Raw genomic sequence first — 144,179 nt, forward strand, 5'->3', positions numbered from 1 at the left:
CCCAAATATCTCAATTTCAAGGCCTGAGCCATATTTTGGAGCCAAATTCTAGCTCTATGCACGTATTCGCTGTTTGAAATTTCGACTTATTATGCCCAACATATGCAAAGTCCTGAAAGCGGCATTGATTCACATTTCACATAAACTCCCCTGCAGTTTTCGAAATATCCCACATATCCCAATTTCGGGAGCCTGAACAATATTTTGGAGCCAAATTCTAGCTTTCTGCTCGTATGCGCAGTTTGAAATTACGAATTTTTTATTCCCAATATATGCCAAGTACTGAAAGCGGAGATTGGTCACATTTGTCCCCCCCCCCTGCACTTTTCAAAATATCCCAAACATCCCAATTTCGAGGCATGAACCGTATTTTGGAGCCAAATTTTGGCTCTCTGCACATATTCGCAGTTTGAAATGATGAATTTATATACCCAACATATGGCAAGTACTGAAAGCGGCGTTTCGTCACATTTGTCCCAAACCTCCCTGCAGTTTTCAAAATATCCCAAACATCCCAATTTCGAGGCCTGAGCCATATTTTGGAGCCAATTTCTGGCTCTATGCAAGTATTCGCAGATTGAAATTACGACTTTTCATACCCAACATATGCTAAGTCCTAAAGCGGCATTTAGTCACATTTTGCACAAACTCTCCTGCAGTTTTCGAAATATCCCAAATATCCCAATTTCGAGGCCTGAGCCGTATTTTGGCGACAAATTCAGGCTCTTTGCACGTATTCGCAATTTGAAATTACAAATTTTTTATACCCAACATATGCCAAGTCTTGAAAGCGGCAGTGAGTCACATTTTGCACAAACTCACATGCAGTTTTCGAAATATCCCAAATACCCCAATTTCGAGGCCTGAGCCATATTTTGGAGCCAAATTCTGGCTCTATGCACGTATTCGCGGTTTGAAATTACGAAATTTTATACCCAACATACGCCAAGTCCTGAAAGCGGCAGTGAGTCACATTTCGCACAAACTCCCCTGCAGTTTTCGAAATATCCCAAATATCCTAATTTTGAGGACTGAGCTATATTTTGGAGTCAAATTCTGGCTCTCTGCACGTATTCGAAGTTTCAAATTACGACTTTTTATACACAACATATGCCAAGTACTAAAAGTGGCATTCGGTCACATTTGTCCCAAACCTCCCTGCAGTTTTCAAAATATCCCAAACATCCCAATTTCGAGGCATGAACCATATTTTGGAGCCAAATTTTGGCTCTCTGCACGTATTCGCAGTTTGAAATTACGAATTTATATACCCAACATATGCCAAATACTGAAAGCGGCGTTTCGTCAAATTTGTCCCAAACCTCCCTGCAGTTTTCAAAATATCCCAAACATCCCAATTTCGAGGCTTGAGCCATATTTTGGAGCCAAATTCTGACTCTATGCACGTATTCGCGGTATGAAATTACGAATTTATATACCCAACATATGCCAAGTATTGAAAGCGGCGTTTCGTCACATTTATCCCAAACCTCCCTGCAGTTTTCAAAATATCCCAAATATCCCAATTTCGAGGCCTGAGCCATATTTTGGAGCCAAATTCTGGCTCTATGCACGTATTCGCAGATTGAAATTACTACTTTTTATACCCAACATATGCTAAGTCCTGAAAGCGGCAGTGAGTCACATTTTGCACAATCTCCCCTGCAGTTATCGAAATATCCCAAACATCCCAATTTCGAGGCCTGAGCCATATTTTGGAGCCAAATTCTGGCTCTATGCAAGTATTCGCGGTTTGAAATTACGATATTTTATACCAACATACGCCAAGTCTGCAAGCGGCAGTGAGTCACATTTCGCACAAACTCACCTGCAGTTTTCGAAATATCCCGAATATCCCAATTTTGAGGCCTGAGCCATATTTTGGAGCCAAATTTTGGCTCTCTGCACGTATTCGCAGTTTGAAATTACTACTTTTTTATACCCAACATATGCCAAGTACTGAAAGCGACGTTTGGTCACATTTGTCTTAATCCCCCCTGCAGTTTTCAAAATATCTCAAACATCCCAATTTCGAGGCATGAGCCATATTTTGGAGCCAAATTCTTGCTCTTTGCACGTATTCTTAGTTTGAAATTACGACTTTTTTATACCCAACATATGCCAAGTACTAAAAGCGGCGTTTGGTTACATTTGTCCCAAGCCTCCCAGCAGTTTTCAAAATATCCCAAACAGAACAATATCGAGGCCTGAGCCATATTTTGGAGCCTAATTTTGGCTCTCTACACGTATTCGCACTTTGAAATTACAAATTTATATACCAAACATATGCCAAGTACTGAAAGCGGCGTTTCGTCATATTTGTCCCAAACCTCCCTGCAGTTTTCAAAATATCCCAAACATCCCAATTTCGACGTCTGAGTCATATTTTGGAGCCAAATTCTGGCTCTATGCACGTATTCGCAGATTGAAATTACTACTTTTTATACCCAACATATGCTAAGTCCTGAAAGTGGCAGTGAGTCACATTTTGCAAAATCTCCCCTGCAGTTTTCGAAATTTCCCAAACATCCCAATTTCGAGGCCTGAGCCATATTTTGGAGCAAAATTCTGGCTCTCTGCATGTATTCGCAGTTTGAAATTACCACTTTTTTATACCCAACATATGCCAAGTACTGAAAGCGGCATTTGGTCACATTTGTCTCAATCCCCCCTGCAGTTTTCAAAATATCCCAAACATCCCAATTTCGAGGCCTGAGTCATATTTTGGAGCCAAATTCTGGCTCTCTGCACGTATTCGCAGTTTGAAATTACGAATTTTTAATACCCAACATATGCCAAGTACTGAAAGCGGCGTTTGGTTACATTAGTCCCAAACCTCCCTGCAGTTTTCAAAATATCCCAAACATCACAATATCGAGGCCTGAGCCATATCTTGGAGCCAAATTCTGGCTCTCTGCACGCATTCGCAGTTTGATATTCCGATTTTTATACCCAAAATATGCAAAGTACTGAAAGCGGCAGTGAGTCACATTTTGCACAATCTCCCCTGCAGTTTTCGAAATATCCCAAACATCCCAATTTCGAGGCCTCAGTCATATTTTGGAGCCAAACTCTGGCTCTTTGCAGGTATTTGCGGTTTGAAATTACGACTTTTTTATACCCAATATATGCCAAGTACTGAAAGCGGAGATTGGTCACATTTGTCCCAACCCCCCCCCCCTGCAGTTTTTAAAATATCCCAAACAGAACAATATCGAGGCCTGAGCCATATTTTGGTGCCAAACTCTGGCTCTCTGCATGTATTCGCAGTTTGAAATTACGAATTTTTTATACCCAATATATGCCAAGTACTGAAAGCGGCGTTTGGTAACATTTATCCCAAACCTCCCTGCAGTTTTCCAAATATCCCAAACATCCCAATTTCAAGCCCTGAGCCATATTTTGGAGCCAAATTCTGGCTCTATGCACGTATTCGCGGTTTGAAGTTACGATATTTTATACCCAACATATGCCAAGTTCTGAAAGCGGCATTTGGTCACATTTGTCTCAATCCCCCCTGCAGTTTGCGAAATATCCCAAATATCCCAATTTCGAGGCCTGAGCATTATTTTGGAGCCAAATTCTGGCTCTCTGCACGTATTCGCAGTTTGAAATTACCTTATTTTTATACCCAACATATGCCAAGTTCTGAAAGCGGCAGTGAGTCACATTTCGCACAAACTCCCCTGCAGTTTTCGAAATATCCCAAATATCCCAATTTCGGGAGCCTGAACAATATTTTGGAGCCAAATTCTAGCTTTCTGCACGTATTCGCAGTTTGAAATTACGACTTTTTTATGCCCAACATATGCCAAGTACCGAAAGCGGCGTTTGGTCACATTTGTCCCAAACCCCCCATGCAGTTTTCAAAATATCCCAAAAATCCCAATTTTGAGGCCTGTGTCATAATTTGGAGCCAAATTCTGGCTCTCTGCACGTATTCGAAGTTTGAAATTACGTCTTTTTATACCCAACATATGCCAAGTACTGAAAGCGGCATTTGGTCACATTTGTCCCAAACCTCCCTGCAGTTTTCAAAATATCCCAAACATCCCAATTTCGAGGCATGAGCCACATTTTGGAGCCAAATTCTGGCTCTCTGCACGTATTCGCAGTTTGAAATTATGAATTTATATACCCAACATATGTCAAGTACTGAAAGCAGCGTTTCGTCACATTTCTCACAAACCTCCCTACAGTTTTCAAAATATCCCAAATATCTCAATTTCAAGGCCTGAGCCATATTTTGGAGCCAAATTCTAGCTCTATGCACGTATTCGCTGTTTGAAATTTCGACTTATTATGCCCAACATATGCAAAGTCCTGAAAGCGGCATTGATTCACATTTCACATAAACTCCCCTGCAGTTTTCGAAATATCCCACATATCCCAATTTCGGGAGCCTGAACAATATTTTGGAGCCAAATTCTAGCTTTCTGCTCGTATGCGCAGTTTGAAATTACGAATTTTTTATTCCCAATATATGCCAAGTACTGAAAGCGGAGATTGGTCACATTTGTCCCCCCCCCCTGCACTTTTCAAAATATCCCAAACATCCCAATTTCGAGGCCTGAGCCATATTTTAGAGCCAAATTCTGGCTCTATGCACGTATTCGCGGAAGTTTGAAATTACGACATTTTATACCCAATATATGCCAAGTCCTTAAAGCGGCAGTGATTCACATTTCGAACAAACTCCCCTGCAGGTTACGAAATATCCCAAATATCCCAATTTTGAGGCCTGAGCTATATTTTGGAGCCAAATTCTAGCTCTCTGCACGTATTCGAAGTTTGAAATTACGAATTTTTATACCCATCATATGCCAAGTACTGAAAGTGGCATTTGGTCACATTTGTCCCAAACCTCCCTGCAGTTTTCAAAATATCCCAAACATCCCAATTTCGAGGCATGAGCCATATTTTGGAGCCAAATTCTGGCTCTATGCACGTATTTGCAGTTTGAAATTACGAATTTATATACCCAACATATGCCAAGTATTGTAAGCAGCGTTTCGTCACATTTGTCCCAAACCTCCCTGCAGTTTTCAAAATATCCCAAACATCCCAATTTCGAGGCCTGAGCCATATTTTGGAGCCATATTCAGGCTCTATGCACGTATTCGCGGTTTGAAATTACCATATTTTATACCTAACATATGCCAAGTCCTAAAAGCGGCAGTGAGTCACATTTCGCACAAACTCCCCTGCAGTTTTCGAAATATTCCAAGTATCCCAATTTCGAGGCCTGAACAATATTTTGGAGCCAAATTCTAGCTTTCTGCACGTATTCGCAGTTTGAAATTACGACTTTTTTATACCCAACATATGCCAAGTACTGAAAGCGGCGTTTGGTTACATTTGTCCGAAACCTCCCAGCAGTTTTCAAAATATCCCAAACATCACAATATCGAGGCCTGAGCCATATTTTGGAGCCAAATTCTGGCTCTATGCACGTATTCGCAGATTGAAATTACGACTTTTTATACCCAACATATGATAAGTCCTGAAAGCGGCAGTGAGTCACATTTTGCACAAACTGCACTGCAGTTTTCGAAATATCCCAAACATCCCAATTTCTAGGCCTGAGCCATATTTTGGTGCCAAACTCTGGCTCTCTGCATGTATTCGCAGTTTGAAATTACGATTTTTTTATACCCAATATATGCCAAGTACTAAAAGCGGCGTTTGGTAACATTTGTCCCAAACCCCCCTGCAGTTTTCCAAATATCCCAAACATCCCAATTTCGAGACCTGAGCCATATTTTGGAGCCAAATTCTGGCTCTATGCACGTATTCGCGGTTTGAAGTTACGATATTTTATACCCAACATATGCCAAATCCTGAAAGCGGCAGTGAGTTCCATTTCGCACAAACTCCCCAGCAGTTTTCGAAATATCCCAAATATCCTAATTTCGAGGCCTGAGCATTATTTTGGAGCCAAATTCTGGCTCTCTGCACGTATTCGAAGTTTGAAATTACGACTTTTTATACCCAACATATGCCAAGTACTGAAAGTGGCGTTTGGTCAAATTTGTCCCAAACCTACCTGCAGTTTTCAAAATATCCCAAACATCCCAATTTCGAAGCTTGAGCCATATTTTGGAGCCAAATTCTGGCTCTCTGCAAGTATTTGCAGTTTGAAATTACGACTTTTTTATACCCAACATATGCCAAGTACTGAACGAGGCGTTTGGTCACATTTGTCCAAAACCCCCCATGCAGTTTTCAAAATTTCGCAAACATCCCAATTTCGAGGCCTGAGTTATATTTTGGAGCCAAATTCTGGCTTTATGCACGTATTCGCGGTTCGAAATTACGACATTTTATACCCAACATATGTCAAGTCCTGAAAGCGGCAGTGAGTCACATTTCGCACAAACTCCCCTGCAGTTTTCAAAATATCCCAAACATCCCAATTTCGAGGTCTGAGCCATATTTTGGAGCCAAATTCTGGCTCTATGCACGTATTCGCAGTTTAAAATTGCGACTTTTTTATACCCAACATATGACAAGTCCTGAAACGGCGTTTGGTCACATTTGGCCCAATCCCTCTTGCAGTTTTCCAAATATCCCAAACATCCCAATTTTAAGGCTTGATTCACATTTTGGAGCCAAATTCTGGCTCTCTGCACGTATTCGTAGTTTGAAATTACGATTTTTTATACCCAATATATGCGAAGTACTGAAAGCGGTAGTGAGTCACATTTGTCTTAAACCTCCCTGCAGTTTTCAAAATATCCCAAACATCCCAATTTTAAGGCCTGATTCACATTTTGGAGCCAAATTCTGGCTCTCTGCACGTATTCGCCGTTTGAAATTACGATTTTTTTACACCCAACATATGGGAAGTACTGAAAGCGCCGTTTTGTCACATTTGCCCCAAACCTCCCTGCAGTTTTCAAAATATCCCAAACATCCCAATTTCGAGGCCAGAGCCATATTTTGGAGCCAAATTCTGGCTCTATGCACGTATTCGCAGATTGAAATTACGACTTTTTATACCCAACATATGCCAAGTACTGAAAGTGGCAGTGTGTCACATTTTGCTCAAACTCCCCTGCAGTTTTCGAAATATCCCAAATATCCCAATTTCGAGGCCTGAGCCGTATTTTGGAGCCAAATTCTGGCCCTCTGCACGTATTCGCAGTTTGAAATTACAACTTTTTTATACCCAACATATGCCAAGTACTGAACGCGGCGTTTGGTCACATTTGTCCAAAAAAAAACCCTGCAGTTTTCAAAATATCCGTAACATCCCAATTTCGAGGCCTGAGCCTTATTTTGGAGCCAAATTCTGGCTCTATGCACGTATTCGCGGTTTGAAATTACGACATTTTATACCCAACTTATGCCAAGTTCTGAAAGCGGCGTTTGGTCACATTTGTCTCAGTGCCCCCTGCTGTTTTAAAAATAACCCAAACATCCCAATTTCGAGGCCTGAGCCATATTTTGGAGCCAAATTCTGGCTCTCTGCACGTATTCGCAGTTTGAAATTACGACTTTTTTATACCCAACATATGCCAAGTACTGAAAGCGGCGTTTGGTTACATTTGTCCCAAACCTCCCAGCAGTTTTCAAAATATCCCAAACATCACAATATCGAGGCCTGAGTCATATTTTTGAGCCAAATTCTGGCTCTCTGCTCGTATTCGCAGTTTGATATTTTGATTTTTATACCCAACATATGCCAAGTGCTGAAAGCGGCAGTGAGTCACATTTTGCACAATCTCCCGTGCAGTTTTTTAAATATCCCAAACATCCCAATTCCGAGGCCTGAGAAAAAATTTTTTGGAGCCAAATTCTGGCTCTATGCACGTATTCGCAGATTGAAATTACGACTTTTTATACCCAACATATGCTAAGTCCTGAAAGCAGCAGTTAGTCACATTTTGCACAAATTCCCCTGCAGTTTTCGAAATATCCCAAATATCCCAATTTCGAGGCCTAAGCAGTATTTTGAAGCCATATTCTGGCTCTCTGCACGTATTCGCAGTTTGATATTACAACTTTTTTATACCCAACATATGCCAAGTACTGAACGCGGCGTTTGGTCACATTTGTCCAAAAAAAAACCCTGCAGTTTTCAAAATATCCGTAACATCCCAATTTCGAGGCCTGAGCCTTATTTTGGAGCCAAATTCTGGCTCTATGCACGTATTCGCGGTTTGAAATTACGACATTTTATACCCAACATATGCCAAGTCCTGAAAGCGGCAGTGAGTCACATTTCGCACAAACTCCCGTGCAGTTTTCGAAATATCCTAAATATCAAAATTTGGAGGCCTGAGCTATATTTTGGAGCCAAATTCTGGCTCTCTGCACGTATTCAAAGTTTGAAATTTCGACTTTTTATACCCAACATATGCCAAGTACTGAAAGTGGCAGTGAGTCACATTTTGCACAAACTCCCCTGCAGTTTTCAAAATATCCCAAACATCCCAATTTCGAGGCCTGAGCCATATTTTGAAACCAAATATTGGCTCTCTGCACGTATTCGCGGTTTGAAATTACGATATTTTATACCCAACATATGCCAAGTCTTGAAAGAGGCAGTGTGTCACATTTCGCACAAACTCCCCTGCAGTTTTCGAAATATCCCAAATATCCTAATTTCGAGGCCTGAGCCATATTTTGGAACCAAATTCTGGCTCTCTGCACGTATTCGCAGTTTGAAATTACGACTTTTTTATACTCAACATGCCAATTACTGAACACGGCGTTTGGTCACATTTGTTCCCCCCCCCCCCCGCAGTTTTCAAAATATCCCAAACATCCCAATTTCAAGGCCTGAGCCATATTTTGGAACCAAATTATGGCTCTCTGCACGTCTTCGCAGTTTGAAATTACGACTTTTTTATACCCAACATATGCCTAGTACTGAAAGCAGCGTTTGGTTACATTTGTCCCAAACCTCCCAGCAGTTTTGAAATTTATCCCAAAAATACCAATTTCAAGGCCTGAGCCATATTTTGGAACCAAATTCTGGCTCTCTGCACGTATTCGCAGTTTGAAATTACGACTTTTTTATACCCAACATATGCCAAGTACTGAACGCGGCGTTTGATTACATTTGTCCGAAACCTCCCAGCAGTTTTCAAAATATCCCAAACATCACAATATCGAGGCCTGAGCCATATTTTGGAGCCAAATTCTGGCTCTATGCACGTATTCGCAGATTGAAATTACGACTTTTTATACCCAACATATGATAAGTCCTGAAAGCGGCAGTGAGTCACATTTTGCACAAACTGCACTGCAGTTTTCGAAATATCCCAAACATCCCAATTTCTAGGCCTGAGCCATATTTTGGTGCCAAACTCTGGCTCTCTGCATGTATTCGCAGTTTGAAATTACGATTTTTTTATACCCAATATATGCCAAGTACTAAAAGCGGCGTTTGGTAACATTTGTCCCAAACCCCCCTGCAGTTTTCCAAATATCCCAAACATCCCAATTTCGAGACCTGAGCCATATTTTGGAGCCAAATTCTGGCTCTATGCACGTATTCGCGGTTTGAAGTTACGATATTTTATACCCAACATATGCCAAATCCTGAAAGCGGCAGTGAGTTCCATTTCGCACAAACTCCCCAGCAGTTTTCGAAATATCCCAAATATCCCAATTTCGAGGCCTGAGCATTATTTTGGAGCCAAATTCTGGCTCTCTGCACGTATTCGAAGTTTGAAATTACGACTTTTTATACCCAACATATGCCAAGTACTGAAAGTGGCGTTTGGTCAAATTTGTCCCAAACCTACCTGCAGTTTTCAAAATATCCCAAACATCCCAATTTCGAAGCATGAGCCATATTTTGGAGCCAAATTCTGGCTCTCTGCAAGTATTTGCAGTTTGAAATTACGACTTTTTTATACCCAACATATGCCAAGTACTGAACGAGGCGTTTGGTCACATTTGTCCAAAACCCCCCATGCAGTTTTCAAAATTTCGCAAACATCCCAATTTCGAGGCCTGAGTTATATTTTGGAGCCAAATTCTGGCTTTATGCACGTATTCGCGGTTCGAAATTACGACATTTTATACCCAACATATGTCAAGTCCTGAAAGCGGCAGTGAGTCACATTTCGCACAAACTCACCTGCAGTTTTCAAAATATCCCAAACATCCCAATTTCGAGGTCTGAGCCATATTTTGGAGCCAAATTCTGGCTCTATGCACGTATTCGCAGTTTAAAATTGCGACTTTTTTATACCCAACATATGACAAGTCCTGAAAAGGGCAGTTAGTCACATTCTGCACAGACTCCCTCTGCAGTTTTCGAAATATCCCAAATATCCCAATTTCGAGGCCTGAGCCGTATTTTGGAGCAAAATTCTGGCTCTCTGCACGTATTCGCAGTTTAAAATTGCGACTTTTTTATACCCAACATATGCCAAGCCCTGAAACGGCGTTTGGTCACATTTGGCCCAATCCCTCTTGCAGTTTTCCAAATATCCCAAACATCCCAATTTTAAGGCTTGATTCACATTTTGGAGCCAAATTCTGGCTCTCTGCACGTATTCGTAGTTTGAAATTACGATTTTTTATACCCAATATATGCGAAGTACTGAAAGCGGTAGTGAGTCACATTTGTCTTAAACCTCCCTGCAGTTTTCAAAATATCCCAAACATCCCAATTTTAAGGCCTGATTCACATTTTGGAGCCAAATTCTGGCTCTCTGCACGTATTCGCCGTTTGAAATTACGATTTTTTTACACCCAACATATGGGAAGTACTGAAAGCGCCGTTTTGTCACATTTGCCCCAAACCTCCCTGCAGTTTTCAAAATATCCCAAACATCCCAATATCGAGGCCTGAGCCATATTTTGGAGTCAACGTCTGGATCTCTGCACGTATTCACAGTTTGATATTACGACTTTTTATACCCAACATATGCCAAGTACTGAAAGTGGCAGTGTGTCACATTTTGCACAAACTCCCCTACAGTTTTCAAAATATCCCAAACATCCCAATTTCGAGGCCTGAGCCATATTTTGGAACCAAATATTGGCTCTCTGCACGTATTCGCAGTGTGAAATTACGAATTTATATACCCAACATATGCCAAAAACTGAAAGCAGCGTTTCGTCACATTTGTCCCAAACCTCCCTGCAGTTTTCAAAATATCCCAAACATCCCAATTTCGAGGCCAGAGCCATATTTTGGAGCCAAATTCTGGCTCTATGCACGTATTCGCAGATTGAAATTACGACTTTTTATACCCAACATATGCCAAGTACTGAAAGTGGCAGTGTGTCACATTTTGCTCAAACTCCCCTGCAGTTTTCGAAATATCCCAAATATCCCAATTTCGAGGCCTGAGCCGTATTTTGGAGCCAAATTCTGGCTCTCTGCACGTATTCGCAGTTTGAAATTACAACTTTTTTATACCCAACATATGCCAAGTACTGAACGCGGCGTTTGGTCACATTTGTCCAAAAAAAACCCTGCAGTTTTCAAAATATCCGTAACATCCCAATTTCGAGGCCTGAGCCTTATTTTGGAGCCAAATTCTGGCTCTATGCACGTATTCGCGGTTTGAAATTACGACATTTTATACCCAACTTATGCCAAGTTCTGAAAGCGGCGTTTGGTCACATTTGTCTCAGTGCCCCCTGCTGTTTTAAAAATAACCCAAACATCCCAATTTCGAGGCCTGAGCCATATTTTGGAGCCAAATTCTGGCTCTCTGCACGTATTCGCAGTTTGAAATTACGACTTTTTTATACCCAACATATGCCAAGTACTGAAAGCGGCGTTTGGTTACATTTGTCCCAAACCTCCCAGCAGTTTTCAAAATATCCCAAACATCACAATATCGAGGCCTGAGTCATATTTTTGAGCCAAATTCTGGCTCTCTGCACGTATTCGCAGTTTGATATTTTGATTTTTATACCCAACATATGCCAAGTGCTGAAAGCGGCAGAGAGTCACATTTTGCACAATCTCCCGTGCAGTTTTTTAAATATCCCAAACATCCCAATTCCGAGGCCTGAGAAAAAATTTTTTGGAGCCAAATTCTGGCTCTATGCACGTATTCGCAGATTGAAATTACGACTTTTTATACCCAACATATGCTAAGTCCTGAAAGCAGCAGTTAGTCACATTTTGCACAAATTCCCCTGCAGTTTTCGAAATATCCCAAATATCCCAATTTCGAGGCCTAAGCAGTATTTTGAAGCCATATTCTGGCTCTCTGCACGTATTCGCAGTTTGATATTACAACTTTTTTATACCCAACATATGCCAAGTACTGAACGCGGCGTTTGGTCACATTTGTCCAAAAAACCCTGCAGTTTTAAAAATATCCCAAACATCCCAATTTCGAGGCCTGAGCCATATTTTGGAGCCCAATTCTGGCTCTATGCAGGTATTCGCGGTTTGAAATTACGACATTTTATACCCAACATATGCCAAGTCCTGAAAGCGGCAGTGAGTCACATTTCGCACAAACTCCCGTGCAGTTTTCGAAATATCCTAAATATCAAAATTTTGAGGCCTGAGCTATATTTTGGAGCCAAATTCTGGCTCTCTGCACGTATTCAAAGTTTGAAATTTCGACTTTTTATACCCAACATATGCCAAGTACTGAAAGTGGCAGTGAGTCACATTTTGCACAAACTCCCCTGCAGTTTTCATAATATCCCAAACATCCCAATTTCGAGGCCTGAGCCATATTTTGGAACCAAATATTGGCTCTCTGCACGTATTCGCGGTTTGAAATTACGATATTTTATACCTAACATATGCCAAGTCTTGAAAGAGGCAGTGTGTCACATTTCGCACAAACTCCCCTGCAGTTTTCGAAATATCCCAAATATCCTAATTTCGAGGCCTGAGCCATATTTTGGAACCAAATTCTGGCTCTCTGCACGTATTCGCAGTTTGAAATTACGACTTTTTTATACTCAACATGCCAATTACTGAACACGGCGTTTGGTCACATTTGTTCCCCCCCCCCCCGCAGTTTTCAAAATATCCCAAACATCCCAATTTCAAGGCCTGAGCCATATTTTGGAACCAAATTATGGCTCTCTGCACGTCTTCGCAGTTTGAAATTACGACTTTTTTATACCCAACATATGCCTAGTACTGAAAGCAGCGTTTGGTTACATTTGTCCCAAACCTCCCATCAGTTTTCAAATTTATCCCAAAAATACCAATTTCAAGGCCTGAGCCATATTTTGGAACCAAATTCTGGCTCTCTGCACGTATTCGCAGTTTGAAATTACGACTTTTTTATACCCAACATATGCCAAGTACTGAACGCGGCGTTTGGTCACATTTGTCCAAAAAAAAATGCAGTTTTCAAAATATCCCAAACATCCCAATTTCGATGCCTGAGCCATATTTTGGAGCCCAATTCTGGCTCTATGCACGAATTCGCGGTTTGAAATTACGACATTTTATACCCAACATATGCCAATTCCTGTAGCGGCAGTGAGTCACATTTTGCACAAACTCCCCTGCAGTTTTCGAAATATCTAAAATATCAAAATTTTGAGGCCTGAGCAATATTTTGGAGCGAAATTCTGGCTCTCTGCACGTATTCAAAGTTTAAAATTACGACTTTTTATACCCAACATTTGCCAAGTACTGAAAGTGGCATTTGGTCACATTTGTCCCAAACCTCCCTGCAGTTTTCAAAATATCCCAAAAACTCCAATTTCGAGGCATGAGCCATATTTTAGAGCCAAATTCTGGCTCTATGCACGTATTCGCGGTTTGAAATTACGATATTTTATACCCAACATATGCCAAGTCATGAATGCGGTAGTGAGTCACATTTCGCACAAACTCCCCTGCAGTTTTTGAAATATCCCAAATATCACAATTTCGAGGCCTGAACAATATTTTGGAGCCAAATTCTAGCTTTCTGCACGTATTCGCAGTTTGAAATTACGACTTTTTTATGCCCAACATATGCCAAGAACTGAAAGCAGCGTTTGGTCAAATTTGTCCCAAACCCCCCCTGCAGTTTTCAAAATATCTCAAACATCCCAATTTCGAGGCCTGAGCAATATTTTGAAGCCAAATTCTGGCTCTATGCACGTATTCGCAGTTTGAAATTACAACCTTTTTATACCCAACATATGCCAAGTACTGAAAGCGGCGTTTGGTCACATTTGTCTCAATCCCCCCTGCAGTTTTCAATATATCCCAAACATCCCAATTTCGAGGCCTGAGCCATATTTTGGAGCCAAATTCTGGCTCTCTGCACGTATTCGCAGTTTGAAATTACGAATTTATATACCCAACATATGCCAAGTACTGAAAGCGGCGTTTCGTCACATTTGTCCCAAACCTCCCTGCACTTTTCAAAATATCCCAAACATCCCAATTTCGAGGCCTGAGCCATATTTTGGAGCCAAATTCTGGCTCTATGCACGTATTCGCGGTTTGAAATTACGATATTTTATACCCAACATATGCCAAGTCCTGAAAGCGGCAGTGAGTCACATTTCGCACAAACTCCCCTGCAGTTTTCGAAATATCCCAAATATCCTAATTTTGAGGCCTGAGCCATATTTTGGAGCCAAATTCTGCCTCTCTGCACGTATTCGCAGTTTGAAATTACCATTTTTTTATACCAAACATATGCCAAGTACTGAAAGTGGCATTTGGTCACATTTGTCTCAATCCCCCTTGCAGTTTTCAAAATATCCCAAACATCCCAATTTCTAGGCCTGAGCCATATTTTGGAGCCAAATTCTGGCTCTCTGCACGTATTCACAGTTTGAAATTACGACTTTTTATACCCAACATATGCCAAGTACTGAAAGCGGCGATTGGTTACATTTGTCCCAAACCTCCCAGCAGTTTTCAAAATATCCCAAACATCACAATATCGAGGCCTGAGCCATATTTTGGAGCCATATTCTGGCTCTCTGCACGTATTCGCAGTTTGATATTACGATTTTTATACCCAACATATGCCAAGTACTGAAATCGGAGTTTGGTCACATTTGTCCCAAACCCCCCCTGCAGTTTTTAAAATATCCCAAACATCCCAATTTCGAGGCATGAACCATATTTTGGAGGCAAATTCTGGCTCTCTGAACGTATTCGCAGTTTGAAATTACGAATTTATATACCCAACATATGCCAAAAACTGAAAGCGGCGTTTCGTCACATTTGTCCCAAACCTCCCTGCAGTTTTCAAAATATCCCAAATATCCCAATTTCGAGGCCTGAGCCATATTTTGGAGCCAAATTCTGGCTCTGTGCACGTATTCGCAGATTGAAATTACGAATTTTTATACCCAACATATGCCAAGTCTTGAAAGAGGCAGTGTGTCACATTTCGCACAAACTCCCCTGCAGTTTTCTAAATATCCCAAATATCCTAATTTCGAGGCCGGAGCCAAATTTTGGAACCAAATTCTGGCTCTCTGCACGTATTCGCAGTTTGAAATTACGACTTTTTTATACTCAACATGCCAAGTACTGAACACCGCGTTTGGTCACATTTGTCCCAAACCCCCCCTCCCCCCCCCCCCCCGCAGTTTTCAAAATATCCCAAACATCCCAATTTCAAGGCCTGAGCCATATTTTGGAACAAAATTCTGGCTCTCTGCACGTCTTTGCAGTTTGAAATTACGACTTTTTTATACCCAACATATGCCAAGTACAGAAAGCGGCGTTTGGTTACATTTGTCCCAAACCTCCCAGCAGTTTTCAAATTTATCCCAAACATCCCAATTTCAAGGCTGAGCCATATTTTGGAACCAAATTCTGGCTCTCTGCACGTATTCGCAGTTTGAAATTACGACTTTTTTATACCCAACATATGCCAAGTACTGAAAGCGGCGTTTGGTTACATTTGTCCCAAACCTCCCAGCAGTTTTCAAATTTATCCCAAGCATCCCAATTTCAAGGCCTGAGCCATATTTTGGAACCAAATTCTGGCTCTCTGCACGTATTCGCAGTTTGATATTACGATTTTTATACCCAACATATGCCAAGTACTGAAAGCGGCAGTGAGTCACATTTCGCACAAACTCCCCTGCAGTTTTCGAAATATCCCAAATATCCCAATTTCGAGGCCTGAGCAATATTTTAGAGCCAAATTCTGGCTCTCTGCACGTATTCGCAGTTTGAAATTACAACCTTTTTATACCCAACATATGCAAAGTACTGAAAGCGGCGTTTGGTCACATTTGTCTCAATCCCCCCTGCAGTTTTCAATATATCCCAAACATCCCAATTTCGAGGCCTAAGCCATATTTTGGAGCCAAATTCTGGCTCTCTGCACGTATTCGCAGTTTGAAATTACGAATTTATATACCCAACATATGCCAAGTACTGAAAGCGGCGTTTCGTCACATTTGTCCCAAACCTCCCTGCACTTTTCAAAATATCCCAAACATCCCAATTTCGAGGCCTGAGCCATATTTTGGAGCCAAATTCTGGCTCTATGCACGTATTCGCGGTTTGAAATTACGATATTTTATACCCAACATATGCCAAGTCCTGAAAGGGCAGTGAGTCACATTTCGCCCAAACTCCCCTGCAGTTTTCGAAATATCCCAAATATCCTAATTTCGAGGCCTGAACAATATTTTGGAGCCAAATTCTAGCTTTCTGCACGTATTCGCAGTTTGAAATTACGACTTTTCTATACCCAACATATGCCAAGTACTGAAAGCGGCGTTTGGTTACATTTGTCCCAAACCTCCCAGCAGTTGTCAAAATATCCCAAACATCACAATATCGAGGCCTGAGCCATATTTTGGAGCCAAATTCTGGCTCTCTGCACGTATTCGCAGTTTGATATTACGATTTTTATACCCAACATATGCCAAGTACTGAAAGGGCAGTGAGTCACATTTTGCACAAACTCCCCTGCAGTTTTTGAAATATCCCAAACATCCCAATTTCGAGGCCTGAACCATATTTTGGAACCAAACTCTGGCTCTCTGCACGTATTCGCAGTTTGAAATTACCACTTTTTTATACCCAACATATGCAAAGTACTGACAGCGGCGTTTGGTCACATTTGCCTCAATCCCCCCTGCAGTTTTCAAAATATCTCAAACATCCCAATTTCGAGGCATTAGCTACATTTTCGAGCCAAATTTTGGCTCTCTGCATGTATTCGCAGTTTGAAATTACGAATTTATATACCCAACATATGCTAAGTACTGAATGAGGCGCTTTGTCACATTTGTCCCAAACCTCCCTGCAGTTTTCAAAATATCCCAAAAATCCCAATTTCGAGGCATGAGCCATATTTTGGAGCCAAATTCTGGCTCTCTGCACGTATTCACCGTTTGAAATTACGAATTTATATACCCAACATATGTCAAGTACTGAAAGTGGCGTTTCGTCACATTTGTCCCAAACCTCCCTGCAGTTTTCAAAACATCCCAAACATCCCAATTTCGAGGCCTGAGCCATATTTTGGAGCCAAATTCTGGCTTTATGCACGTATTCGCGGTTTGAAATTACGATATTTTATACCCATCATATGCCAAGTCCTGAAAGCGGCAGTGAGTCACATTTGTCCCAAACTCCCCTGCAGTTTTTTTAATATCCCAAATATCCCAATTTCGAGGCCTGAACAATATTTTGGAGCCAAATTCTAGCTTTCTGCACGTATTCGCAGTTTGAAATTACGACTTGTTTATGCCCAACATGTGCCAAGTACTGAAAGCAGCGTTTGGTTGCATTTGTCCCAAACCTCCCAGCAGTTTTCAAAATAACCCAAACATCACAATATCGAGGCCTGAGTCATATTTTGGAGCCAAGTTCTGGCTCTCTGCTCGTATTCGCAGTTTGATATTACGATTTTTATACCCAACATTTGCCAAGTACTGAAAGTGGCATTTGGTCACATTTGTCCCAAACCTCCCTGCAGTTTTCAAAATAACCAAAAAATTCCAATTTCGAGGCATGAGCCATATTTTGGAGCCAAATTCTGGCTCTATGCACGTATTCGCGGCTTGAAGTTACGATATTTTATACCCAACATATGCCAAGTCATGAACGCGGCAGTGAGTCACATTTCACACAAACTCCCCTGCAGTTTTCGAAATATTCCAAATATCCCAATTTCGAGGCCTGAACAATATTTTGGAGCCAAATTCAAGCTTTCTGCACGTATTCGCAGTTTGAAATTACGACTTTTTTATGCCCAACATATGCCAAGTACTGAAAGCGGCGTTTGGTCATATTTGTCCCAAACCCCCAATGCACTTTTCAAAATATCTCAAACATCCCAATTTCGAGGCCTGAGCAATATTTTGGAGCCAAATTCTTGCTCCATGCACGTATTCGCGGTTTGAAATTACGACATTTTATACCCAACATATGCCAAGTCCTGAAAGCGGCGTTTGGTCACATTTGTCTCAATCCCCCTTGCAGTTTTCAAAATATCCCAAACATCCCAATTTCTAGGCCTGAGCCATGTTTTGGAGCCAAATTCTGGCTCTCTGCACGTATTCGCAGTTTGAAATTACGAATTTATATACCCAACTTATGCCCAAAACTGAAAGCGGCGTTTCGTCACATTTGTCTCAATCCCCCTTGCAGTTTTCAAAATATCCCAAACATCCCAATTTCGAGGCCTGAGCCATATTTTGGAACCAAATATTGGCTCTCTGCACGTATTCGCGGTTTGAAATTACGATATTTTATACCCAACATATGCCAAGTCTTGAAAGAGGCAGTGTGTCACATTTCGCACAAACTCCCCTGCAGTTTTCGAAATATCCCAAATATCCTAATTTCGAGGCCTGAGCCATATTTTGGAACCAAATTCTGGCTCTCTGCACGTATTCGCAGTTTGAAATTACGACTTTTTTATACTCAACATGCCAATTACTGAACAAGGCGTTTGGTCACATTTGTCCCAACCCCCCCTTCCCCGCAGTTTTCAAAATATCCCAAACATCCCAATTTCAAGGCCTGAGCCATATTTTGGAACCAAATTCTGGCTCTCTGCACGTCTTCGCAGTTTGAAATTACGACTTTTTTATACCCAACATATGCCAAGTACTGAAAGCAACGTTTGGTTACATTTGTCCCAAACCTCCCAGCAGTTTTCAAATTTATCCCAAAAATACCAATTTCAAGGCCTGAGCCATGTTTTGGAACCAAATTCTGGCTCTCTGCACGTATTCGCAGTTTGAAATTACGACTTTTTTATACCCAACATATGCCAAGTACTGAACGCGGCGTTTGGTCACATTTGTCCAAAAAAAAACTGCAGTTTTCAAAATATCCCAAACATCCCAATTTCGATGCCTGAGCCATATTTTGGAGCCCAATTCTGGCTCTATGCACGAATTCGCGGTTTGAAATTACGACATTTTATACCGAACATATGCCAATTCCTGAAAGCGGCAGTGAGTCACATTTCGCACAAACTCCCCTGCAGTTTTCGAAATATCCCAAATATCACAATTTCGTGGCCTGAACAATATTTTGGAGCCAAATTCTAGCTTTCTGCACATATTCGCAGTTTGAAATTACGACTTTTTTATGCCCAACATATGCCAAGAACTGAAAGCGGCGTTTGGTCAAATTTGTCCCCAACCCCCCCTGCAGTTTTCAAAATATCTCAAACTTCCCAATTTCGAGGCCTGAGCAATATTTGGAGCCAAATTCTGGCTCTATGCACGTATTCGCGGTTTGAAATTACGACATTTTATACCCAACATATGCCAAGTCCTGAAAGCGGCAGTGAGTCACATTTCGCACAAACTCACCTGCAGTTTTCGAAATAACCCAAATATCCTAATTTTGAGGCCTGAGCCATATTTTGGAGCCAAATTCTGGCTCTCTGCACGTATTCGCAGTTTGAAATTACCATTTTTTTATACCCAACATATGCCAAGTACTGAAAGTGGCGTTTGGTCACATTTGTCTCAATCCGCCTTGCAGTTTTCATAATATCCCAAACATCCCAATTTCTAGGCCTGAGCCATATTTTGGAGCCAAATTCTGGCTCTCTGCACGTATTCGCAGTTTGAAATTACGACTTTTTTATACCCAACATATGCCAAGTACTGAAAGCGGCGATTAGTTACATTTGTCCCAAACCTCCCTGCACTTTTCAAAATATCCCAAACATCACAATATCGAGGCCTGAGCCATATTTTGGAGCCACATTCTGGCTCTCTGCACGTATTCGCAGTTTGATATTACGATTTTTATACCCAACATATGCCAAGTACTGAAATCGGAGTTTGGTCACATTTGTCCCAAACCCCCCCTGCAGTTTTTAAAATATCCCAAACATCCCAATTTCGAGGCATGAGCCATATTTTGGAGGCAAATTCTGGCTCTCTGCACGTATTCGCAGTTTGAAATTACGAATTTATATACCCAACATATGCCAAAAACTGAAAGCGGCGTTTCGTCACATTTGTCCCAAACCTCCCTGCAGTTTTCAAAATATCCCAAACATCCCAATTTCGAGGCCTGAGCCATATTTTGGAACAAAATTCTGGCTCTCTGCACGTCTTTGCAGTTTGAAATTACGACTTTTTTATACCCAACATATGCCAAGTCTTGAAAGAGGCAGTGTGTCACATTTTGCACAAACTCCCCTGCAGTTTTCGAAATATCCCAAATATCCTAATTTCGAGGCCGGAGCCAAATTTTGGAACCAAATTCTGGCTCTCTGCACGTATTCGCAGTTTGAAATTACGACTTTTTTATACTCAACATGCCAAGTACTGAACACCGCGTTTGGTCACATTTGTCCCCCCCCCCCCGCGCAGTTTTCAAAATATCCCAAACATCCCAATTTCAAGGCCTGAGCCATATTTTGGAACAAAATTCTGGCTCTCTGCACGTCTTTGCAGTTTGAAATTACGACTTTTTTATACCCAACATATGCCAAGTACTGAAAGCGGCGTTTGGTTACATTTGTCCCAAACCTCCCAGCAGTTTTAAAATTTATCCCAAACATCCCAATTTCAAGGCCTGAGCCATATTTTGGAACCAAATTCTGGCTCTCTGCACGTATTCGCAGTTTGAAATTACGACTTTTTTATACCCAACATATGCCAAGTACTGAAAGCGTCGTTTGGTTACATTTGTCCCAAACCTCCCAGCAGTTTTCAAATTTATCCCAAGCATCAAATTATCGAAGCCTGAGCCATATTTTGGAGCCAAATTCTGGCTCTCTGCACGTATTCGCAGTTTGATATTACGATATTTTATACCCAACATATGCCAAGTCCTGAAAGCGGCAGTGAGTCACATTTCGCACAAACTCCCCTGCAGTTTTCGAAATATCCCAAATATCCTAATTTCGAGGCCTGAACAATATTTTGGAGCCAAATTCTAGCTTTCTGCACGTATTCGCAGTTTGAAATTACGACTTTTTTATACCCAACATATGCCAAGTAATGAAAGCGGCGTTTGGTTACATTTGTCCCAAACCTCCCAGCAGTTTTCAAAATATCCCAAACATCACAATGTCGAGGCCTGAGCCATATTTTGGAGCCAAATTCTGGCTCTCTGCACGTATTCGCAGTTTGATATTACGATTTTTATACCCAACATATGCCAAGTCCTGAAAGCGGCAGTGAGTCACATTTGTCCCAAACTCCCCTGCAGTTTTTTTAATATCCCAAATATCCCAATTTCGAGGCCTGAGCCATATTTTGGAACAAAATTCTGGCTTTCTGCACGTCTTTGCAGTTTGAAATTACGACTTTTTTATACCCAACATATGCCAAGTACTGAAAGTGGCGTTTGGTCAAATTTGTCCCAAACCTACCTGCAATTTACAAAATATCCCAAACATCCCAATTTCGAGGCCTGAACCATATTTTGGAACCAAACTCTGGCTCTCTGCACGTATTCGCAGTTTGAAATTACCACTTTTTTATACCCAACATATGCAAAGTACTGACAGCGGCGTTTGGTCACATTTGCCTCAATCCCCCCTGCAGTTTTCAAAATATCTCAAACATCCCAATTTCGAGGCATTAGCTACATTTTCGAGCCAAATTTTGGCTCTCTGCATGTATTCGCAGTTTGAAATTACGAATTTATATACCCAACATATGCTAAGTACTGAATGAGGCGCTTTGTCACATTTGTCCCAAACCTCCCTGCAGTTTTCAAAATATCCCAAAAATCCCAATTTCGAGGCATGAGCCATATTTTGGAGCCAAATTCTGGCTCTCTGCACGTATTCACCGTTTGAAATTACGAATTTATATACCCAACATATGTCAAGTACTGAAAGTGGCGTTTCGTCACATTTGTCCCAAACCTCCCTGCAGTTTTCAAAACATCCCAAACATCCCAATTTCGAGGCCTGAGCCATATTTTGGAGCCAAATTCTGGCTTTATGCACGTATTCGCGGTTTGAAATTACGATATTTTATACCCATCATATGCCAAGTCCTGAAAGCGGCAGTGAGTCACATTTGTCCCAAACTCCCCTGCAGTTTTTTTAATATCCCAAATATCCCAATTTCGAGGCCTGAACAATATTTTGGAGCCAAATTCTAGCTTTCTGCACGTATTCGCAGTTTGAAATTACGACTTGTTTATGCCCAACATGTGCCAAGTACTGAAAGCAGCGTTTGGTTGCATTTGTCCCAAACCTCCCAGCAGTTTTCAAAATAACCCAAACATCACAATATCGAGGCCTGAGTCATATTTTGGAGCCAAGTTCTGGCTCTCTGCTCGTATTCGCAGTTTGATATTACGATTTTTATACCCAACATTTGCCAAGTACTGAAAGTGGCATTTGGTCACATTTGTCCCAAACCTCCCTGCAGTTTTCAAAATAACCAAAAAATTCCAATTTCGAGGCATGAGCCATATTTTGGAGCCAAATTCTGGCTCTATGCACGTATTCGCGGCTTGAAGTTACGATATTTTATACCCAACATATGCCAAGTCATGAACGCGGCAGTGAGTCACATTTCACACAAACTCCCCTGCAGTTTTCGAAATATTCCAAATATCCCAATTTCGAGGCCTGAACAATATTTTGGAGCCAAATTCAAGCTTTCTGCACGTATTCGCAGTTTGAAATTACGACTTTTTTATGCCCAACATATGCCAAGTACTGAAAGCGGCGTTTGGTCATATTTGTCCCAAACCCCCAATGCACTTTTCAAAATATCTCAAACATCCCAATTTCGAGGCCTGAGCAATATTTTGGAGCCAAATTCTTGCTCCATGCACGTATTCGCGGTTTGAAATTACGACATTTTATACCCAACATATGCCAAGTCCTGAAAGCGGCGTTTGGTCACATTTGTCTCAATCCCCCTTGCAGTTTTCAAAATATCCCAAACATCCCAATTTCTAGGCCTGAGCCATGTTTTGGAGCCAAATTCTGGCTCTCTGCACGTATTCGCAGTTTGAAATTACGAATTTATATACCCAACTTATGCCCAAAACTGAAAGCGGCGTTTCGTCACATTTGTCTCAATCCCCCTTGCAGTTTTCAAAATATCCCAAACATCCCAATTTCGAGGCCTGAGCCATATTTTGGAACCAAATATTGGCTCTCTGCACGTATTCGCGGTTTGAAATTACGATATTTTATACCCAACATATGCCAAGTCTTGAAAGAGGCAGTGTGTCACATTTCGCACAAACTCCCCTGCAGTTTTCGAAATATCCCAAATATCCTAATTTCGAGGCCTGAGCCATATTTTGGAACCAAATTCTGGCTCTCTGCACGTATTCGCAGTTTGAAATTACGACTTTTTTATACTCAACATGCCAATTACTGAACAAGGCGTTTGGTCACATTTGTCCCAACCCCCCCTTCCCCGCAGTTTTCAAAATATCCCAAACATCCCAATTTCAAGGCCTGAGCCATATTTTGGAACCAAATTCTGGCTCTCTGCACGTCTTCGCAGTTTGAAATTACGACTTTTTTATACCCAACATATGCCAAGTACTGAAAGCAACGTTTGGTTACATTTGTCCCAAACCTCCCAGCAGTTTTCAAATTTATCCCAAAAATACCAATTTCAAGGCCTGAGCCATGTTTTGGAACCAAATTCTGGCTCTCTGCACGTATTCGCAGTTTGAAATTACGACTTTTTTATACCCAACATATGCCAAGTACTGAACGCGGCGTTTGGTCACATTTGTCCAAAAAAAAACTGCAGTTTTCAAAATATCCCAAACATCCCAATTTCGATGCCTGAGCCATATTTTGGAGCCCAATTCTGGCTCTATGCACGAATTCGCGGTTTGAAATTACGACATTTTATACCGAACATATGCCAATTCCTGAAAGCGGCAGTGAGTCACATTTCGCACAAACTCCCCTGCAGTTTTCGAAATATCCCAAATATCACAATTTCGTGGCCTGAACAATATTTTGGAGCCAAATTCTAGCTTTCTGCACATATTCGCAGTTTGAAATTACGACTTTTTTATGCCCAACATATGCCAAGAACTGAAAGCGGCGTTTGGTCAAATTTGTCCCCAACCCCCCCTGCAGTTTTCAAAATATCTCAAACTTCCCAATTTCGAGGCCTGAGCAATATTTGGAGCCAAATTCTGGCTCTATGCACGTATTCGCGGTTTGAAATTACGACATTTTATACCCAACATATGCCAAGTCCTGAAAGCGGCAGTGAGTCACATTTCGCACAAACTCACCTGCAGTTTTCGAAATAACCCAAATATCCTAATTTTGAGGCCTGAGCCATATTTTGGAGCCAAATTCTGGCTCTCTGCACGTATTCGCAGTTTGAAATTACCATTTTTTTATACCCAACATATGCCAAGTACTGAAAGTGGCGTTTGGTCACATTTGTCTCAATCCGCCTTGCAGTTTTCATAATATCCCAAACATCCCAATTTCTAGGCCTGAGCCATATTTTGGAGCCAAATTCTGGCTCTCTGCACGTATTCGCAGTTTGAAATTACGACTTTTTTATACCCAACATATGCCAAGTACTGAAAGCGGCGATTAGTTACATTTGTCCCAAACCTCCCTGCACTTTTCAAAATATCCCAAACATCACAATATCGAGGCCTGAGCCATATTTTGGAGCCACATTCTGGCTCTCTGCACGTATTCGCAGTTTGATATTACGATTTTTATACCCAACATATGCCAAGTACTGAAATCGGAGTTTGGTCACATTTGTCCCAAACCCCCCCTGCAGTTTTTAAAATATCCCAAACATCCCAATTTCGAGGCATGAGCCATATTTTGGAGGCAAATTCTGGCTCTCTGCACGTATTCGCAGTTTGAAATTACGAATTTATATACCCAACATATGCCAAAAACTGAAAGCGGCGTTTCGTCACATTTGTCCCAAACCTCCCTGCAGTTTTCAAAATATCCCAAACATCCCAATTTCGAGGCCTGAGCCATATTTTGGAACAAAATTCTGGCTCTCTGCACGTCTTTGCAGTTTGAAATTACGACTTTTTTATACCCAACATATGCCAAGTCTTGAAAGAGGCAGTGTGTCACATTTTGCACAAACTCCCCTGCAGTTTTCGAAATATCCCAAATATCCTAATTTCGAGGCCGGAGCCAAATTTTGGAACCAAATTCTGGCTCTCTGCACGTATTCGCAGTTTGAAATTACGACTTTTTTATACTCAACATGCCAAGTACTGAACACCGCGTTTGGTCACATTTGTCCCCCCCCCCCGCGCAGTTTTCAAAATATCCCAAACATCCCAATTTCAAGGCCTGAGCCATATTTTGGAACAAAATTCTGGCTCTCTGCACGTCTTTGCAGTTTGAAATTACGACTTTTTTATACCCAACATATGCCAAGTACTGAAAGCGGCGTTTGGTTACATTTGTCCCAAACCTCCCAGCAGTTTTAAAATTTATCCCAAACATCCCAATTTCAAGGCCTGAGCCATATTTTGGAACCAAATTCTGGCTCTCTGCACGTATTCGCAGTTTGAAATTACGACTTTTTTATACCCAACATATGCCAAGTACTGAAAGCGTCGTTTGGTTACATTTGTCCCAAACCTCCCAGCAGTTTTCAAATTTATCCCAAGCATCAAATTATCGAAGCCTGAGCCATATTTTGGAGCCAAATTCTGGCTCTCTGCACGTATTCGCAGTTTGATATTACGATATTTTATACCCAACATATGCCAAGTCCTGAAAGCGGCAGTGAGTCACATTTCGCACAAACTCCCCTGCAGTTTTCGAAATATCCCAAATATCCTAATTTCGAGGCCTGAACAATATTTTGGAGCCAAATTCTAGCTTTCTGCACGTATTCGCAGTTTGAAATTACGACTTTTTTATACCCAACATATGCCAAGTAATGAAAGCGGCGTTTGGTTACATTTGTCCCAAACCTCCCAGCAGTTTTCAAAATATCCCAAACATCACAATGTCGAGGCCTGAGCCATATTTTGGAGCCAAATTCTGGCTCTCTGCACGTATTCGCAGTTTGATATTACGATTTTTATACCCAACATATGCCAAGTCCTGAAAGCGGCAGTGAGTCACATTTGTCCCAAACTCCCCTGCAGTTTTTTTAATATCCCAAATATCCCAATTTCGAGGCCTGAGCCATATTTTGGAACAAAATTCTGGCTTTCTGCACGTCTTTGCAGTTTGAAATTACGACTTTTTTATACCCAACATATGCCAAGTACTGAAAGTGGCGTTTGGTCAAATTTGTCCCAAACCTACCTGCAATTTACAAAATATCCCAAACATCCCAATTTCAAGGCCTGAGCCATATTTTGGAACAAAATTCTGGCTTTCTGCACGTCTTTGCAGTTTGAAATTACGACTTTTTTATACCCAACATATGCCAAGTACTGAAAGCGGCGTTTGGTTACATTTGTCCCAAACCTCCCAGCAGTTTTCAAATTTATCCCAAACATCCCAATTTCAAGGCCTGAGCCATATTTTGGAACCAAATTCTCTCTCTCTGCACGTATTCGCAGTTTGAAATTACGACTTTTTTATACCCAACATATGCCAAGTACTGAAAGCGGCATTTGGTTACATTTGTCCCAAACCTCCCAGCAGTTTTCAAATTTATCCCAAGCATCACAATATCGAAGCCTGAGCCATATTTTGGAGCCAAATTCTGGCTCTCTGCACGTATTCGCAGTTTGATATTACGATTTTTATACCCAACATATGCCAAGTACTGAAAGGGCAGTGAGTCACATTTTGCACAAACTCCCCTGCAGTTTCGAAATATCCCAAATATCCCAATTTCGAGGCCTGAACAATATTTTTTAGTCAAATTCTGGCTCTCTGCACATATTCGAAGTTTGAAATTACGACTTTTTATACCAAACACATGCCAAGTACTGAAAGTGGAATTTGGTCACATATGTTCCAAACCTCCCTGCAGTTTTCAAAATATCCCAAACATCCCAATTTCGAGGCATGAGCCATATTTTGGAGCCAAATTCTGGCTCTCTGCACGTATTCACTGTTTGAAATTACGAATTTATATACCCAACATATGTCAAGTACTGAAAGTGGCGTTTCGTCACATTTGTCCCAAACCTCCCTGCAGTTTTCAAAATATCCCAAACATCCCAATTTCGAGGCCTGAGCCATATTTTGGAGCCAAATTCTGGCTTTATGCACGTATTCGCGGTTTGAAATTACGATATTTTATACCCATCATATGCCAAGTCCTGAAAGCGGCAATGAGTCACATTTGTCGCAAACTCCCCTGCAGTTTTTTAAATATCCCAAATATCCCAATTTCGAGGCCTGAACAATATTTTGGAGCCAAATTCTAGCTTTCTGCACGTATTCGCAGTTTGAAATTACGACTTTTTTATGCCCAACATGTGCCAAGTACTGAAAGCGGCGTTTGGTCACATTTGTCCTAAACCCCCCCTGCAGTTTTCAAAATATCCCAAACATCCCAACTTCGAAGCCTGAGCCGTATTTTTGAGCCAAATTCTGGCTCTCTGCACGTATTCGAAGTTTGAAAATACGACTTTTTTATACCCAACATATGCCAAGTACTGAACGAGGCGTTTGGTCACATTTGTCTAAAACCCCCCCTGAAGTTTTCAAAATTTCCCAAACATCCCAATTTCGAGGCCTGAGTTATATTTTGGAGCCAAATTCTGGCTTTATGCACGTATTCGCGGTTCGAAATTACGACATTTTATACCCAACATATGCCAAGTCCTAAAAGCGGCAGTGAGTCACATTTCGCATAAACTCCCCTGCAGTTTTCAAAATATCCCAAACATCCCAATTTCGAGGTCTGAGCCATATTTTGGAGCCAAATTCTGGCTCTATGCACGTATTCGCTGTTTGAAATTACGACTTATTATACCCAACATATGCCAAGTCCTGAAAGCGGCAGTGAGTCACATTTCGCACAAACTCCCTGCAGTTTTCGAAATATCCCAATTTCGGGAGCCTGAACAATATTTTGGAGCCAAATTCTAGCTTTCTGCACGTATTCGCAGTTTGAAATTACGACTTTTTTATGCCCAACATATGTCAAGTACCGAAAGCGGCGTTTGGTCACATTTGTCCCAAACCTCCCAGCAGTTTTCAAATTTATCCCAAACATCCCAATTTCAAGGCCTGAGCCATATTTTGGAACCAAATTCTCTCTCTCTGCACGTATTCGCAGTTTGAAATTACGACTTTTTTATACCCAACATATGCCAAGTAATGAAAGCGGCGTTTGGTCACATTTGTCCCAAACCTCCCAGCAGTTTTCAAAATATCCCAAACATCACAATGTCGAGGCCTGAGCCATATTTTGGAGCCAAATTCTGGCTCTCTGCACGTATTCGCAGTTTGATATTACGATTTTTATACCCAACATATGCCAAGTCCTGAAAGCGGCAGTGAGTCACATTTGTCCCAAACTCCCCTGCAGTTTTTTTAATATCCCAAATATCCCAATTTCGAGGCCTGAGCCATATTTTGGAACAAAATTCTGGCTTTCTGCACGTCTTTGCAGTTTGAAATTACGACTTTTTTATACCCAACATATGCCAAGTACTGAAAGTGGCGTTTGGTCAAATTTGTCCCAAACCTACCTGCAGTTTTCAAAATATCCCAAACATCCCAATTTCAAGGCCTGAGCCATATTTTGGAACAAAATTCTGGCTTTCTGCACGTCTTTGCAGTTTGAAATTACGACTTTTTTATACCCAACATATGCCAAGTACTGAAAGCGGCGTTTGGTTACATTTGTCCCAAACCTCCCAGCAGTTTTCAAATTTATCCCAAACATCCCAATTTCAAGGCCTGAGCCATATTTTGGAACCAAATTCTCTCTCTCTGCACGTATTCGCAGTTTGAAATTACGACTTTTTTATACCCAACATATGCCAAGTACTGAAAGCGGCGTTTGGTTACATTTGTCCCAAACCTCCCAGCAGTTTTCAAATTTATCCCAAGCATCACAATATCGAAGCCTGAGCCATATTTTGGAGCCAAATTCTGGCTCTCTGCACGTATTCGCGGTTTGAAATTACGATATTTTATACCCAACATATGCCAAGTACTGAAAGGGCAGTGAGTCACATTTTGCACAAACTCCCCTGCAGTTTCGAAATATCCCAAATATCCTAATTTCGAGGCCTGAACAATATTTTGGAGCCAAATTCAAGCTTTCTGCACGTATTCGCAGTTTGAAATTACGAATTTTTTATACCCAACATATGCCAAGTAATGAAAGCGGCGTTTGGTTACATTTGTCCCAAACCTCCCAGCAGTTTTCAAAATATCCCAAACATCACAATGTCGAGGCCTGAGCCATATTTTGGAGCCAAATTCTGGCTCTCTGCACGTATTCGCAGTTTGATATTACGATTTTTATACCCAACATATGCCAAGTCCTGAAAGCGGCAGTGAGTCACATTTGTCCCAAACTCCCCTGCAGTTTTTTTAATATCCCAAATATCCCAATTTCGAGGCCTGAGCCATATTTTGGAACAAAATTCTGGCTTTCTGCACGTCTTTGCAGTTTGAAATTACGACTTTTTTATATCCAACATATGCCAAGTACTGAAAGTGGCGTTTGGTCAAATTTGTCCCAAACCTACCTGCAGTTTTCAAAATATCCCAAACATCCCAATTTCAAGGCCTGAGCCATATTTTGGAACAAAATTCTGGCTTTCTGCACGTCTTTGCAGTTTGAAATTACGACTTTTTTATACCCAACATATGCCAAGTACTGAAAGCGGCGTTTGGTTACATTTGTCCCAAACCTCCCAGCAGTTTTCAAATTTATCCCAAACATCCCAATTTCAAGGCCTGAGCCATATTTTGGAACCAAATTCTCTCTCTCTGCACGTATTCGCAGTTTGAAATTACGACTTTTTTATACCCAACATATGCCAAGTACTGAAAGCGGCGTTTGGTTACATTTGTCCCAAACCTCCCAGCAGTTTTCAAATTTATCCCAAACATCACAATATCGAAGCCTGAGCCATATTTTGGAGCCAAATTCTGGCTCTCTGCACGTATTCGCAGTTTGATATTACGATTTTTATACCCAACATATGCCAAGTACTGAAAGGGCAGTGAGTCACATTTTGCACAAACTCCCCTGCAGTTTCGAAATATCCCAAATATCCCAATTTCGAGGCCTGAACAATATTTTTTAGCCAAATTCTGGCTCTCTGCACGTATTCGAAGTTTGAAATTACGACTTTTTATACCAAACACATGCCAAGTACTGAAAGTGGAATTTGGTCACATATGTTCCAAACCTCCCTGCAGTTTTCAAAATATCCCAAACATCCCAATTTCGAGGCATGAGCCATATTTTGGAGCCAAATTCTGGCTCTCTGCACGTATTCACTGTTTGAAATTACGAATTTATATACCCAACATATGTCAAGTACTGAAAGTGGCGTTTCGTCACATTTGTCCCAAACCTCCCTGCAGTTTTCAAAATATCCCAAACATCCCAATTTCGAGGCCTGAGCCATATTTTGGAGCCAAATTCTGGCTTTATGCACGTATTCGCGGTTTGAAATTACGATATTTTATACCCAACATATGCCAAGTACTGAAAGGGCAGTGAGTCACATTTTGCACAAACTCCCCTGCAGTTTCGAAATATCCCAAATATCCTAATTTCGAGGCCTGAACAATATTTTGGAGCCAAATTCAAGCTTTCTGCACGTATTCGCAGTTTGAAATTACGACTTTTTTATACCCAACATATGCCAAGTACTGAAAGTGGCGTTTGGTCAAATTTGTCCCAAACCTACCTGCAGTTTTCAAAATATCCCAAACATCCCAATTTCAAGGCCTGAGCCATATTTTGGAACAAAATTCTGGCTTTCTGCACGTCTTTGCAGTTTGAAATTACGACTTTTTTATACCCAACATATGCCAAGTACTGAAAGTGGCGTTTCGTCACATTTGTCCCAAACCTCCCTGCAGTTTTCAAAATATCCCAAACATCCCAATTTCGAGGCCTGAGCCATATTTTGGAGCCAAATTCTGGCTTTATGCACGTATTCGCGGTTTGAAATTACGATATTTTATACCCATCATATGCCAAGTCCTGAAAGCGGCAATGAGTCACATTTGTCGCAAACTCCCCTGCAGTTTTTTAAATATCCCAAATATCCCAATTTCGAGGCCTGAACAATATTTTGGAGCCAAATTCTAGCTTTCTGCACGTATTCGCAGTTTGAAATTACGACTTTTTTATGCCCAACATGTGCCAAGTACTGAAAGCGGCGTTTGGTCACATTTGTCCTAAACCCCCCCTGCAGTTTTCAAAATATCCCAAACATCCCAATTTCGAGGCCAGAGCTATATTTTAGAGCCAAATTCTGGCTCTATGCACGTATTCGCAGATTGAAATTACGACTTTTTATACCCAACATATGCTAAGTCCTGAAAGTGGCAGTTAGTCACATTTTGCACAAACTCCCGTGCAGTTTTCGAAATATCTCAAATATCCCAACTTCGAAGCCTGAGCCGTATTTTTGAGCCAAATTCTGGCTCTCTGCACGTATTCGAAGTTTGAAAATACGACTTTTTTATACCCAACATATGCCAAGTACTGAACGAGGCGTTTGGTCACATTTGTCCAAAACCCCCCCTGAAGTTTTCAAAATTTCCCAAACATCCCAATTTCGAGGCCTGAGTTATATTTTGGAGCCAAATTCTGGCTTTATGCACGTATTCGCGGTTCGAAATTACGACATTTTATACCCAACATATGCCAAGTCCTAAAAGCGGCAGTGAGTCACATTTCGCATAAACTCCCCTGCAGTTTTCAAAATATCCCAAACATCCCAATTTCGAGGTCTGAGCCATATTTTGGAGCCAAATTCTGGCTCTATGCACGTATTCGCTGTTTGAAATTACGACTTATTATACCCAACATATGCCAAGTCCTGAAAGCGGCAGTGAGTCACATTTCGCACAAACTCCCTGCAGTTTTCGAAATATCCCAAATATCCCAATTTCGGGAGCCTGAACAATATTTTGGAGCCAAATTCTAGCTTTCTGCACGTATTCGCAGTTTGAAATTACGACTTTTTTATACCCAACATATGCCAAGTACTGAAAGCGGCGTTTGGTTACATTTGTCCGAAACCTCCCAGCAGTTTTCAAAATATCCCAAACATCACAATATCGAGGCCTGAGCCATATTTTGGAGCCAAATTCTGGCTCTATGCACGTATTCGCAGATTGAAATTACGACTTTTTATACCCAACATATGATAAGTCCTGAAAGCGGCAGTGAGTCACATTTTGCACAAACTGCACTGCAGTTTTCGAAATATCCCAAACATCCCAATTTCTAGGCCTGAGCCATATTTTGGTGCCAAACTCTGGCTCTCTGCATGTATTCGCAGTTTGAAATTACGATTTTTTTATACCCAATATATGCCAAGTACTAAAAGCGGCGTTTGGTAACATTTGTCCCAAACCCCCCTGCAGTTTTCCAAATATCCCAAACATCCCAATTTCGAGACCTGAGCCATATTTTGGAGCCAAATTCTGGCTCTATGCACGTATTCGCGGTTTGAAGTTACGATATTTTATACCCAACATATGCCAAATCCTGAAAGCGGCAGTGAGTTCCATTTCGCACAAACTCCCCAGCAGTTTTCGAAATATCCCAAATATCCCAATTTCGAGGCCTGAGCATTATTTTGGAGCCAAATTCTGGCTCTCTGCACGTATTCGAAGTTTGAAATTACGACTTTTTATACCCAACATATGCCAAGTACTGAAAGTGGCGTTTGGTCAAATTTGTCCCAAACCTACCTGCAGTTTTCAAAATATCCCAAACATCCCAATTTCGAAGCTTGAGCCATATTTTGGAGCCAAATTCTGGCTCTCTGCAAGTATTTGCAGTTTGAAATTACGACTTTTTTATACCCAACATATGCCAAGTACTGAACGAGGCGTTTGGTCACATTTGTCCAAAACCCCCCATGCAGTTTTCAAAATTTCGCAAACATCCCAATTTCGAGGCCTGAGTTATATTTTGGAGCCAAATTCTGGCTTTATGCACGTATTCGCGGTTCGAAATTACGACATTTTATACCCAACATATGTCAAGTCCTGAAAGCGGCAGTGAGTCACATTTCGCACAAACTCCCCTGCTGTTTTCAAAATATCCCAAACATCCCAATTTCGAGGTCTGAGCCATATTTTGGAGCCAAATTCTGGCTCTATGCACGTATTCGCAGTTTAAAATTGCGACTTTTTTATACCCAACATATGACAAGTCCTGAAAAGGGCAGTTAGTCACATTCTGCACAGACTCCCTCTGCAGTTTTCGAAATATCCCAAATATCCCAATTTCGAGGCCTGAGCCGTATTTTGGAGCAAAATTCTGGCTCTCTGCACGTATTCGCAGTTTAAAATTGCGACTTTTTTATACCCAACATATGCCAAGCCCTGAAACGGCGTTTGGTCACATTTGGCCCAATCCCTCTTGCAGTTTTCCAAATATCCCAAACATCCCAATTTTAAGGCTTGATTCACATTTTGGAGCCAAATTCTGGCTCTCTGCACGTATTCGTAGTTTGAAATTACGATTTTTTATACCCAATATATGCGAAGTACTGAAAGCGGTAGTGAGTCACATTTGTCTTAAACCTCCCTGCAGTTTTCAAAATATCCCAAACATCCCAATTTTAAGGCCTGATTCACATTTTGGAGCCAAATTCTGGCTCTCTGCACGTATTCGCCGTTTGAAATTACGATTTTTTTACACCCAACATATGGGAAGTACTGAAAGCGCCGTTTTGTCACATTTGCCCCAAACCTCCCTGCAGTTTTCAAAATATCCCAAACATCCCAATTTCGAGGCCAGAGCCATATTTTGGAGCCAAATTCTGGCTCTATGCACGTATTCGCAGATTGAAATTACGACTTTTTATACCCAACATATGCCAAGTACTGAAAGTGGCAGTGTGTCACATTTTGCTCAAACTCCCCTGCAGTTTTCGAAATATCCCAAATATCCCAATTTCGAGGCCTGAGCCGTATTTTGGAGCCAAATTCTGGCTCTCTGCACGTATTCGCAGTTTGAAATTACAACTTTTTTATACCCAACATATGCCAAGTACTGAACGCGGCGTTTGGTCACATTTGTCCAAAAAAAACCCTGCAGTTTTCAAAATATCCGTAACATCCCAATTTCGAGGCCTGAGCCTTATTTTGGAGCCAAATTCTGGCTCTATGCACGTATTCGCGGTTTGAAATTACGACATTTTATACCCAACTTATGCCAAGTTCTGAAAGCGGCGTTTGGTCACATTTGTCTCAGTGCCCCCTGCTGTTTTAAAAATAACCCAAACATCCCAATTTCGAGGCCTGAGCCATATTTTGGAGCCAAATTCTGGCTCTCTGCACGTATTCGCAGTTTGAAATTACGACTTTTTTATACCCAACATATGCCAAGTACTGAAAGCGGCGTTTGGTTACATTTGTCCCAAACCTCCCAGCAGTTTTCAAAATATCCCAAACATCACAATATCGAGGCCTGAGTCATATTTTTGAGCCAAATTCTGGCTCTCTGCTCGTATTCGCAGTTTGATATTTTGATTTTTATACCCAACATATGCCAAGTGCTGAAAGCGGCAGTGAGTCACATTTTGCACAATCTCCCGTGCAGTTTTTTAAATATCCCAAACATCCCAATTCCGAGGCCTGAGAAAAAATTTTTTGGAGCCAAATTCTGGCTCTATGCACGTATTCGCAGATTGAAATTACGACTTTTTATACCCAACATATGCTAAGTCCTGAAAGCAGAAGTTAGTCACATTTTGCACAAATTCCCCTGCAGTTTTCGAAATATCCCAAATATCCCAATTTCGAGGCCTAAGCAGTATTTTGAAGCCATATTCTGGCTCTCTGCACGTATTCGCAGTTTGATATTACAACTTTTTTATACCCAACATATGCCAAGTACTGAACGCGGCGTTTGGTCACATTTGTCCAAAAAACCCTGCAGTTTTAAAAATATCCCAAACATCCCAATTTCGAGGCCTGAGCCATATTTTGGAGCCCAATTCTGGCTCTATGCACGTATTCGCGGTTTGAAATTACGACATTTTATACCCAACATATGCCAAGTCCTGAAAGCGGCAGTGAGTCACATTTCGCACAAACTCCCGTGCAGTTTTCGAAATATCCTAAATATCAAAATTTTGAGGCCTGAGCTATATTTTGGAGCCAAATTCTGGCTCTCTGCACGTATTCAAAGTTTGAAATTTCGACTTTTTATACCCAACATATGCCAAGTACTGAAAGTGGCAGTGAGTCACATTTTGCACAAACTCCCCTGCAGTTTTCAAAATATCCCAAACATCCCAATTTCGAGGCCTGAGCCATATTTTGGAACCAAATATTGGCTCTCTGCACGTATTCGCGGTTTGAAATTACGATATTTTATACCCAACATATGCCAAGTCTTGAAAGAGGCAGTGTGTCACATTTCGCACAAACTCCCCTGCAGTTTTCGAAATATCCCAAATATCCTAATTTCGAGGCCTGAGCCATATTTTGGAACCAAATTCTGGCTCTCTGCACGTATTCGCAGTTTGAAATTACGACTTTTTTATACTCAACATGCCAATTACTGAACACGGCGTTTGGTCACATTTGTTCCCCCCCCCCCCCCGCAGTTTTCAAAATATCCCAAACATCCCAATTTCAAGGCCTGAGCCATATTTTGGAACCAAATTATGGCTCTCTGCACGTCTTCGCAGTTTGAAATTACGACTTTTTTATACCCAACATATGCCTAGTACTGAAAGCAGCGTTTGGTTACATTTGTCCCAAACCTCCCAGCAGTTTTCAAATTTATCCCAAAAATACCAATTTCAAGGCCTGAGCCATATTTTGGAACCAAATTCTGGCTCTCTGCACGTATTCGCAGTTTGAAATTACGACTTTTTTATACCCAACATATGCCAAGTACTGAACGCGGCGTTTGGTTACATTTGTCCGAAACCTCCCAGCAGTTTTCAAAATATCCCAAACATCACAATATCGAGGCCTGAGCCATATTTTGGAGCCAAATTCTGGCTCTATGCACGTATTCGCAGATTGAAATTACGACTTTTTATACCCAACATATGATAAGTCCTGAAAGCGGCAGTGAGTCACATTTTGCACAAACTGCACTGCAGTTTTCGAAATATCACAAACATCCCAATTTCTAGGCCTGAGCCATATTTTGGTGCCAAACTCTGGCTCTCTGCATGTATTCGCAGTTTGAAATTACGATTTTTTTATACCCAATATATGCCAAGTACTAAAAGCGGCGTTTGGTAACATTTGTCCCAAACCCCCCTGCAGTTTTCCAAATATCCCAAACATCCCAATTTCGAGACCTGAGCCATATTTTGGAGCCAAATTCTGGCTCTATGCACGTATTCGCGGTTTGAAGTTACGATATTTTATACCCAACATATGCCAAATCCTGAAAGCGGCAGTGAGTTCCATTTCGCACAAACTCCCCAGCAGTTTTCGAAATATCCCAAATATCCCAATTTCGAGGCCTGAGCATTATTTTGGAGCCAAATTCTGGCTCTCTGCACGTATTCGAAGTTTGAAATTACGACTTTTTATACCCAACATATGCCAAGTACTGAAAGTGGCGTTTGGTCAAATTTGTCCCAAACCTACCTGCAGTTTTCAAAATATCCCAAACATCCCAATTTCGAAGCTTGAGCCATATTTTGGAGCCAAATTCTGGCTCTCTGCAAGTATTTGCAGTTTGAAATTACGACTTTTTTATACCCAACATATGCCAAGTACTGAACGAGGCGTTTGGTCACATTTGTCCAAAACCCCCCATGCAGTTTTCAAAATTTCGCAAACATCCCAATTTCGAGGCCTGAGTTATATTTTGGAGCCAAATTCTGGCTTTATGCACGTATTCGCGGTTCGAAATTACGACATTTTATACCCAACATATGTCAAGTCCTGAAAGCGGCAGTGAGTCACATTTCGCACAAACTCCCCTGCAGTTTTCAAAATATCCCAAACATCCCAATTTCGAGGTCTGAGCCATATTTTGGAGCCAAATTCTGGCTCTATGCACGTATTCGCAGTTTAAAATTGCGACTTTTTTATACCCAACATATGACAAGTCCTGAAAAGGGCAGTTAGTCACATTCTGCACAGACTCCCTCTGCAGTTTTCGAAATATCCCAAATATCCCAATTTCGAGGCCTGAGCCGTATTTTGGAGCAAAATTCTGGCTCTCTGCACGTATTCGCAATTTAAAATTGCGACTTTTTTATACCCAACATATGCCAAGCCCTGAAACGGCGTTTGGTCACATTTGGCCCAATCCCTCTTGCAGTTTTCCAAATATCCCAAACATCCCAATTTTAAGGCTTGATTCACATTTTGGAGCCAAATTCTGGCTCTCTGCACGTATTCGTAGTTTGAAATTACGATTTTTTATACCCAATATATGCGAAGTACTGAAAGCGGTAGTGAGTCACATTTGTCTTAAACCTCCCTGCAGTTTTCAAAATATCCCAAACATCCCAATTTTAAGGCCTGATTCACATTTTGGAGCCAAATTCTGGCTCTCTGCACGTATTCGCCGTTTGAAATTACGATTTTTTTACACCCAACATATGGGAAGTACGGAAAGCGCCGTTTTGTCACATTTGCCCCAAACCTCCCTGCAGTTTTCAAAATATCCCAAACATCCCAATATCGAGGCCTGAGCCATATTTTGGAGTCAACGTCTGGATCTCTGCACGTATTCACAGTTTGATATTACGACTTTTTATACCCAACATATGCCAAGTACTGAAAGTGGCAGTGTGTCACATTTTGCACAAACTCCCCTACAGTTTTCAAAATATCCCAAACATCCCAATTTCGAGGCCTGAGCCATATTTTGGAACCAAATATTGGCTCTCTGCACGTATTCGCAGTGTGAAATTACGAATTTATATACCCAACATATGCCAAAAACTGAAAGCAGCGTTTCGTCACATTTGTCCCAAACCTCCCTGCAGTTTTCAAAATATCCCAAACATCCCAATTTCGAGGCCAGAGCCATATTTTGGAGCCAAATTCTGGCTCTATGCACGTATTCGCAGATTGAAATTACGACTTTTTATACCCAACATATGCCAAGTACTGAAAGTGGCAGTGTGTCACATTTTGCTCAAACTCCCCTGCAGTTTTCGAAATATCCCAAATATCCCAATTTCGAGGCCTGAGCCGTATTTTGGAGCCAAATTCTGGCTCTCTGCACGTATTCGCAGTTTGAAATTACAACTTTTTTATACCCAACATATGCCAAGTACTGAACGCGGCGTTTGGTCACATTTGTCCAAAAAAACCCCTGCAGTTTTCAAAATATCCGTAACATCCCAATTTCGAGGCCTGAGCCTTATTTTGGAGCCAAATACTGGCTCTATGCACGTATTCGCGGTTTGAAATTACGACATTTTATACCCAACTTATGCCAAGTTCTGAAAGCGGCGTTTGGTCACATTTGTCTCAGTGCCCCCTGCTGTTTTAAAAATAACCCAAACATCCCAATTTCGAAGCCTGAGCCATATTTTGGAGCCAAATTCTGGCTCTCTGCACGTATTCGCAGTTTGAAATTACGACTTTTTTATACCCAACATATGCCAAGTACTGAAAGCGGCGTTTGGTTACATTTGTCCCAAACCTCCCAGCAGTTTTCAAAATATCCCAAACATCACAATATCGAGGCCTGAGTCATATTTTTGAGCCAAATTCTGGCTCTCTGCACGTATTCGCAGTTTGATATTTTGATTTTTATACCCAACATATGCCAAGTGCTGAAAGCGGCAGTGAGTCACATTTTGCACAATCTCCCGTGCAGTTTTTTAAATATCCCAAACATCCCAATTCCGAGGCCTGAGAAAAAAATTTTTGGAGCCAAATTCTGGCTCTATGCACGTATTCGCAGATTGAAATTACGACTTTTTATACCCAACATATGCTAAGTCCTGAAAGCAGCAGTTAGTCACATTTTGCACAAATTCCCCTGCAGTTTTCGAAATATCCCAAATATCCCAATTTCGAGGCCTAAGCAGTATTTTGAAGCCATATTCTGGCTCTCTGCACGTATTCGCAGTTTGATATTACAACTTTTTTATACCCAACATATGCCAAGTACTGAACGCGGCGTTTGGTCACATTTGTCCAAAAAACCCTGCAGTTTTAAAAATATCCCAAACATCCCAATTTCGAGGCCTGAGCCATATTTTGGAGCCCAATTCTGGCTCTATGCACGTATTCGCGGTTTGAAATTACGACATTTTATACCCATCATATGCCAAGTCCTGAAAGCGGCAGTGAGTCACATTTCGCACAAACTCCCGTGCAGTTTTCGAAATATCCTAAATATCAAAATTTTGAGGCCTGAGCTATATTTTGGTGCCAAATTCTGGCTCTCTGCACGTATTCAAAGTTTGAAATTTCGACTTTTTATACCCAACATATGCCAAGTACTGAAAGTGGCAGTGAGTCACATTTTGCACAAACTCCCCTGCAGTTTTCATAATATCCCAAACATCCCAATTTCGAGGCCTGAGCCATATTTTGGAACCAAATATTGGCTCTCTGCACGTATTCGCGGTTTGAAATTACGATATTTTATACCCAACATATGCCAAGTCTTGAAAGAGGCAGTGTGTCACATTTCGCACAAACTCCCCTGCAGTTTTCGAAATATCCCAAATATCCTAATTTCGAGGCCTGAGCCATATTTTGGAACCAAATTCTGGCTCTCTGCAAGTATTTGCAGTTTGAAATTACGACTTTTTTATACCCAACATATGCCAAGTACTGAACGAGGCGTTTGGTCACATTTGTCCAAAACCCCCCATGCAGTTTTCAAAATTTCGCAAACATCCCAATTTCGAGGCCTGAGTTATATTTTGGAGCCAAATTCTGGCTTTATGCACGTATTCGCGGTTCGAAATTACGACATTTTATACCCAACATATGTCAAGTCCTGAAAGCGGCAGTGAGTCACATTTCGCACAAACTCCCCTGCAGTTTTCAAAATATCCCAAACATCCCAATTTCGAGGTCTGAGCCATATTTTGGAGCCAAATTCTGGCTCTATGCACGTATTCGCAGTTTAAAATTGCGACTTTTTTATACCCAACATATGACAAGTCCTGAAAAGGGCAGTTAGTCACATTCTGCACAGACTCCCTCTGCAGTTTTCGAAATATCCCAAATATCCCAATTTCGAGGCCTGAGCCGTATTTTGGAGCAAAATTCTGGCTCTCTGCACGTATTCGCAATTTAAAATTGCGACTTTTTTATACCCAACATATGCCAAGCCCTGAAACGGCGTTTGGTCACATTTGGCCCAATCCCTCTTGCAGTTTTCCAAATATCCCAAACATCCCAATTTTAAGGCTTGATTCACATTTTGGAGCCAAATTCTGGCTCTCTGCACGTATTCGTAGTTTGAAATTACGATTTTTTATACCCAATATATGCGAAGTACTGAAAGCGGTAGTGAGTCACATTTGTCTTAAACCTCCCTGCAGTTTTCAAAATATCCCAAACATCCCAATTTTAAGGCCTGATTCACATTTTGGAGCCAAATTCTGGCTCTCTGCACGTATTCGCCGTTTGAAATTACGATTTTTTTACACCCAACATATGGGAAGTACGGAAAGCGCCGTTTTGTCACATTTGCCCCAAACCTCCCTGCAGTTTTCAAAATATCCCAAACATCCCAATATCGAGGCCTGAGCCATATTTTGGAGTCAACGTCTGGATCTCTGCACGTATTCACAGTTTGATATTACGACTTTTTATACCCAACATATGCCAAGTACTGAAAGTGGCAGTGTGTCACATTTTGCACAAACTCCCCTACAGTTTTCAAAATATCCCAAACATCCCAATTTCGAGGCCTGAGCCATATTTTGGAACCAAATATTGGCTCTCTGCACGTATTCGCAGTGTGAAATTACGAATTTATATACCCAACATATGCCAAAAACTGAAAGCAGCGTTTCGTCACATTTGTCCCAAACCTCCCTGCAGTTTTCAAAATATCCCAAACATCCCAATTTCGAGGCCAGAGCCATATTTTGGAGCCAAATTCTGGCTCTATGCACGTATTCGCAGATTGAAATTACGACTTTTTATACCCAACATATGCCAAGTACTGAAAGTGGCAGTGTGTCACATTTTGCTCAAACTCCCCTGCAGTTTTCGAAATATCCCAAATATCCCAATTTCGAGGCCTGAGCCGTATTTTGGAGCCAAATTCTGGCTCTCTGCACGTATTCGCAGTTTGAAATTACAACTTTTTTATACCCAACATATGCCAAGTACTGAACGCGGCGTTTGGTCACATTTGTCCAAAAAAACCCCTGCAGTTTTCAAAATATCCGTAACATCCCAATTTCGAGGCCTGAGCCTTATTTTGGAGCCAAATACTGGCTCTATGCACGTATTCGCGGTTTGAAATTACGACATTTTATACCCAACTTATGCCAAGTTCTGAAAGCGGCGTTTGGTCACATTTGTCTCAGTGCCCCCTGCTGTTTTAAAAATAACCCAAACATCCCAATTTCGAAGCCTGAGCCATATTTTGGAGCCAAATTCTGGCTCTCTGCACGTATTCGCAGTTTGAAATTACGACTTTTTTATACCCAACATATGCCAAGTACTGAAAGCGGCGTTTGGTTACATTTGTCCCAAACCTCCCAGCAGTTTTCAAAATATCCCAAACATCACAATATCGAGGCCTGAGTCATATTTTTGAGCCAAATTCTGGCTCTCTGCACGTATTCGCAGTTTGATATTTTGATTTTTATACCCAACATATGCCAAGTGCTGAAAGCGGCAGTGAGTCACATTTTGCACAATCTCCCGTGCAGTTTTTTAAATATCCCAAACATCCCAATTCCGAGGCCTGAGAAAAAAATTTTTGGAGCCAAATTCTGGCTCTATGCACGTATTCGCAGATTGAAATTACGACTTTTTATACCCAACATATGCTAAGTCCTGAAAGCAGCAGTTAGTCACATTTTGCACAAATTCCCCTGCAGTTTTCGAAATATCCCAAATATCCCAATTTCGAGGCCTAAGCAGTATTTTGAAGCCATATTCTGGCTCTCTGCACGTATTCGCAGTTTGATATTACAACTTTTTTATACCCAACATATGCCAAGTACTGAACGCGGCGTTTGGTCACATTTGTCCAAAAAACCCTGCAATTTTAAAAATATCCCAAACATCCCAATTTCGAGGCCTGAGCCATATTTTGGAGCCCAATTCTGGCTCTATGCACGTATTCGCGGTTTGAAATTACGACATTTTATACCCAACATATGCCAAGTCCTGAAAGCGGCAGTGAGTCACATTTCGCACAAACTCCCGTGCAGTTTTCGAAATATCCTAAATATCAAAATTTTGAGGCCTGAGCTATATTTTGGAGCCAAATTCTGGCTCTCTGCACGTATTCAAAGTTTGAAATTTCGACTTTTTATACCCAACATATGCCAAGTACTGAAAGTGGCAGTGAGTCACATTTTGCACAAACTCCCCTGCAGTTTTCATAATATCCCAAACATCCCAATTTCGAGGCCTGAGCCATATTTTGGAACCAAATATTGGCTCTCTGCACGTATTCGCGGTTTGAAATTACGATATTTTATACCCAACATATGCCAAGTCTTGAAAGAGGCAGTGTGTCACATTTCGCACAAACTCCCCTGCAGTTTTCGAAATATCCCAAATATCCTAATTTCGAGGCCTGAGCCATATTTTGGAACCAAATTCTGGCTCTCTGCACGTATTCGCAGTTTGAAATTACGACTTTTTTATACTCAACATGCCAATTACTGAACACGGCGTTTGGTCACATTTGTTCCCCCCCCCCCCCCCGCAGTTTTCAAAATATCCCAAACATCCCAATTTCAAGGCCTGAGCCATATTTTTGAACCAAATTATGGCTCTCTGCACGTCTTCGCAGTTTGAAATTACAACTTTTTTATACCCAACATATGCCTAGTACTGAAAGCAGCGTTTGGTTACATTTGTCCCAAACCTCCCAGCAGTTTTCAAATTTATCCCAAAAATACCAATTTCAAGGCCTGAGCCATATTTTGGAACCAAATTCTAGCTCTCTGCACGTATTCGCAGTTTGAAATTACGACTTTTTTATACCCAACATATGCCAAGTACTGAACGCGGCGTTTGGTCACATTTGTCTCAATCCCCCCTGCATTTTTCAATATATCCCAAACATCCCAATTTCGAGGCCTGAGCCATATTTTGGAGCCAAATTCTGGCTCTCTGCACGTATTCGCAGTTTGAAATTACGAATTTATATACCCAACATATGCCAAGTACTGAAAGCGGCGTTTCGTCACATTTGTCCCAAACCTCCCTGCACTTTTCAAAATATCCCAAACATCCCAATTTCGAGGCCTGAGCCATATTTTGGAGCCAAATTCTGGCTCTATGCACGTATTCGCGGTTTGAAATTACGATATTTTATACCCAACATATGCCAAGTCCTGAAAGGGCAGTGAGTCACATTTCGCCCAAACTCCCCTGCAGTTTTCGAAATATCCCAAATATCCTAATTTCGAGGCCTGAACAATATTTTGGAGCCAAATTCTAGCTTTCTGCACGTATTCGCAGTTTGAAATTACGACTTTTTTATACCCAACATATGCCAAGTACTGAAAGCGGCGTTTGGTTACATTTGTCCCAAACCTCCCAGCAGTTGTCAAAATATTCCAAACATCACAATATCGAGGCCTGAGCCATATTTTGGAGCCAAATTCTGGCTCTCTGCACGTATTCGCAGTTTGATATTACGATTTTTATACCCAACATATGCCAAGTACTGAAAGGGCAGTGAGTCACATTTTGCACAAACTCCCCTGCAGTTTTTGAAATATCCCAAACATCCCAATTTCGAGGCCTGAGCCATATTTTGGAACCAAACTCTGGCTCTCTGCACGTATTCGCAGTTTGAAATTACCACTTTTTTATACCCAACATATGCAAAGTACTGACAGCGGCGTTTGGTCACATTTGTCTCAATCCCCCCTGCAGTTTTCAAAATATCTCAAACATCCCAATTTCGAGGCATTAGCTACATTTTCGAGCCAAATTTTGGCTCTCTGCATGTATTCGCAGTTTGAAATTACGAATTTATATACCCAACATATGCTAAGTACTGAATGAGGCGCTTTGTCACATTTGTCCCAAACCTCCCTGCAGTTTTCAAAATATCCCAAAAATCCCAATTTCGAGGCATGAGCCATATTTTGGAGCCAAATTCTGGCTCTCTGCACGTATTCACCGTTTGAAATTACGAATTTATATACCCAACATATGTCAAGTACTGAAAGTGGCGTTTCGTCACATTTGTCCCAAACCTCCCTGCAGTTTTCAAAACATCCCAAACATCCCAATTTCGAGGCCTGAGCCATATTTTGGAGCCAAATTCTGGCTTTATGCACGTATTCGCGGTTTGAAATTACGATATTTTATACCCATCATATGCCAAGTCCTGAAAGCGGCAGTGAGTCACATTTGTCCCAAACTCCCCTGCAGTTTTTTTAATATCCCAAATATCCCAATTTCGAGGCCTGAACAATATTTTGGAGCCAAATTCTAGCTTTCTGCACGTATTCGCAGTTTGAAATTACGACTTATTTATGCCCAACATGTGCCAAGTACTGAAAGCAGCGTTTGGTTGCATTTGTCCCAAACCTCCCAGCAGTTTTCAAAATAACCCAAACATCACAATATCGAGGCCTGAGTCATATTTTGGAGCCAAGTTCTGGCTCTCTGCTCGTATTCGCAGTTTGATATTACGATTTTTATACCCAACATTTGCCAAGTACTGAAAGTGGCATTTGGTCACATTTGTCCCAAACCTCCCTGCAGTTTTCAAAATAACCAAAAAATTCCAATTTCGAGGCATGAGCCATATTTTGGAGCCAAATTCTGGCTCTATGCACGTATTCGCGGCTTGAAGTTACGATATTTTATACCCAACATATGCCAAGTCATGAACGCGGCAGTGAGTCACATTTCACACAAACTCCCCTGCAGTTTTCGAAATATTCCAAATATCCCAATTTCGAGGCCTGAACAATATTTTGGAGCCAAATTCAAGCTTTCTGCACGTATTCGCAGTTTGAAATTACGAATTTTTTATGCCCAACATATGCCAAGTACTGAAAGCGGCGTTTGGTCATATTTGTCCCAAACCCCCAATGCACTTTTCAAAATATCTCAAACATCCCAATTTCGAGGCCTGAGCAATATTTTGGAGCCAAATTCTTGCTCCATGCACGTATTCGCGGTTTGAAATTACGACATTTTATACCCAACATATGCCAAGTCCTGAAAGCGGCGTTTGGTCACATTTGTCTCAATCCCCCTTGCAGTTTTCAAAATATCCCAAACATCCCAATTTCTAGGCCTGAGCCATGTTTTGGAGCCAAATTCTGGCTCTCTGCACGTATTCGCAGTTTGAAATTACGAATTTATATACCCAACTTATGCCCAAAACTGAAAGCGGCGTTTCGTCACATTTGTCTCAATCCCCCTTGCAGTTTTCAAAATATCCCAAACATCCCAATTTCGAGGCCTGAGCCATATTTTGGAACCAAATATTGGCTCTCTGCACGTATTCGCGGTTTGAAATTACGATATTTTATACCCAACATATGCCAAGTCTTGAAAGAGGCAGTGTGTCACATTTCGCACAAACTCCCCTGCAGTTTTCGAAATATCCCAAATATCCTAATTTCGAGGCCTGAGCCATATTTTGGAACCAAATTCTGGCTCTCTGCACGTATTCGCAGTTTGAAATTACGACTTTTTTATACTCAACATGCCAATTACTGAACACGGCGTTTGGTCACATTTGTCCCAACCCCCCCTTCCCCGCAGTTTTCAAAATATCCCAAACATCCCAATTTCAAGGCCTGAGCCATATTTTGGAACCAAATTCTGGCTCTCTGCACGTCTTCGCAGTTTGAAATTACGACTTTTTTATACCCAACATATGCCAAGTACTGAAAGCAACGTTTGGTTACATTTGTCCCAAACCTCCCAGCAGTTTTCAAATTTATCCCAAAAATACCAATTTCAAGGCCTGAGCCATGTTTTGGAACCAAATTCTGGCTCTCTGCACGTATTCGCAGTTTGAAATTACGACTTTTTTATACCCAACATATGCCAAGTACTGAACGCGGCGTTTGGTCACATTTGTCCAAAAAAAAACTGCAGTTTTCAAAATATCCCAAACATCCCAATTTCGATGCCTGAGCCATATTTTGGAGCCCAATTCTGGCTCTATGCACGAATTCGCGGTTTGAAATTACGACATTTTATACCGAACATATGCCAATTCCTGAAAGCGGCAGTGAGTCACATTTCGCACAAACTCCCCTGCAGTTTTCGAAATATCCCAAATATCACAATTTCGTGGCCTGAACAATATTTTGGAGCCAAATTCTAGCTTTCTGCACATATTCGCAGTTTGAAATTACGACTTTTTTATGCCCAACATATGCCAAGAACTGAAAGCGGCGTTTGGTCAAATTTGTCCCCAACCCCCCCTGCAGTTTTCAAAATATCTCAAACTTCCCAATTTCGAGGCCTGAGCAATATTTGGAGCCAAATTCTGGCTCTATGCACGTATTCGCGGTTTGAAATTACGACATTTTATACCCAACATATGCCAAGTCCTGAAAGCGGCAGTGAGTCACATTTCGCACAAACTCACCTGCAGTTTTCGAAATAACCCAAATATCCTAATTTTGAGGCCTGAGCCATATTTTGGAGCCAAATTCTGGCTCTCTGCACGTATTCGCAGTTTGAAATTACCATTTTTTTATACCCAACATATGCCAAGTACTGAAAGTGGCGTTTGGTCACATTTGTCTCAATCCGCCTTGCAGTTTTCATAATATCCCAAACATCCCAATTTCTAGGCCTGAGCCATATTTTGGAGCCAAATTCTGGCTCTCTGCACGTATTCGCAGTTTGAAATTACGACTTTTTTATACCCAACATATGCCAAGTACTGAAAGCGGCGATTAGTTACATTTGTCCCAAACCTCCCTGCACTTTTCAAAATATCCCAAACATCACAATATCGAGGCCTGAGCCATATTTTGGAGCCACATTCTGGCTCTCTGCACGTATTCGCAGTTTGATATTACGATTTTTATACCCAACATATGCCAAGTACTGAAATCGGAGTTTGGTCACATTTGTCCCAAACCCCCCCTGCAGTTTTTAAAATATCCCAAACATCCCAATTTCGAGGCATGAGCCATATTTTGGAGGCAAATTCTGGCTCTCTGCACGTATTCGCAGTAGGAAATTACGAATTTATATACCCAACATATGCCAAAAACTGAAAGCGGCGTTTCGTCACATTTGTCCCAAACCTCCCTGCAGTTTTCAAAATATCCCAAACATCCCAATTTCGAGGCCTGAGCCATATTTTGGAGCCAAATTCTGGCTCTATGCACGTATTCGCAGATTGAAATTACGAATTTTTATACCCAACATATGCCAAGTCTTGAAAGAGGCAGTGTGTCACATTTTGCACAAACTCCCCTGCAGTTTTCGAAATATCCCAAATATCCTAATTTCGAGGCCGGAGCCAAATTTTGGAACCAAATTCTGGCTCTCTGCACGTATTCGCAGTTTGAAATTACGACTTTTTTATACTCAACATGCCAAGTACTGAACACCGCGTTTGGTCACATTTGTCCCCCCCCCCCCCCCGCGCAGTTTTCAAAATATCCCAAACATCCCAATTTCAAGGCCTGAGCCATATTTTGGAACAAAATTCTGGCTCTCTGCACGTCTTTGCAGTTTGAAATTACGACTTTTTTATACCCAACATATGCCAAGTACTGAAAGCGGCGTTTGGTTACATTTGTCCCAAACCTCCCAGCAGTTTTAAAATTTATCCCAAACATCCCAATTTCAAGGCCTGAGCCATATTTTGGAACCAAATTCTGGCTCTCTGCACGTATTCGCAGTTTGAAATTACGACTTTTTTATACCCAACATATGCCAAGTACTGAAAGCGTCGTTTGGTTACATTTGTCCCAAACCTCCCAGCAGTTTTCAAATTTATCCCAAGCATCAAATTATCGAAGCCTGAGCCATATTTTGGAGCCAAATTCTGGCTCTCTGCACGTATTTGCAGTTTGATATTACGATATTTTATACCCAACATATGCCAAGTCCTGAAAGCGGCAGTGAGTCACATTTCGCTCAAACTCCCCTGCAGTTTTCGAAATATCCCAAATATCCTAATTTCGAGGCCTGAACAATATTTTGGAGCCAAATTCTAGCTTTCTGCACGTATTCGCAGTTTGAAATTACGACTTTTTTATACCCAACATATGCCAAGTAATGAAAGCGGCGTTTGGTTACATTTGTCCCAAACCTCCCAGCAGTTTTCAAAATATCCCAAACATCACAATGTCGAGGCCTGAGCCATATTTTGGAGCCAAATTCTGGCTCTCTGCACGTATTCGCAGTTTGATATTACGATTTTTATACCCAACATATGCCAAGTCCTGAAAGCGGCAGTGAGTCACATTTGTCCCAAACTCCCCTGCAGTTTTTTTAATATCCCAAATATCCCAATTTCGAGGCCTGAGCCATATTTTGGAACAAAATTCTGGCTTTCTGCACGTCTTTGCAGTTTGAAATTACGACTTTTTTATACCCAACATATGCCAAGTACTGAAAGTGGCGTTTGGTCAAATTTGTCCCAAACCTACCTGCAGTTTACAAAATATCCCAAACATCCCAATTTCAAGGCCTGAGCCATATTTTGGAACAAAATTCTGGCTTTCTGCACGTCTTTGCAGTTTGAAATTACGACTTTTTTATACCCAACATATGCCAAGTACTGAAAGCGGCGTTTGGTTACATTTGTCCCAAACCTCCCAGCAGTTTTCAAATTTATCCCAAACATCCCAATTTCAAGGCCTGAGCCATATTTTGGAACCAAATTCTCTCTCTCTGCACGTATTCGCAGTTTGAAATTACGACTTTTTTATACCCAACATATGCCAAGTACTGAAAGCGGCGTTTGGTTACATTTGTCCCAAACCTCCCAGCAGTTTTCAAATTTATCCCAAGCATCACAATATCGAAGCCTGAGCCATATTTTGGAGCCAAATTCTGGCTCTCTGCACGTATTCGCAGTTTGATATTACGATTTTTATACCCAACATATGCCAAGTACTGAAAGGGCAGTGAGTCACATTTTGCACAAACTCCCCTGCAGTTTCGAAATATCCCAAATATCCCAATTTCGAGGGCTGAACAATATTTTTTAGCCAAATTCTGGCTCTCTGCACATATTCGAAGTTTGAAATTACGACTTTTTATACCAAACACATGCCAAGTACTGAAAGTGGAATTTGGTCACATATGTTCCAAACCTCCCTGCAGTTTTCAAAATATCCCAAACATCCCAATTTCGAGGCATGAGCCATATTTTGGAGCCAAATTCTGGCTCTCTGCACGTATTCACTGTTTGAAATTACGAATTTATATACCCAACATATGTCAAGTACTGAAAGTGGCGTTTCGTCACATTTGTCCCAAACCTCCCTGCAGTTTTCAAAATATCCCAAACATCCCAATTTCGAGGCCTGAGCCATATTTTGGAGCCAAATTCTGGCTTTATGCACGTATTCGCGGTTTGAAATTACGATATTTTATACCCATCATATGCCAAGTCCTGAAAGCGGCAATGAGTCACATTTGTCGCAAACTCCCCTGCAGTTTTTTAAATATCCCAAATATCCCAATTTCGAGGCCTGAACAATATTTTGGAGCCAAATTCTAGCTTTCTGCACGTATTCGCAGTTTGAAATTACGACTTTTTTATGCCCAACATGTGCCAAGTACTGAAAGCGGCGTTTGGTCACATTTGTCCTAAACCCCCCCTGCAGTTTTCAAAATATCCCAAACATCCCAATTTCGAGGCCAGAGCTATATTTTAGAGCCAAATTCTGGCTCTATGCACGTATTCGCAGATTGAAATTACGACTTTTTATACCCAACATATGCTAAGTCCTGAAAGTGGCAGTTAGTCACATTTTGCACAAACTCCCGTGCAGTTTTCGAAATATCTCAAATATCCCAACTTCGAAGCCTGAGCCGTATTTTTGAGCCAAATTCTGGCTCTCTGCACGTATTCGAAGTTTGAAAATACGACTTTTTTATACCCAACATATGCCAAGTACTGAACGAGGCGTTTGGTCACATTTGTCTAAAACCCCCCCTGAAGTTTTCAAAATTTCCAAAACATCCCAATTTCGAGGCCTGAGTTATATTTTGGAGCCAAATTCTGGCTTTATGCACGTATTCGCGGTTCGAAATTACGACATTTTATACCCAACATATGCCAAGTCCTAAAAGCGGCAGTGAGTCACATTTCGCATAAACTCCCCTGCAGTTTTCAAAATATCCCAAACATCCCAATTTCGAGGTCTGAGCCATATTTTGGAGCCAAATTCTGGCTCTATGCACGTATTCGCTGTTTGAAATTACGACTTATTATACCCAACATATGCCAAGTCCTGAAAGCGGCAGTGAGTCACATTTCGCACAAACTCCCTGCAGTTTTCGAAATATCCCAAATATCCCAATTTCGGGAGCCTGAACAATATTTTGGAGCCAAATTCTAGCTTTCTGCACGTATTCGCAGTTTGAAATTACGACTTTTTTATGCCCAACATATGTCAAGTACCGAAAGCGGCGTTTGGTCACATTTGTCCCAAACCCCCCCCCCCCCATGCAGTTTTCAAAATATCTCAAACATCCCAATTTCGAGGCCTGAGCAATATTTTGGAGCCAAATTTTGGCTCTCTGCACGTATTCGCAGTTTGATATTACGACTTTTTTATACCCAACATATGCCAAGTACTGAAAGTGGCGTTTGGTTACATTTGTCCAAAACCTCCCAGCAGTTTTCAAAATATCCCAAACATCCCAATTTCGAGGCCTGAGCCATATTTTGAAGCCAAATTCTGGCTCTATGCACGTATTCGCGGTTTGAAATTACGACATTTTATACCCAACATATGCCAAGTCCTGAGAGCGGCAGTGCGTCACATTTCGCACAAACTCACCTGCAGTTTTCGAAATATCCCAAATATCCCAATTTTGAGGCCTGAGCCATATTTTGGAGCCAATCTCTGGCTCTCTGCACGTATTTGCGGTTTGAAATTACGACTTTTTTATACCCAACATATGCCAAGTACTGAAAGCGGCGTTTGGTTACATTTGTCCCAAACCTCCCAGCAGTTTTAAAATTTATCCCAAACATCCCAATTTCAAGGCCTGAGCCATATTTTGGAACCAAATTCTGGCTCTCTGCACGTATTCGCAGTTTGAAATTACGACTTTTTTATACCCAACATATGCCAAGTACTGAAAGCGTCGTTTGGTTACATTTGTCCCAAACCTCCCAGCAGTTTTCAAATTTATCCCAAGCATCAAATTATCGAAGCCTGAGCCATATTTTGGAGCCAAATTCTGGCTCTCTGCACGTATTCGCAGTTTGATATTACGATTTTTATACCCAACATATGCCAAGTACTGAAAGCGGCAGTGAGTCACATTTCGCACAAACTCCCCTGCAGTTTTCGAAATATCCCAAATATCCCAATTTCGAGGCCTGAGCAATATTTTAGAGCCAAATTCTGGCTCTCTGCACGTATTCGCAGTTTGAAATTACCACCTTTTTATACCCAACATATGCCAAGTACTGAAAGCGGCGTTTGGTCACATTTGTCTCAATCCCCCCTGCAGTTTTCAATATATCCCAAACATCCCAATTTCGAGGCCTGAGCCATATTTTGGAGCTAAATTCTGGCTCTCTGCACGTATTCGCAGTTTGAAATTACGAATTTATATACCCAACATATGCCAAGTACTGAAAGCGGCGTTTCGTCACATTTGTCCCAAACCTCCCTGCACTTTTCAAAATATCCCAAACATCCCAATTTCGAGGCCTGAGCCATATTTTGGAGCCAAATTCTGGCTCTATGCACGTATTCGCGGTTTGAAATTACGATATTTTATACCCAACATATGCCAAGTCCTGAAAGCGGCAGTGAGTCACATTTCGCACAAACTCCCCTGCAGTTTTCGAAATATCCCAAATATCCTAATTTCGAGGCCTGAACAATATTTTGGAGCCAAATTCTAGCTTTCTGCACGTATTCGCAGTTTGAAATTACGACTTTTTTATACCCAACATATGCCAAGTAATGAAAGCGGCGTTTGGTTACATTTGTCCCAAACCTCCCAGCAGTTTTCAAAATATCCCAAACATCACAATGTCGAGGCCTGAGCCATATTTTGGAGCCAAATTCTGGCTCTCTGCACGTATTCGCAGTTTGATATTACGATTTTTATACCCAACATATGCCAAGTCCTGAAAGCGGCAGTGAGTCACATTTGTCCCAAACTCCCCTGCAGTTTTTTTAATATCCCAAATATCCCAATTTCGAGGCCTGAGCCATATTTTGGAACAAAATTCTGGCTTTCTGCACGTCTTTGCAGTTTGAAATTACGACTTTTTTATACCCAACATATGCCAAGTACTGAAAGTGGCGTTTGGTCAAATTTGTCCCAAACCTACCTGCAGTTTTCAAAATATCCCAAACATCCCAATTTCAAGGCCTGAGCCATATTTTGGAACAAAATTCTGGCTTTCTGCACGTCTTTGCAGTTTGAAATTACGACTTTTTTATACCCAACATATGCCAAGTACTGAAAGCGGCGTTTGGTTACATTTGTCCCAAACCTCCCAGCAGTTTTCAAATTTATCCCAAACATCCCAATTTCAAGGCCTGAGCCATATTTTGGAACCAAATTCTCTCTCTCTGCACGTATTCGCAGTTTGAAATTACGACTTTTTTATACCCAACATATGCCAAGTAATGAAAGCGGCGTTTGGTCACATTTGTCCCAAACCTCCCAGCAGTTTTCAAAATATCCCAAACATCACAATGTCGAGGCCTGAGCCATATTTTGGAGCCAAATTCTGGCTCTCTGCACGTATTCGCAGTTTGATATTACGATTTTTATACCCAACATATGCCAAGTCCTGAAAGCGGCAGTGAGTCACATTTGTCCCAAACTCCCCTGCAGTTTTTTTAATATCCCAAATATCCCAATTTCGAGGCCTGAGCCATATTTTGGAACAAAATTCTGGCTTTCTGCACGTCTTTGCAGTTTGAAATTACGACTTTTTTATACCCAACATATGCCAAGTACTGAAAGTGGCGTTTGGTCAAATTTGTCCCAAACCTACCTGCAGTTTTCAAAATATCCCAAACATCCCAATTTCAAGGCCTGAGCCATATTTTGGAACAAAATTCTGGCTTTCTGCACGTCTTTGCAGTTTGAAATTACGACTTTTTTATACCCAACATATGCCAAGTACTGAAAGCGGCGTTTGGTTACATTTGTCCCAAACCTCCCAGCAGTTTTCAAATTTATCCCAAACATCCCAATTTCAAGGCCTGAGCCATATTTTGGAACCAAATTCTCTCTCTCTGCACGTATTCGCAGTTTGAAATTACGACTTTTTTATACCCAACATATGCCAAGTACTGAAAGCGGCGTTTGGTTACATTTGTCCCAAACCTCCCAGCAGTTTTCAAATTTATCCCAAGCATCACAATATCGAAGCCTGAGCCATATTTTGGAGCCAAATTCTGGCTCTCTGCACGTATTCGCGGTTTGAAATTACGATATTTTATACCCAACATATGCCAAGTACTGAAAGGGCAGTGAGTCACATTTTGCACAAACTCCCCTGCAGTTTCGAAATATCCCAAATATCCTAATTTCGAGGCCTGAACAATATTTTGGAGCCAAATTCAAGCTTTCTGCACGTATTCGCAGTTTGAAATTACGAATTTTTTATACCCAACATATGCCAAGTAATGAAAGCGGCGTTTGGTTACATTTGTCCCAAACCTCCCAGCAGTTTTCAAAATATCCCAAACATCACAATGTCGAGGCCTGAGCCATATTTTGGAGCCAAATTCTGGCTCTCTGCACGTATTCGCAGTTTGATATTACGATTTTTATACCCAACATATGCCAAGTCCTGAAAGCGGCAGTGAGTCACATTTGTCCCAAACTCCCCTGCAGTTTTTTTAATATCCCAATTTCGAGGCCTGAGCCATATTTTGGAACAAAATTCTGGCTTTCTGCACGTCTTTGCAGTTTGAAATTACGACTTTTTTATACCCAACATATGCCAAGTACTGAAAGTGGCGTTTGGTCAAATTTGTCCCAAACCTACCTGCAGTTTTCAAAATATCCCAAACATCCCAATTTCAAGGCCTGAGCCATATTTTGGAACAAAATTCTGGCTTTCTGCACGTCTTTGCAGTTTGAAATTACGACTTTTTTATACCCAACATATGCCAAGTACTGAAAGCGGCGTTTGGTTACATTTGTCCCAAACCTCCCAGCAGTTTTCAAATTTATCCCAAACATCCCAATTTCAAGGCCTGAGCCATATTTTGGAACCAAATTCTCTCTCTCTGCACGTATTCGCAGTTTGAAATTACGACTTTTTTATACCCAACATATGCCAAGTACTGAAAGCGGCGTTTGGTTACATTTGTCCCAAACCTCCCAGCAGTTTTCAAATTTATCCCAAGCATCACAATATCGAAGCCTGAGCCATATTTTGGAGCCAAATTCTGGCTCTCTGCACGTATTCGCAGTTTGATATTACGATTTTTATACCCAACATATGCCAAGTACTGAAAGGGCAGTGAGTCACATTTTGCACAAACTCCCCTGCAGTTTCGAAATATCCCAAATATCCCAATTTCGAGGCCTGAACAATATTTTTTAGCCAAATTCTGGCTCTCTGCACATATTCGAAGTTTGAAATTACGACTTTTTATACCAAACACATGCCAAGTACTGAAAGTGGAATTTGGTCACATATGTTCCAAACCTCCCTGCAGTTTTCAAAATATCCCAAACATCCCAATTTCGAGGCATGAGCCATATTTTGGAGCCAAATTCTGGCTCTCTGCACGTATTCACTGTTTGAAATTACGAATTTATATACCCAACATATGTCAAGTACTGAAAGTGGCGTTTCGTCACATTTGTCCCAAACCTCCCTGCAGTTTTCAAAATATCCCAAACATCCCAATTTCGAGGCCTGAGCCATATTTTGGAGCCAAATTCTGGCTTTATGCACGTATTCGCGGTTTGAAATTACGATATTTTATACCCATCATATGCCAAGTCCTGAAAGCGGCAATGAGTCACATTTGTCGCAAACTCCCCTGCAGTTTTTTAAATATCCCAAATATCCCAATTTCGAGGCCTGAACAATATTTTGGAGCCAAATTCTAGCTTTCTGCACGTATTCGCAGTTTGAAATTACGACTTTTTTATGCCCAACATGTGCCAAGTACTGAAAGCGGCGTTTGGTCACATTTGTCCTAAACCCCCCCTGCAGTTTTCAAAATATCCCAAACATCCCAATTTCGAGGCCAGAGCTATATTTTAGAGCCAAATTCTGGCTCTATGCACGTATTCGCAGATTGAAATTACGACTTTTTATACCCAACATATGCTAAGTCCTGAAAGTGGCAGTTAGTCACATTTTGCACAAACTCCCGTGCAGTTTTCGAAATATCTCAAATATCCCAACTTCGAAGCCTGAGCCGTATTTTTGAGCCAAATTCTGGCTCTCTGCACGTATTCGAAGTTTGAAAATACGACTTTTTTATACCCAACATATGCCAAGTACTGAACGAGGCGTTTGGTCACATTTGTCCAAAACCCCCCCTGAAGTTTTCAAAATTTCCCAAACATCCCAATTTCGAGGCCTGAGTTATATTTTGGAGCCAAATTCTGGCTTTATGCACGTATTCGCGGTTCGAAATTACGACATTTTATACCCAACATATGCCAAGTCCTAAAAGCGGCAGTGAGTCACATTTCGCATAAACTCCCCTGCAGTTTTCAAAATTTCCCAAACATCCCAATTTCGAGGCCTGAGTTATATTTTGGAGCCAAATTCTGGCTCTATGCACGTATTCGCTGTTTGAAATTACGACTTATTATACCCAACATATGACAAGTCCTGAAAGCGGCAGTGAGTCACATTTCGCACAAACTCCCTGCACTTTTCGAAATATCCCAAATATCCCAATTTCGGGAGCCTGAACAATATTTTGGAGCCAAATTCTAGCTTTCTGCACGTATTCCCAGTTTGAAATTACGACTTTTTTATGCCCAACATATGTCAAGTACCGAAAGCGGCGTTTGGTCACATTTGTCCCAAACCCCCCCCCCCCCATGCAGTTTTCAAAATATCTCAAACATCCCAATTTCGAGGCCTGAGCAATATTTTGGAGCCAAATTCTGGCTCTCTGCACGTATTCGCAGTTTGATATTACGACTTTTTTATACCCAACATATGCCAAGTACTGAAAGTGGCGTTTGGTTACATTTGTCCAAAACCTCCCAGCAGTTTTCAAAATATCCCAAACATCCCAATTTCGAGGCCTGAGCCATATTTTGAAGCCAAATTCTGGCTCTATGCACGTATTCGCGGTTTGAAATTACGACATTTTATACCCAACATATGCCAAGTCCTGAGAGCGGCAGTGCGTCACATTTCGCACAAACTCACCTGCAGTTTTCGAAATATCCCAAATATCCCAATTTTGAGGCCTGAGCCATATTTTGGAGCCAATCTCTGGCTCTCTGCACGTATTTGCGGTTTGAAATTACGACTTTTTTATACCCAATATATGCCAAGTACTGAAAGCGAAGATTGGTCACATTTGTCCTAACCCCCCCCCCCCCTCTGCAGTTTTCAAAATATCCCAAAACATCCCAATTTCGAGGCATGAGCCATATTTTGGTGCCAAATTTTGGCTCTCTGCATGTATTCGCAGTTTGAAATTACGAATTTATATACCCAACATATGCCAAGTACTGAAAGCGGTCTTTCATCACATTTGTCCCAAACCTCCCTGCAGTTTTCAAAATATCCCAAACATCCCAATTTCGAGGCCTGAGCCATATTTTGGAGCCAAATTCTGGCTCTATGCACGTATTCGCAGTTAGAAATTACGACTTTTTTATACCCAACATATACCAAGTACTGAAAGCGGCGTTTGGTCACATCTGTCCCGAACCCCCCATGCAGTTTTCAAAATATCCCAAACATCCCAATTTCGAGGCCTGAGCCATATTTTGGAGCCAAATTCTGGCTCTATGCACGTATTCGCGGTTTGAAATTACGACATTTTATACCCAACATATGCCAAGTACTGAAAGCGGCATTTGGTCACATTTGTCCCAAACCTCCCTGCAGATTTCAAAATATCCCAAACATCCCAATTTCGAGGCATGAGCCACATTTTGGAGCCAAATTCTGGCTCTCTGCACGTATTCGCAGTTTGAAATTACGAATTTATATACCCAACATATGTCAAGTACTGAAAGCAGCGTTTCGTCACATTTGTCCCAAACCTCCCTGCAGTTTTCAAAATATCCCAAACATCTCAATTTCGAGGCCTGAGCCATATTTTGGAGCCAAATTCTAGCTCTATGCACGTATTCTCTGTTTGAAATTACGACTTATTATACCCAACATATGCAAAGTCCTGAAAGCGGCATTGAGTCACATTTCACACAAACTCCCCTGCAGTTTTCGAAATATCCCACATATCCCAATTTCGGGAGCCTGAACAATATTTTGGAGCCAAATTCTAGCTTTCTGCTCGTATTCGCAGTTTGAAATTACGACTTTTTTATGCCCAATATATGCCAAGTACTGAAAGCGGAGATTGGTCACATTTGTCCCCCCCCCCCCTGCAGTTTTCAAAATATCCCAAACATCCCAATTTCGAGGCCTGAGCCATATTTTGGAGCCAAATTCTGGTTCTATGCACGTATTCGCGGATTGAAATTACGACATTTTATACCCAACATATGCCAAGTCCTGAAAGAGGCAGTGAGTCACATTTCGCACAAACTCACCTGCAGTTTTCGAAATATCCCAAATATCTCAATTTTGAGGCCTGAGCCATATTTTGGAGCCAAATTCTGGCTCTCTGCACGTATTCGAAGTTTGAAATTACGACTTTTTATACCCAACATATGCCAAGTACTGAAAGTGGAATTTGGTCACATTTGTCCCAAACTTCCCTGCAGTTTTCAAAATATCCCAAACATCCCAATTTCGAGGCATGAGCCATATTTTGGAGCCAAATTCTGGCCCTCTGCACGTATTCGCAGTTTAAAATTACGAATTTATATACCCAACATATGCCAAGTACTGAAAGCGGCGTTTGGTTACATTTGACCCAAACCTCCCTGCAGTTTTCAAAATATCCCAAACATCCCAATTTCGAGGCCTGAGCCATATTTTGGAGCCAAATTCTGGCTTTATGCACGTATTCGCGGTTTGAAATTACGATATTTTATACCCATCATATGCCAAGTCCTGAAAGCGGCAATGAGTCACATTTGTCGCAAACTCCCCTGCAGTTTTTTAAATATCCCAAATATCCCAATTTCGAGGCCTGAACAATATTTTGGAGCCAAATTCTAGCTTTCTGCACGTATTCGCAGTTTGAAATTACGACTTTTTTATGCCCAACATGTGCCAAGTACTGAAAGCGGCGTTTGGTCACATTTGTCCTAAACCCCCCCTGCAGTTTTCAAAATATCCCAAACATCCCAATTTCGAGGCCAGAGCTATATTTTAGAGCCAAATTCTGGCTCTCTGCACGTATTCGCAGTTTGAAATTACGAATTTATATACCCAACATATGTCAAGTACTGAAAGCGGCAGTGAGTCACATTTTGCGCAAACTCCCCTGCAGTTTTCGAATTATCCCAAACATCCCAATTTCGAGGCCTGAGCCATATTTTGGAGCCAAACTCTGGCTCTCTGCACGTATTTGCAGTTTGAAATTACGACCTTTTTTATACCCAATATATGCCAAGTACTGAAAGCGGAGATTGGTCACATTTGTCCTAAACCTCCCTGCAGTTTTCAAAATATCCCAAGCATCCCAATTTCGAGGCATGAGCCATATTTTGGAGCCAAATTCTGGCTCTCTGCACGTATTCGCAGTTTGAATTTACGAATTTATATACCCAACATATGCCAAGTATTGAAAGCAGCGTTTCGTCACATTTGTCCCAAACCTCCCTGCAATTTTCAAAATATCCCAAACATCCCTATTTCGAGGCCTGAGCCATATTTTGGAGCCAAATTCTGGTTCTCTGCACGTATTCGCAGTTTGAAATTACAACTTTTTTATACCCAACATATACCAACTACTGAAAGCAGCGTTTGGTCACATTTGTCCCAAACCCCCCCCCCCTGCAGTTTTCAAAATATCCCAAACATCCCAATTTCGAGGCCTGAGCCATATTTTGGAGCAAAATTCTGGCTCTATGCACGTATTCGCGGTTTGAAATTACGACATTTTATACCCAACATATGCCAAGTCTGAAAGCAGCAGTGAGTCACATTTCGCACAAACACCCCTGCAGTTTTGGAAATATCCCAAATATCCCAATTTCGAGGCCTGAACATTATTTTGGAGCCAAATTCTAGCTTTTTGCACGTATTCGCAGTTTGAAATTACGACTTGTTTATGCCCAACATATGCCAAGTACTGAAAGCGGAGTTTGGTCACATTTGTCCCAAACCCCCCCTGCAGTTTTCAAAATATCCCAAACATCCCAATTTCGAGGCATGAACCGTATTTTGGAGCCAAATTTTGGCTCTCTGCACATATTCGCAGTTTGAAATGATGAATTTATATACCCAACATATGGCAAGTACTGAAAGCGGCGTTTCGTCACATTTGTCCCAAACCTCCCTGCAGTTTTCAAAATATCCCAAACATCCCAATTTCGAGGCCTGAGCCATATTTTGGAGCCAATTTCTGGCTCTATGCAAGTATTCGCAGATTGAAATTACGACTTTTCATACCCAACATATGCTAAGTCCTAAAGCGGCATTTAGTCACATTTTGCACAAACTCTCCTGCAGTTTTCGAAATATCCCAAATATCCCAATTTCGAGGCCTGAGCCGTATTTTGGCGACAAATTCAGGCTCTTTGCACGTATTCGCAATTTGAAATTACAAATTTTTTATACCCAACATATGCCAAGTCTTGAAAGCGGCAGTGAGTCACATTTTGCACAAACTCACATGCAGTTTTCGAAATATCCCAAATACCCCAATTTCGAGGCCTGAGCCATATTTTGGAGCCAAATTCTGGCTCTATGCACGTATTCGCAGTTTGAAATTACGACTTTTTTATGCCCAACATGTGCCAAGTACTGAAAGCGGCGTTTGGTCACATTTGTCCTAAACCCCCCCTGCAGTTTTCAAAATATCCCAAACATCCCAATTTCGAGGCCAGAGCTATATTTTAGAGCCAAATTCTGGCTCTCTGCACGTATTCGCAGTTTGAAATTACGAATTTATATACCCAACATATGTCAAGTCCTGAAAGCGGCAGTGAGTCACATTTCGCACAAACTCCCCTGCAGTTTTCGAAATATCCCAAATATCCTAATTTTGAGGACTGAGCTATATTTTGGAGTCAAATTCTGGCTCTCTGCACGTATTCGAAGTTTCAAATTACGACTTTTTATACACAACATATGCCAAGTACTAAAAGTGGCATTCGGTCACATTTGTCCCAAACCTCCCTGCAGTTTTCAAAATATCCCAAACATCCCAATTTCGAGGCATGAACCATATTTTGGAGCCAAATTTTGGCTCTCTGCACGTATTCGCAGTTTGAAATTACGAATTTATATACCCAACATATGCCAAGTATTGAAAGCGGCGTTTCGTCACATTTATCCCAAACCTCCCTGCAGTTTTCAAAATATCCCAAATATCCCAATTTCGAGGCCTGAGCCATATTTTGGAGCCAAATTCTGGCTCTATGCAAGTATTCGCGGTTTGAAATTACGATATTTTATACCAACATACGCCAAGTCTGCAAGCAGCAGTGAGTCACATTTCGCACAAACTCACCTGCAGTTTTCGAAATATCCCAAATATCCCAATTTTGAGGCCTGAGCCATATTTTGGAGCCAAATTCTGGCTCTCTGCACGTATTCGCAGTTTGAAATTACTACTTTTTTATACCCAACATATGCCAAGTACTGAAAGCGACGTTTCGTCACATTTGTCTTAATCCCCCCTGCAGTTTTCAAAATATCTCAAACATCCCAATTTCGAGGCATGAGCCATATTTTGGAGCCAAATTCTTGCTCTTTGCACGTATCCTCAGTTTGAAATTACGACTTTTTTATACCCAACATATGCCAAGTACTAAAAGCGGCGTTTGGTTACATTTGTCCCACGCCTCCCAGCAGTTTTCAAAATATCCCAAACAGAACAATATCGAGGCCTGAGCCATATTTTGGAGCCAAATTTTGGCTCTCTACACGTATTCGCACTTTGAAATTACAAATTTATATACCAAACATATGCCAAGTACTGAAAGCGGCGTTTCGTCATATTTGTCCCAAACCTCCCTGCAGTTTTCAAAATATCCCAAACATCCCAATTTCGACGTCTGAGCCATATTTTGGAGCCAAATTCTGGCTCTATGCACGTATTCGCAGATTGAAATTACTACTTTTTATACCCAACATATGCTAAGTCCTGAAAGCGGCAGTTAGTCACATTTTGCACAAACTCCCCTGCAGTTTTCTAAATATCCCAAATATCCCAATTTCGAGGCCTGAGCAATATTTTGGAGCCAAATTCTGGCTCTCTGCACGTATTCGCAGTTTGAAATTACCACTTTTTTATACCCAACATATGCCAAGTACTGAAAGCGGCGTTTAGTCACATTTGTCTCAATCCCCCCTGCAGTTTTCAAAATATCCCAAGCATCCCAATTTCGAGGCCTGAGTCATATTTTGGAGCCAAATTCTGGCTCTCTGCACGTATTCGCAGTTTGAAATTACGAATTTTTTATACCCAACATATGCCATGTACTGAAAGCGGCGTTTGTTTACATTTGTCCCAAACCTCCCTGCAGTTTTCAAAATATCCCAAACATCACAATATCGAGGCCTGAGCCATATTTTGGAGCCAAATTCTGGCTCTCTGCACGCATTCGCAGTTTGATATTCCGATTTTTATACCCAACAAATGCAAAGTACTGAAAGCGGCAGTGAGTCTCATTTTGCACAATCTCCCCTGCAGTTTTCGAAATATCCCAAAATTCCAGTTTCGAGTCCTCAGTCATATTTTGGAGCCAAACTCTGGCTCTCTGCACGTATTTGCGGTTTGAAATTACGACTTTTTTATACCCAATATATGCCAAGTACTGAAAGCGGAGATTGGTCACATTTGTCCCAAACACCCCCCCCCCCTGCAGTTTTTAAAATATCCCAAACAGAACAATATCGAGGCCTGAGCCATATTTTGGAGCCAAATTTTGGCTCTCTACACGTATTCGCACTTTGAAATTACAAATTTATATACCAAACATATGCCAAGTACTGAAAGCGGCGTTTCGTCATATTTGTCCCAAACCTCCCTGCAGTTTTCAAAATTTCCCAAACATCCCAATTTCGACGTCTGAGTCATATTTTGGAGCCAAATTCTGGCTCTATGCACGTATTCGCAGATTGAAATTACTACTTTTTATACCCAACATATGCTAAGTCCTGAAAGTGGCAGTGAGTCACATTTTGCAAAATCTCCCCTGCAGTTTTCGAAATTTCCCAAACATCCCAATTTCGAGGCCTGAGCCATATTTTGGAGCAAAATTCTGGCTCTCTGCATGTATTCGCAGTTTGAAATTACCACTTTTTTATACCCAACATATGCCAAGTACTGAAAGCGGCATTTGGTCACATTTGTCTCAATCCCCCCTGCAGTTTTCAAAATATCCCAAACATCCCAATTTCGAGGCCTGAGTCATATTTTGGAGCCAAATTCTGGCTCTCTGCACGTATTCGCAGTTTGAAATTACGAATTTTTAATACCCAACATATGCCAAGTACTGAAAGCGGCGTTTGGTTACATTAGTCCCAAACCTCCCTGCAGTTTTCAAAATATCCCAAACATCACAATATCGAGGCCTGAGCCATATCTTGGAGCCAAATTCTGGCTCTCTGCACGCATTCGCAGTTTGATATTCCGATTTTTATACCCAAAATATGCAAAGTACTGAAAGCGGCAGTGAGTCACATTTTGCACAATCTCCCCTGCAGTTTTCGAAATATCCCAAACATCCCAATTTCGAGGCCTCAGTCATATTTTGGAGCCAAACTCTGGCTCTTTGCAGGTATTTGCGGTTTGAAATTACGACTTTTTTATACCCAATATATGCCAAGTACTGAAAGCGGAGATTGGTCACATTTGTCCCAACCCCCCCCCCCCTGCAGTTTTTAAAATATCCCAAACAGAACAATATCGAGGCCTGAGCCATATTTTGGTGCCAAACTCTGGCTCTCTGCATGTATTCGCAGTTTGAAATTACGAATTTTTTATACCCAATATATGCCAAGTACTGAAAGCGGCGTTTGGTAACATTTATCCCAAACCTCCCTGCAGTTTTCCAAATATCCCAAACATCCCAATTTCAAGCCCTGAGCCATATTTTGGAGCCAAATTCTGGCTCTATGCACGTATTCGCGGTTTGAAGTTACGATATTTTATACCCAACATATGCCAAGTTCTGAAAGCGGCAGTGAGTCACATTTCGCACAAACTCCCCTGCAGTTTGCGAAATATCCCAAATATCCCAATTTCGAGGCCTGAGCATTATTTTGGAGCCAAATTCTGGCTCTCTGCACGTATTCGCAGTTTGAAATTACCTTATTTTTATACCCAACATATGCCAAGTTCTGAAAGCGGCAGTGAGTCACATTTCGCACAAACTCCCCTGCAGTTTTCGAAATATCCCAAATATCCCAATTTCGGGAGCCTGAACAATATTTTGGAGCCAAATTCTAGCTTTCTGCACGTATTCGCAGTTTGAAATTACGACTTTTTTATGCCCAACATATGCCAAGTACCGAAAGCGGCGTTTGGTCACATTTGTCCCGAACCCCTCCTGCAGTTTTCAAAATATCTCAAACATCCCAATTTCGAGGCCTGATCAATATTTTGGAGCAAAATTCTGGCTCTCTGCACGTATTCGCAGTATGATATTACGACTTTTTTATACCCAACATATGCCAAGTACTGAAAGTGGCGTTTGGTTACATTTGTCCAAAACCTCCCAGCAGTTTTCAAAGTATCCCAAACATCCCAATTTCGAGGCCTGAGCCATATTTTGAAGCCAAATTCTGGCTCTATGCACGTATTCGCGGTTTGAAATTACGACATTTTATACCCAACATATGCCAAGTCCTGAAAGCGGCAGTGCGTCACATTTTTCACAAACTCACCTGCAGTTTTCGAAATATCCCAAATATCCCAATTTTGAGGCCTGAGCCATATTTTGGAGCCAAACTCTGGCTCTCTGCACGTATTTGCGGTTTGAAATTACGACTTTTTTATACCCAATATATGCCAAGTACTGTAAGCGAAGATTGGTCACATTTGTCCTACCCCCCCCCCCTCTGCAGTTTTCAAAATATCCCAAAACATCCCAATTTCGAGGCATGAGCCATATTTTGGAGCCAAATTTTGGCTCTCTGCATGTATTCGCAGTTTGAAATTACGAATTTATATACCCAACATATGCCAAGTACTGAAAGCGGCGTTTTGCCACATTTGTCCCAAACCTCCCTGCAGTTTTCAAAATATCCCAAACATCCCAATTTCGAGGCCTGAGCCATATTTTGGAGCCAAATTCTGGCTCTATGCACGTATTCGCAGTTTGAAATTACGACTTTTTTATTCCCAACATATAGCAAGTACTGAAAGCGGCGTTTGGTCACATTTGTCCCAAACCCCCCATGCAGTTTTCAAAATATCCCAAAAATCCCAATTTTGAGGCCTGTGTCATAATTTGGAGCCAAATTCTGGCTCTCTGCACGTATTCGAAGTTTGAAATTACGTCTTTTTATACCCAACATATGCCAAGTACTGAAAGCGGCATTTGGTCACATTTGTCCCAAACCTCCCTGCAGTTTTCAAAATATCCCAAACATCCCAATTTCGAGGCATGAGCCACATTTTGGAGCCAAATTCTGGCTCTCTGCACGTATTCGCAGTTTGAAATTACGAATTTATATACCCAACATATGTCAAGTACTGAAAGCAGCGTTTCGTCACATTTCTCACAAACCTCCCTACAGTTTTCAAAATATCCCAAATATCTCAATTTCAAGGCCTGAGCCATATTTTGGAGCCAAATTCTAGCTCTATGCACGTATTCGCTGTTTGAAATTTCGACTTATTATGCCCAACATATGCAAAGTCCTGAAAGCGGCATTGATTCACATTTCACATAAACTCCCCTGCAGTTTTCGAAATATCCCACATATCCCAATTTCGGGAGCCTGAACAATATTTTGGAGCCAAATTCTAGCTTTCTGCTCGTATGCGCAGTTTGAAATTACGAATTTTTTATGCCCAATATATGCCAAGTACTGAAAGCGGAGATTGGTCACATTTGTCCCCCCCCCTGCACTTTTCAAAATATCCCAAACATCCCAATTTCGAGGCCTGAGCCATATTTTAGAGCCAAATTCTGGCTCTATGCACGTATTCGCGGTTTGAAATTACGACATTTTATACCCAATATATGCCAAGTCCTTAAAGCGGCAGTGATTCACATTTCGAACAAACTCCCCTGCAGGTTACGAAATATCCCAAATATCCCAATTTTGAGGCCTGAGCTATATTTTGGAGCCAAATTCTAGCTCTCTGCACGTATTCGAAGTTTGAAATTACGAATTTTTATACCCATCATATGCCAAGTACTGAAAGTGGCATTTGGTCACATTTGTCCCAAACCTCCCTGCAGTTTTCAAAATATCCCAAACATCCCAATTTCGAGGCATGAGCCATATTTTGGAGCCAAATTCTGGCTCTATGCACGTATTTGCAGTTTGAAATTACGAATTTATATACCCAACATATGCCAAGTATTGTAAGCAGCGTTTCGTCACATTTGTCCCAAACCTCCCTGCAGTTTTCAAAATATCCCAAACATCCCAATTTCGAGGCCTGAGCCATATTTTGGAGCCATATTCCGGCTCTATGCACGTATTCGCGGTTTGAAATTACCATATTTTATACCTAACATATGCCAAGTCCTAAAAGCGGCAGTGAGTCACATTTCGCACAAACTCCCCTGCAGTTTTCGAAATATTCCAAGTATCCCAATTTCGAGGCCTGAACAATATTTTGGAGCCAAATTCTAGCTTTCTGCACGTATTCGCAGTTTGAAATTACGACTTTTTTATACCCAACATATGCCAAGTACTGAAAGCGGCGTTTGGTTACATTTGTCCGAAACCTCCCAGCAGTTTTCGAAATATCCTAAACATCCCAATTTCTAGGCCTGAGCCATATTTTGGTGCCAAACTCTGGCTCTCTGCATGTATTCGCAGTTTGAAATTACGATTTTTTTATACCCAATATATGCCAAGTACTAAAAGCGGCGTTTGGTAACATTTGTCCCAAACCCCCCTGCAGTTTTCCAAATATCCCAAACATCCCAATTTCGAGACCTGAGCCATATTTTGGAGCCAAATTCTGGCTCTATGCACGTATTCGCGGTTTGAAGTTACGATATTTTATACCCAACATATGCCAAATCCTGAAAGCGGCAGTGAGTTCCATTTCGCACAAACTCCCCAGCAGTTTTCGAAATATCCCAAATATCCCAATTTCGAGGCCTGAGCATTATTTTGGAGCCAAATTCTGGCTCTCTGCACGTATTCGAAGTTTGAAATTACGACTTTTTATACCCAACATATGCCAAGTACTGAAAGTGGCGTTTGGTCAAATTTGTCCCAAACCTACCTGCAGTTTTCAAAATATCCCAAACATCCCAATTTCGAAGCTTGAGCCATATTTTGGAGCCAAATTCTGGCTCTCTGCAAGTATTTGCAGTTTGAAATTACGACTTTTTTATACCCAACATATGCCAAGTACTGAACGAGGCGTTTGGTCACATTTGTCCAAAACCCCCCATGCAGTTTTCAAAATTTCGCAAACATCCCAATTTCGAGGCCTGAGTTATATTTTGGAGCCAAATTCTGGCTTTACGCACGTATTCGCGGTTCGAAATTACGACATTTTATACCCAACATATGTCAAGTCCTGAAAGCGGCAGTGAGTCACATTTCGCACAAACTCCCCTGCAGTTTTCAAAATATCCCAAACATCCCAATTTCGAGGTCTGAGCCATATTTTGGAGCCAAATTCTGGCTCTATGCACGTATTCGCAGTTTAAAATTGCGACTTTTTTATACCCAACATATGACAAGTCCTGAAAAGGGCAGTTAGTCACATTCTGCACAGACTCCCTCTGCAGTTTTCGAAATATCCCAAATATCCCAATTTCGAGGCCTGAGCCGTATTTTGGAGCAAAATTCTGGCTCTCTGCACGTATTCGCAGTTTAAAATTGCGACTTTTTTATACCCAACATATGCCAAGCCCTGAAACGGCGTTTGGTCACATTTGGCCCAATCCCTCTTGCAGTTTTCCAAATATCCCAAACATCCCAATTTTAAGGCTTGATTCACATTTTGGAGCCAAATTCTGGCTCTCTGCACGTATTCGTAGTTTGAAATTACGATTTTTTATACCCAATATATGCGAAGTACTGAAAGCGGTAGTGAGTCACATTTGTCTTAAACCTCCCTGCAGTTTTCAAAATATCCCAAACATCCCAATTTTAAGGCCTGATTCACATTTTGGAGCCAAATTCTGGCTCTCTGCACGTATTCGCCGTTTGAAATTACGATTTTTTTACACCCAACATATGGGAAGTACTGAAAGCGCCGTTTTGTCACATTTGCCCCAAACCTCCCTGCAGTTTTCAAAATATCCCAAACATCCCAATATCGAGGCCTGAGCCATATTTTGGAGTCAACGTCTGGATCTCTGCACGTATTCACAGTTTGATATTACGACTTTTTATACCCAACATATGCCAAGTACTGAAAGTGGCAGTGTGTCACATTTTGCACAAACTCCCCTACAGTTTTCAAAATATCCCAAACATCCCAATTTCGAGGCCTGAGCCATATTTTGGAACCAAATATTGGCTCTCTGCACGTATTCGCAGTGTGAAATTACGAATTTATATACCCAACATATGCCAAAAACTGAAAGCAGCGTTTCGTCACATTTGTCCCAAACCTCCCTGCAGTTTTCAAAATATCCCAAACATCCCAATTTCGAGGCCAGAGCCATATTTTGGAGCCAAATTCTGGCTCTATGCACGTATTCGCAGATTGAAATTACGACTTTTTATACCCAACATATGCCAAGTACTGAAAGTGGCAGTGTGTCACATTTTGCACAAACTCCCCTGCAGTTTTCGAAATATCCCAAATATCCCAATTTCGAGGCCTGAGCCGTATTTTGGAGCCAAATTCTGGCTCTCTGCACGTATTCGCAGTTTGAAATTACAACTTTTTTATACCCAACATATGCCAAGTACTGAACGCGGCGTTTGGTCACATTTGTCCAAAAAAAACCCTGCAGTTTTCAAAATATCCGTAACATCCCAATTTCGAGGCCTGAGCCTTATTTTGGAGCCAAATTCTGGCTCTATGCACGTATTCGCGGTTTGAAATTACGACATTTTATACCCAACTTATGCCAAGTTCTGAAAGCGGCGTTTGGTCACATTTGTCTCAGTGCCCCCTGCTGTTTTAAAAATAACCCAAACATCCCAATTTCGAGGCCTGAGCCATATTTTGGAGCCAAATTCTGGCTCTCTGCACGTATTCGCAGTTTGAAATTACGACTTTTTTATACCCAACATATGCCAAGTACTGAAAGCGGCGTTTGGTTACATTTGTCCCAAAACTCCCAGCAGTTTTCAAAATATCCCAAACATCACAATATCGAGGCCTGAGTCATATTTTTGAGCCAAATTCTGGCTCTCTGCACGTATTCGCAGTTTGATATTTTGATTTTTATACCCAACATATGCCAAGTGCTGAAAGCGGCAGTGAGTCACATTTTGCACAATCTCCCGTGCAGTTTTTTAAATATCCCAAACATCCCAATTCCGAGGCCTGAGAAAAAATTTTTTGGAGCCAAATTCTGGCTCTCTGCACGTATTCGCAGATTGAAATTACGACTTTTTATACCCAACATATGCTAAGTCCTGAAAGCAGCAGTTAGTCACATTTTGCACAAATTCCCCTGCAGTTTTCGAAATATCCCAAATATCCCAATTTCGAGGCCTAAGCAGTATTTTGAAGCCATATTCTGGCTCTCTGCACGTATTCGCAGTTTGATATTACAACTTTTTTATACCCAACATATGCCAAGTACTGAACGCGGCGTTTGGTCACATTTGTCCAAAAAACCCTGCAGTTTTAAAAATATCCCAAACATCCCAATTTCGAGGCCTGAGCCATATTTTGGAGCCCAATTCTGGCTCTATGCACGTATTCGCGGTTTGAAATTACGACATTTTATACCCAACATATGCCAAGTCCTGAAAGCGGCAGTGAGTCACATTTCGCACAAACTCCCGTGCAGTTTTCGAAATATCCTAAATATCAAAATTTTGAGGCCTGAGCTATATTTTGGAGCCAAATTCTGGCTCTCTGCACGTATTCAAAGTTTGAAATTTCGACTTTTTATACCCAACATATGCCAAGTACTGAAAGTGGCAGTGAGTCACATTTTGCACAAACTCCCCTGCAGTTTTCAAAATATCCCAAACATCCCAATTTCGAGGCCTGAGCCATATTTTGGAACCAAATATTGGCTCTCTGCACGTATTCGCGGTTTGAAATTACGATATTTTATACCCAACATATGCCAAGTCTTGAAAGAGGCAGTGTGTCACATTTCGCACAAACTCCCCTGCAGTTTTCGAAATATCCCAAATATCCTAATTTCGAGGCCTGAGCCATATTTTGGAACCAAATTCTGGCTCTCTGCACGTATTCGCAGTTTGAAATTACGACTTTTTTATACTCAACATGCCAATTACTGAACACGGCGTTTGGTCACATTTGTCCCCCCCCCCCCGCAGTTTTCAAAATATCCCAAACATCCCAATTTCAAGGCCTGAGCCATATTTTGGAACCAAATTATGGCTCTCTGCACGTCTTCGCAGTTTGAAATTACGACTTTTTTATACCCAACATATGCCTAGTACTGAAAGCAGCGTTTGGTTACATTTGTCCCAAACCTCCCAGCAGTTTTCAAATTTATCCCAAAAATACCAATTTCAAGGCCTGAGCCATATTTTGGAACCAAATTCTGGCTCTCTGCACGTATTCGCAGTTTGAAATTACGACTTTTTTATACCCAACATATGCCAAGTACTGAACGCGGCGTTTGGTCACATTTGTCCAAAAAAAACTGCAGTTTTCAAAATATCCCAAACATCCCAATTTCGATGCCTGAGCCATATTTTGGAGCCCAATTCTGGCTCTATGCACGAATTCGCGGTTTGAAATTACGACATTTTATACCCAACATATGCCAATTCCTGTAGCGGCAGTGAGTCACATTTTGCACAAACTCCCCTGCAGTTTTCGAAATATCTTAAATATCAAAATTTTGAGGCCTGAGCAATATTTTGGAGCGAAATTCTGGCTCTCTGCACGTATTCAAAGTTTAAAATTACGAATTTTATACCCAACATTTGCCAAGTACTGAAAGTGGCATTTGGTCACATTTGTCCCAAACCTCCCTGCAGTTTTCAAAATATCCCAAAAACTCCCATTTCGAGGCATGAGCCATATTTTAGAGCCAAATTCTGGCTCTATGCACGTATTCGCGGTTTGAAATTACGATATTTTATACCCAACATATGCCAAGTCATGAATGCGGCAGTGAGTCACATTTCGCACAAACTCCCCTGCAGTTTTTGAAATATCCCAAATATGACAATTTCGAGGCCTGAACAATATTTTGGAGCCAAATTCTAGCTTTCTGCACGTATTCGCAGTTTGAAATTACGACTTTTTTATGCCCAACATATGCCAAGAACTGAAAGCAGCGTTTGGTCAAATTTATCCCAAACCCCCCCTGCAGTTTTCAAAATATCTCAAACATCCCAATTTCGAGGCCTGAGCAATATTTTGAAGCCAAATTCTGGCTCTATGCACGTATTCGCAGTTTGAAATTACAACCTTTTTATACCCAACATATGCCAAGTACTGAAAGCGGCGTTTGGTCACATTTGTCTCAATCCCCCCTGCAGTTTTCAATATATCCCAAACATCCCAATTTCGAGGCCTGAGCCATATTTTGGAGCCAAATTCTGGCTCTCTGCACGTATTCGCAGTTTGAAATTACGAATTTATATACCCAACATATGCCAAGTACTGAAAGCGGCGTTTCGTCACATTTGTCCCAAACCTCCCTGCACTTTTCAAAATATCCCAAACATCCCAATTTCGAGGCCTGAGCCATATTTTGGAGCCAAATTCTGCCTCTCTGCACGTATTCGCAGTTTGAAATTACCATTTTTTTATACCAAACATATGCCAAGTACTGAAAGTGGCATTTGGTCACATTTGTCTCAATCCCCCTTGCAGTTTTCAAAATATCCCAAACATCCCAATTTCAAGGCCTGAGCCATATTTTGGAACAAAATTCTGCCTCTCTGCACGTATTCGCAGTTTGAAATTACCATTTTTTTATACCAAACATATGCCAAGTACTGAAAGTGGCATTTGGTCACATTTGTCTCAATCCCCCTTGCAGTTTTCAAAATATCCCAAACATCCCAATTTCTAGGCCTGAGCCATATTTTGGAGCCAAATTCTGGCTCTCTGCACGTATTCACAGTTTGAAATTACGACTTTTTATACCCAACATATGCCAAGTACTGAAAGCGGCGATTGGTTACATTTGTCCCAAACCTCCCAGCAGTTTTCAAAATATCCCAAACATCACAATATCGAGGCCTGAGCCATATTTTGGAGCCATATTCTGGCTCTCTGCACGTATTCGCAGTTTGATATTACGATTTTTATACCCAACATATGCCAAGTACTGAAATCGGAGTTTGGTCACATTTGTCCCAAACCCCCCCTGCAGTTTTTAAAATATCCCAAACATCCCAATTTCGAGGCATGAGCCATATTTTGGAGGCAAATTCTGGCTCTCTGAACGTATTCGCAGTTTGAAATTACGAATTTATATACCCAACATATGCCAAAAACTGAAAGCGGCGTTTCGTCACATTTGTCCCAAACCTCCCTGCAGTTTTCAAAATATCCCAAATATCCCAATTTCGAGGCCTGAGCCATATTTTGGAGCCAAATTCTGGCTCTGTGCACGTATTCGCAGATTGAAATTACGAATTTTTATACCCAACATATGCCAAGTCTTGAAAGAGGCAGTGTGTCACATTTCGCACAAACTCCCCTGCTGTTTTCTAAATATCCCAAATATCCTAATTTCGAGGCCGGAGCCAAATTTTGGAACCAAATTCTGACTCTCTGCACGTATTCGCAGTTTGAAATTACGACATTTTTATACTCAACATGCCAAGTACTGAACACCGCGTTTGGTCACATTTGTCCCAAACCCCCCCTCCCCCCCCCCCCCCGCAGTTTTCAAAATATCCCAAACATCCCAATTTCAAGGCTGAGCCATATTTTGGAACCAAATTCTGGCTCTCTGCACGTATTCGCAGTTTGAAATTACGACTTTTTTATACCCAACATATGCCAAGTACTGAAAGCGGCGTTTGGTTACATTTGTCCCAAACCTCCCAGCAGTTTTCAAATTTATCCCAAGCATCCCAATTTCAAGGCCTGAGCCATATTTTGGAACCAAATTCTGGCTCTCTGCACGTATTCGCAGTTTGATATTACGATTTTTATACCCAACATATGCCAAGTACTGAAAGCGGCAGTGAGTCACATTTCGCACAAACTCCCCTGCAGTTTTCGAAATATCCCAAATATCCCAATTTCGAGGCCTGAGCAATATTTTAGAGCCAAATTCTGGCTCTCTGCACGTATTCGCAGTTTGAAATTACAACCTTTTTATACCCAACATATGCAAAGTACTGAAAGCGGCGTTTGGTCACATTTGTCTCAATCCCCCCTGCAGTTTTCAATATATCCCAAACATCCCAATTTCGAGGCCTGAGCCATATTTTGGAGCCAAATTCTGGCTCTCTGCACGTATTCGCAGTTTGAAATTACGAATTTATATACCCAACATATGCCAAGTACTGAAAGCGGCGTTTCGTCACATTTGTCCCAAACCTCCCTGCACTTTTCAAAATATCCCAAACATCCCAATTTCGAGGCCTGAGCCATATTTTGGAGCCAAATTCTGGCTCTATGCACGTATTCGCGGTTTGAAATTACGATATTTTATACCCAACATATGCCAAGTCCTGAAAGGGCAGTGAGTCACATTTCGCCCAAACTCCCCTGCAGTTTTCGAAATATCCCAAATATCCTAATTTCGAGGCCTGAACAATATTTTGGAGCCAAATTCTAGCTTTCTGCACGTATTCGCAGTTTGAAATTACGACTTTTTTATACCCAACATATGCCAAGTACTGAAAGCGGCGTTTGGTTACATTTGTCCCAAACCTCCCAGCAGTTGTCAAAATATCCCAAACATCACAATATCGAGGCCTGAGCCATATTTTGGAGCCAAATTCTGGCTCTCTGCACGTATTCGCAGTTTGATATTACGATTTTTATACCCAACATATGCCAAGTACTGAAAGGGCAGTGAGTCACATTTTGCACAAACTCCCCTGCAGTTTTTGAAATATCCCAAACATCCCAATTTCGAGGCCTGAGCCATATTTTGGAACCAAACTCTGGCTCTCTGCACGTACTCGCAGTTTGAAATTACCACTTTTTTATACCCAACATATGCAAAGTACTGACAGCGGCGTTTGGTCACATTTGTCTCAATCCCCCCTGCAGTTTTCAAAATATCTCAAACATCCCAATTTCGAGGCATTAGCTACATTTTCGAGCCAAATTTTGGCTCTCTGCATGTATTCGCAGTTTGAAATTACGAATTTATATACCCAACATATGCTAAGTACTGAATGAGGCGCTCTGTCACATTTGTCCCAAACCTCCCTGCAGTTTTCAAAATATCCCAAAAATCCCAATTTCGAGGCATGAGCCATATTTTGGAGCCAAATTCTGGCTCTCTGCACGTATTCACCGTTTGAAATTACGAATTTATATACCCAACATATGTCAAGTACTGAAAGTGGCGTTTCGTCACATTTGTCCCAAACCTCCCTGCAGTTTTCAAAATATCCCAAACATCCCAATTTCGAGGCCTGAGCCTTATTTTGGAGCCAAATTCTGGCTTTATGCACGTATTCGCGGTTTGAAATTACGATATTTTATACCCATCATATGCCAAGTCCTGAAAGCGGCAGTGAGTCACATTTGTCCCAAACTCCCCTGCAGTTTTTTTAATATCCCAAATATCCCAATTTCGAGGCCTGAACAATATTTTGGAGCCAAATTCTAGCTTTCTGCACGTATTCGCAGTTTGAAATTACGACTTGTTTATGCCCAACATGTGCCAAGTACTGAAAGCAGCGTTTGGTTGCATTTGTCCCAAACCTCCCAGCAGTTTTCAAAATAACCCAAACATCACAATATCGAGGCCTGAGTCATATTTTGGAGCCAAGTTCTGGCTCTCTGCTCGTATTCGCAGTTTGATATTACGATTTTTATACCCAACATTTGCCAAGTACTGAAAGTGGCATTTGGTCACATTTGTCCCAAACCTCCCTGCAGTTTTCAAAATAACCAAAAAATTCCAATTTCGAGGCATGAGCCATATTTTGGAGCCAAATTCTGGCTCTATGCACGTATTCGCGGCTTGAAGTTACGATATTTTATACCCAACATATGCCAAGTCATGAACGCGGCAGTGAGTCACATTTCACACAAACTCCCCTGCAGTTTTCGAAATATTCCAAATATCCCAATTTCGAGGCCTGAACAATATTTTGGAGCCAAATTCAAGCTTTCTGCACGTATTCGCAGTTTGAAATTACGACTTTTTTATGCCCAACATATGCCAAGTACTGAAAGCGGCGTTTGGTCATATTTGTCCCAAACCCCCAATGCACTTTTCAAAATATCTCAAACATCCCAATTTCGAGGCCTGAGCAATATTTTGGAGCCAAATTCTTGCTCCATGCACGTATTCGCGGTTTGAAATTACGACATTTTATACCCAACATATGCCAAGTCCTGAAAGCGGCGTTTGGTCACATTTGTCTCAATCCCCCTTGCAGTTTTCAAAATATCCCAAACATCCCAATTTCTAGGCCTGAGCCATGTTTTGGAGCCAAATTCTGGCTCTCTGCACGTATTCGCAGTTTGAAATTACGAATTTATATACCCAACTTATGCCCAAAACTGAAAGCGGCGTTTCGTCACATTTGTCTCAATCCCCCTTGCAGTTTTCAAAATATCCCAAACATCCCAATTTCGAGGCCTGAGCCATATTTTGGAACCAAATATTGGCTCTCTGCACGTATTCGCGGTTTGAAATTACGATATTTTATACCCAACATATGCCAAGTATTGAAAGAGGCAGTGTGTCACATTTCGCACAAACTCCCCTGCAGTTTTCGAAATATCCCAAATATCACAATATCGTGGCCTGAACAATATTTTGGAGCCAAATTCTAGCTTTCTGCACATATTCGCAGTTTGAAATTACGACTTTTTTATGCCCAACATATGCCAAGAACTGAAAGCGGCGTTTGGTCAAATTTGTCCCCAACCCCCCCTGCAGTTTTCAAAATATCTCAAACTTCCCAATTTCGAGGCCTGAGCAATATTTGGAGCCAAATTCTGGCTCTATGCACGTATTCGCGGTTTGAAATTACGACATTTTATACCCAACATATGCCAAGTCCTGAAAGCGGCAGTGAGTCACATTTCGCACAAACTCACCTGCAGTTTTCGAAATAACCCAAATATCCTAATTTTGAGGCCTGAGCCATATTTTGGAGCCAAATTCTGGCTCTCTGCACGTATTCGCAGTTTGAAATTACCATTTTTTTATACCCAACATATGCCAAGTACTGAAAGTGGCGTTTGGTCACATTTGTCTCAATCCGCCTTGCAGTTTTCATAATATCCCAAACATCCCAATTTCTAGGCCTGAGCCATATTTTGGAGCCAAATTCTGGCTCTCTGCACGTATTCGCAGTTTGAAATTACGACTTTTTTATACCCAACATATGCCAAGTACTGAAAGCGGCGATTAGTTACATTTGTCCCAAACCTCCCTGCACTTTTCAAAATATCCCAAACATCACAATATCGAGGCCTGAGCCATATTTTGGAGCCACATTCTGGCTCTCTGCACGTATTCGCAGTTTGATATTACGATTTTTATACCCATCATATGCCAAGTGCTGAAATCGGAGTTTGGTCACATTTGTCCCAAACCCCCCCTGCAGTTTTTAAAATATCCCAAACATCCCAATTTCGAGGCATGAGCCATATTTTGGAGGCAAATTCTGGCTCTCTGCACGTATTCGCAGTTTGAAATTACGAATTTATATACCCAACATATGCCAAAAACTGAAAGCGGCGTTTCGTCACATTTGTCCCAAACCTCCCTGCAGTTTTCAAAATATCCCAAACATCCCAATTTCGAGGCCTGAGCCATATTTTGGAGCCAAATTCTGGCTCTATGCACGTATTCGCAGATTGAAATTACGAATTTTTATACCCAACATATGCCAAGTCTTGAAAGTGGCAGTGTGTCACATTTTGCACAAACTCCCCTGCAGTTTTCGAAATATCCCAAATATCCTAATTTCGAGGCCGGAGCCAAATTTTGGAACCAAATTCTGGCTCTCTGCACGTATTCGCAGTTTGAAATTACGACTTTTTTATACTCAACATGCCAAGTACTGAACACCGCGTTTGGTCACATTTGTCCCCCCCCCCCCCCCCCCGCGCAGTTTTCAAAATATCCCAAACATCCCAATTTCAAGGCCTGAGCCATATTTTGGAACAAAATTCTGGCTCTCTGCACGTCTTTGCAGTTTGAAATTACGACTTTTTTATACCCAACATATGCCAAGTACTGAAAGCGGCGTTTGGTTACATTTGTCCCAAACCTCCCAGCAGTTTTAAAATTTATCCCAAACATCCCAATTTCAAGGCCTGAGCCATATTTTGGAACCAAATTCTGGCTCTCTGCACGTATTCGCAGTTTGAAATTACGACTTTTTTATACCCAACATATGCCAAGTACTGAAAGCGTCGTTTGGTTACATTTGTCCCAAACCTCCCAGCAGTTTTCAAATTTATCCCAAGCATCAAATTATCAAAGCCTGAGCCATATTTTGGAGCCAAATTCTGGCTCTCTGCACGTATTCGCAGTTTGATATTACGATTTTTATACCCAACATATGCCAAGTACTGAAAGCGGCAGTGAGTCACATTTCGCACAAACTCCCCTGCAGTTTTCGAAATATCCCAAATATCCCAATTTCGAGGCCTGAGCAATATTTTAGAGCCAAATTCTGGCTCTCTGCACGTATTCGCAGTTTGAAATTACCACCTTTTTATACCCAACATATGCCAAGTACTGAAAGTGGAATTTGGTCACATGTGTTCCAAACCTCCCTGCAGTTTTCAAAATATCCCAAACATCCCAATTTCGAGGCATGAGCCATATTTTGGAGCCAAATTCTGGCTCTCTGCACGTATTCACTGTTTGAAATTACGAATTTATATACCCAACATATGTCAAGTACTGAAAGTGGCGTTTCGTCACATTTGTCCCAAACCTCCCTGCAGTTTTCAAAATATCCCAAACATCCCAATTTCGAGGCCTGAGCCATATTTTGGAGCCAAATTCTGGCTTTATGCACGTATTCGCGGTTTGAAATTACGATATTTTATACCCATCATATGCCAAGTCCTCAAAGCGGCAATGAGTCACATTTGTCGCAAACTCCCCTGCAGTTTTTTAAATATCCCAAATATCCCAATTTCGAGGCCTGAACAATATTTTGGAGCCAAATTCTAGCTTTCTGCACGTATTCGCAGTTTGAAATTACGACTTTTTTATGCCCAACATGTGCCAAGTACTGAAAGCGGCGTTTGGTCACATTTGTCCTAAACCCCCCCTGCAGTTTTCAAAATATCCCAAACATCCCAATTTCGAGGCCAGAGCTATATTTTAGAGCCAAATTCTGGCTCTATGCACGTATTCGCAGATTGAAATTACGACTTTTTATACCCAACATATGCTAAGTCCTGAAAGTGGCAGTTAGTCATATTTTGCACAAACTCCCGTGCAGTTTTCGAAATATCTCAAATATCCCAACTTCGAAGCCTGAGCCGTATTTTTGAGCCAAATTCTGGCTCTCTGCACGTATTCGAAGTTTGAAAATACGACTTTTTTATACCCAACATATGCCAAGTACTGAACGAGGCATTTGGTCACATTTGTCTAAAACCCCCCCTGAAGTTTTCAAAATTTCCTAAACATCCCAATTTCGAGGCCTGAGTTATATTTTGGAGCCAAATTCTGGCTTTATGCACGTATTCGCGGTTCGAAATTACGACATTTTATACCCAACATATGCCAAGTCCTAAAAGCGGCAGTGAGTCACATTTCGCATAAACTCCCCTGCAGTTTTCAAAATATCCCAAACATCCCAATTTCGAGGTCTGAGCCATATTTTGGAGCCAAATTCTGGCTCTATGCACGTATTCGCTGTTTGAAATTACGACTTATTATACCCAACATATGCCAAGTCCTGAAAGCGGCAGTGAGTCACATTTCGCACAAACTCCCTGCAGTTTTCGAAATATCCCAAATATCCCAATTTCGGGAGCCTGAACAATATTTTGGAGCCAAATTCTAGCTTTCTGCACGTATTCGCAGTTTGAAATTACGACTTTTTTATGCCCAACATATGTCAAGTACCGAAAGCGGCGTTTGGTCACATTTGTCCCAAACCCCCCCCCCCCATGCAGTTTTCAAAATATCTCAAACATCCCAATTTCGAGGCCTGAGCAATATTTTGGAGCCAAATTCTGGCTCTCTGCACGTATTCGCAGTTTGATATTACGACTTTTTTATACCCAACATATGCCAAGTACTGAAAGTGGCGTTTGGTTACGTTTGTCCAAAGCCTCCCAGCAGTTTTCAAAATATCCCAAACATCCCAATTTCGAGGCCTGAGCCATATTTTGAAGCCAAATTCTGGCTCTATGCACGTATTCGCGGTTTGAAATTACGACATTTTATACCCAACATATGCCAAGTCCTGAGAGCGGCAGTGCGTCACATTTCGCACAAACTCACCTGCAGTTTTCGAAATATCCCAAATATCCCAATTTTGAGGCCTGAGCCATATTTTGGAGCCAATCTCTGGCTCTCTGCACGTATTTGCGGTTTGAAATTACGACTTTTTTATACCCAACATATGCCAAGTACTGAAAGCGGCGTTTGGTTACATTTGTCCTAAACCTCCCAGCACTTTTAAAATTTATCCCAAACATCCCAATTTCAAGGCCTGAGCCATATTTTGGAACCAAATTCTGGCTCTCTGCACGTATTCGCAGTTTGAAATTACGACTTTTTTATACCCAACATATGCCAAGTACTGAAAGCGTCGTTTGGTTACATTTGTCCCAAACCTCCCAGCAGTTTTCAAATTTATCCCAAGCATCAAATTATCGAAGCCTGAGCCATATTTTGGAGCCAAATTCTGGCTCTCTGCACGTATTCGCAGTTTGATATTACGATTTTTATACCCAACATATGCCAAGTACTGAAAGCGGCAGTGAGTCACATTTCGCACAAACTCCCCTGCAGTTTTCGAAATATCCCAAATATCCCAATTTCGAGGCCTGAGCAATATTTTAGAGCCAAATTCTGGCTCTCTGCACGTATTCGCAGTTTGAAATTACCACCTTTTTATACCCAACATATGCCAAGTACTGAAAGCGGCGTTTGGTCACATTTGTCTCAATCCCCCCTGCAGTTTTCAATATATCCCAAACATCCCAATTTCGAGGCCTGAGCCATATTTTGGAGCTAAATTCTGGCTTTCTGCACGTATTCGCAGTTTGAAATTACGAATTTATATACCCAACATATGCCAAGTACTGAAAGCGGCGTTTCGTCACATTTGTCCCAAACCTCCCTGCAATTTTCAAAATATCCCAAACATCCCAATTTCGAGGCCTGAGCCATATTTTGGAGCCAAATTCTGGCTCTATGCACGTATTCGCGGTTTGAAATTACGATATTTTATACCCAACATATGCCAAGTCCTGAAAGCGGCAGTGAGTCACATTTGTCCCAAACTCCCCTGCAGTTTTTTTAATATCCCAAATATCCCAATTTCGAGGCCTGAGCCATATTTTGGAACAAAATTCTGGCTTTCTGCACGTCTTTGCAGTTTGAAATTACGACTTTTTTATACCCAACATATGTCAAGTACCGAAAGCGGCGTTTGGTCACATTTGTCCCAAACCCCCCCCCCCCCCCCCCATGCAGTTTTCAAAATATCTCAAACATCCCAATTTCGAGGCCTGAGCAATATTTTGGAGCCAAATTCTGGCTCTCTGCACGTATTCGCAGTTTGATATTACGACTTTTTTATACCCAACATATGCCAAGTACTGAAAGTGGCGTTTGGTTACGTTTGTCCAAAACCTCCCAGCAGTTTTCAAAATATCCCAAACATCCCAATTTCGAGGCCTGAGCCATATTTTGAAGCCAAATTCTGGCTCTATGCACGTATTCGCGGTTTGAAATTACGACATTTTATACCCAACATATGCCAAGTCCTGAGAGCGGCAGTGCGTCACATTTCGCACAAACTCACCTGCAGTTTTCGAAATATCCCAAATATCCCAATTTTGAGGCCTGAGCCATATTTTGGAGCCAATCTCTGGCTCTCTGCACGTATTTGCGGTTTGAAATTACGACTTTTTTATACCCAACATATGCCAAGTACTGAACGAGGCGTTTGGTCACATTTGTCCAAAACCCCCCCTGAAGTTTTCAAAATTTCCCAAACATCCCAATTTCGAGGCCTGAGTTATATTTTGGAGCCTAATTCTGGCTTTATGCACGTATTCGCGGTTCGAAATTACGACATTTTATACCCAACATATGCCAAGTCCTAAAAGCGGCAGTGAGTCACATTTCGCATAAACTCCCCTGCAGTTTTCAAAATATCCCAAACATCCCAATTTCGAGGTCTGAGCCATATTTTGGAGCCAAATTCTGGCTCTATGCACGTATTCGCTGTTTGAAATTACGACTTATTATACCCAACATATGCCAAGTCCTGAAAGCGGCAGTGAGTCACATTTGTCCCAAACTCCCCTGCAGTTTTTTTAATATCCCAAATATCCCAATTTCGAGGCCTGAGCCATATTTTGGAACAAAATTCTGGCTTTCTGCACGTCTTTGCAGTTTGAAATTACGACTTTTTTATACCCAACATATGCCAAGTACTGAAAGTGGCGTTTGGTCAAATTTGTCCCAAACCTACCTGCAGTTTTCAAAATATCCCAAACATCCCAATTTCAAGGCCTGAGCCATATTTTGGAACAAAATTCTGGCTTTCTGCACGTCTTTGCAGTTTGAAATTACGACTTTTTTATACCCAACATATGCCAAGTACTGAAAGCGGCGTTTGGTTACATTTGTCCCAAACCTCCCAGCAGTTTTCAAATTTATCCCAAACATCCCAATTTCAAGGCCTGAGCCATATTTTGGAACCAAATTCTCTCTCTCTGCACGTATTCGCAGTTTGAAATTACGACTTTTTTATACCCAACATATGCCAAGTACTGAAAGCGGCGTTTGGTTACATTTGTCCCAAACCTCCCAGCAGTTTTCAAATTTATCCCAAGCATCACAATATCGAAGCCTGAGCCATATTTTGGAGCCAAATTCTGGCTCTCTGCACGTATTCGCAGTTTGATATTACGATTTTTATACCCAACATATGCCAAGTACTGAAAGGGCAGTGAGTCACATTTTGCACAAACTCCCCTGCAGTTTCGAAATATCCCAAACATCCCAATTTCGAGGCCTGAACAATATTTTTTAGCCAAATTCTGGCTCTCTGCACATATTCGAAGTTTGAAATTACGACTTTTTATACCAAACACATGCCAAGTACTGAAAGTGGAATTTGGTCACATATGTTCCAAACCTCCCTGCAGTTTTCAAAATATCCCAAACATCCCAATTTCGAGGCATGAGCCATATTTTGGAGCCAAATTCTGGCTCTCTGCACGTATTCACTGTTTGAAATTACGAATTTATATACCCAACATATGTCAAGTACTGAAAGTGGCGTTTCGTCACATTTGTCCCAAACCTCCCTGCAGTTTTCAAAATATCCCAAACATCCCAATTTCGAGGCCTGAGCCATATTTTGGAGCCAAATTCTGGCTTTATGCACGTATTCGCGGTTTGAAATTACGATATTTTATACCCATCATATGCCAAGTCCTGAAAGCGGCAATGAGTCACATTTGTCGCAAACTCCCCTGCAGTTTTTTAAATATCCCAAATAACCCAATTTCGAGGCCTGAACAATATTTTGGAGCCAAATTCTAGCTTTCTGCACGTATTCGCAGTTTGAAATTACGACTTTTTTATGCCCAACATGTGCCAAGTACTGAAAGCGGCGTTTGGTCACATTTGTCCTAAACCCCCCCTGCAGTTTTCAAAATATCCCAAACATCCCAATTTCGAGGCCAGAGCTATATTTTAGAGCCAAATTCTGGCTCTATGCACGTATTCGCAGATTGAAATTACGATTTTTATATCCAACATATGCTAAGTCCTGAAAGTGGCAGTTAGTCACATTTTGCACAAACTCCCGTGCAGTTTTCGAAATATCTCAAATATCCCAACTTCGAAGCCTGAGCCGTATTTTTGAGCCAAATTCTGGCTCTCTGCACGTATTCGAAGTTTGAAAATACGACTTTTTTATACCCAACATATGCCAAGTACTGAACGAGGCGTTTGGTCACATTTGTCCAAAACCCCCCCTGAAGTTTTCAAAATTTCCCAAACATCCCAATTTCGAGGCCTGAGTTATATTTTGGAGCCTAATTCTGGCTTTATGCACGTATTCGCGGTTCGAAATTACGACATTTTATACCCAACATATGCCAAGTCCTAAAAGCGGCAGTGAGTCACATTTCGCATAAACTCCCCTGCAGTTTTCAAAATATCCCAAACATCCCAATTTCGAGGTCTGAGCCATATTTTGGAGCCAAATTCTGGCTCTATGCACGTATTCGCTGTTTGAAATTACGACTTATTATACCCAACATATGCCAAGTCCTGAAAGCGGCAGTGAGTCACATTTCGCACAAACTCCCTGCACTTTTCGAAATATCCCAAATAACCCAATTTCGGGAGCCTGAACAATATTTTGGAGCCAAATTCTAGCTTTCTGCACGTATTCGCAGTTTGAAATTACGACTTTTTTATGCCCAACATATGTCAAGTACCGAAAGCGGCGTTTGGTCACATTTGTCCCAAACCCCCCCCCCCCCATGCAGTTTTCAAAATATCTCAAACATCCCAATTTCGAGGCCTGAGCAATATTTTGGAGCCAAATTCTGGCTCTCTGCACGTATTCGCAGTTTGATATTACGACTTTTTTATACCCAACATATGCCAAGTACTGAAAGTGGCGTTTGGTTACATTTGTCCAAAACCTCCCAGCAGTTTTCAAAATATCCCAAACATCCCAATTTCGAGGCCTGAGCCATATTTTGAAGCCCAATTCTGGCTCTATGCACGTATTCGCGGTTTGAAATTACGACATTTTATACCCAACATATGCCAAGTCCTGAGAGCGGCAGTGCGTCACATTTCGCACAAACTCACCTGCAGTTTTCGAAATATCCCAAATATCCCAAGTTTGAGGCCTGAGCCATATTTTGGAGCCAATCTCTGGCTCTCTGCACGTATTTGCGGTTTGAAATTACGACTTTTTTATACCCAATATATGCCAAGTACTGAAAGCGAAGATTGGTCACATTTGTCCTAACCCCCCCCCCCTCTGCAGTTTTCAAAATATCCCAAAACATCCCAATTTCGAGGCATGAGCCATATTTTGGTGCCAAATTTTGGCTCTCTGCATGTATTCGCAGTTTGAAATTACGAATTTATATACCCAACATATGCCAAGTACTGAAAGCGGCCTTTCATCACATTTGTCCCAAACCTCCCTGCAGTTTTCAAAATATCCCAAACATCCCAATTTCGAGGCCTGAGCCATATTTTGGAGCCAAATTCTGGCTCTATGCACGTATTCGCAGTTTGAAATTACGACTTTTTTTTACCCAACATATACCAAGTACTGAAAGCGGCGTTTGGTCACATCTGTCCCGAACCCCCCATGCAGTTTTCAAAATATCCCAAACATCCCAATTTCGAGGCCTGAGCCATATTTTGGAGCCAAATTCTGGCTCTATGCACGTATTCGCGGTTTGAAATTACGACATTTTATACCCAACATATGCCAAGTACTGAAAGCGGCATTTGGTCACATTTGTCCCAAACCTCCCTGCAGTTTTCAAAATATCCCAAACATCCCAATTTCGAGGCATGAGCCACATTTTGGAGCCAAATTCTGGCTCTCTGCACGTATTCGCAGTTTGAAATTACGAATTTATATACCCAACATATGTCAAGTACTGAAAGCAGCGTTTGGTCACATTTGTCCCAAACCTCCCTGCAGTTTTCGAAATATCCCACATATCCCAATTTCGGGAGCCTGAACAATATTTTGGAGCCAAATTCTAGCTTTCTGCTCGTATTCGCAGTTTGAAATTACGACTTTTTTATGCCCAATATATGCCAAGTACTGAAAGCGGAGATTGGTCACATTTGTCCCCCCCCCCCCTGCAGTTTTCAAAATATCCCAAACATCCCAATTTCGAGGCCTGAGCCATATTTTGGAGCAAAATTCTGGTTCTATGCACGTATTCGCAGATTGAAATTACGACATTTTATACCCAACATATGCCAAGTCCTGAAAGAGGCAGTGAGTCACATTTCGCACAAACTCACCTGCAGTTTTCGAAATATCCCAAATATCTCAATTTTGAGGCCTGAGCCATATTTTGGAGCCAAATTCTGGCTCTCTGCACGTATTCGAAGTTTGAAATTACGACTTTTTATACCCAACATATGCCAATTACTGAAAGTGGAATTTGGTCACATTTGTCCCAAACTTCCCTGCAGTTTTCAAAATATCCCAAACATCCCAATTTCGAGGCATGAGCCATATTTTGGAGCCAAATTCTGGCCCTCTGCACGTATTCGCAGTTTAAAATTACGAATTTATATACCCAACATATGCCAAGTACTGAAAGCGGCGTTTGGTTACATTTGTCCCAAACCTCCCAGCAGTTTTCAAAATATCCCAAACATCACAATATCGAGCCCTGAGCCATATTTTGGAGTAAAGTTCTGGCTCTCTGCACGTATTCGCAGTTTGATATTACGATTTTTATACCCAACATATGCCAAGTACTGAAAGCGGCAGTGAGTCACATTTTGCGCAAACTCCCCTGCAGTTTTCGAATTATCCCAAACATCCCAATTTCGAGGCCTGAGCCATATTTTGGAGCCAAACTCTGGCTCTCTGCACGTATTTGCAGTTTGAAATTACGACCTTTTTTATACCCAATATATGCCAAGTACTGAAAGCGGAGATTGGTCACATTTGTCCTAAACCTCCCTGCAGTTTTCAAAATATCCCAAGCATCCCAATTTCGAGGCATGAGCCATATTTTGGAGCCAAATTCTGGCTCTCTGCACGTATTCGCAGTTTGAATTTACGAATTTATATACCCAACATATGCCAAGTATTGAAAGCAGCGTTTCGTCACATTTGTCCCAAACCTCCCTGCAATTTTCAAAATATCCCAAACATCCCTATTTCGAGGCCTGAGCCATATTTTGGAGCCAAATTCTGGTTCTCTGCACGTATTCGCAGTTTGAAATTACAACTTTTTTATACCCAACATATACCAACTACTGAAAGCAGCGTTTGGTCACATTTGTCCCAAACCCCCCCCCCCCTGCAGTTTTCAAAATATCCCAAACATCCCAATTTCGAGGCCTGAGCCATATTTTGGAGCAAAATTCTGGCTCTATGCACGTATTCGCGGTTTGAAATTACGACATTTTATACCCAACATATGCCAAGTCCTTAAAGCGGCAGTGATTCACATTTCGAACAAACTCCCCTGCAGGTTACGAAATATCCCAAATATCCCAATTTTGAGGCCTGAGCTATATTTTGGAGCCAAATTCTAGCTCTCTGCACGTATTCGAAGTTTGAAATAACGAATTTTTATACCCATCATATGCCAAGTACTGAAAGTGGCATTTGGTCACATTTGTCCCAAACCTCCCTGCAGTTTTCAAAATATCCCAAACATCCCAATTTTGAGGCCTGAGCCATATTTTGGAGCCAAATTCTGGCTCTATGCACGTATTCGCGGTTTGATATTACGATATTTTATACCCAACATATGCCAAGTCCTGAAAGCGGCAGTGAGTCACATTTCGCACAAACTCCCCTGCAGTTTTCGAAATATCCAAAATATCCCAATTTCGAGGCCTGAACAATATTTTGGAGCCAAATTCTAGCTTTCTGCACGTATTCACAGTTTGAAATTACGACTTTTTTATACCCAACATATGCCAAGTACTGAAAGCGGCGTTTGGTTACATTTGTCCCAAACCTCCCAGCAGTTTTCAAAATATCCCAAACATCACAATATCGAGGCCTGAGCCATATTTTGGAGCCAAATTCTGGCTCTCTGCACGTATTCGCAGTTTGATATTACGATTTTTATACCCAACATATGCCAAGTACTGAAAGGGCAGTGAGTCACATTTTGCATAAACTCCCCTACAGTTTTTGAAATATCCCAAACATCCCAATTTCGAGGCCTGAGCCATATTTTGGAACCAAACTCTGGCTCTCTGCACGTATTCGCAGTTTGAAATTACCACTTTTTTATACCCAACATATGCAAAGTACTGACAGCGGCGTTTGGTCACATTTGTCTCAATCCCCCCCTGCAGTTTTCAAAATATCTCAAACATCCCAATTTCGAGGCATTAGCTACATTTTCGAGCCAAATTTTGGCTCTCTGCATGTATTCGCAGTTTGAAATTACGAATTTATATACCCAACATATGCCAAGAACTGAAAGCGGCGCTTTGTCACATTTGTCCCAAACCTCCCTGCAGTTTTCAAAATATCCCAAAAATCCCAATTTCGAGGCCTGAGCCATATTTTGGAGCCAAATTCTGGCTCTATGCACGTATTCGCAGATTGAAATTACGACTTTTTATACCCAACACATGCTAAGTCCTGAAAGCGGCAGTTAGTCACATTTTGGACAAACTCCCCTGCAGTTTCGAAATATCCCAAATATCCCAATTTCGAGGCCTGAACAATATTTTAGAGCCAAATTCTGGCTCTCTGCACTTATTCGAAGTTTGAAATTACGACTTTTTATACCAAACACATGCCAAGTACTGAAAGTGGAATTTGGTCACATTTGTCCTAAACCTCCCTGCAGTTTTCAAAATATCCCAAAAATTCAAATTTCGAGGCATGAGCCATATTTTGGAGCCAAATTCTGGCTCTATGCACGTATTCGCGGCTTGAAGTTACGATATTTTATACCCAACATATGCCAAGTCATGAACGCGGCAGTGAGTCACATTTCACACAAACTCCCCTGCAGTTTTCGAAATATTCCAAATATCCCAATTTCGAGGCCTGAACAATATTTTGGAGCCAAATTCAAGCTTTCTGCACGTATTCGCAGTTTGAAATTACGACTTTTTTATGCCCAACATATGCCAAGTACTGAAAGCAACGTTTGGTCATATTTGTCCCAAACCCCCAATGCAGTTTTCAAAATATCTCAAACATCCCAATTTCGAGGCCTGAGCAATATTTTGGAGCCAAATTCTGGCTCTCTGCACGTATTTGCAGTTTGAAATTACGACTTTTTTATACCCAACATATGCCAAGTACTGAAATCGCCGATTTATTACATTTGTCCCAAACCTCCCAGCAGTTTTCAAAATATGCCAAACATCACAATATCGAGGCCTGAGCCATATTTTCGAGCCAAATTCTGGCTCTCTGCACGTATTCGCAGTTTGATATTACGATTTTTATACCCAACATATGCAAAGTTCTGAAATCGGAGTTTGGTCACATTTGTCCCAAACCCCCCCTGCAGTTTTTAAAATATCCCAAACATCCCAATTTCGAGGCATGAGCCATATTTTGGAGCCAAATTCTGGCTCTCTGCATGTATTCGCAGTTTGAAATTACGAATTTATATACCCAACATATGCCAAAAACTGAAAGCGGCGTTTCGTCACATTTGTCCCAAACCTCCCTGCAGTTTTCAAAATATCCCAAACATCCCAATTTCGAGGCCTGAGCCGTATTTTGGAGCCAAATTCTGGCTCTCTGCACGTATTCGCAGTTTAAAATTGCGACTTTTTTATACCCAACATATGCCAAGCCCTGAAACGGCGTTTGGTCACATTTGGCCCAATCCCTCTTGCAGTTTTCCATATATCCCAAACATCCCAATTTTAAGGCTTGATTCACATTTTAGAGCCAAATTCTGGCTCTCTGCATGTATTCGTAGTTTGATATTACGACTTTTTATACCCAACATATGCCAAGTACTGAAAGTGGCAGTGAGTCACATTTTGCACAAACTCCCCTGCAGTTTTCAAAATATCCCAAACATCCTAATTTCGAGGCCTGAGCCATATTTTGGAACTAAATATTGGCTCTCTGCACGTATTCGCAGTTTGAAATTAGGAATTTATATACCCAACATATGCCAAAAACTGAAAGCAGCGTTTCGTCACATTTGTCCCAAACCTCCCTGCAGTTTTCAAAATATCCCAAACATCCCAATTTCGAGGCATGAGCCACATTTTGGAGCCAAATTCTGTCTCTCTGCACGTATTCGCAGTTTGAAATTACGAATTTATATACCCAACATATGCCAAGTACTGAAAGCGGCGTTTCGACACATTTGTCCCAAACCTCCATGCACTTTTCAAAATATTTCAAACATCCCAATTTCGAGGCCAGAGCCATATTTTGGAGCCAAATTCTGGCTCTATGCACGTATTCGCAGATTGAAATTACGAATTTTTATACCCAACATATGCTAAGTCCTGAAAGTGGCAGTTAGTCACATTTTGCACAAACTCCCCTGCAGTTTTCGAAATATCCCAAATATCCCAGATTCGAGGCCTGAGCCGTGTTTTGGAGCCAAATTCTGGCTCTCTGCACGTATTCGCAGTTTGAAATTACAAATTTTTTATACCCAACATATGCCAAGTACTGAACGCGGCGTTTGGTCACATTTGTCCAAAAAAAACTGCAGTTTTAAAAATATCCCAAACATCCCAATTTCGAGGCCTGAACCATATTTTGGAGCCCAATTCTGGCTCTATGCACGTATTCGCGGTTTGAAATTACGACATTTTATACCCAACATATGCCAAGTCCTGAAAGCGGCAGTGAGTCACATTTCGCACAAACTCCCCTGCAGTTTTCGAAATATCCTAAATATCAAAATTTTGAGGACTGAGCTATATTTTGGAGCCAAATTCTGGCTCTCTGCTCATATTCAAAGTTTGAAATTTCGACTTTTTATACATAACATATGCCAAGTACTGAAAGTGGCAGTGAGTCACATTTTGCACAAGCTCCCCTGCAGTTTTCAAAATATCCCAAACATCCCAATTTCGAGGCCTGAGCCATATTTTGGAACCAAATATTGGCTCTCTGCACGTATTCGCGGTTTGAAATTACGATATTTTATACCCAACATATGCCAAGTCTTGAAAGAGGCAGTGTGTCACATTTCGCACAAACTCCCCTGCAGTTTTCGAAATATCCCAAATATCCTAATTTCGAGGCCTGAGCCATATTTTGGAACCAAATTCTGGCTCTCTGCACGTATTCGCAGTCTGAAATTACGACTTTTTTATACTCAACATGCCAATTACTGAACACGGCGTTTGGTCACATTTGTCCCCCCCCCCCCGCAGTTTTCAAAATATCCCAAACATCCCAATTTCAAGGCCTAAGCCATATTTTGGAGCGCAATTCTGGCTCTATGCACGAATTCGCGGTTTGAAATTACGACATTTTATACCCAACATATGCCAATTCCTGAAAGCGGCAGTGAGTCACATTTTGCACAAACTCCCCTGCAGTTTTCGAAATATCCTAAATATCAAAATTTTGAGGCCTGAGCAATATTTTGGAGCGAAATTCTGGTTCTCTGCACGTATTCAAAGTTTAAAATTACGACTTTTTATACCCAACATTTGCCAAGTACTGAAAGTGGCATTTGGTCACATTTGTCCCAAACCTCCCTGCAGTTTTCAAAATATCCCAAAAATTCCAATTTCGAGGCATGAGCCATATTTTGGAGCCAAATTCTGGCTCTATGCACGTATTCGCGGTTTGAAATTACGACATTTTATACCCAACATATGCCAATTCCTGAAAGCGGCAGTGAGTCACATTTTGCACAAACTCCCCTGTAGTTTTCGAAATATCCTAAATATCAAAATTTTGAGGCCTGAGCAATATTTTGGAGCGAAATTCTGGCTCTCTGCACGTATTCAAAGTTTAAAATTACGACTTTTTATACCCAACATTTGCCAAGTACTGAAAGTGGCATTTGGTCACATTTGTCCCAAACCTCCCTGCAGTTTTCAAAATATCCCAAAAATTCCAATTTCGAGGCATGAGCCATATTTTGGAGCCAAATTCTGGCTCTATGCACGTATTCGCGGTTTGAAATTACGATATTTTATACCCAACATATGCCAAGTCATGAAAGCGGCAGTGAGTCACATTTCGCACAAACTCCCCTGCAGTTTTCGAAATATCCCAAATATCCCAATTTCGAGGCCTGAACAATATTTTGGAGCCAAATTCTAGCTTTCTGCACGTATTCGCAGTTTGAAATTACGACTTTTTTATGCCCAACATATGCCAAGTACTGAAAGCGGCGTTTGGTCAAATTTGTCCCAAACCCCCCCTGCAGTTTTCAAAATATCTCAAACATCCCAACGTCGAGGCCTGAGCAATATTTTGGAGCCAAATTCTGGCTCTATGCACGTATTCGCGGTTTGAAATTACGACATTTTATACCCAAAATATGCCAAGTCCTGAAAGCGGCAGTGAGTCACATTTCGCACAAACTCACCTGCAGTTTTCGAAATAACCCAAATATCCTAATTTTGAGGCCTGAGCCATATTTTGGAGCCAAATTCTGACTCTCTGCACGTATTCGCAGTTTGAAATTACGAATTTATATACCCAACATATGCCAAGTACTGAAAGCGGCGATTGGTTACATTTGTCCCAAACCTCCCTGCAGTTTTCAAAATATCCCAAACATCCAAATTTCGAGGCCTGAGCCATATTTTGGAGCCAAATTCTGGCTCTATGCACGTATTCGCAGATTGAAATTACGAATTTTTTTTACCCAACATATGCCAAGTCTTGAAAGAGGCAGTGTATCACATTTCGCACAAACTCCCCTGCAGTTTTCGAAATATTCCAAATATCCTAATTTCGAGGCCGGAGCCAAATTTTGGAACCAAATTCTGGCTCTCTGCACGTATTCGCAGTTTGAAATTACGACTTTTTTATACTCAACATGCCAAGTACTGAACACCGCGTTTGGTCACATTTGTCCCAAACCCCCCCCCCCCCCCCCGCAGTTTTCAAAATATCCCCAACATCCAAATTTCAAGGCCTGAGCCATATTTTGGAACAAAATTCTGGCTCTCTGCACGTCTTTGCAGTTTGAAATTACGACTTTTTTATACCAAACATATGCCAAGTAATGAAAGCGGCGTTTGGTTACATTTGTCCCAAACCTCCCAGCAATTTTCAAATTTATCCCAAACATCCCAATTTCAAGGCCTGAGCCATATTTTGGAACCAATTTCTGGCTCTCTGCACGTATTCGCAGTTTGAAATTACGACTTTTTTATACCCAACATATGCCAAGTACTGAAAGCGGCGTTTGGTTACATTTGTCCCAAACCTCCCAGCAGTTTTCAAATTTATCCCAAGCATCACAATATCGAAGCCTGAGCCATATTTTGGAGCCAAATTCTGGCTCTCTGCACGTATTCGCAGTTTGATATTACGATTTTTATACCCAACATATGCCAAGTACTGAAAGCGGCAGTGAGTCACATTTCGCACAAACTCCCCTGCAGTTTTCGAAATATCCCAAATATCCCAATTTCGAGGCCTGAGCAATATTTTAGAGCCAAATTCTGGCTCTCTGCACGTTTTCGCAGTTTGAAATTACCACCTTTTTATACCCAACATATGCCAAGTACTGAAAGCGGCGTTTGGTCACATTTGTCTCAATCCCCCCTGCAGTTTTCAATATATCCCAAACATCCCAATTTCGAGGCCTGAGCCATATTTTGGAGCCAAATTCTGGCTCTATGCACGTATTCGCAGTTTGAAATTACGACTTTTTTATACCCAACATATACCAAGTACTAAAAGTGGAATTAGGTCACATTTGTCCAAAACCCCCCATGCAGTTTTAAAAATATCCCAAACATCCCAATTTCGAGGCCTGAGCCATATTTTGGAGCCAAATTCTGGCTCTATGCACGTATTCGCGGTTTGAAATTACGACATTTTATACCCAACATATGCCAAGTACTGAAAGCGGCGTTTGGTTACATTTGTCCCAAACCTCCCAGCAGTTTTCAAATTTATCCCAAACAACCCAATTTCAAGGCCTGAGCCATATTTTGGAGCCAAATTCTGGCTCTCTGCACGTATTCGCAGTTTGATATTACGATTTTTATACCCAACATATGCTAAGCACTGAAAGCGGCGTTTGGTCACATTTGTCTCAATCCCCCTGCAGTTTTCAAAATATCCTAAACATCCCAATTTCGAGGCCTGAGCCATATTTTAGGAGCCAAATTCTGGCTCTCTGCACGTATTCGCAGTTTGAAATTACGACTTTTTTATACCAAACATATACCAAGTACTAAAAGCGGCATTAGGTCACATTTGTCCCAAACCCCCCCTGCAGTTTTCAAAATATCCCAAACATCCCAATTTCGAGGCCTGAGCCATATTTTGGAGCCAAATTCTAGCTCTATGCACGTATTCGCAGTTTGAAATTACGACTTTTTTATACCAAACATATGCCAAGTCCTGAAAGCGGCACTGAGTCACATTTTGCACAAACTCTCCTGCAGTTTTCGAAATATCCCAAATATCCCAATTTCCAGGCCTGAACCATAATTTGGAGCCAAATTCTGGGTCTCTGCACGTATTCGCAGTTTGAAATTACGATTTTATATACCCAACATATGCCAAGTACTGAAAGCGGCGTTTGGTCACATTTGTCCCTTACCTCCCTGCAGTTTTCAAAATATCCCAAACATCCCAATTTCGAGACCTGAGCCATATTTTCGAGCCAAATTCTGGCTCTATACACGTATTCGCAGATAGAAATTACAACTTTTTATACCCAACATATGCCAAGTCCTGAAAGCTGCAGTGAGTCACATTTTGCACAAACTCCCCTGCAGTTTTCGAAATATCCCAAATATCCCAATTTCGAGACCTGAGCTATATTTTGGAGCCAAATTTTGACTCTCTGCACGTATTCGCAGTTTGAAATTACGACTTTTTTATACCCAACATATGCGAAGTACTGAAAGCGGCGTTTTGTCACATTTGTCCAAAACCTCCCTGCAGTTTTCAAAATATCCCAAACATCCCAATATCGAGGTCTGAGCCATATTTTGGAGTCAACATCTGGATCTCTGCACGTATTCACAGATTGATAATTCGACTTTTTATACCCAACATATGCCAAGTACTGAAAGCGGCATTTGGTCACATATGTCCCAAACCCCCAATGCAGTTTTCAAAATATTCCAAACATCCCAATTTCGAGGTCTGAGCCAAATATTGGAGCCAAATTATAGCTCTATGCACGTATTCGCGGTTTGAAATTACGACATTTGATACCCATCATATGCGAAGTCTTGAAAGCGGCAGTGAGTCACATTTCGAACAAACTCCCCTGCAGTTTTCAAAATATCCCAAACATCCCAATTTCGCGGTCTGAGCCTTTCTCTGGAGCCAAATTCTGGCTCTCTGCACGTATTCGCAGTTTGAAATTACGAATTTATATACCCAACATATGCCAAGTACTGAAAGCGATGTTTGGTAACATTTAGTGCAATCCCCCCTGCAGTTTTCAAAATATCCCAAACATCCCAATTTTAAGGCCTGATTCACATTTTGGAGCCAAATTCTGGCTCTCTGCACGTATTCGCAGTTTGAAATTACGATTTTTTATACCCAATATATGCCAAGTAATGAAAGGGGTAGTGAGTTACATTTTGCACAAACTCTCCTGCAGTTTTCAAAATATCCCAAACATCCCAATTTCGAGGCCTGAGCCATGTTTTGTAGCCAAATTCTGGCTCTCTGCACGTATTTGCAGTTTGAAATTACGACTTTTTATACCCAACATATGCCAAGTACTGAAAACGTTGTTTGGTCTAATTTGTCCCAAACCCCTTTGCAGTTTTGAAAATATCCCAATCATACCAATTTCGAGGCCTGAGCCATATTTTGGAGCCAAATTCTGGCTCTCTGCACGTATTCGCAGTTTGATATTACGATTTTTATACCCAACATATGCCAAGAACTGAAAGCGGCAGTGAGTCACATTTCGCACAAACTCCCCTGCAGTTTTCTAAACATCCCAAATATCCCAATTTCGAGGCCTGAGCAATGTTTTAGAGCCAAATTCTGGTTCTCTGCACGTATTCGCAGTTTGAAATTACCACTTTTTTATACCCAACATATGCTAAGCACTGAAAGCGGCGTTTGGTCACATTTGTCTCAATCCCCCTGCAGTTTTCAAAATATCCTAAACATCCCAATTTCGAGGCCTGAGCCATATTTTAGGAGCCAAATTCTGGCTCTCTGCACGTATTCGCAGTTTGAAATTACGACTTTTTTATACCAAACATATACCAAGTACTAAAAGCGGCATTAGGTCACATTTGTCCCAAACCCCCCCTGCAGTTTTCAAAATATCCCAAACATCCCAATTTCGAGGCCTGAGCCATATTTTGGAGCCAAATTCTAGCTCTATGCACGTATTCGCAGTTTGAAATTACGACTTTTTTATACCAAACATATGCCAAGTCCTGAAAGCGGCACTGAGTCACATTTTGCACAAACTCCCCTGCAGTTTTCGAAATATCCCAAATATCCCAATTTCCAGGCCTGAACCATAATTTGGAACCAAATTCTGGGTCTCTGCACGTATTCGCAGTTTGAAATTACGATTTTATATACCCAACATATGCCAAGTACTGAAAGCGGCGTTTGGTCACATTTGTCCCTTACCTCCCTGCAGTTTTCAAAATATCCCAAACATCCCAATTTCGAGACCTGAGCCATATTTTCGAGCCAAATTCTGGCTCTATACACGTATTCGCAGATAGAAATTACAACTTTTTATACCCAACATATGCCAAGTCCTGAAAGCTGCAGTGAGTCACATTTTGCACAAACTCCCCTGCAGTTTTCGAAATATCCCAAATATCCCAATTTCGAGACCTGAGCTATATTTTGGAGCCAAATTTTGACTCTCTGCACGTATTCGCAGTTTGAAATTACGACTTTTTTATACCCAACATATGCGAAGTACTGAAAGCGGCGTTTTGTCACATTTGTCCAAAACCTCCCTGCAGTTTTCAAAATATCCCAAACATCCCAATATCGAGGTCTGAGCCATATTTTGGAGTCAACATCTGGATCTCTGCACGTATTCACAGATTGATAATTCGACTTTTTATACCCAACATATGCCAAGTACTGAAAGCGGCATTTGGTCACATATGTCCCAAACCCCCAATGCAGTTTTCAAAATATTCCAAACATCCCAATTTCGAGGTCTGAGCCAAATATTGGAGCCAAATTATAGCTCTATGCACGTATTCGCGGTTTGAAATTACGACATTTGATACCCATCATATGCGAAGTCTTGAAAGCGGCAGTGAGTCACATTTCGAACAAACTCCCCTGCAGTTTTCAAAATATCCCAAACATCCCAATTTCGCGGTCTGAGCCTTTCTCTGGAGCCAAATTCTGGCTCTCTGCACGTATTCGCAGTTTGAAATTACGAATTTATATACCCAACATATGCCAAGTACTGAAAGCGATGTTTGGTAACATTTAGTGCAATCCCCCCTGCAGTTTTCAAAATATCCCAAACATCCCAATTTTAAGGCCTGATTCACATTTTGGAGCCAAATTCTGGCTCTCTGCACGTATTCGCAGTTTGAAATTACGATTTTTTATACCCAATATATGCCAAGTAATGAAAGGGGTAGTGAGTTACATTTTGCACAAACTCTCCTGCAGTTTTCAAAATATCCCAAACATCCCAATTTCGAGGCCTGAGCCATGTTTTGTAGCCAAATTCTGGCTCTCTGCACGTATTTGCAGTTTGAAATTACGACTTTTTATACCCAACATATGCCAATTACTGAAAACGTTGTTTGGTCTAATTTGTCCCAAACCCCTTTGCAGTTTTGAAAATATCCCAATCATACCAATTTCGAGGCCTGAGCCATATTTTGGAGCCAAATTCTGGCTCTCTGCACGTATTCGCACTTTGAAATTACGAATTTTTAAACCCAACATTTGCCAAGTTCTGAAAGCGGCATTTGGTCATATTTGTCCCAAACCCCCCGCAGTTTTCAAAATATCCCAAATATCCCAATTTCGAGGACTGAGGCATATTTTGGAGCCAAATTCTAGCTCTATGGACGTATTCGCAGTTTGAAATTACGACTTTTTATACCCAACATATGCCAAGTCCTGAGAGCGGCATTGAGTCATATTTTGCACAAACCCCCCTGCAGTTTTCAAAATATCCAAAACATCTCAATTTCGAGTCCTGAGCCATATTTTGGAGCCAAATTCTGCCTCCATGCACGTATTCGCAGATTGAATTTACGACTTTTTATACCCAACATATGCCTAGTCCTGAAAGCGGCAGTGAGTCACATTTTGCACAAACTCCCTTGTAGTTTTCGAAATATCCCAAATATCCCAATTTCGACGCCTGAGCCATATTTTGAAGCCAAATTTTGGCTCTCTGCAAGTTGTCGAAGTTTGATATTACGATATTTACACCCAACATATGCCAAGTACTGAAAGCGGAAGTGAGTCACATTTTGCACAAACTCCCCTGCAGTTTTCAAAATATCCCAAACATCCCAATTTCGAGGCCTGAGCCATATTTTGGATCCAAATTCTGGCTGTCTGCACGTATTCGCTGTTTGAAGTTACGACTTTTTTATACCCAACATATGCGATGTACTGAGAGCGGCGTTTGGTCACATTTGTCCCAAACCTCCCTTCAGTTTACAAAATATCCCAAACATCCCAATTTCGCGGCCTGAGCCATATTTTGGAGCCAAATTCAAGCTCTCTGCACGTATTCGCAGTTTGAAATTACGGCATTTTTGTACCAAACATATGCCAAGTACTGAAAGCGGCATTTCGTTACATTTGTCCCAAACCTCTCTGCAGTTTTCAAAATATCCCAAACATATCAATATCGAGGGCTGAGCCATATTTTGGAGCCAACGTCTGGCTCTCTGCACGTATTCACAGTTTGATAATTCGACTTTTTATACCCAACATATGCCAAGTACTGAAAGCGGCGTTAAATCAAATTTGTCCCAAACCTCCCTGCAGTTTTCAAAATATCCCAAACATGCTAATTTCGAGGCCTGAGCCATATTTTGAAGCCAAATTCTGGCTCTCTGCACGTATTCGCAGTTTGAAATTACGAATTTTTATACCCAACATATGCCAAATACTGAAAGTGAAAGTGAGTCACATTTTGCGCAAACTCCCCTGCAGTTTTCAAAATATCCCAAACATCTCAATTTCTAGACCTGAGCCATATTTTGTAGCCAAATTCTGGCTCTCTGCACGTGTTCGCAGTTTGAAATTACGACTTTTTATACCCAACATATGCCAAGTTCTGAAACTGCGTTTGGTGACATGTGTCCCAAATCTCACTGCAGTTTTCAAAACATCCCAAACGTCCTACTTTCGAGGCCTGAGCCATATTTTGGAGCCAAGTTCTGGCTCTCTGCACGTATTCGCAGTTTGAATTTACGACTTTTTATACCCAACATATGCGATGTACTGAGAGCGGCGTTTGGTCACATTTGTCCCAAACCTCCCTTCAGTTTACAAAATATCCCAAACATCCCAATTTCGCGGCCTGAGCCATATTTTGGAGCCAAATTCAAGCTCTCTGCACGTATTCGCAGTTTGAAATTACGACATTTTTGTACCAAACATATGCCAAGTACTGAAAGCGGCATTTCGTTACATTTGTCCCAAACCTCTCTGCAGTTTTCAAAATATCCCAAACATATCAATATCGAGGGCTGAGCCATATTTTGGAGCCAACGTCTGGCTCTCTGCACGTATTCACAGTTTGATAATTCGACTTTTTATACCCAACATATGCCAAGTACTGAAAGTGGCAGTGAGTCACATTTAGCTCAAACTCCCCTGCAGTTTTCAAAATATCCCAAACATCCCAATTTCGAGGCCTGAGCCATATTTTGGAACCAAATATTGGCTCTCTGCACGTATTCGCAGATTGAAATTACGACTTTTTATACCCAACATATGCCAAGTACTGAAAGCGGCGTTAAATCAAATTTGTCCCAAACCTCCCTGCAGTTTTCAAAATATCCCAAACATGCTAATTTCGAGGCCTGAGCCATATTTTGAAGCCAAATTCTGGCTCTCTGCACGTATTCGCAGTTTGAAATTACGAATTTTTATACCCAACATATGCCAAATACTGAAAGTGAAAGTGAGTCACATTTTGCGCAAACTCCCCTGCAGTTTTCAAAATATCCCAAACATCTCAATTTCTAGACCTGAGCCATATTTTGTAGCCAAATTCTGGCTCTCTGCACGTGTTCGCAGTTTGAAATTACGACTTTTTATACCCAACATATGCCAAGTTCTGAAACTGCGTTTGGTGACATGTGTCCCAAATCTCACTGCAGTTTTCAAAACATCCCAAACGTCCTACTTTCGAGGCCTGAGCCATATTTTGGAGCCAAGTTCTGGCTCTCTGCACGTATTCGCAGTTTGAATTTACGACTTTTTATACCCAACATATGCCAAGTTCTGAAAGCGCGTTTGGTCACATGTGTCCCAAATCTCACTGCCGTTTTCAAAATATCCCAAACGTCCTACTTTCGAGGCCTGAGCCATATTTTGGAGCCAAGTTCTGGCTCTCTGCACATATTCGCAGTTTGAATTTACGACTTTTTATACCCAACATATGCGATGTACTGAGAGCGGCGTTTGGTCACATTTGTCCCAAACCTCCCTTCAGTTTACAAAATATCCCAAACATCCCAATTTCGCGGCCTGAGCCATATTTTGGAGCCAAATTCAAGCTCTCTGCACGTATTCATATTTTGATATTACGACTTTTTATACCCAACATATGCCAAGTACTGAAAGTGGCAGTGAGTCACATTTTGCGCAAACTCCCCTGTAGTTTTCAAAATATCCCAAACATCCCAATTTCGAGACATTAGCCATATTTTGGAGGCAAATTTTGGCTCTATGCACGTATTCGCGGTTTGAAATTACGACATTTTATAACCAACATATGCCAAGTCCTGAAAGCAGCAGTGAGACACATTTCACACAAACTCCCACTTCAGTTTTCGAAGTATCCCAAACATCCCAATTTCGAGACCTGACCCATATTTTGGAGCCAATTTCTGGCTCTCTGCACGTATTCACAGTTTGAAATTACGACTTTTTTATACCCAACATATGCGAAGTACTGAAAATGGTCACAAATGTCCCAAACCTCCCTGCAGTTTTCAAAATATCCCAAATATCCCAATTTCGAGGCCTGAGGCATATTTTGGAGCCAAATTCTGGTGCTCTGCTCGTATTCGCAGTTTGAAATTACGAATTTAATACTCAACATATGCCAAGTACTGAAACCGCCGTTTGGTCAAATTTGTCCCAATCTCCCCTGCAGTTTTCAAAATATCCTAAACATCTCAATTTCGAGGCCTGAGCCATATTTTGGAGCCAAATTCTGGCTCTCAGCACGTATTCGCAGTTTTAAATTACGACTTTTTATACCCAACAAATGCCAAGTACTGAATGCGACGTTTGGTCACATTTGTCCCAAACCTCCCTGCAGTTTGAAAATATCCCAAACATGCTAATTTCGAGGCCTGAGCCATAGTTTGGAGCAAAATTCTGGCTCTCTGCACGTATTGGCAGTTTAAAATTACGACTTTATATACGCAACATATGACAAGTACTGAAAGCGGCGTTTGGTCACATTTGTCCGAAACATCCCTGCAGTTTTCAAAATATCCCAAATATCCCAATTTCGAGGCCTGAGGCATATTTTGGAGCCAAATTCTGGCTCTCTGCACGTATTCATATTTTGATATTACGACTTTTTATACCCAACATATGCCAAGTACTGAAAGTGGCAGTGAGTCACATTTTGCGCAAACTCCCCTGCAGTTTTCAAAATATCCCAAACATCCCAATTTCGAGGCCTGAGCCATATTTTGGAGGCAAATTTTGGCTCTATGCACGTTTTCTCGGTTTGAAATTACGACATTTTATACCCAACATATGCCAAGTCCTGAAAGCGGCAGTGAGTCACATTTTGCACAAACTCCCCTGCAGTTTTCGAAATATCCCAAATATCCCAATTTCGAAGCGTGAGCCATATTTTGGAGCCAAATTCTGGCTCTCTGCACGTATTCGCAGTTTGAAATTACGAACTTTTATACCCAACATTTGCCAAGTACTGAAAGCAGCAGAGAGTCACATTTTGCACAAACTCCCCTGCAGTTTTCAAAATATCCCAAATATCCCAATTTCGAGGCCTTAGCCATGTTTTGGAGCAAAATGCTGGCTCTCTGCACGTATTCGCAGTTTGAAATTGCGAATTGTTTATACCCTACATATGCCAAGTACTGAAAGCGAAGTTTGGTTACATTTGTTCCAAACCTCCCTGCAGTTTTCAAAATATCCCAAACATCCCAATATCGAGGGCTGAGCCATATTTTGGAGCCAACGTCTGACTCTCTGCACGTATTCATATTTTGATATTACGAATTTTTAAACCCAACATATGCCAAGTACTGAAAGTGGCAGTGAGTCACATTTTGCGCAAACTCCTCTGCAGTTTTCAAAATATCCCAAACATCCTAATTTCGAGGCCTGAGCCATATTTTGGAGGCAAATTTTGGTTCTATGCACGTTTTCGCGGTTTGAAATTACGACATTTTATACCCAACATATGCCAAGTCCTGAAAGCGGCAGTGAGTCACATTTTGCACAAACTCCCCTGCAGTTTTCGAAATATCCCAAATATCCCAATTTCGAAGCCCGAGCCATATTTTGGAGCCAAATTCTGGCTCTCTGCAAGTATTCGCAGTTTGAAATTACGAACTTTTATACCCAACATATGCCAAGTACTGAAAGCAGCAGTGAGTCACATTTTGCACAAACTCCCCTGAAGTTTTCAAAATATCCTAAATATCCGAATTTCGAGGCCTTAGCCATGTTTTGGAGCAAAATGCTGGCTCTCTGCACGTATTCGCAGTTTGAAATTGAGACTTGTTTATACCCAACATATGCCAAGTACTGAAAGCAAAGTTTAGGTACATTTGTCCCAAACCTCCCTTCTGTTTACAAAATATCCCAATATCCCAATTTCGAGGCCTGAGTCATAATTTGGAGCCAAATTCAAGCTCTCTGCACGTATTCGCAGTTTGAAATTACGACATTTTTGTACCCAGCATATGCCAAGTACTGAAAGCGGCGTTTGGTTACATTTGTCCCAAACCTCCCTGCAGTTTTCAAGATATCCCAAACATCCCAATATCGAGGGCTGAGCCATATTTTGGAGCCAACGTACTGAAAGTGGCAGAGTCACACATTTGGCGCACACTCCCCTGTAGTTTTCAAAATATCCCAAACATCCCAATTTCGAGGCCTTAGCCATATTTTGGAGGCAAATTTTGGCTCTATGCACGTATTCGCGGTTTGAAATTACGACTTTTTTATACCCAACATATGCCAAGTACTGAAAATGGTCACAAATGTCCCAAACCTCCCTGCAGTTTTCAAAATATCCCAAATATCCCAATTTCGAGGCCTGAGCCATAATATGGGTCCAAATTCTGGGTCTCTGCATTGGCACTTTGAAATTGCGAATTTAATACTCAACATATGCCAAGTACTGAAACCGCCGTTTTATCAAATTAGTCCCAATCTCCCCTGCAGTTTTCAAAATATCCTAAACATTTCAATTTCGAGGCCTGAGCCATATTTTGGAGCCAAATTCTGGCTCTCAGCACGTATTCGCAGTTTGAAATTACGACTTTTTATACCCAACAAATGCCAAGTACTAAAAGCGGAGTTTGGTCATATTTGTCCCAAAGCTCCCTGCAGTTTTCAAAATATCCCAAACATGCTAATTTCGAGGCCTGAGCCATATTTTGGAGCCAAATTCTGGCACTCTGCACGTATTCGCAGTTTGAAATTACGGTTTTATATACCCAACATATGCCAAGTACTGAAAGCGACGTTTGGGCATATTTGTCCCAAACCTCCCTGCAGTTTTCAAAATATCCCAAACATCCCAATATCGATGGTTGAGCCATATTTTGGGGCCAACGTCTGGCTCTCTGCACGTATTCATATTTTGATATTACGACTTTTTATACCCAACATATGCCAAGTACTGAAAGTGGCAGTGAGTCACATTTTGCGCAAACTCCCCTGTAGTTTTCAAAATATCCCAAACATCCCAATTTCGAGGCCTTAGCCATATTTTGGAGGCAAATTTTTGCTCTATGCACGTATTCGCGGTTTGAAATTACGACATTTTATAACCAACATATGCCAAGTCCTGAAAGCAGCAGTGAGTCACATTTCACACAAACTCCCCTACAGTTTTCGAAATATCCCAAATATCCCAATTTTGAGGCCTGAGCTATATTTTGGAGCCAAATTCTGGCTCTCTGCACGTATTCTCAGTTTGAAATTACGACTTTTTTATACCCAACATATGCCAAGTCCTGAGAGCGGCATTGAGTCACATTTGGCACAAAATCCCATGCCGTTTTCAAAAATATCCCAAATATCCCAATTTCGAGGCCTGAGCCATAATTTGGGTCCAAATTCTGGGTTTCTGCACGTATTGGCACTTTGAAATTGCGAATTTAATACTCAACATATGCCAAGTACTGAAACCGCCGTTTTATCAAATTAGTCCCAATCTCCCCTGCAGTTTTCAAAATATCCTAAACATCTCAATTTCGAGGCCTGAGCCATATTTTGGAGCCAAATTCTGGCTCTCAGCACGTATTCGCAGTTTGAAATTACGACTTTTTATACCCAACAAATGCCAAGTACTGAATGCGGCGTTTATTAACATTTGTCCCAAACCTCCCTGCAGTTTTCAAAATATCCCAAACATGCTAATTTCGAGGCCTGAGCCATAGTTTGGAGCAAAATTCTGGCTTTCTGCACGTATTGGCAGTTTAAAATTACGACTTTATATACGCAACATATGCCAAGTACTGAATGCGGCGTTTATTAACATTTGTCCGAAACCTCCCTGCAGTTTTCAAAATATATCAAATATCCCAATTTCGAGGCCTGAGGCATATTTTGGAGCCAAATTCTGGCTCTCTGCACGTATTCATATTTTGATATTACGACTTTTTATACCCAACATATGCCAAGTACTGAAAGTGGCAGTGAGTCACATTTTGAGCAAACTCCTCTGCAGTTTTCAAAATATCCCAAACATCCTAATTTCGAGGCCTGAGCCATATTTTGGAGCCAACGTCTGACTCTCTGCACGTATTCATATTTTGATATTACGAATTTTTAAACCCAACATATGCCAAGTACTGAAAGTGGCAGTGAGTCACATTTTGCGCAAACTCCTCTGCAGTTTTCAAAATATCCCAAACATCCTAATTTCGAGGCCTGAGCCATATTTTGGAGGCAAATTTTGGTTCTATGCACGTTTTCGCGGTTTGAAATTACGACATTTTATACCCAACATATGCCAAGTCCTGAAAGCGGCAGTGAGTCACATTTTGCACAAACTCCCCTGCAGTTTTCGAAATATCCCAAATATCCCAATTTCGAAGCCCGAGCCATATTTTGGAGCCAAATTCTGGCTCTCTGCACGTATTCGCAGTTTGAAATTACGAACTTTTATACCCAACATATGCCAAGTACTGAAAGCAGCAGTGAGTCACATTTTGCACAAACTCCCTGAAGTTTTCAAAATATCCTAAATATCCGAATTTCGAGGCCTTAGCCATGTTTTGGAGCAAAATGCTGGCTCTCTGCACGTATTCGCAGTTTGAAATTGAGACTTGTTTATACACAACATATGCCAAGTACTGAAAGCAAAGTTTGGGTACATTTGTCCCAAACCTCCCTTCTGTTTACAAAATATCCCAATATCCCAATTTCGAGGCCTGAGTCATAATTTGGAGCCAAATTCAAGCTCTCTGCACGTATTCGCAGTTTGAAATTACGACATTTTTGTACCCAGCATATGCCAAGTACTGAAAGCGGCGTTTGGTTACATTTGTCCCAAACCTCCCTGCAGTTTTCAAGATATCCCAAACATCCCAATATCGAGGGCTGAGCCATATTTTGGAGCCAACGTACTGAAAGTGGCAGAGTCACACATTTGGCGCACACTCCCCTGTAGTTTTCAAAATATCTCAAACATCCCAATTTCGAGGCCTTAGCCATATTTTGGAGGCAAATTTTGGCTCTATGCACGTATTCGCGGTTTGAAATTACGACTTTTTTATACCCAACATATGCCAAGTACTGAAAATGGTTACAAATGTCCCAAACCTCCCTGCAGTTTTCAAAATATCCCAAATATCCCAATTTCGAGGCCTGAGGCATATTTTGGAGCCAAATTCAGGTGCTCTGCACGTATTCGCAGTTAGAAATTACGACTTTTTATACCCAACATATTCCAAGTCCTGAGAGCGGCATTGAGTCACATTTGGCACAAACTCCCATGCCGTTTTCAAAAATATCCCAAATATCCCAATTTCGAGGCCTGAGCCATAATATGGGTCCAAATTCTGGGTCTCTGCATTGGCACTTTGAAATTGCGAATTTAATACTCAACATATGCCAAGTACTGAAACCGTCGTTTTATCAAATTAGTCCCAATCTCCCCTGCAGTTTTCAAAATATCCTAAACATCTAAATTTCGAGGCCTGAGCCATATTTTGGAGCCAAATTCTGGCTCTCAGCACGTATTCGCAGTTTGAAATTACGACTTTTTATACCCAACAAATGCCAAGTACTGAATGCGGCGTTTATTAACATTTGTTCCAAACCTCCCTGCAGTTTTCAAAATATCCCAAACATGCTAATTTCGAGGCCTGAGCCATAGTTTGGAGCAAAATTCTGGCTTTCTGCACGTATTGGCAGTTTAAAATTACGACTTTATATACGCAACATATGCCAAGTACTGAATGCGGCGTTTATTAACATTTGTCCGAAACCTCCCTGCAGTTTTCAAAATATCCCAAATATCCCAATTTCGAGGCCTGAGGCATATTTTGGAGCCAAATTCTGGCTCTCTGCACGTATTCATATTTTGATATTACGACTTTTTATACCCAACATATGCCAAGTACTGAAAGTGGCAGTGAGTCACATTTTGCGCAAACTCCCCTGCAGTTTTCGAAATATCCCAAATATCCCAATTTCGAAGCCTGAGCCATATTTTGGAGCCAAATTCTGGCTCTCTGCACGTATTCGCAGTTTGAAATTACGAACTTTTATACCCAACATATGCTAAGTACTGAAAGCAGAAGTGAGTCACATTTTGCACAAACTCCCCTGCAGTTTTCAAAATATCCCAAATATCCCAATTTCGAGGCCTTGGCCATGTTTTGGAGCAAAATGCTGGCTCTCTGCACGTATTCGCAGTTAGAAATTGCGACTTGTTTATACCCAACATATACCAAGTACTGAAAGCGAAGTTTGGTTACATTTGTCCCAGACCTCCCTGCAGTTTTCAAAATATCCCAACCATCCCAATATCGAGGGCTGAGCCATATTTTGGAGCCAACGTCTGACTCTCTGCACGTATTCATATTTTGATATTACGAATTTTTAAACCCAACATATGCCAAGTACTGAAAGTGGCAGTGAGTCACATTTTGCTCAAACTCCCCTGCAGTTTTCAAAATATCCCAAATATCCCAATTTCGAGGCCTGAGCCATATTTTGGAGGCAAATTTTGGTTCTATGCACGTTTTTCGCGGTTTGAAATTACGACATTTTATACCCAACATATGCCAAGTCCTGAAAGCGGCAGTTAGTCACATTTCGCACAAACTCCCCTGCAGTTTTCGAAATATCCCAAATATACCAATTTCGAGGCCTGAGCCATATTTTGGAGCCAAATTCTGGCTCTCTGCACGTATTCGCAGTTTGAAAATTAATAATTTTATACCCAACATATGCCAAGTCCTGAGAGCGGCATTGAGTCACATTTGGCACAAAATCCCATGCCGTTTTCAAAAATATCCCAAATATCCCAATTTCGAGGCCTGAGCCATAATTTGGGTCCAAATTCTGGGTCTCTGCACGTATTGGCACTTTGAAATTGCGAATTTAATACTCAACATATGCCAAGTACTGAAACCGCCGTTTTATCAAATTAGTCCCAATCTCCCCTGCAGTTTTCAAAATTTCCTAAACATCTCAATTTCGAGGCCTGAGCCATATTTTGGAGCCAAATTCTGGCTCTCTGCACGTATTCGCAGTTTGAAATTAAGAATTTTTATACCCAACATATGCCAAGTACCGAAAGCAGCAGTGAGTCACATTTTGCACAAACTCCCCTGCAGTTTTCAAAATATCACAAATATCCCAATTTCGTGGCCTTAGCCATGTTTTGGAGCCAAATTCTGGCTCTCAGCACGTATTCGCAGTTTGAAATTACGACTTTTTATACCCAACAAATGTCAAGTACTGAATGCGGCGTTTATTAACATTTGTCCGAATCCTCCCTGCAGTTTTCAAAATATCCCAAACATGCTAATTTCGAGGCCTGAGCCATAGTTTGGAGCAAAATTCTGGCTTTCTGCACGTATTGGCAGTTTAAAATTACGACTTTATATACGCAACATATGCCAAGTACTGAATGCGGCGTTTATTAACATTTGTCCGAAACCTCCCTGCAGTTTTCAAAATATCCCAAATATCCCAATTTCGAGGCCTGAGGCATATTTTGGAGCCAAATTCTGGCTCTCTGCACGTATTCATATTTTGATATTACGACTTTTTATACCCAACATATGCCAAGTACTGAAAGTGGCAGTGAGTCACATTTTGCACAAACTCCCCTGCAGTTTTCGAAATATCCCAAATATCCCAATTTCGAAGCCTGAGCCATATTTTGGAGCCAAATTCTGGCTCTCTGCACGTATTCGCAATTTGAAATTACGAACTTTTATTCCCAACATATGCCAAGTACTGAAAGCAGCAGTGAGTCACATTTTGCACAAACTCCCCTGCAGTTTCAAAATATCCCAAATATCCCAATTTCGAGGCCTTAGCCATGTTTTTGGAGCAAAATGCTGGCTCTCTGCACGTATTCGCAGTTTGAAATTGCGACTTGTTTATACCCAACATATGCCAGGTACTGAAAGCGAAGTTTGGTTACATTTGTCCCAAACCTCCCTGCAGTTTTCAAAATATCCCAAACATCCCAATATCGAGGGCTGAGCCATATTTGGAGCCAACGTCTGACTCTCTGCACGTATTCATATTTTATATTACGAATTTTTAAACCCAACATATGCCAAGTACTGAAAGTGGCAGTGAGTCACATTTTGCGCAAACTCCTCTGCAGTTTTCAAAATATCCCAAACATCACAATTTCGAGGCCTGAGCCATATTTTGGAGGCAAATTTTGGTTCTATGCACGTTTTCGCGGTTTGAAATTACGACATTTTATACCCAACATATGCCAAGTACTGAAAGTGGCAGTGAGTCACATTTCGCACAAACTCCCCTGCAGTTTTCGAAATATCCCAAATTACCAATTTCGAGGCCTGAGCCATATTTGGAGCCAAATTCTGGCTCTCTGCACGTATTCGCAGTTTGAAATTAAGAATTTTTATACCCAACATATGCCAAGTACCGAAAGCAGCAGTGAGTCACATTTTGCACAAACTCCCCTGCAGTTTTCAAAATATCACAAATATCCCAATTTCGTGGCCTTAGCCATGTTTTGGAGCCAAATTCTGGCTCTCTGCACGTATTCGCTGTTTGAAATTGCGACTTTTTTATGCCCAACATAAGCCAAGTACTGAAAGTGGCGTTTGGTCACATTTCTCCCAAACCTCCCTGCAGTTTTCTAAATATCCCAAACATCCCAATATCGAGGCCTGAGTCATATTTTGGAGCCAACGTCTGGCTCTCTGCACGTATTCATGTTTTGATATTACGACCTTTTATACCCAACATATGACAAGTAATGAAAGTGGCAGTGAGTCACATGTTGCGCAAACTCCCTTGCAATTTTCAAAATATCCCAAACATCTCAATTTCAAGGCCTGAGCCATATTTTGGAGCCAAATTCAGGCTCTCTGCACTTATTCGCAGTTTGAAATTACGAATTTTTATACCCAACTTATGCCAAGTACTGAAAGCGGCGTTTGGTCACATTTCACACAAACCCCTACAGTTTTCGAAATATCCCAAATATCCCAATTTTGAGGCCTGAGCTATATTTTGGAGCCAAATTCTGGCTCTCTGCACGTATTCTCAGTTTGAAATTACGACTTTTTTATACCCAACATATGCCAAGTACTGAAAGTGGCGTTTGGTGAAATTTGTTGCAAACCCCCCTGCAGTTTTCAAAATATCCCAAACATCCCAATTTCGAGACCTGAGCCATATTTTGGAGCCAAATTCTGGCTTTCTGCACGTATTCGCAGTTTGAAATTACGACGTTTTTATACCCAACATATGCCAAGTCCTGAAAGCGGCGTTTGGTGACATTTGTCCCAAACCCCCCCCCTGCAGTTTTCAAAATATCCCAAACATCCCAATTTCGAAGCCTGAGCCATTTTTGGAGCCAAATTCTGGCTCTATGCACGTGTTCGCTGTTTGAAATTACGACTTTTTATACCCAACATATGCCAAGTCCTGAAAGCGGCAGTGAGTCACATTTTGCACAAACTCCCCTGCAGTTTTCGAAATATTCCAAATATCCCAATTTCGAGGCCTGAGCCATATTTTGGAGCTAAATTCTGGCTCTATGCACGTATTCGCAGTTTGAAATTGCGACTTTTTTATGCCCAACATATGACAAGTACTGAAAGTGGCGTTTGGTAACATTTGTCCCAAACCTCCCTGCAGTTTTCTAAATATCCCAAACATCCCAATATCGAGGCCTCAGTCATAATTTGGAGCCAACGTCAGGCTCTCTGCACGTATTCATATTTTGATATTACGACTTTTTATACTCAACATATGCCAAGTACTGAAAGTGGCAGTGAGTCACAATTTGCGCTAACTCCTCTGCAGTTTTTAAAATATCCCAAACATCCCAATTTCGAGGCCTGAGCCATATTTTGTAGCCAAATTCTGGATCTCTGCACGTATTCGCAGTTTGCAAATACGACTTTTATACCCAACATATGACAAGTACTGAAAGCAGCAGTGTGTCACATTTTGCACAAACTCCCCTGTAGTTTTCAAAATATCCCAAATATCCCAATTTCGATGCATGAGCCATATTTTGGAGCCAAATTCTGGCTCTCTGCACGTATTCGCATTTTGAAATTACGACTTTTTATACCCAACATATGCAAATGCGTTTGGTCATATTTGTCCCAAACCTCCCTGCAGTTTTTAAAATATCCTATACATCCTAATTTCAAGGCCTGAGCCATATTTTGGAGCCAAATTCTGGCTCTATGCACAAATTCGCAGATTGAATTAACGACTTTTTATACCCAACATATGCCAAGTCCTGAAAGCGGCAGTGAGTCACATTTTGCACAAACTCCCCTGCAGTTTCGAAATATTCCAAATATCCCAATTTCAAGGCATGAGCCATATTTTGGAGCCAAATTCTGGCTCTATGCATGTATTCGCAGTTTTAAATTGCGAGTTTCATACCCAACATATGCCAAGTACTGATAGCAGCAGTGAATCACATTAAGCACAAACTCTCCTGCAGTTTTCAAAATATCCCAAATATCCCAATTTCGACGCCTGAGCCATATTTTGGAGACAAATTCTGGCTCTCTGCACGTATTCACAGTTTGAAATTACGACTTTTTATACCCAACATATGCCAAGTACTGATAGCAGCAGTGAATCACATTTAGCACAAACTCTCCTGCAATTTTCAAAATATCCCAAACATCCTAATTTCGTGGCCTGAGCTATATTTTGGAGCCAAATTCCGGCTCTCTGCACGTATTCGCAGTTTGAAATTACGACTTTTTATACCCAACATATGCCAAGTACTGATAGCAGCAGAGAGTCACATTTAGAACAAACTCCCCTGCAGTTTTCAAAATATCCCAAATATCCCAATTTCGACGCCTGAGCCATATTTTGGAGCCAAATTCTGGCTCTCTGCACGTATTCGCAGTTTGAAATTACGACTTTTTATACCCAACATATGCAAAGTACTGAAAGCAGCAGTGAGTCACATTTTGCACAAACTTCCCTGCAGTTTTCAAAATATCCCAAACATCCCACTTTCGAGGCCTGAGCCATATTTTGGAGCCAAATTCAAGCTCTCTGCACGTATTCACAGTTTGAAATTACGAATTTTTATACCAAACATATGCCAAGTTCTTAAAGCGGCGTTTGGTCGTATTTGTCCCAAACCGTCCTGCAGTTTTCAAAATATCCCAAACATCCATTTTCGAGGACTGAGCCATATTTTGGAGTCAAATTCTTGCTCTCTGCACGTATTCGCAGTTTGAAATTACGACTTTTTATACCCAACATATTCCAAGTACTGATAGCAGCAGTGAGTCACATTTAGCACAAACTCCCCTGCAGTTTTCTAAATATCCCAAATATCCCAATTTCGACGCGTGAGCCATATTTTAGAGCCAAATTCTGGCTCTCTGCACGTATTCGCAGTATGAAATTACGACTTTTTATACCCAACATATGCAAAGTACTGAAAGCAGCAGTGAGTCACATTTGCACAAACTTCCCTGCAGTTTTCAAAATATCCCAAATATCCCACTTTCGAGGCCTGAGCCATATTTTGGAGCCAAATTCAAGCTCTCTGCACGTATTCGCAGTTTGAAATTACGACTTTTTATACCAAACATATGCCATGTTCTTAAAGCGGCGTTTGGTCATATTTGTCCCAAACCCTCCTGCAGTTTTCAAAATATCCCAAACATCCCAATTTCGAGGACTGAGCAATATTTTGGAGCCAAATTCTGGCTCTATGCACGTATTCGCATTTTGATATTACGATTTTTATACCCAACATATGCCAAGTACTGAAAGCATCAGTAAGTCACATTTTGCACCAAACTCCCCTGCAGTTTTCGAAATATCCCAAACATCCCAATTTCGAGGCCTGAGCCATATTTTGCAGTCAAAACTCTGGCTCTCTGCACGTATTCGCAGTTAGAAATTACAACTTTTTATATTCAATATATGCCAAGTACTGAAAGCGGCGTTGGTAACATTAGTCCCAAACCCCCCTGCAGATTTCAAAATATCCCAAACATCCCAATTTCGAGGCCTTAGCCATATTTTGGAGCCAAAATCTGGCTCTATGCACGTATTCGCAGTTTGAAATTACGACATTTCTTACCCAACGTATGCCAAGTACTGAGAGTGGCAGTGAGTCACATTTCGCACAAACTCCCCTGCAGTTTTCGAAATATCCCAAATATCCCAATTTTGAGGCCTGATCCATATTTTGGAGCCAAATTCTGGCTCTCTGCACGTATTCGCAGTTTGAAATTACCACTTTTTTATACCCAACATATGCCAAGTACTGAAAGCGGCATTTGGTCACATTTGTCTCAATACCTCCTGCAGTTTCAAAATATCCCAAACATCCCAATTTCGAGGACTGAGTCATATTTTGGAGCCAAATTCCGGCTCTATGCACGTATTCGCAGTTTGAAATTACGATTTTTATACCCAACATATGCCAAGTCCTGAAAGTGGCCTTGAGTCACATTTCGAACAAATTCCCCTGCAGTTTTCGAAATATCCCAAACATCCTAATTTCGAGGCCTTAGCCATATTTTGGAGCCAAAATCTGGCTCTATGCACGCATTCGCGGTTTGAAATTACGACATTTTTACCCAACATATGCCAAGTACTGAGAGTGGCAGTGAGTCACATTTCGCACAAACTCCCCTGCAGTTTACGAAATACCCAAATATCCCAATTTCGAGGCCTGAGCAATATTTTGGAGCCAAATTCTGGCTCTCTGCAAGTATTCGCAGTTTGAAATTACGACTTTTTTATGCCCAACATATGCCAAGTACTGAGAGCGGCGTTTGGTCACATTTGGTCCCAAAACCCCCACTGCAGTTTTCAAAATATCCCAAACATCCCAATTCGAGGCATGAGCAATATTTTGCATCCACAATCTGGCTCTATGCACGTATTCACGGTTTGAAATTTCAACATTTTATAAATAACATATGCGAAGTCCTGAAAGCGGCAGTGAGTCACATTCGCACAAACTCCTCTGCAGTTTTCAAATATCCCAAATATCCAATTTTCGAGGCCTGAGCCATATTTTGGAGCCAAATTCTGGCTCTCTGCACGTATTAGCAGTTTGAAATTACGAATTTTTATACCCAACAATGCCAAGTACTGAAAACTGCGTTTTAACATTTGTCCAAAACCTCCTGCAGTTTTCAAAATATCCCAACATCCCAATTTCGAGGCCTGAGCATATTTTGGAGCCAAAATTCTGGCTCTCTGCACGTATTCGCAGTTTGAAATTACGATTTTATACCCAACATATGCCAAGTACTGAAAGCGGCGTTTCGTCACATTTGTCCAACCTCCTGCAGTTTTCAAAATATCAAACATCCCAATTTCGAGGCCTGAGGCATCTTTTGGAGCCAAATTCTGGCTCTCTGCACATATTCAGTTTGAAATTACGATTTTTATACCCAACATATGCCAAGTCCTGAAAGTGGCTTGAGTCACATTTTGACAAACTCCCTGCAGTTTTCGAATATCCCAAACATCCAATTTCGAGGCTGAGCCATATTTGGAGCCAAATTCTGTCTCTGCACGTATTCGCATTTTGAAATTACGAATTTTTAACCCAACATATGCCAAGTACTGAAAGCGGCAGTGAGTCACATTTTGCCAAACTCCTCTGCAGTTTTCAAAATATCCCAAACACCTAATTTCGAGGCCTGAGCCATATTTTGGAGGCCAAATTTGGTTCTGCACGTATTCGCATTTTGAAATTACGATTTTATACCCAACATATGCCAAGTACTGAAAGCGGCAGTGGTCATTTGCAAACTCCCCTGCAGTTTTCAAAATATCCCAAATATCCCAATTTCGAGCCCGAGCCATATTTTGGAGCCAAATTCTAGCTCTCTGCACGTATTCGCAGTTTGAAATTACGACTTTTATACCCAACATATGCCAAGTACTGAAAGCAGCAGTGAGTCACATTTTGCACAAACTCCCCTGAAGTTTTCAAAATATCCTAAATATCGAATTCGAGGCCTTAGCCATATTTTGGAGCAAATGCTGGCTCTCTGCACGTATTCGCAGTTTGAAATTGAGACTTTTTATACCAACATATGCCAGTACTGAAAGCGTTTGGGTACATTTGTCCCAAACCTCCCTTCTTTTACAAAATATCCCAATATCCCAATTTCGAGGCCTGAGTCATATTTGGAGCCAAATTCTCTCTGCACGTATTCGCAGTTTGAAATTACGACTTTTTTGTACCCAGCATATGCCAAGTACTGAAAGCGGCGTTTGGTATATTTGTCCCAAACCTCCCTGCAGTTTTCAAGATATCCCAAACATCCCAATATCGAGGCTGAGCATATTTTGAGCCCGCTATGCACGTATTTGGACGCCAACATATGCAAGAACTGGCAGCAGTGAGTCACATTTTGCACAAACTCCCCTGCAGTTTTCAAAATATCCAAATCCCAATTTCGAGGCCTTAGCCATATTTTGAGGCAAATTTTGGCTCTATGCACGTATTCGCGGTTTGAAATTACGACTTTTTATACCAACATATGCCAAGTACTGAGAAATGGTTACAAATGCCAAACCTCCCTGCAGTTTTCAAAATATCCCAAATATCCCAATTTCGAGGCCTGAGGCATATTTTGCCAAATTCTGTGCTCTGCACGTATTCGCAGTTAGAAATTACGACTTTTTATACCCAACATATTCCAAGTCCTGAGAGCGGCATTGGTCACATTTGGCACCTCCCATGCCGTTTTCAAAATATCCAAATATCCCAATTTCGGGCCTGAGCCATATATGGGTCCAAATTCTGGTCTCTGCATTGGCACTTTGAAATTGCGAATTTAATACTCAACATATGCCAAGTACTGAAACCGCGTAGTCATTTTGCACAAATCTCCCCTGCAGTTTTCAAAATATCCTAAACATCAATTTCGAGGCCTGAGCCATATTTTGGAGCCAAATTCTGGCTCTCAGCACGTATTCGCAGTTTGAAATTACGACTTTTTATACCCAACAAATGCCAAGTACTGAATGCGGCGTTTAAACATTTCCAAACTCCCTGCAGTTTTCAAAATATCCCAAACATGCTAATTTCGAGGCCTGAGCCATAGTTTGGAGCAAATTCTGGCTTCTGCACGTATTGGCAGTTTAAAATTACGACTTTTATACCAACATATAAGTACTGAATGCGGCGTTTTATATTTGTCCGAAACCTCTGCAGTTTTCAAAATATCCCAAATATCCCAATTTCGAGGCCTGAGGCATATTTTGGAGCCAAATTCTGGCTCTCTGCACGTATTCATTTTGATATTACGACTTTTTATACCCAACATATGCCAAGTACTGAAAGTGGCAGTGAGTCACATTTTGCGCAAACTCCCCTGCAGTTTTCGAAATATCCCAAATATCCCAATTTCGAGCCTGAGCCATATTTTGGAGCCAAATTCTGGCTCTCTGCACGTATTCGCAGTTTGAAATTACGAACTTTTATACCCAACATATGCTAAGTACTGAAGCAGAAGTGAGTACATTTTGCACAAACTCCCTGCAGTTTTCAAAATATCCCAAATATCCCAATTTCGAGGCCTTGGCATTTTGGAGCAAATGCTGGCTCTCTGCACGTATTCGCAGTTAGAAATTGCGACTTTTATACCCAACATATACCAAGTACTGAAAGCGAAGTGGTTACATTTGTCCCAGACTCCCTGCAGTTTTCAAAATATCCCAACCATCCCAATATCGAGGGCTGAGCCATATTTTGGAGCCAACGTCTGACTCTCTGCACGTATTCATATTTTGATATTACGAATTTTTAACCCAACATATGCCAAGTACTGAAAGTGGCAGTGAGTCACATTTTGCTCAAATCCCCTGCAGTTTTCAAAATATCCCAAATATCCAATTTCGAGGCCTGAGCCATATTTTGGAGGCAAATTTGGTTCTATGCACGTTTCGCGGTTTGAAATTACGACATTTTATACCCAACATATGCCAAGTCCTGAAACGGCAGTTAGTCACATTTCGCACAAACTCCCCTGCAGTTTTCGAAATATCACAAATATACCAATTTCGAGGCCTGAGCCATATTTTGGAGCCAAATTCTGGCTCTCTGCACGTATTCGCAGTTTGAAATTAATTTTTATACCCAACATATGCCAAGTCCTGAAGCGGCATTGGTCACATTTGGCCAAATCTCCATGCCGTTTTCAAAATATCCCAAATACCAATTTCGAGGCCTGAGCCATAATTTGGTCCAAATTCTGGTCTCTGCACGTATTGGCACTTTGAAATTGCGATTTAATACTCAACATATGCCAAGTACTGAAACCGCCGTTTTATCAAATAGTCCCAATCTCCCTGCAGTTTTCAAAATTCCTAAACATCTCAATTTCGAGGCCTGAGCCATATTTTGGAGCCAAATTCTGGCTCTCTGCACGTATTCGCAGTTTGAAATTAGAATTTTTATACCCAACATATGCCAAGTACCGAAAGCAGCAGTGAGTCACATTTTGCACAAACCCCTGCAGTTTTCAAAATATCCAAATATCAATTCGTGGCCTTAGCCATTTTGGAGCCAAATTCTGGCTCTCAGCACGTATTCGCAGTTTGAAATTACGACTTTTTATACCCAACAATGTCAAGTACTGAATGCGGCTTTTTAACATTTGTCTCGAATCCTCCTGCAGTTTTCAAAATATCCCAAACATGCTAATTTCGAGGCCTGAGCCATAGTTTGGAGCAAAATTCTGGCTTTCTGCACGTATTGGCAGTTTAAAATTACGACTTTATATACGCAACATATGCCAAGTACTGAATGCGGCGTTTATTAACATTTGTCCGAAACCTCCCTGCAGTTTTCAAAATATCCCAAATATCCCAATTTCGAGGCCTGAGGCATATTTTGGAGCCAAATTCTGGCTCTCTGCACGTATTCATATTTTGATATTACGACTTTTTATACCCAACATATGCCAAGTACTGAAAGTGGCAGTGAGTCACATTTTGCACAAACTCCCCTGCAGTTTTCGAAATATCCCAAATATCCCAATTTCGAAGCCTGAGCCATATTTTGGAGCCAAATTCTGGCTCTCTGCACGTATTCGCAATTTGAAATTACGAACTTTTATTCCCAACATATGCCAAGTACTGAAAGCAGCAGTGAGTCACATTTTGCACAAACTCCCCTGCAGTTTTCAAAATATCCCAAATATCCCAATTTCGAGGCCTTAGCCATGTTTTGGAGCAAAATGCTGGCTCTCTGCACGTATTCGCAGTTTGAAATTGCGACTTGTTTATACCCAACATATGCCAGGTACTGAAAGCGAAGTTTGGTTACATTTGTCCCAAACCTCCCTGCAGTTTTCAAAATATCCCAAACATCCCAATATCGAGGGCTGAGCCATATTTTGGAGCCAACGTCTGACTCTCTGCACGTATTCATATTTTTATATTACGAATTTTTAAACCCAACATATGCCAAGTACTGAAAGTGGCAGTGAGTCACATTTTGCGCAAACTCCTCTGCAGTTTTCAAAATATCCCAAACATCACAATTTCGAGGCCTGAGCCATATTTTGGAGGCAAATTTTGGTTCTATGCACGTTTTCGCGGTTTGAAATTACGACATTTTATACCCAACATATGCCAAGTACTGAAAGCGGCAGTGAGTCACATTTCGCACAAACTCCCCTGCAGTTTTCGAAATATCCCAAATATACCAATTTCGAGGCCTGAGCCATATTTTGGAGCCAAATTCTGGCTCTCTGCACGTATTCGCAGTTTGAAATTAAGAATTTTTATACCCAACATATGCCAAGTACCGAAAGCAGCAGTGAGTCACATTTTGCACAAACTCCCCTGCAGTTTTCAAAATATCACAAATATCCCAATTTCGTGGCCTTAGCCATGTTTTGGAGCCAAATTCTGGCTCTCTGCACGTATTCGCTGTTTGAAATTGCGACTTTTTTATGCCCAACATAAGCCAAGTACTGAAAGTGGCGTTTGGTCACATTTCTCCCAAACCTCCCTGCAGTTTTCTAAATATCCCAAACATCCCAATATCGAGGCCTGAGTCATATTTTGGAGCCAACGTCTGGCTCTCTGCACGTATTCATGTTTTGATATTACGACCTTTTATACCCAACATATGACAAGTAATGAAAGTGGCAGTGAGTCACATGTTGCGCAAACTCCCTTGCAATTTTCAAAATATCCCAAACATCTCAATTTCAAGGCCTGAGCCATATTTTGGAGCCAAATTCAGGCTCTCTGCACTTATTCGCAGTTTGAAATTACGAATTTTTATACCCAACTTATGCCAAGTACTGAAAGCGGCGTTTGGTCACATTTCACACAAACTCCCCTACAGTTTTCGAAATATCCCAAATATCCCAATTTTGAGGCCTGAGCTATATTTTGGAGCCAAATTCTGGCTCTCTGCACGTATTCTCAGTTTGAAATTACGATTTTTTATACCCAACATATGCCAAGTACTGAAAGTGGCGTTTGGTGAAATTTGTTGCAAACCCCCCTGCAGTTTTCAAAATATCCCAAACATCCCAATTTCGAGACCTGAGCCATATTTTGGAGCCAAATTCTGGCTTTCTGCACGTATTCGCAGTTTGAAATTACGACGTTTTTATACCCAACATATGCCAAGTCCTGAAAGCGGCGTTTGGTGACATTTGTCCCAAACCCCCCCCCTGCAGTTTTCAAAATATCCCAAACATCCCAATTTCGAAGCCTGAGCCATATTTTGGAGCCAAATTCTGGCTCTATGCACGTGTTCGCTGTTTGAAATTACGACTTTTTATACCCAACATATGCCAAGTCCTGAAAGCGGCAGTGAGTCACATTTTGCACAAACTCCCCTGCAGTTTTCGAAATATTCCAAATATCCCAATTTCGAGGCCTGAGCCATATTTTGGAGCTAAATTCTGGCTCTATGCACGTATTCGCAGTTTGAAATTGCGACTTTTTTATGCCCAACATATGACAAGTACTGAAAGTGGCGTTTGGTAACATTTGTCCCAAACCTCCCTGCAGTTTTCTAAATATCCCAAACATCCCAATATCGAGGCCTCAGTCATAATTTGGAGCCAACGTCAGGCTCTCTGCACGTATTCATATTTTGATATTACGACTTTTTATACTCAACATATGCCAAGTACTGAAAGTGGCAGTGAGTCACAATTTGCGCTAACTCCTCTGCAGTTTTTAAAATATCCCAAACATCCCAATTTCGAGGCCTGAGCCATATTTTGTAGCCAAATTCTGGATCTCTGCACGTATTCGCAGTTTGCAAATACGACTTTTATACCCAACATATGACAAGTACTGAAAGCAGCAGTGTGTCACATTTTGCACAAACTCCCCTGTAGTTTTCAAAATATCCCAAATATCCCAATTTCGATGCATGAGCCATATTTTGGAGCCAAATTCTGGCTCTCTGCACGTATTCGCATTTTGAAATTACGACTTTTTTATACCCAACATATGCAAATGCGTTTGGTCATATTTGTCCCAAACCTCCCTGCAGTTTTTAAAATATCCTATACATCCTAATTTCAAGGCCTGAGCCATATTTTGGAGCCAAATTCTGGCTCTATGCACAAATTCGCAGATTGAATTAACGACTTTTTATACCCAACATATGCCAAGTCCTGAAAGCGGCAGTGAGTCACATTTTGCACAAACTCCCCTGCAGTTTTCGAAATATTCCAAATATCCCAATTTCAAGGCATGAGCCATATTTTGGAGCCAAATTCTGGCTCTATGCATGTATTCGCAGTTTTAAATTGCGAGTTTCATACCCAACATATGCCAAGTACTGATAGCAGCAGTGAATCACATTAAGCACAAACTCTCCTGCAGTTTTCAAAATATCCCAAATATCCCAATTTCGACGCCTGAGCCATATTTTGGAGACAAATTCTGGCTCTCTGCACGTATTCACAGTTTGAAATTACGACTTTTTATACCCAACATATGCCAAGTACTGATAGCAGCAGTGAATCACATTTAGCACAAACTCTCCTGCAATTTTCAAAATATCCCAAACATCCTAATTTCGTGGCCTGAGCTATATTTTGGAGCCAAATTCCGGCTCTCTGCACGTATTCGCAGTTTGAAATTACGACTTTTTATACCCAACATATGCCAAGTACTGATAGCAGCAGAGAGTCACATTTAGAACAAACTCCCCTGCAGTTTTCAAAATATCCCAAATATCCCAATTTCGACGCCTGAGCCATATTTTGGAGCCAAATTCTGGCTCTCTGCACGTATTCGCAGTTTGAAATTACGACTTTTTATACCCAACATATGCAAAGTACTGAAAGCAGCAGTGAGTCACATTTTGCACAAACTTCCCTGCAGTTTTCAAAATATCCCAAACATCCCACTTTCGAGGCCTGAGCCATATTTTGGAGCCAAATTCAAGCTCTCTGCACGTATTCACAGTTTGAAATTACGAATTTTTATACCAAACATATGCCAAGTTCTTAAAGCGGCGTTTGGTCGTATTTGTCCCAAACCGTCCTGCAGTTTTCAAAATATCCCAAACATCCCATTTTCGAGGACTGAGCCATATTTTGGAGTCAAATTCTTGCTCTCTGCACGTATTCGCAGTTTGAAATTACGACTTTTTATACCCAACATATTCCAAGTACTGATAGCAGCAGTGAGTCACATTTAGCACAAACTCCCCTGCAGTTTTCTAAATATCCCAAATATCCCAATTTCGACGCGTGAGCCATATTTTAGAGCCAAATTCTGGCTCTCTGCACGTATTCGCAGTATGAAATTACGACTTTTTATACCCAACATATGCAAAGTACTGAAAGCAGCAGTGAGTCACATTTTGCACAAACTTCCCTGCAGTTTTCAAAATATCCCAAATATCCCACTTTCGAGGCCTGAGCCATATTTTGGAGCCAAATTCAAGCTCTCTGCACGTATTCGCAGTTTGAAATTACGACTTTTTATACCAAACATATGCCATGTTCTTAAAGCGGCGTTTGGTCATATTTGTCCCAAACCCTCCTGCAGTTTTCAAAATATCCCAAACATCCCAATTTCGAGGACTGAGCAATATTTTGGAGCCAAATTCTGGCTCTATGCACGTATTCGCATTTTGATATTACGATTTTTATACCCAACATATGCCAAGTACTGAAAGCATCAGTAAGTCACATTTTGCACCAACTCCCCTGCAGTTTTCGAAATATCCCAAACATCCCAATTTCGAGGCCTGAGCCATATTTTGCAGTCAAACTCTGGCTCTCTGCACGTATTCGCAGTTAGAAATTACAACTTTTTTATATTCAATATATGCCAAGTACTGAAAGCGGCGTTTGGTAACATTAGTCCCAAACCCCCCTGCAGATTTCAAAATATCCCAAACATCCCAATTTCGAGGCCTTAGCCATATTTTGGAGCCAAAATCTGGCTCTATGCACGTATTCGCAGTTTGAAATTACGACATTTCTTACCCAACGTATGCCAAGTACTGAGAGTGGCAGTGAGTCACATTTCGCACAAACTCCCCTGCAGTTTTCGAAATATCCCAAATATCCCAATTTTGAGGCCTGATCCATATTTTGGAGCCAAATTCTGGCTCTCTGCACGTATTCGCAGTTTGAAATTACCACTTTTTTATACCCAACATATGCCAAGTACTGAAAGCGGCATTTGGTCACATTTGTCTCAATACCTCCTGCAGTTTTCAAAATATCCCAAACATCCCAATTTCGAGGACTGAGTCATATTTTGGAGCCAAATTCCGGCTCTATGCACGTATTCGCAGTTTGAAATTACGATTTTTATACCCAACATATGCCAAGTCCTGAAAGTGGCCTTGAGTCACATTTCGAACAAATTCCCCTGCAGTTTTCGAAATATCCCAAACATCCTAATTTCGAGGCCTTAGCCATATTTTGGAGCCAAAATCTGGCTCTATGCACGCATTCGCGGTTTGAAATTACGACATTTTTTACCCAACATATGCCAAGTACTGAGAGTGGCAGTGAGTCACATTTCGCACAAACTCCCCTGCAGTTTACGAAATATCCCAAATATCCCAATTTCGAGGCCTGAGCAATATTTTGGAGCCAAATTCTGGCTCTCTGCAAGTATTCGCAGTTTGAAATTACGACTTTTTTATGCCCAACATATGCCAAGTACTGAGAGCGGCGTTTGGTCACATTTGTCCCAAACCCCCACTGCAGTTTTCAAAATATCCCAAACATCCCAATCTCGAGGCATGAGCAATATTTTGCATCCACAATCTGGCTCTATGCACGTATTCACGGTTTGAAATTTCAACATTTTATAAATAACATATGCGAAGTCCTGAAAGCGGCAGTGAGTCACATTTCGCACAAACTCCTCTGCAGTTTTCAATATATCCCAAATATTCCAATTTTGAGGCCTGAGCCATATTTTGGAGCCAAATTCTGGCTCTCTGCACGTATTAGCTGTTTGAAATTACGAATTTTTATACCCAACATATGCCATTTACTGAAAACTGCGTTTGGTCACATTTGTCCAAAACCCTCCTGCAGTTTTCAAAATATCCCACACATCCCAATTTCGAGGCCTGAGCTATATTTTGGAGCCAAATTCTGGCTCTCTGCACGTATTCGCAGTTTGAAATTACGAATTTTTTATACCCAACATATGCCAAGTACTGAAAGCGGCGTTTCGTCACATTTGTCTCAATCCCTCCTGCAGTTTTCAAAATATCCCAAACATCCCAATTTCGAGGACTGAGTCATCTTTTGGAGCCAAATTCTGGCTCTATGCACATATTCGCAGTTTGAAATTACGATTTTTATACCCAACATATGCCAAGTCCTGAAAGTGGCCTTGAGTCACATTTTGAACAAACTCCCCTGCAGTTTTCGATATATCCCAAATATCCCAATTTCGAGGCTGAGCCATAATTTGGAGCCAAATTCTGGGTCTCTGCACGTATTCGCAGTTTGAAATTACGACTTTTTATACCCAACATATGCCAAGTTCTGAAAGCGGCGTTTGGTCACATGTGTCCCAAATCTCCCTGTAGTTTTCAAAATATCCCAAACAACCTAATTTCGAGGCCTGAACCATATTTTGGAGCCAAATTCTGGCTCTCTGCACGTATTCGCATTTTGAAATTACGACTTTATATACCCAACATATGCCAAGTACTGAAAGCGGCGTTTGGTCATATTTGTCCCAAACCTCCCTGCAGTTTTCAAAATATCCCAAACATTCTAATTTCGATGCCTGAGCCATATTTTGGAGCCAAATTCTAGCTCTCTGCACGTGTTCGCAGTTTGAAATTACGACTTTTTATACCCAACATATGCCAAGTACTGAAAGCAGCAGAGAGTCACATTTTGCACAAACTCCCCTGCAGTTTTCAAAAATATCCCAAATATCTTAATTACGAGGCCTGAGCCATATTTTGGAGCCAAATTCTGGCTCTCTGCACGTATTCGCAGATTGAAAATACCACTTTCTTATACCCAACATATGCCAGGTACTGAAAGCGGCGTTTGGTCACATTTGTCATAATCCCCCCTGCAGTTTTCAAAATATCCCAAATATCTTAATTTCGAGGCCTAAGCCATATTTTGGAGCCAAATTCTTTCTCTCTGCACGTATTTGCAGTTTGAAATTACGACTTTTTATACCAAACATATGCCAAGTTCTGAAAGCGGCGTTTGGTCATATTTGTCCCAAACCCTCCTGCAGTTTTCAAAATATCCCAAACATCCCAATTTCGAGGACTGAGCAATATTTTTGAGCCAAATTCTGGCTCTATGCACGTATTCGCAGTTTGAAATTACGACTTTTTATACCCAACATATGCCAAGAACTGAAAGCAGCAGTGAGTCACATTTTGCACAAACTCCCCTGCAGTTTTCAAAATATCCCAAATGTCCCAATTTCGACGCCTGAGCCATATTTTGGCGCCAAATCTGGCTCTCTGCACATATTCGCAGTTTGAATTTACGACTTTTTATACACAACATATTACAAGTACTGAAAGCAGCAGTGAGTCACATTTTGCACAAACTCCCCTGCAGTTTTCAAAATATCCCAAACATCCCACTTTCGAGGCCTGAGCCATATTTTGTAGCGAAATTCTGGCTATCTGCACGTATTCGCAGTGTGAAATTACGACTTTTTATACTCAACATATGCCAAGTACTGAAAGCGGCGTTGGTCACATTTGTCCCAATTCCCCCTGCAGTTTTCAAAATATCCAAAACATTCCAATTTCGGCGCCTGAGCCATATTTTGGAGCCAAATTCTGGCTCTCTGAAGGTATTCGTAGTTTAAAATTACGACTTTTTATACCCAACATATGCCAAGTCTTGAAAGCGGCAGTGAGTCACATTTTGCACAAACTCCCTTGCAGTTTTCGAAATATCCGAAATATCCCAATTTCGACACCTGAGCCATATTTTGGAGCCAAATTCTGGCTCTCTGCACGTATTCGCAGTTTGAAATTACAATTTTGTATACCCAACATATGCCAAGTCCTGAAAGCAGCAGTGAATCACATTTAGCACAAACTCCCCTGCAGTTTTCAAAATATCCCAAACATCCCACTTTCGAGGCCTGAGCCATATTTTGGATCCAAATTCAAGCTCTCTGCACGTATTCGCAGTTTGAAATTACGACTTTTTATACCCAACATATGATAAGTTCTGAAAGCGGCGTTTGGTCATATTTGTCCCAAATCCCTCTGCAGTTTTCAAAATATCCCAAACATCCCAATTTCGAGGACTGAGCAATATTTTGGAGCCAAATTCTGGCTCTATGCACGTATTCCCAGTTTGAAATTACGACTTTTTATACCCAACATATGCCAAGTCCTGAAAGCGGCAGTGAGTCACATTTTGCACAAACTCCCCTGCAGTTTTCGAAATATCCTAAATATCGCAATTTCGAGGCCTGAGCCATATTTTGGAGCCAAATTCTGGCTCTCTACAGGTATTCGCAGTTTGAAATTACGAATTTTTTATACCCATCATATGCCAAGTACTGAATGCGGCGTTTGGTTACATTTGTCCCAAACCTCCCTGCAGTTTTCAAAATATCCCAAATATCCCAATTCCGAGGCCTGAGCAATATTATGGAGCCAAATTCTGGCTCTATGCACGTATTCGCGGTTTGAAATTACGACATTTTATACGCAACATATGCCAAGTCCTGAAAGCGGCAGTGAATCACATTTCACACAAACTCACCTGCAGTTTTCGAAACATCCCAAATATCCCAATTTCGAGGCCTGAGCCATAATTTGGAGCCAAATTCTGGGTCTCTGCACGTATTCTCAGTTTGAAATTACGACTTTTTTATACCCAACATATGCCAAGTACTGAAAGCGGCGTTTGGTAACATTTGTCCCAATCCCCCCTGCAGTTTTCAAAATATCCCAAACATCTCAATTTCGAGGCCTGAGCCATATTTTGGAGCCAAATTCTGGCTCTCTGCACGTATTCGCAGTTTTAAATTAGGACTTTTTATACCTAACATATGCCAAGTACTTAAAACGGCAGTGAGTCATATTTTGCACAAACTCAGCTGCAGTTTTCAAAATATCACAAATATTCCAATTTCGAGAACTGAGCCATACTTTGGAGCCAAATTCTGGCTCTCTGCACGTATTCGCAGTTTGAAATTACGACTTTTTATACCCAACATATGCCAAGTTCTGAAAGCGGCGTTTGGTCACATGTGTCCCAAATCTCCCTGTAGTTTTCAAAATATTCCAAACAACCTAATTTCGAGGCCTGAGCCATATTTTGAAGCCAAATTCTGGCTCTCTGCACGTATTCGCATTTTGAAATTACGACTTTATATACCCAACATATGCCAAGTACTGAAAGCGGCGTTTGGTCATATTTGTCCCAAACCTCCCTGCAGTTTTCAAAATATCCCAAACATCCTAATTTCGATGCCTGAGCCATATTTTGGAGCCAAATTCTAGCTCTCTGCACGTATTCGCAGTTTGAAATTACGACTTTTTATACCCAACATATGCCAAGTACTGAAAGCAGCAGAGAGTCACATTTTGCACAAACTCCCCTGCAGTTTTCAAAAATATCCCAAATATCTTAATTACGAGGCCTGAGCCATATTTTGGAGCCAAATTCTGGCTCTCTGCACGTATTCGCAGTTTGAAATTACGACTTTTTATACCCAACATATGCCAAGTTCTGAAAGCGGCTTTTGGTCACATTTGTCTCAATCCCTCCTGCAGTTTTCAAAATATCCCAAACATGCTAATTTCGAGGCCTGAGCCATAGTTTGGAGCAAAATTCTGGCTTTCTGCACGTATTGGCAGTTTAAAATTACGACTTTATATACGCAACATATGCCAAGTACTGAATGCGGCGTTTATTAACATTTGTCCGAAACCTCCCTGCAGTTTTCAAAATATCCCAAATATCCCAATTTCGAGGCCTGAGGCATATTTTGGAGCCAAATTCTGGCTCTCTGCACGTATTCATATTTTGATATTACGACTTTTTATACCCAACATATGCCAAGTACTGAAAGTGGCAGTGAGTCACATTTTGCACAAACTCCCCTGCAGTTTTCGAAATATCCCAAATATCCCAATTTCGAAGCCTGAGCCATATTTTGGAGCCAAATTCTGGCTCTCTGCACGTATTCGCAATTTGAAATTACGAACTTTTATTCCCAACATATGCCAAGTACTGAAAGCAGCAGTGAGTCACATTTTGCACAAACTCCCCTGCAGTTTTCAAAATATCCCAAATATCCCAATTTCGAGGCCTTAGCCATGTTTTGGAGCAAAATGCTGGCTCTCTGCACGTATTCGCAGTTTGAAATTGCGACTTGTTTATACCCAACATATGCCAGGTACTGAAAGCGAAGTTTGGTTACATTTGTCCCAAACCTCCCTGCAGTTTTCAAAATATCCCAAACATCCCAATATCGAGGGCTGAGCCATATTTTGGAGCCAACGTCTGACTCTCTGCACGTATTCATATTTTTATATTACGAATTTTTAAACCCAACATATGCCAAGTACTGAAAGTGGCAGTGAGTCACATTTTGCGCAAACTCCTCTGCAGTTTTCAAAATATCCCAAACATCACAATTTCGAGGCCTGAGCCATATTTTGGAGGCAAATTTTGGTTCTATGCACGTTTTCGCGGTTTGAAATTACGACATTTTATACCCAACATATGCCAAGTCCTGAAAGCGGCAGTTAGTCACATTTCGCACAAACTCCCCTGCAGTTTTCGAAATATCCCAAATATACCAATTTCGAGGCCTGAGCCATATTTTGGAGCCAAATTCTGGCTCTCTGCACGTATTCGCAGTTTGAAATTAAGAATTTTTATACCCAACATATGCCAAGTACCGAAAGCAGCAGTGAGTCACATTTTGCACAAACTCCCCTGCAGTTTTCAAAATATCACAAATATCCCAATTTCGTGGCCTTAGCCATGTTTTGGAGCCAAATTCTGGCTCTCTGCACGTATTCGCTGTTTGAAATTGCGACTTTTTTATGCCCAACATAAGCCAAGTACTGAAAGTGGCGTTTGGTCACATTTCTCCCAAACCTCCCTGCAGTTTTCTAAATATCCCAAACATCCCAATATCGAGGCCTGAGTCATATTTTGGAGCCAACGTCTGGCTCTCTGCACGTATTCATGTTTTGATATTACGACCTTTTATACCCAACATATGACAAGTAATGAAAGTGGCAGTGAGTCACATGTTGCGCAAACTCCCTTGCAATTTTCAAAATATCCCAAACATCTCAATTTCAAGGCCTGAGCCATATTTTGGAGCCAAATTCAGGCTCTCTGCACTTATTCGCAGTTTGAAATTACGAATTTTTATACCCAACTTATGCCAAGTACTGAAAGCGGCGTTTGGTCACATTTCACACAAACTCCCCTACAGTTTTCGAAATATCCCAAATATCCCAATTTTGAGGCCTGAGCTATATTTTGGAGCCAAATTCTGGCTCTCTGCACGTATTCTCAGTTTGAAATTACGACTTTTTTATACCCAACATATGCCAAGTACTGAAAGTGGCGTTTGGTGAAATTTGTTGCAAACCCCCCTGCAGTTTTCAAAATATCCCAAACATCCCAATTTCGAGACCTGAGCCATATTTTGGAGCCAAATTCTGGCTTTCTGCACGTATTCGCAGTTTGAAATTACGACGTTTTTATACCCAACATATGCCAAGTCCTGAAAGCGGCGTTTGGTGACATTTGTCCCAAACCCCCCCCCTGCAGTTTTCAAAATATCCCAAACATCCCAATTTCGAAGCCTGAGCCATATTTTGGAGCCAAATTCTGGCTCTATGCACGTGTTCGCTGTTTGAAATTACGACTTTTTATACCCAACATATGCCAAGTCCTGAAAGCGGCAGTGAGTCACATTTTGCACAAACTCCCCTGCAGTTTTCGAAATATTCCAAATATCCCAATTTCGAGGCCTGAGCCATATTTTGGAGCTAAATTCTGGCTCTATGCACGTATTCGCAGTTTGAAATTGCGACTTTTTTATGCCCAACATATGACAAGTACTGAAAGTGGCGTTTGGTAACATTTGTCCCAAACCTCCCTGCAGTTTTCTAAATATCCCAAACATCCCAATATCGAGGCCTCAGTCATAATTTGGAGCCAACGTCAGGCTCTCTGCACGTATTCATATTTTGATATTACGACTTTTTATACTCAACATATGCCAAGTACTGAAAGTGGCAGTGAGTCACAATTTGCGCTAACTCCTCTGCAGTTTTTAAAATATCCCAAACATCCCAATTTCGAGGCCTGAGCCATATTTTGTAGCCAAATTCTGGATCTCTGCACGTATTCGCAGTTTGCAAATACGACTTTTATACCCAACATATGACAAGTACTGAAAGCAGCAGTGTGTCACATTTTGCACAAACTCCCCTGTAGTTTTCAAAATATCCCAAATATCCCAATTTCGATGCATGAGCCATATTTTGGAGCCAAATTCTGGCTCTCTGCACGTATTCGCATTTTGAAATTACGACTTTTTTATACCCAACATATGCAAATGCGTTTGGTCATATTTGTCCCAAACCTCCCTGCAGTTTTTAAAATATCCTATACATCCTAATTTCAAGGCCTGAGCCATATTTTGGAGCCAAATTCTGGCTCTATGCACAAATTCGCAGATTGAATTAACGACTTTTTATACCCAACATATGCCAAGTCCTGAAAGCGGCAGTGAGTCACATTTTGCACAAACTCCCCTGCAGTTTTCGAAATATTCCAAATATCCCAATTTCAAGGCATGAGCCATATTTTGGAGCCAAATTCTGGCTCTATGCATGTATTCGCAGTTTTAAATTGCGAGTTTCATACCCAACATATGCCAAGTACTGATAGCAGCAGTGAATCACATTAAGCACAAACTCTCCTGCAGTTTTCAAAATATCCCAAATATCCCAATTTCGACGCCTGAGCCATATTTTGGAGACAAATTCTGGCTCTCTGCACGTATTCACAGTTTGAAATTACGACTTTTTATACCCAACATATGCCAAGTACTGATAGCAGCAGTGAATCACATTTAGCACAAACTCTCCTGCAATTTTCAAAATATCCCAAACATCCTAATTTCGTGGCCTGAGCTATATTTTGGAGCCAAATTCCGGCTCTCTGCACGTATTCGCAGTTTGAAATTACGACTTTTTATACCCAACATATGCCAAGTACTGATAGCAGCAGAGAGTCACATTTAGAACAAACTCCCCTGCAGTTTTCAAAATATCCCAAATATCCCAATTTCGACGCCTGAGCCATATTTTGGAGCCAAATTCTGGCTCTCTGCACGTATTCGCAGTTTGAAATTACGACTTTTTATACCCAACATATGCAAAGTACTGAAAGCAGCAGTGAGTCACATTTTGCACAAACTTCCCTGCAGTTTTCAAAATATCCCAAACATCCCACTTTCGAGGCCTGAGCCATATTTTGGAGCCAAATTCAAGCTCTCTGCACGTATTCACAGTTTGAAATTACGAATTTTTATACCAAACATATGCCAAGTTCTTAAAGCGGCGTTTGGTCGTATTTGTCCCAAACCGTCCTGCAGTTTTCAAAATATCCCAAACATCCCATTTTCGAGGACTGAGCCATATTTTGGAGTCAAATTCTTGCTCTCTGCACGTATTCGCAGTTTGAAATTACGACTTTTTATACCCAACATATTCCAAGTACTGATAGCAGCAGTGAGTCACATTTAGCACAAACTCCCCTGCAGTTTTCTAAATATCCCAAATATCCCAATTTCGACGCGTGAGCCATATTTTAGAGCCAAATTCTGGCTCTCTGCACGTATTCGCAGTATGAAATTACGACTTTTTATACCCAACATATGCAAAGTACTGAAAGCAGCAGTGAGTCACATTTTGCACAAACTTCCCTGCAGTTTTCAAAATATCCCAAATATCCCACTTTCGAGGCCTGAGCCATATTTTGGAGCCAAATTCAAGCTCTCTGCACGTATTCGCAGTTTGAAATTACGACTTTTTATACCAAACATATGCCATGTTCTTAAAGCGGCGTTTGGTCATATTTGTCCCAAACCCTCCTGCAGTTTTCAAAATATCCCAAACATCCCAATTTCGAGGACTGAGCAATATTTTGGAGCCAAATTCTGGCTCTATGCACGTATTCGCATTTTGATATTACGATTTTTATACCCAACATATGCCAAGTACTGAAAGCATCAGTAAGTCACATTTTGCACCAACTCCCCTGCAGTTTTCGAAATATCCCAAACATCCCAATTTCGAGGCCTGAGCCATATTTTGCAGTCAAACTCTGGCTCTCTGCACGTATTCGCAGTTAGAAATTACAACTTTTTTATATTCAATATATGCCAAGTACTGAAAGCGGCGTTTGGTAACATTAGTCCCAAACCCCCCTGCAGATTTCAAAATATCCCAAACATCCCAATTTCGAGGCCTTAGCCATATTTTGGAGCCAAAATCTGGCTCTATGCACGTATTCGCAGTTTGAAATTACGACATTTTTACCCAACGTATGCCAAGTACTGAGAGTGGCAGTGAGTCACATTTCGCACAAACTCCCCTGCAGTTTTCGAAATATCCCAAATATCCCAATTTTGAGGCCTGATCCATATTTTGGAGCCAAATTCTGGCTCTCTGCACGTATTCGCAGTTTGAAATTACCACTTTTTTATACCCAACATATGCCAAGTACTGAAAGCGGCATTTGGTCACATTTGTCTCAATACCTCCTGCAGTTTTCAAAATATCCCAAACATCCCAATTTCGAGGACTGAGTCATATTTTGGAGCCAAATTCCGGCTCTATGCACGTATTCGCAGTTTGAAATTACGATTTTTATACCCAACATATGCCAAGTCCTGAAAGTGGCCTTGAGTCACATTTCGAACAAATTCCCCTGCAGTTTTCGAAATATCCCAAACATCCTAATTTCGAGGCCTTAGCCATATTTTGGAGCCAAAATCTGGCTCTATGCACGCATTCGCGGTTTGAAATTACGACATTTTTTACCCAACATATGCCAAGTACTGAGAGTGGCAGTGAGTCACATTTCGCACAAACTCCCCTGCAGTTTACGAAATATCCCAAATATCCCAATTTCGAGGCCTGAGCAATATTTTGGAGCCAAATTCTGGCTCTCTGCAAGTATTCGCAGTTTGAAATTACGACTTTTTTATGCCCAACATATGCCAAGTACTGAGAGCGGCGTTTGGTCACATTTGTCCCAAACCCCCACTGCAGTTTTCAAAATATCCCAAACATCCCAATCTCGAGGCATGAGCAATATTTTGCATCCACAATCTGGCTCTATGCACGTATTCACGGTTTGAAATTTCAACATTTTATAAATAACATATGCGAAGTCCTGAAAGCGGCAGTGAGTCACATTTCGCACAAACTCCTCTGCAGTTTTCAATATATCCCAAATATTCCAATTTTGAGGCCTGAGCCATATTTTGGAGCCAAATTCTGGCTCTCTGCACGTATTAGCTGTTTGAAATTACGAATTTTTATACCCAACATATGCCATTTACTGAAAACTGCGTTTGGTCACATTTGTCCAAAACCCTCCTGCAGTTTTCAAAATATCCCACACATCCCAATTTCGAGGCCTGAGCTATATTTTGGAGCCAAATTCTGGCTCTCTGCACGTATTCGCAGTTTGAAATTACGAATTTTTTATACCCAACATATGCCAAGTACTGAAAGCGGCGTTTCGTCACATTTGTCTCAATCCCTCCTGCAGTTTTCAAAATATCCCAAACATCCCAATTTCGAGGACTGAGTCATCTTTTGGAGCCAAATTCTGGCTCTATGCACATATTCGCAGTTTGAAATTACGATTTTTATACCCAACATATGCCAAGTCCTGAAAGTGGCCTTGAGTCACATTTTGAACAAACTCCCCTGCAGTTTTCGATATATCCCAAATATCCCAATTTCGAGCTGAGCCATAATTTGGAGCCAAATTCTGGGTCTCTGCACGTATTCGCAGTTTGAAATTACGACTTTTTATACCCAACATATGCCAAGTTCTGAAAGCGGCGTTTGGTCACATGTGTCCCAAATCTCCCTGTAGTTTTCAAAATATCCCAAACAACCTAATTTCGAGGCCTGAACCATATTTTGGAGCCAAATTCTGGCTCTCTGCACGTATTCGCATTTTGAAATTACGACTTTTATACCCAACATATGCCAAGTACTGAAAGCGGCGTTTGGTCATATTTGTCCCAAACCTCCCTGCAGTTTTCAAAATATCCCAAACATTCTAATTTCGATGCCTGAGCCATATTTTGGAGCCAAATTCTAGCTCTCTGCACGTGTTCGCAGTTTGAAATTACGACTTTTTATACCCAACATATGCCAAGTACTGAAAGCAGCAGAGAGTCACATTTGCACAAACTCCCCTGCAGTTTTCAAAATATCCCAAATATCTTAATTACGAGGCCTGAGCCATATTTTGGAGCCAAATTCTGGCTCTCTGCACGTATTCGCAGATTGAAAATACCACTTTTTATACCCAACATATGCCAGGTACTGAAAGCGGCGTTTGGTCACATTTGTCATAATCCCCTGCAGTTTTCAAAATATCCCAAATATCCCAATTTCGAGGCCTAGCCATATTTTGGAGCCAAATTCTTTCTCTCTGCACGTATTTGCAGTTTGAAATTACGACTTTTTATACACAAACATATGCCAAGTTCTGAAAGCGGCGTTTGGTCATATTTTCCCAAACTCCTGCAGTTTTCAAAATATCCCAAACATCCCATTTCGAGGCTGAGCCATATTTTTGAGCCAAATTCTGGCTCTATGCACGATTCGCAGTTTGAAATTACGACTTTTTATACCCAACATATGCCAGAACTGAAAGCAGTGAGTTTTTTACAAACTCCCCTTTTTCAAAATATCCCAAATGTCCCAATTTCGACGCCTGAGTATTTTGATTAAATTGGTATTCGCAGTGTGAAATTACGACTTTTTATACTCAACATATGCCAAGTACTGAAAGCGGCGTTGGTCACATTTGTCCCAATTCCCCCTGCAGTTTTCAAAATATCCAAAACATCCAATTTCGGCGCCTGAGCCATATTTTGGAGCCAAATTCTGGCTCTCTGAAGGTATTCGTAGTTTAAAATTACGACTTTTTATACCCAACATATGCCAAGTCTTGAAAGCGGCAGTGAGTCACATTTTGCACAAACTCCCTTGCAGTTTTCGAAATATCCGAAATATCCCAATTTCGACACCTGAGCCATATTTTGGAGCCAAATTCTGGCTCTCTGCACGTATTCGCAGTTTGAAATTACAATTTTGTAACCCAACATATGCCAAGTCCTGAAAGCAGCAGTGAATCACATTTAGCACAAACTCCCCTGCAGTTTTCAAAATATCCCAAACATCCCACTTTCGAGGCCTGAGCCATATTTTGGATCCAAATTCAAGCTCTCTGCACGTATTCGCAGTTTGAAATTACGACTTTTTATACCCAACATATGATAAGTTCTGAAAGCGGCGTTTGGTCATATTTGTCCCAAATCCCTCTGCAGTTTTCAAAATATCCCAAACATCCCAATTTCGAGGACTGAGCAATATTTTGGAGCCAAATTCTGGCTCTATGCACGTATTCCCAGTTTGAAATTACGACTTTTTATACCCAACATATGCCAAGTCCTGAAAGCGGCAGTGAGTCACATTTTGCACAAACTCCCTGCAGTTTTCGAAATATCCTAAATATCGCAATTTCGAGGCCTGAGCCATATTTTGGAGCCAAATTCTGGCTCTCTGCAGGTATTCGCAGTTTGATATTACGAATTTTTTATACCCATCATATGCCAAGTACTGAATGCGGCGTTTGGTTACATTTGTCCCAAACCTCCCTGCAGTTTTCAAAATATCCCAAATATCCCAATTCCGAGGCCTGAGCAATATTATGGAGCCAAATTCTGGCTCTATGCACGTATTCGCGGTTTGAAATTACGACATTTTATACGCAACATATGCCAAGTCCTGAAAGCGGCAGTGAATCACATTTCACACAAACTCACCTGCAGTTTTCGAAACATCCCAAATATCCCAATTTCGAGGCCTGAGCCATAATTTGGAGCCAAATTCTGGGTCTCTGCACGTATTCTCAGTTTGAAATTACGACTTTTTTATACCCAACATATGCCAAGTACTGAAAGCGGCGTTTGGTAACATTTGTCCCAATCCCCCCTGCAGTTTTCAAAATATCCCAAACATCTCAATTTCGAGGCCTGAGCCATATTTTGGAGCCAAATTCTGGCTCTCTGCACGTATTCGCAGTTTTAAATTAGGACTTTTTATACCTAACATATGCCAAGTACTTAAAACGGCAGTGAGTCATATTTTGCACAAACTCAGCTGCAGTTTTCAAAATATCACAAATATTCCAATTTCGAGAACTGAGCCATACTTTGGAGCCAAATTCTGGCTCTCTGCACGTATTCGCAGTTTGAAATTACGACTTTTTATACCCAAAATATGCCAAGTTCTGAAAGCGGCGTTTGGTCACATGTGTCCCAAATCTCCCTGTACTTTTCAAAATATTCCAAACAACCTAATTTCGAGGCCTGAGCCATATTTTGAAGCCAAATTCTGGCTCTCTGCACGTATTCGCATTTTGAAATTACGACTTTATATACCCAACATATGCCAAGTACTGAAAGCGGCGTTTGGTCATATTTGTCCCAAACCTCCCTGCAGTTTTCAAAATATCCCAAACATCCTAATTTCGATGCCTGAGCCATATTTTGGAGCCAAATTCTAGCTCTCTGCACGTATTCGCAGTTTGAAATTACGACTTTTTATACCCAACATATGACAAGTACTGAAAGCAGCAGAGAGTCACATTTTGCACAAACTCCCCTGCAGTTTTCAAAAATATCCCAAATATCTTAATTACGAGGCCTGAGCCATATTTTGGAGCCAAATTCTGGCTCTCTGCACGTATTCGCAGTTTGAAATTACGACTTTTTATACCCAACATATGCCAAGTTCTGAAAGCGGCTTTTGGTCACATTTGTCTCAATCCCTCCTGCAGTTTTCAAAATATCCCAAACATCCCAATTTCGAGGACTGAGTCATCTTTTGGAGCCAAATTCTGGCTCTATGCACGTATTCGCAGTTTGAAATTACGATTTTTATAACCAACATATGCCAAGTCCTGAAAGTGGCCTTGAGTCACATTTTGAACAAACTCCCCTGCAGTTTTCGAAATATCCCAAATATCCCAATTTCGAGGCCTGAGCCATAATTTGGAGCCAAATTCTGGGTCTCTGCACGTATTCGCAGTTTGAATTTACGACTTTTTATACCCAACATATGCTAAGTTCTGAAAGCGGCGTTTGGTCACATGTGTCCCAAATCTCCTTGTAGTTTTCAAAATATCCCAAACAACCTAATTTCGAGGCCTGAGCCATATTTTGGAGCCAATTTCTGGCTCTCTGCACGAATTCGCAGTTTGAAATTACGACTTTATATACCCAACATATGCCAAGTACTGAAAGCGGCGTTTGGTCATATTTGTCCCAAACCTCCCTGCAGTTTTCAAAATATCCCAAACACCCTAATTTCTTGGCCCGAGCCATATTTTGGAGCCAAATTCTGGCTCTCTGCACGTATTCGCAGTTTGAAATTACGACTTTTTATACCCAACATATGCCAAGTCCTGAAAGCAGCAGTGAGTCACATTTTGCACAAACTCCCTGCAGTTTTCAAATATCCCAAACATCCCACTTTCGAGGCCTGAGCCATATTTTGGAGGCAAATTCAAGCTCTCTGCACGTATTCGCAGTTTGAAATTACGAATTTTTTACCAAACATATGCCAAGTTCTTAAAGCGGCGTTTGGTCATATTTGTCCCAAACCCTCCTGCAGTTTTCAAAATATCCCAAACATCCCAATTTCGAGGACTGAGCAATATTTTGGAGCCAAATTCTGGCTCTATGCACGTATTCGCATTTTGATATTACGATTTTTATACCCAACATATGCCAAGTACTGAAAGCTTCAGTGAGTCACATTTTGCACAAACTCCCTTGCAATTTTCGAAATATCCCAAACATCCCATTTTAGAGGCCTGAGCCATATTTTGCAGCTAAACTCTGGCTCTCTGCACGTATTCGCAGTTTGAAATTACGAATTTTTTATACCCAATATATGCCAAGTACTGAAAGCGTCGTTTGGTAACATTTGTCCCAAACCCCTCCTGCAGATTTCAAAATATCCCAAACATCCCAATTTCGAGGCCTTAGCCATATTTTGGAGCCAAAATCTGGCTCTATGCACGTATTCGCGGTTTGAAATTACGACATTTTTTACCCAACATATGCCAAGTACTGAGAGTGGCAGTGAGTCACATTTTGCACAAACTCCCCTACAGTTTACGAAATATCCCAAATATCCCAATTTCGAGGCCTGAGCAATATTTTGGAGCCAAATTCTGGCTCTCTGCACGTATTCGCAGTTTGAAATTACGAATTTTTTATGCCCAACATATGCCAAGTACTGATAGCGGCGTTTGGTCACATTTGTCCCAAACCCCCACTGCAGTTTTCAAAATATTCCAAACATCCCAATCTCGAGGCATGAGCAATATTTTGGAGCCAAATTCTGGCTCTCTGCACGTATTCGCAGTTTGAAATTACGACTTTTTATACCCATCATATGCCAAGTACTGAAAGCAGCAGTGAGTCACATTTTGCATAAACTCCCCTGCAGTTTTCAAAATATCCCAAATATCCCAATTACGATGCCTGAGCCATATTTTGGAGCCAAATTCTGTCTCTCTGCACGTATTTGCAGTTTGAAATTACGACTTTTTATACCCATCATATGCCAAGTACTGAAAGCAGCAGTGAGTCACATTTTGCATAAACTCCCCTGCAGTTTTCAAAATATCCCAAATATCCCAATTACGATGCCTGAGCCATATTTTGGAGCCAAATTCTGGCTCTCTGTACGTATTCGCAGTTTGAAATTACGACTTTTTTATACCCAACATATGCCAAGTACTGAAAGCGGCGTTTGGTCACATTTGTCTTAAACCTCCCTGCAGTTTTCAAAATATCCCAAACATCTCAATATCGAGACCTGAGCCATATTTTGGAGCCAACGTTTGGCTCTCTGCACGAATTCACAGTTTGATATTACGACTTTTTAAACCCAACATTTGCCAATTACTGAAAGTGGCAGTGAGTCACATTTTGCGCAAACTCCCCTGCAGTTTTCAAAATATCCCAAATATCTCAATTTCGAGGCCGGAGCCATATTTTGGAGCCAAATTCTGGCTCTCTGCACGTATTCACAGTTTGAAATTACGACTTTTTGTACCCAAAATATGCCAAGTCCTGAAAGCGGCAGTGAGTCACATTTTGCACAAACTCCCTTGCAGTTTTCGAAATAACCCAAATATCCCAACTTCGACACCTTAGCCATATTTTGGAGCCAAATTCTGGCTCTCTGCACGTATTTGCAGTTTGAAATTACGAATTTTTATACCCAACATATGCCAAGTACTGAAAGCAGCAGTGAGTCACATTTTGCACAAACTCCCCTGCAGTTTTCAAAATATCCCAAATATCTCAATTTCGAGGCCGGAGCCATATTTTGGAGCCAAATTCTGGCTCTCTGCACGTATTCACAGTTTAAATTACGACTTTTTGTACCCAAAATATGCCAAGTCCTGAAAGCAGTAGTGAGTCACATTTTGCACAAACTCCCTTGCAGTTTTCGAAATAACCCAAATATCCCAATTTCGACACCTTAGCCATATTTTGGATCCAAATTCTGGCTCTATGCACGTATTCGCGGTTTGAAATTTCGACATTTTATACATAACATATGCCAAGTCCTGAAAGCGGCAGTGAGTCACATTTCGCACAAACTCCCCTGCAGTTTTCGAAATATCCCAAATATCCCAATTTTGAGGCCTGATCCATATTTTGGAGCCAAATTCTAGCTTTCTGCACGTATTCGCAGTTTGAAATTACCACTTTTTTATACCCAACATATGCCAGGTACTGAAAGCGGCAGTGAGTCACATATTGCACAAACTCCCGTGCAGTGTTCGAAATCTCACAAATATCCCAATTTCGAGGCCTGAGCCATATTTTGGAACAAATTCTGGCTTTCTGCACGTATTCGCAGTTTGAAATTACGACTTTTTTATACCCAACATATGCCAAGTACTGAAAGCGGCATTTGGTCACATTTGTCTCAATCCCTCCTAAAGTTTTCAAAATATCCCAAACATCCCAATTTCGAGGCCTGAGTCATATTTTGGAGCCAAATTCTGGCTCTATGCACGTATTAGCAGTTTGAAATTACGATTTTTATACCCAACATATGCCAAGTCCTGAAAGTGGCCTTGAGTCACATTTTGAACAAACACCCCTTCAGTTTTCGAAATATCCCAAATATCCGAATTTCGACGCCTGAGCCATATTTTGGAGCCAAATTCTGGCTCTCTGCACGTATTCGCAGTTTGAAATTATGACTTTTTATACCCAACATATGCCAAGTACTGAAAGCAGCAGTGAGTCACATTTTGCACAAACTCCCCTGCAGTTTTCAAAATATCCCAAACATCCCACTTTTGAGGCCTGAGCCATATTTTGGAGTCAAATTCTGGCTCTCTGCACGTATTCGCAGTTTGAAATTACGACTTTTTATACCCAACATATGCCAAGTACTGAAAGCGGCGTTTGGTCATATTTGTCCCAAACCTCCCTGCAGTTTTCAAAATATCCCAAACATCCCATTTTCGAGGACTGAGCCATATTTTGGAGTCAAATTCTTGCTCTCTGCACGGATTCGCAGTTTGAAATTACGACTTTTTATACCCAACATATTCCAAGTACTGATAGCAGCAGTGAGTCACATTTAGCACAAACTCCCCTGCAGTTTTCAAAATATCCCAAATATCCCAATTTCGGCGCCTGAGCCATATTTTAGAGCCAAATTCTGGCTCTCTGCACGTATTCGCAGTTTGAAATTACGACTTTTTATACCAAACATATGCCATGTTCTTAAAGCGGCGTTTGGTCATATTTGTCCCAAACCCTCCTGCAGTTTTCAAAATATCCCAAACATCCCAATTTCGAGGACTGATCAATATTTTGGAGCCAAATTCTGGCTCTATGCACGTATTCGCATTTTGATATTACGATTTTTATACCCAACATATGCCAAGTACTGAAAGCATCAGTGAATCACATTTTGCACCAACTCCCCTGCAGTTTTCGAAATATCCCAAACATCCCAATTTCGAGGCCTGAGCCATATTTTGCAGTCAAACTCTGGCTCTCTGCACGTATTCGCAGTTTGAAATTACAATTTTTTTATATTCAATATATGCAAAGTACTGAAAGCGGCGTTTGGTAACATTTGTCCCAAACCCCCCTGCAGATTTCAAAATATCCCAAACATCCCAATTTCGAGGCCTTAGCCATATTTTGGATCAAATTCTGGCTCTCTGCACGTATTTGCAGTTTGAAATTACGACTTTTTTATGCCTAACATATGCCAAGTACGGAGAGCGGCGTTTGGTCACATTTGTCCTAAACCCCCACTGCAGTTTTCAAAATATCCCAAACATCCCAATCTCGAGGCATGAGCAATATTTTGGATCCAAATTCTGGCTCTATGCACGTATTCGTTGTTTGAAATTTCGACATTTTATACATAACTTATGCCAAGTCCTGAAAGCGGCAGTGATTCACATTTCGCACAAACTCCCCTGCAGTTTTCGAAATATCCCAAATATCCCAATTTTGAGGCCTGATCCATATTTTGGAGCCAAATTCTGGCTCTCTGCACGTATTCGCAGTTTGAAATTGCCACTTTTTTATACCCAACATATGCCAGGTACTGAAAGCGGCAGTGAGTCACATATTGCACAAATTCCCTGCAGTGTTCGAAATCTCCCAAATATCCCAATTTCGAGGCCTGAGCCATATTTTGGATCAAATTCTGGCTCTCTGCACGTATTCGCAGTTTGAAATTACGACTTTTTTAAACCCAACATATGCCAAGTACTGAAAGCGGCATTTGGTCACATTTGTCTCAATCCCTCCTGCAGTTTTCAAAATATCCCAAACATCCCAATTTCGAGGACTGAGTCATACTTTGGAGCCAAATTCCGGCTCTATGCGTGTATTCGCAGTTTCAAATTACGATTTTTATACCCAACATATGCCAGGTCTTGAAAGTGGCCTTGAGTCACATTTAGAACAAACTCCCCTGCAGTTTTCGAAATATCCCAAATATCCCAATTTCGACGCCTGAGCCATATTTTGGAGCCAAATTCTGGCTCTCTGCACGTATTCGCAGTTTAAAATTACGACTTTTTATACCCAACATATGCCAAGTACTGAAAGCAGCAGTGAGTCACATTTTGCACAAACTCCCCTGCAGTTTTCAAAATATCCCAAACATCCCACTTTCGAGGCCTGAGCGATATTTTGGAACCAAATTCAAGCTCTCTGCACGTATTCGCAGTTTGAAATTACGAATTTTTATACCAAACATATGCCAAGTTCTTAAAGCGGCGTTTGGTCGTATTTGTCCCAAACCCTCCTGCAGTTTTCAAAATATCCCAAACATCCCAATTTCGAGGCCTGAGCCATATTTTGCAGTCAAACTGTGGCTCTCTGCACGTATTCGCAGTTTGAAATTACGAATTTTTTATACCCAATATATGCCAAGTACTGAAAGCAGCGTTTGGTAACATTTGTCCCAAACCCCCTCTGCAGATTTCAAAATATCCCAAACATCCCAATTTCGAGGCCTTAGCCATATTTTGGAGCCAAAATCTGGCTCTATGCACGTATTGGCAGTTTGAAATTACGACATTTTTTACCCAACATATGCCAAGTACTGAGAGTGGCATGCAGTGAGTCACATCTCGCACAAACTCCCCTGCAGTTTACGAAATATCCCAATTTCGAGGCCTCAGCAATATTTTGGATCAAATTCTGGCTCTCAGCACGTATTCGCAGTTTGAAATTACCACTTTTTTATACCCAACATATGCCAGGTACTGAAAGCGGCAGTGAGTCACATATTGCACAAACTCCCCTGCAGTGTTCGAAATCTCCCAAATATCCCAATTTCGAGGCCTGAGCCATATTTTGGATCAAATTCTGGCTCTCTGCACGTATTCGCAGTTTGAAATTACGACTTTTTTATCCCCAACATATGCCAAGTACTGAAAGCGGCATTTGGTCACATTTGTCTCAATACCTCCTGCAGTTTTCAAAATATCCAAAACATCCCAATTTCGAGGACTGAGTCATATTTTGGAGCCAAATTCCGGCTCTATGCACGTATTCGCAGTTTGAAATTACGATTTTTATACCCAACATATGCCAAGTCCTGAAAGTGGCCTTGAGTCACATTTCGAACAAACTCCCCTGCAGTTTTCGAAATATCCCAAATATCCCAATTTCGACGCCTGAGCCATATTTTGGAGCCAAATTCTGGCTCTCTGCACGTATTCGCAGTTTGAAATTACGACTTTTTATACCCAACATATGCCAAGTACTGAAAGCAGCAGTGAGTCACATTTTGCACAAACTCCCCTGCAGTTTTCAAAATATCCCAAACATCCCACTTTCGAGGCCTGAGCCATATTTTGGAGCTAAATTATGGCTCTTTGCACGTATTCGCAGTTTGAAATTACGACTTTTTATACCCAACATATGCCAAGTACTGATAGCAGCAGTGAGTCACATTTAGCACAAACTCCCCTGCAGTTTTCAAAATATCCCAAATATCCCAATTTCGACGCCTGAGCCATATTTTGGAGCCAAATTTTGGCTCTCGTCACGTATTCGCAGTTTGAAATTACGACTTTTTATACCCAACATATGCCAAGTACTGAAAGCAGCAGTGAGTCACATTTTGCACAAACTCCCCTGCAGTTTTCAAAATATCCCAAACATCCCACTTTCGAGGCCTGAGCATTATTTTGGAGCCAAATTCAAGCTCTCTGCACGTATTCGCAGTTTGAAATTACGAATTTTTATACCAAACATATGCCAAGTTCTTAAAGCGGCGTTTGGTCGTATTTGTCCCAAACCCTCCTGCAGTTTTCAAAATATCCCAAACATCCCATTTTCGAGGACTGAGCAATATTTTGGAGCCAAATTCTGGCTCTATGCACTTATTCGCATTTTGATATTACGATTTTTATACCCAACATATGCCAAGTACTGAAAGCATCAGTGAGTCACATTTTGCACAAACTCTCCTGCAGTTTTCGAAATATCCCAAACATCCCAATTTCGAGGCCTGAGCCATATTTTGGAGCCAAATTTTGGCTCTCTGCACGTATTCGCAGTTCGAAATTACGATTTTTTTATACCCAATATATGCCAAGTACTGAAAGCGGCGTTTGGTAACATTTGTCCCAAACCCTTCCTGCAGATTTCAAAATATCCCAAACATCCCAATTTCGAGGCCTTAGCCATATTTTGGAGCCAAAATCTGGCTCTATGCACTTATTCGCAGTTTGAAATTACGACATTTTTTTACCCAACATATGCCAAGTACTGAGAGTGGCAGAGAGTCACATTTCGCACAAACTCCCCTGCAGTTTACGAAATATCCCAAATATACCAATTTCGAGGCCTGAGCAATATTTTGGAGCCAAATTCTGGCTCTCTGCATGTATTCGCAGTTTGAAATTACAACTTTTTTATGCCCAACATATGCCAGGTACTGAAAGCGGCAGTGAGTCACAGATTGCACAAACTCCCCTGCAGTGTTCGAAATCTCCCAAATATCCCAATATCGAGGCCTGAGCCATATTTTGGATCAAATTCTGGCTCTTTGCACGTATTCGCAGTTTGAAATTACGATTTTTATTCCCAACATATGCCAAGTCCTGAAAGTGGCCTTGAGTCACATTTTGAACAAACTCCCCTGCAGTTTTCGAAATATCCCAAATATCCCAATTTCGACGCCTGAGCCATATTTTGGAGCCAAATTCTGA

The sequence above is a fragment of the Procambarus clarkii genome, chromosome 10 (genome assembly GCF_040958095.1).
Source record: "Procambarus clarkii isolate CNS0578487 chromosome 10, FALCON_Pclarkii_2.0, whole genome shotgun sequence".
In the NCBI taxonomy this organism is placed as follows: domain Eukaryota; kingdom Metazoa; phylum Arthropoda; class Malacostraca; order Decapoda; family Cambaridae; genus Procambarus; species Procambarus clarkii.